This window comes from Gossypium arboreum, chromosome 3 (genome assembly GCF_025698485.1).
Source record: "Gossypium arboreum isolate Shixiya-1 chromosome 3, ASM2569848v2, whole genome shotgun sequence".
NCBI lineage: Eukaryota > Viridiplantae > Streptophyta > Magnoliopsida > Malvales > Malvaceae > Gossypium > Gossypium arboreum.
This window is the reverse complement of record NC_069072.1, coordinates 137,551,477-137,695,655: the sequence shown is the minus strand read 5'-3', so window position 1 is coordinate 137,695,655 and position 144,179 is coordinate 137,551,477. Positions and strand designations below refer to the sequence as shown.

General features: G+C 32.4%; 14 protein-coding genes and 1 long non-coding RNA gene across 16 annotated transcripts; 6 read left to right on the top strand and 9 right to left on the bottom strand.

Annotated features, from left to right (window-relative positions):
* Positions 1-11,549: 11,549 nt before the first annotated feature.
* On the bottom strand, positions 11,550-13,541 carry LOC108474890 (uncharacterized). Its single transcript, XM_017776931.2, has one exon. The coding sequence runs from the start codon at positions 13,539-13,541 to the stop codon at positions 11,550-11,552; it is 1,992 nt and encodes a 663-aa protein (XP_017632420.1).
* A 26,279-nt stretch (positions 13,542-39,820) lies between these two features.
* Positions 39,821-41,837, bottom strand: LOC108475377 (uncharacterized). The gene has a single exon (XM_017777338.2). The coding sequence runs from the start codon at positions 41,835-41,837 to the stop codon at positions 39,825-39,827; it is 2,013 nt and encodes a 670-aa protein (XP_017632827.1). The 3' UTR covers positions 39,821-39,824.
* Positions 41,838-48,351: 6,514 nt separating this feature from the next.
* On the top strand, positions 48,352-49,572 carry LOC108475378 (interactor of constitutive active ROPs 4-like). The gene is made up of 5 exons (XM_017777339.1): positions 48,352-48,617; positions 48,761-49,046; positions 49,176-49,289; positions 49,395-49,469; positions 49,558-49,572. Exons 1-5 carry the CDS (start codon positions 48,352-48,354, stop codon positions 49,570-49,572), a joined length of 756 nt encoding a protein of 251 aa, XP_017632828.1.
* A 3,605-nt stretch (positions 49,573-53,177) lies between these two features.
* On the bottom strand, positions 53,178-57,105 carry LOC108475379 (uncharacterized). Its single transcript, XM_017777340.2, has 5 exons — positions 55,255-57,105; positions 54,191-54,247; positions 54,011-54,072; positions 53,454-53,563; positions 53,178-53,359 (listed from the first exon to the last, which is right to left on the bottom strand). Exons 1-5 carry the CDS (start codon positions 57,103-57,105, stop codon positions 53,178-53,180), a joined length of 2,262 nt encoding a protein of 753 aa, XP_017632829.2.
* A 6,176-nt stretch (positions 57,106-63,281) lies between these two features.
* On the bottom strand, positions 63,282-66,553 carry LOC108475392 (uncharacterized). Its single transcript, XM_017777355.2, has 2 exons — positions 66,182-66,553; positions 63,282-65,903 (listed from the first exon to the last, which is right to left on the bottom strand). The coding sequence occupies exons 1-2, from the start codon at positions 66,347-66,349 to the stop codon at positions 63,603-63,605; spliced, it is 2,469 nt and encodes an 822-aa protein (XP_017632844.1). The 5' UTR covers positions 66,350-66,553; the 3' UTR covers positions 63,282-63,602.
* A 2,680-nt stretch (positions 66,554-69,233) lies between these two features.
* Positions 69,234-71,789, bottom strand: LOC108475380 (uncharacterized). Its single transcript, XM_017777341.1, has 2 exons — positions 71,622-71,789; positions 69,234-71,042 (listed from the first exon to the last, which is right to left on the bottom strand). Exons 1-2 carry the CDS (start codon positions 71,787-71,789, stop codon positions 69,234-69,236), a joined length of 1,977 nt encoding a protein of 658 aa, XP_017632830.1.
* A 5,611-nt stretch (positions 71,790-77,400) lies between these two features.
* On the bottom strand, positions 77,401-79,646 carry LOC108475381 (uncharacterized). The gene has a single exon (XM_017777342.2). The coding sequence runs from the start codon at positions 79,572-79,574 to the stop codon at positions 77,535-77,537; it is 2,040 nt and encodes a 679-aa protein (XP_017632831.1). The 5' UTR covers positions 79,575-79,646; the 3' UTR covers positions 77,401-77,534.
* A 2,414-nt stretch (positions 79,647-82,060) lies between these two features.
* Positions 82,061-86,394, bottom strand: LOC108474650 (uncharacterized). 2 transcript variants are annotated; one of them, XM_017776644.2, is made up of 11 exons: positions 85,832-86,394; positions 84,953-85,047; positions 84,341-84,398; positions 83,824-84,018; positions 83,656-83,732; positions 83,459-83,541; positions 83,182-83,233; positions 83,028-83,096; positions 82,819-82,905; positions 82,652-82,713; positions 82,061-82,422 (listed from the first exon to the last, which is right to left on the bottom strand). In XM_017776644.2, exons 1-11 carry the CDS (start codon positions 85,947-85,949, stop codon positions 82,194-82,196), a joined length of 1,125 nt encoding a protein of 374 aa, XP_017632133.1. In that variant the 5' UTR covers positions 85,950-86,394; the 3' UTR covers positions 82,061-82,193. The 2 variants fall into 2 exon arrangements, with proteins under 2 accessions (XP_017632133.1, XP_052882023.1); XM_053026063.1 differs by having other exon boundaries at positions 83,824-83,847; positions 85,832-86,296.
* Positions 86,395-91,654: 5,260 nt separating this feature from the next.
* LOC108474514 (pentatricopeptide repeat-containing protein At1g06710, mitochondrial-like) lies at positions 91,655-95,695 on the top strand. The gene is made up of 3 exons (XM_053026062.1): positions 91,655-94,684; positions 94,856-95,190; positions 95,295-95,695. The coding sequence occupies exons 1-2, from the start codon at positions 91,763-91,765 to the stop codon at positions 94,871-94,873; spliced, it is 2,940 nt and encodes a 979-aa protein (XP_052882022.1). The 5' UTR covers positions 91,655-91,762; the 3' UTR covers positions 94,874-95,190; positions 95,295-95,695.
* A 1,227-nt stretch (positions 95,696-96,922) lies between these two features.
* Positions 96,923-101,390, top strand: LOC108474556 (pentatricopeptide repeat-containing protein At1g06710, mitochondrial). Its single transcript, XM_017776521.2, has 3 exons — positions 96,923-99,988; positions 100,349-100,765; positions 100,859-101,390. The coding sequence occupies exons 1-2, from the start codon at positions 97,046-97,048 to the stop codon at positions 100,391-100,393; spliced, it is 2,988 nt and encodes a 995-aa protein (XP_017632010.1). The 5' UTR covers positions 96,923-97,045; the 3' UTR covers positions 100,394-100,765; positions 100,859-101,390.
* Positions 101,391-108,522: 7,132 nt separating this feature from the next.
* On the top strand, positions 108,523-111,412 carry LOC108476406 (PTI1-like tyrosine-protein kinase 3). The gene is made up of 7 exons (XM_017778620.2): positions 108,523-108,691; positions 109,408-109,661; positions 109,791-109,917; positions 110,010-110,283; positions 110,401-110,533; positions 110,622-110,708; positions 110,819-111,412. Exons 1-7 carry the CDS (start codon positions 108,598-108,600, stop codon positions 110,942-110,944), a joined length of 1,095 nt encoding a protein of 364 aa, XP_017634109.1. The 5' UTR covers positions 108,523-108,597; the 3' UTR covers positions 110,945-111,412.
* A 1,324-nt stretch (positions 111,413-112,736) lies between these two features.
* LOC128290671 (uncharacterized) lies at positions 112,737-113,381 on the top strand. Its single transcript, XR_008280460.1, has 2 exons — positions 112,737-113,018; positions 113,134-113,381. It is a non-coding gene; the product is annotated as an uncharacterized LOC128290671 (long non-coding RNA).
* Positions 113,382-118,660: 5,279 nt separating this feature from the next.
* On the top strand, positions 118,661-126,150 carry LOC108476179 (probable E3 ubiquitin-protein ligase ARI7). Its single transcript, XM_017778301.2, has 15 exons — positions 118,661-119,018; positions 119,780-119,904; positions 120,140-120,245; positions 120,358-120,448; positions 120,733-120,905; positions 121,267-121,371; positions 121,458-121,546; positions 122,046-122,153; positions 122,966-123,056; positions 123,150-123,239; positions 123,900-123,947; positions 124,671-124,742; positions 124,830-124,929; positions 125,034-125,160; positions 125,722-126,150. The coding sequence occupies exons 1-15, from the start codon at positions 118,821-118,823 to the stop codon at positions 125,921-125,923; spliced, it is 1,725 nt and encodes a 574-aa protein (XP_017633790.1). The 5' UTR covers positions 118,661-118,820; the 3' UTR covers positions 125,924-126,150.
* On the bottom strand, positions 125,833-130,845 carry LOC108475383 (calcium-dependent protein kinase 24). Its single transcript, XM_017777343.2, has 8 exons — positions 130,078-130,845; positions 129,530-129,653; positions 128,697-128,840; positions 128,337-128,489; positions 127,662-127,777; positions 127,402-127,569; positions 127,075-127,308; positions 125,833-126,555 (listed from the first exon to the last, which is right to left on the bottom strand). The coding sequence occupies exons 1-8, from the start codon at positions 130,594-130,596 to the stop codon at positions 126,415-126,417; spliced, it is 1,599 nt and encodes a 532-aa protein (XP_017632832.1). The 5' UTR covers positions 130,597-130,845; the 3' UTR covers positions 125,833-126,414.
* Positions 130,846-132,289: 1,444 nt separating this feature from the next.
* On the bottom strand, positions 132,290-136,417 carry LOC108475384 (ADP-ribosylation factor-like protein 2). The gene is made up of 5 exons (XM_053026356.1): positions 136,347-136,417; positions 135,825-135,944; positions 133,201-133,363; positions 132,940-133,020; positions 132,290-132,346 (listed from the first exon to the last, which is right to left on the bottom strand). Exons 1-5 carry the CDS (start codon positions 136,415-136,417, stop codon positions 132,290-132,292), a joined length of 492 nt encoding a protein of 163 aa, XP_052882316.1.
* Between the last annotated feature and the right edge of the window lie 7,762 nt (positions 136,418-144,179).

Sequence of the window (144,179 nt, the reverse complement as noted above, 5' to 3'; positions counted from 1 at the left end):
CGATACACAATCTCAAGGTTTCATCTTTCTTTTTCACAAAGAAAATTGGAGCTCTCTAAGGTGACACACTCGGTTGAATAAAACCTTGATCCAAAAGTTCTTTCAAGTCGTATGAAGCGAACAATTTTTAGGAGGGGCGAATGAAATTTTAATTTTTTTTATAGTCTATATCTTTATAAATTTTAAAGGATAAAATCAAATTTTTATAATTTTAAGTGATCCAAAGTGCAACTTTTATCTTTACTAATTTAAAATTTTTAAAAAAAATTAAGGGCCTAATTAGCAATTTTTCATTTTAGAGGGGGCGAGGCCCCTGCCAACCCTCTTAGATTCGCCTCTGTTGCAACTAAGCTTTCAATTCTTTCAATTCAGTCAGAGTCATTTTATATGGTGTAATAGAAATCAGTGTTGTATCGTATACTACTTCAATAGCAAATTCAATCTTTCTCTCAGGTGATAAATCAAACAATTCTTCGAGAAATACATCTTTAAACTCTCGGACCATTGGAACTTGATCTATTTTGGATCTTGACATTCTAGTATCCAGAATATATGCTAAAAACACTTCACACCCTTTTCTGATCAATTCTTGAATTGACATCACTGATGTAGCGACGTGAATTTTCTTTTTTTTAGCTTGGTCGCTAATTGTAGCGATTTATGGAAAACTTGAAACTGGAATCTCGGTTTTATAAAAGGAGGAGTCGCCACCGATCCTTTCTCCTAGGTGTGATCGCACACCTAATAAATTTATTTTTAAAACAAAAGAAGGCTGAGTTTGGGTCTACGTTAAAATCAAAAGAAAAAGTAGGGTTCGGGAGTCGGTTACGCGTGAGGAAGGTATTAGCACCCTCGCGACGCCCAAAATTGGTATCTCATAAACATGTGTTGTCTTGATTTTCAAAAGTGTGAGTTCAATGTAACATTCAGTCGTAATTCAATTGAAAAAACGAGAAATTTTAGTCTTTTCGGTTTTTTTGAGAAGGGTATACCGTTTTAACACGAGCCATCAAATTCCATCCAACATAGCGATGAGATTCAATGGCTTAATGTTGAATCGGTATATTGCCTTGATTATTAATTAAAAAATGAAAAAAAAATATTTATAAAGTAGGAATTTAAAATAAATCGAAGATGCAAACAATGACATTATTAATGAAAATGTTAACATGGAATACTAGAGCATTAGAAAAACAATAATAATGATATTTACAAAGAAATAAAGATAAAGACAAATCATGAACAAATACAAAATACACTTAGTAATAATAATATAAGATAATATGTATATAAGGTAACATAAAAATATATATATATACAACTAATGATATGAGAGATACATACATAATGTAAAGTTAAAAATAATGTGCATAAGATAGTTAAAATAATATATATACATGTATTTATAAGATAAAATGTAAAATGTAATATAGCATGAGAAATATATATGACGTATATGAAGATATAATATTAAAAAGATACTGATAACGTAATGTATATATACAATAAAAACATATATATATTATAGTACTAAAATATTTACATAGTATATACACATTGGGAATAATAATAAAAAAACCTATTACGATACTACATAGATATATACCTATATATATATATATATTAGAAATATATACATACATACAGAAAACATATACTAAGATTAACAACAATAGTAATAAAGATAAAAATATATACATAAAATAGTAATAATATATATAACTAATAAAAATAAAAATAAGGAAACATGTATGATATGTATATAAATTTATATGATATATAAATATTTATACTAGAAATGATAATAATAAAAACTATTCGTACACTATATAGATACGTACATATATAATGATATTATAATATATAATGGTATTAGAAATATGCATACAATATTACAAAATATATATATCTAACAATATTAAAATATATACATAACAACAAAAGTATGATATTAATAACATATATATATAGAATAATATAAAAGGGTATGTATATGATGTAGTATTAAAATAAATACATAATGTATACCTAATAAAAAATATAAAAACTTACTAACAATATTGCACAAATATATTATAATATTAAAAATGTACGTCATACATATATATATATTAGAAATAATAACATTAGCTATAATAATACATTGATGATAAATAATAATAGGAATAATAAACAGTAATAATATATAAAAAAATAACAAAATGATATCAAAATGAATTTAAATATAAAAGGACTAAATTTGAAACAAAAACGAAGTCTTGGGTGAATTTGAAAATATAAGGAAAGGAGAGGGCTTATTTGAACACACTAGAGACGTGAAAGGACCAAAACAGCAATATTACCCTCGGTCAAAATGCTGCACGTTAACAGGGGTTAGATTGTAAAGCGCGAAAACCTTCAGGATCAAATTAAAAAAATATGAAAGATTTAATTGCAAATTATAACAAAAGCGGAGGGGTTAAACGCGCAAATAACCCCTCCCTTAAAAAACACTCGGATCCTAACGGGTCGGGTCGGGTCGGGTCGGTCCGACCCAGGGCAAAACGACGTCGTTTTATGCCCTGGGTTTTAAACCCAAAACGGTGCCGTTTTCAACCCGTATAAATACCCCTGAAATCTGAAAAAAAAATTCATTTGAAGCCCAAATCAGAAAAAAAAAAAAGGGAGAGAGGGGAGCCGAGCAATTTTCAGCTAGGGGGAGGGGAACCGGTCCGATCGTCGGACTGTCCGGGCGGCCGTGGCCGGCAATGACCCAATACCTGCAGTGGTAGGAGAGGTAATTTTGTTCCTTTTTTTATTTTATTTAATATATATATGTATATATATATGTGTGTGACTTATGTATGAAATATTGATTATATCTGCACACAGATTCGAAAAAAATGAAAAGAAAAAAATAAATAGACCTTGATTCCCTTTTTGATATATTTTGCTGCGACTTTGGTATGTATGGAAGCCTGTTTGGTGTTATTTGCTTTTGTAAACTGATTGTTGAGGTCTGATTAAGATTACTGAATACTTTTGTTTGTTTTCTGATTTTGAACTGCCGAAAAAGAAAGAAAAGAAAAAGGAACCCGTTTACATTTGATTTCATGGCTTTTATAGCCTTTACAATTTTATTTCCTATTATTTTTATCCTTTCTCTCTACTGTGTGCAAGAGATGGCCGATGGAGCAGGTGGCCGGAAGTCAGGGGCATGGGGGCGCAGAGGGTAGGTGGCGCAAGTGGGAATAGGGGTTAGGGTTGGTTGATTAAGGTTTCTGTTTGGGTTTGGGGTTTTGGGCTTCTGAGTTTTGGGTTAGCTTAGGTATTGGGTTGGGTAAGGATTGGCTAATGTGTGGGTTTAGTGTAATGGGTCTAGTGGTTTAATGTAATGGGTAGGTTTAATGTAAATGAGTTTGTTGTATCTGGGCCAAAATTGGCCCGTAACAACTGATATTATATTAGTTGAATAATTAGATTGGTCGATATCGACATTTATCAATTCACCATCCAGATATTGTTATAGTGATATTATTTTCTATTTACAATTGACCACAATATTGTGAAAAGTTAACCAATCCAATTAGACAGAAACTTTTGGTCCCGAATTTTCAATGAACAATCTTTATAAATTTTATTAACAATTAAACTATAATATATACATACATATACATGATAAGTATTTTTGGAAAAGTGACAATAAGTTTTGAGTGTGTTTGATAGTGTTTTGAATAGGTTAAACGAATGGTTTTCGAGTTGCTTAATGCCCCAGCAAGTAGGAAATGGTAAACTTGTATTTTAAGGCACATTTTAGGTCCACACAGCCAAACACATGGGCGTGTGACTTGGCTGTGTAAGACACACAGCTTGCACATAGGTGTGCGAGGCCATTTCGAAGGTCACACAGCCAAGCCACACGCCCAGTGTCCTTACTTCGAATGCCCACACGGCTAGACACACGGGTGTGTGACTTGGCTGTGTGAACCCTACCGTTAAAATTTTCTAACTTTTTCCTAAAATTTTCAAATATTCCGAATTTAGTTTCAAATCATTTCTAAAGTAATTATAAGCCCTCAAAGGCTTTAATAAGGGACTCTATGCATGTTAATGATGAATTATATTATGATTTTTGAAATGTTTAAAAATGAATGATTTGAATTACAGTTACTGGATAATGTTTCGAAACCTTATTTCGGCTACAGATACGGGTTAGGAGTATTACAAAACTCACCGAAAAGTCACCAAAAAATTTATAAGCCAACAAATGGTTCACAAAACAACATTGATTTTGTTAAAAACAACCAAAATTTAACAAAAACTACTTAAAACTCAACCTTAAATGTTGATATTTTGACATGATTTCCCCTGTCTTAACCTCTCTTCATCTTCTCTTAGGTTTAACCCTCCAAACCCTCTTTAATAATAATAAAAAAGAGCACACGTGACTAGAAAAATGTGGGTATTACAAGGTCGGTGTCAGTTGACACATTGACGACACTTAAATTTACTGTTGAAAACATATCATTCTCGTAAATAATCTCGTAACTATTTTTTTGCATTATTCGTGTAAAAATACCTAATTATTTTTGTTTTATTTCTTAATTAATATATTTTAGTATTTTCTTTATGGTGTGGTATTTTAATTATTTTTTCTAGTGTTTTTATAAATAGAAAAAGTTGAATAAATCCTTATAACAAATCTTTTAATTTACATATACATTTTATGAAAAATCTTTTGAGCCCAATTTTAATTTATAGATATCTTGAATAAATGTTTTCTATTAATAATAACAATATTACAATTGAAAAAGAAATGTAAAATTATAAAAGAAGTTCCTACTTTTTACAATATTTACAAATGGGTCCTTAATGTGTTCTAGATTTATCAGTTTTTCGCCGTATCGAGAGAAATTCTATTGATGTTTATTAATAAAAATAATTAACTTTCTATGTATTTCACTAAATTGTTTATTGAATTGTATTACAATTTAATGTTTTTCACTAAATTGTTTTAATTTTATTTATTGAGTTGAAAAGTCCATAATTTATATAAACCTATAAATATTGTTTTATGTAATTAAAGATCCTACTTGATACTAAATTATATTTTAAGCTTGTAATTTATGATTTTACTTGGCTCAAGTATAATCTTATTATGAATTTTTTATTAAATTGTAGAATTATAGTAAGTTTTAATTTATCTCACATAATCAAAATGTTGTCTAGGATTACTATACCTTTTAATTTTCCAATTTATAGCTTAAATTGTTGCTAGATGTAAATGAGCTGCTCTGGATTAGCTTTGCAACCTAATGGCTTGATGTAATAATGAAGCAGTGGCTATATTAGGAGATTTGGTAGCAAGTGTCCATGGCCTCTCAAGTTCCAGAATAGGCTGCACAGAGCAGCAATAGGAGCTTCAACTCTCAAACAGGTTCTCATGCTCCTGACACTTCACACATGGCTGGCTTCTGTTAAAACATGGTTTAAAGAACTTCGACTTGAAAAGGCATGCATGCATACATTTAAAGAACACAGAAATCAGGAAATTATAGTTTGAATAATCAAATGTTCACACAACATTTATTATCATACTCCTTTATTATGCTTGAATGAAATGTTCTATTATCGTGGCTTCTCCATCATCATTTCGTTCAAGAACACTGATTATCGAGCTAATAGAAACATTACGTTCAACCACATGCATCACAATTTATGGCTTTTATCTTCAACAACAAGATCAAGAGATGGTGATACACATTCAATGTGAATGGCTAACTTACAAGGTGAACAAGCATAAACAATCCTGTACCCTTCAGTTTGGTTTTTTTTGGCATATCTTGCAAGAGAGTCGTTCACTATTAAATTGTAAAACAAGATGATGCTTACGATGACATCTGTGGCTCAATTTGCTAATGGTTCCCAACAACAGAAGCACTTATCAAGATCTTGACGTTGCTCACCATCATTTTCTGTGAAAATCAATGGATCTTCAAAGGTAACATGCTTAAACTCTTTCAGTTTCTTTTCAGCAAGATTGTACGTAAACAGATCACCGGCTTTTTCTGGCAACTAATCTATTAAGTTAAATGTTCACTAAGAATGAGATCAAAATAATTCCTAGTAGCTTTTCTTTTTTCAAATAATTTGAGCCATAAATAGAAATAATTAAAGCATAAATTGTATATTATTATTATGATCACAGAAGTAGAACAGCAGTAATATTGTGACATTTTATTTTAATTACAGAATAAATAACAACAATAAGTAATCCAAACCACACAAGTTTCAACCCAACCAATTGGCTAAATTACGTTATTTCAACTTACAATTGAAATGCCAATTAAAAGTCTCTACCTCTCAAGAATCCATATTCAGAGCTATATGGGTTCATACATTTCCAGTGAACGAGATAATTGCACTCTGGTTCTGCACATTCCAGGGCGAGCTCTTCATAGGTTTATTCACATATAGTGCAATCAGGGAGAACGCATTTCACAAATGTGAGAAGGTGCAGATGATCCCTTCTTTGCAGATATTCCCGTTTTTTGATAAATGTATATTCACCGAGAACACATTTCATATGGGTAAATGTGTTGCAAGTTGTGCGATAATAAAACCAGCGTTTCATATCTCTTTTTTTCTCACAAGTATCATAGTAATGATGTTTTGAATAATCATTAATCTTGTGATAAGTGATTCACAAAAATATAGTGATCGCATTTGTGTTTGACCCTAGTCGGTAATAGCATATCAAAAGAATGTACAGAATAATTACAACCCTTGCAGTGATCCTCACCACATTGACCGTCAAAATCATAATAAAGAAGAAGGGGATGTACATGTTAGAGCATCAAGAGGAAGAGTTGCACATAGAAGGCAAATATGCTTTTCACATTCCTTTTTAACTTTAAATTTGAAATTAAAAAAATAAAGGTTTAAGAGTGTAAAAAGTCTTCAAATTTTTTTATAAAAAGTAATTAAGCTTATTTTTTTTTACTCAATTGAACACTTGAACTTTCAAAATGTATTAAAAAGATCCTCAAACTTCTTCTTCAAAAAAAAAAGTAATTAATCCCCTTTTTTTTCACTCAATTGGGTACTTGAACTTTTAAAAGACCCTTAATTTTTTTCAAAAAGCAATTAAGCCACTACCCTTATTATAAATTAGAAAAAAATTATAAATGATAAAAACTAATAATTCTTAGAAAAACTATTAAATTTTAATAAAAATATAAAAATTAAATATTACTAAAACTTAGAATTTTTATATAAAAATCGTAAAAAATAAAAAATTTGTTAAATTTTATAAAAATCATAAAAATTAATGACCCATAGTTTTTTAAATTAAAGTCATCACGTGTTGCAACACAATGTGAAATGTGGCGAAAAATGATAAAAAATAAAAATCAATAAAAGTTATAGAAAAATCATAAAATGCTTATGTTGGTACGATAAATTTTTTTACTTAAATTTATATTTCTTTACATTTTGTATAATTTTCTTAAGACTTTATAAAATTTTATTTTTTAATATTTCTCTATATTTTATAATTTTAGGATTTTTATAAAATTTTACAATTTATATAGCTTCTTTTTCCTAATTTTTAATATTTGAATTTTTTATTAAAATTTAATAACATTTATAGCTTTTATTGATTCTAATTTTTATAATTTTTTCTAATTTTTAAGAAAAGCAGGGCTTAATTGTTCTTTTTAAAAGTTGAGGGTCTTTTTAATGTATTTTTAAAGTTCAAGTATCCAATTGAATGTAAAAAAACTTAATTATTCTTTTTGAAAAAAATTGATGACTTTTACCCTCTTAAACCAAAATTAAAAAGGTGAGTGTTGAAATATGGAAAACTTTGATTGTAAAATTATCAAGGTATTTTAAATAAGATTATGAGTATTTTTCTGGCTTTAGTTACATTTTACCCATAAATATATCCAATTTTTATTATATTTGTCGAAACCATTTTTTTTTAAAACGGGAATTGACTTTGTTTGAAAAAATGAAAAAACGGGAGTCGTCACCAATCCTTTTTGATGAGGTGTGATCGGGTCACCTCGTAAAAGTGGTTGTTTTTAATAAATGGTTTGATTTATTTAAACAACGATTTTGGTCCACGCAAATCCAGAAAGACGGGCTCTGGAGTCGGTTAGCACGAGGAAGGATTAGCACCCTCGTAACACCCAAAAATTGGTACCTAGTTGATTAATTAATGTTTTAGTGTCGAAAATAAAAAAAAAACTTGAAAGACTTTGAAATACGATCCTTCTTTTTGTAAAAAAAAACATTCTAACATTAAAGATCTTCTCGTCTCGAAGCAACAAAATGCCATATCCAGTGAGTTAGGACACAACATCTCGAACTTTTGAGAATGAGCTTGTCTTTTACCTAAAAATTCGTGTATTTTTAACTACTTTTCAAAAGGATATTCGGTTAGTTGGGGTGAACGAGAAAAATCGAAACCCAGTAAGTTAGGGCACGTTTCCTCAAATTTCCAAACACCGAATATTACCTTTACTTGCGAAAAATCTTATTTCGAGGTAACAAAATGTCATACCGGTAAGTTAGGGCACAACACCTCATATCTCCAAGAATAAGCATTTTACAAAACTCGTATTGCGATTTAGAAGAGTATTCCGTTATTTAGGTTAAATGAGAAAAATCAAAACCCAGTAAGTTAGGGCACGATTTTCTCGAAATTCCAAATACGAAGTATCGATTTATTATGAAAAAGTTATTTTCGTCGAGAAAAGGTTAATACAACATAAGTTTGTAATAATAAGATGAAGAACGCGTAAACGAATATAAATCTCAATATTGATGAGCATAATGGAATGAGCATAAACGCGAACGTGAATGATAACGATGAAAATAAAATAAATAAAATAACAAATAAGCTAAGAGAAATGATAAATAATCTAATAATATTTAAAAAAACTAGTTATAGATAAATATTACGTAAAGTTATTAAAAAGTTTTGATAGTAATAGTAATGGCAATAATACTAATGGTAATATTAAATGTAATAAATATTTTAAAGTTCGAACGATATATAAAAGTGTATATATATGTATAAATATATAATGTGAATGAGGAGTAGAAATAATTTAGTGTATTTAAAGAGTAATGGGTAAAAATATAATAATAATATAATAGTAATAATACAATGGTAATAATACTAATAAAAGTTAGCAGTAATTGTATGATAGTGACAATAATTAAGAGTGTTAATAATAGAATAAGGTGGTGGTAATAATAATAATAATGAAGACAAAAAATTAAGTTACAATAGTAAAATAATAATAGTGATAATAATAGTATATTAGATAACAATAATAAAATAAGTAATAATAATAAGGTATAAATAATAGTGATGAAAATAATACCATGTAATAATAATAATAACAATAGTGACGATAGTAGTAATAATATGTTGATAATACATAATAGAAAGAATAATAAAAGATATAGGAATAATAGGAATAGTAATAACAACAATAATAAAGAATACAATATATTAATGATAATGATATATGTTAGTAACGATAATAATAATATATAAAATAAAAATAATAATATGGTAAAATATTAATATATTAATAAGAATAATAGTAATAAAATAAGATTATAATAATAATATTAACAAGAATAAACATAAAAGAGATAGTGATAGTAGTAATAATGTAAATAATAATGTATATATGTATGAGAAATAATGGTAGTAAAAAATAGTAATAATAATAATAATAGAAATGGTAATAATGACATTAGAATAAAATAAATACATGTACAAATATAATAGCTGTTTAAATAATATAATAAAACCACCAAAAGTGATGAAAAGGACATGATTGAATCTTAAAACAAACTTTTGGGGCAAATTTGAAATAAATAAGAGAGGGGGGACTGATTTAAACACGCGAACGACCAGGAGGGCCTAAAGGAGGAAATATCCCGACCCTCCTAAACGACGCCGTTCGAATATCCATCTCTCTAATGGTCAGAGGGCCAAATTAAAACAAACTTAAAATTATAAGGCAGAATTAAAAATGAGAAAAGACTGGTTTAAAACATGAAAAAAATGCGGAAGGACCGCACGCAAAATTATCCCAATTAGCAGAAACACGCGGATCCTTCTGTGGAGCAGGTCGGGTCCTCGGGTCAGCGCCTAAACAGCGTCGTGTTGGTGCTGTGAGTTGAGGTCCAAAACGGCGCCGTATTACATCACTATATAAACCCAAAAATTTTAAAAAAAAAATCAGTTTTCTCCTTCCTTAAAAAAAAAACAGAAATCAATTCTCTCCAATTCTCTCTCAGCCTCAGGTCTCCGTGGCCGGACCAGTCGTCGTCCGCCGTGTCGTCTGTCGCGCCGACCACCGTACACGATGGCCGAAAATCGCCAAATGATATATATATTTTTTATTTTTTTTGCTATATTTTTAAGTATATATACTGTTTCTTAATGGAATAGGGCTTAGTATGCACAAATAGTTTCAAAAATAAAGAAAAACAATAAAAGGAAAATAAATCCACCTTTGACTCGGTTTTCATGTTTTTTGCTGCGATTTTGAGTTAATATTTGAAGATCTTTGATGCTATTCTCCTTTTGTATTTCGAAAAGGAAAAAAAAAAAAGGAAAAAGAACCCTTTACACCCAATTCTTTTGTGGTTTATATAGCCCATTTTTTTACAAGATTTCAAATATTTTTATGCACACTGTCTTTTCTTCTTTTAATTTTGCAGCTTGCACTGACGATGTGACTGGGGCGGTTGGATAAGGTGTTTTAGGGTTTCATCTTTTGAACCCTAAATCTGGCTAGTTAGGTCTAAATAATTTGAGCTTATGTGTGGGTTTGAGTTTGTTTGGGGTTTGGGTTTAGGTGATTTGGGTTTACTTTGGTTGGGCTTTTGAGTATTTGTAATTTTGGAATTTAGGTTAAAATGGGTTAGGATACAGCTAAATTGGGCTTGTACAATATTTAAGTCGAATAATTTTTTTAAGAAAACTCAAATTGTAATAAAATAAGCATTGGACTGCCATCTCTTTTTACACCTAAAACTTACAATTAAAAAAGTTTGTAAACAACATATCATGATTACAGTACATGACTAATATCACTGCTGTTGACATATTGCATAATCAAAATGTTGTCTAGGATTACTATTTACCTTTTAATTTCCCAATTTATAGCTTAAATTTTTGGCAATGTATATGAGATTTGGTGGTAATTCCAAATTCCAATGATGGGTTTCACACAAAAGCTAAAGAGATTCCTCTATCAAAATAAAAAAACTTTCCAAAGCATTTACTTCACAAGGCATGCATTTTAAAATAACACACAGAAATCATGATACTATAGTTTGAATAATCAAATGTTTGCACAAATTCCAACTCAAAACATGCTTCCCTTACAATCGGAAACCGTAGTCTGCATAATAATTACAATCAGCTTTAGAAGTGACCATACTCTGTGTTCTCTGCAAAAGAAAAGTGGTGGTTTTGGACTATAGTCACCTAAACGCCACCTTAGTCCTCCGAATATGAGGAAGTGAAATTGTTATGGTGGACATTCATTATGGATAATAAAGTTGCATTCAGTACATTCCAAAGCCAAATCCAAACAGGGCTTACCACAATAACTGCAATTCGGATAGTAATAAATGTTCTTAACAATAGTGACAGGGTGCTCATGAATGTCTTTACGTCCTTCAATGATACTCCCGAGTTTGAAGAACTGTTCTTCATCAATGACACAATTAACATGAGCAGAAGTATCACATGTTGCACAATGATAAAACCAAAGATTTGGATCTCGACGTTCTTCACAAATATCGCAAAAATAGCTTTCTGAATAACTGTTATCATCATGATAAGTGAGTGAAAGAAGATGTTCATCACTTTTGTGTTGGGATGTAATAGGCAACGAAAAACATTTATGATCTAGAAAAAAATCACAATCCTTACAACGCAACAACCCATCGAATTCAAGACCACAAGCAACACATCGCCCTCTATATTCGGTGTAGAGAAAAACAGGGTGTTTATGTCCTACACATGTGTGAGCACCAGGTGTAAGAGCAATTATACATCGAAGGCAGGTACGTTTCTTACATTCTTCACATTTATAGGCAAAAGCATTAGACCAGTAATCACATGCATAACACTCAAATACTTCGTTTGAAGTAAGGACTAATGGTGATTGGCAATGATGATACCAAACATGCTTTACCTTCGGTAACTCGACACAAACTTTATGGAGAAAGAAATTGCATTGTGTACAGTAGTAAAATGAAGCCGAGATCGGTAACAAGCACCCATCACAACATTTTTTATCATACTCACCTACTCTGTCACTTAATGTTAAGTGGTGAATATGCATGATATGTTCTATTACAGTGGCTTCTCCAGCATCATTCCATTCAAGAACCTTGGTTATGGAGCTAACATCAGGAGATTCCTCATCTTCATTTTCTACTATTTCATATGAATTTTTATACTCCATTGCACACTTCACATGGAATATAACATCGCACTCTGAACAATAGTAACTACCATGGTCTGTACTGACTTCATCATTGCACATTATGCAATTCAAAACTCTAAAATCTTCTATGTAAAGGAAATATTTGTGAAAAAGGCGATGATCATGCCACTTGCTTTTGATGATGCGTGGCACTGAAGTGCACCTTTTATGGACCATAATGTTGCATGTACAACATATGTAGGAAGCATAACTTCCTTCAATACCACATGCATCACAAATGAATGATGATCCTCTCGGAAACAAACTGAAAGGATGTTCATGCCTTTTATCTTCAACAACAAGATCTAAAGATGCTGATACACATTCAATGTGAGCAGCAAACTTACAAGGTGAACAACCATAAATAAATCCTAAACCTTTTCCTCTGGTTTCTCCGCATATCTTGCAGGAGGACTGTTCGCTATTAAATTGCAGAGCAAGAGGATGCTTGCGATGGCACACATGATTCAGTTTGAAAGGAAGCTTAGTGCATTTCTCATGTAAATTAAATTCACAGTCAGGAGAAAAGTGTGTATACTTTACTAATGGTTCCCAACATCCAAAGCACTTAGCAGCATCTTTGAGTTTTTCATCACCATTTTCAGTGGAAATCAATGGATGTTGAAGGGCAACATGCTCAAGCTCTTTCAAATTATTCTCAGCAACATTAAATGTAAACAAAGCACATTTAATATGAAAGTCCAATTTGCAAGAGCAGTGATAAATGAATTTCTCACATGTTTTATGACAGAAATTGCAAACACATCTTGTGTAAGAAGATGGTGGCTCTTGCAGAAGAAGAAGAGGATGATGAGGATGAAAAGGATGATTAAGCTCCAATGGTGCTTCGGCACATACCTTGTGAAGATAAAACCCACAGTGCTCCGCACAGCAAAAACATGGAGCAGACACCTTCTCTCCACACCTGGAGCAATCAGTTAAACCACTTTGATAGTCGATCAGCTGCTCTTGGTTCAAGATAAGAAGCAGGGGATGTTGGTGGCCATAATTGTTAGACTCCTCCATTTCTCCTTCCCCAAGCAATATAAAGAAAGAAAAAGGTTGATTTTGGGAGCAAAGTCTGAATGGGAAAACAGGAATACAAGTGAAGAAAGATAAAGATTGAGGAAGTGGCAGAGGCAGAGGGTGGGTTATAGTAAACAATAGAGGTGAAATCAATCAGGTAGTCAATGCTTTTATCTTATGTTATGGTTGTAGAGCTCTGCCTGCTTCACATTTGCTTTTGAGGTTGGGTTGATTTGATATTTATGACTAAATTTATGAGCGATTTGATATCTTAAGGTTCTTAGTTCGGATTGAATGGTTTTGGTTTGGACCATTAAATTTTGTATTTATATATATTATAACAAATCCTTTGGGCCCAATTTTAATTTATAGACATATTGAATAAATATTTTCTGTTAATAATATTAATATTACAATTTTTCAAAAAGTTGCAAAATTGCAAAAGAAGTTCCTACCTTTTTACAATGTTTACAAATGGATCCTTAGTGTGCTCTAAATTTAATTTGATCCATGATTTTCTCTTCATCGAAAGGGATTCTATTGATGTTTATTAATAATGGGATGTACTTTCTAAATTGAGTGAATCCATGATTTTTATCTTTTATAAAAAATTAAATAAATCTTTGACATTTTAGTGAATATTAAGAAATATCGAAAGTTATTTATTTTAAAATTTGAATTTACTCAAAAATAAATAAAATTAATTTTGTTATGTATAAATATTTCAAGGCATTTCACTTTTAATTTTTGAAGCTTTTAAAATACGTAATTAACAAAGTATTAATTTTGAGGCACGTAACTGATTCTAAAATTTGATTACAGAAAAAAAAAAAAGAGAAAAGGATGAAGTTGGGCAAGGAATAAGGATGTTCATTTTTTGGATTGAAGAATAGCTTAATTTTATTTTTCAAATTGTTTGTTGAAGCTCCAATCAAGTTGAATTTTAACTCGTTTTACATTAAATTTTAAAATATCTTTATATTTTTACACATGTAGAAGCTAGATATTAATAATAATAAAATCACTTTAAAGGTGGATTTGGATAGACAGTAAGTTACAGTGTATTTAGTTTACTTTTTATCTCACATTACAATATCTAATTTTACCATCACTGCTATTTTTACACTAACCACATATAAATATATCGCCTACTTATCAAGATGTTAACGTTGTTCACCATCATTTTCTATAAAAATCAATGGATCTTCAAAGGTAACATGCTCACCATCAATTTCTTTTCAGCAAGATTGTACGTAAATAAATCACTAGCTTTTTTGGCAACTAATCTATTAATTTAAATGTTCATGAGAATGAGATCAAAATAATTCCTAGCAGCTCTTCTTTTTCAAATAATTTAAGCCATGAGAGAAACAATTAAAGCATAAATTGTATATTATTGTTATGATCACAGAAGTAGAACAACATTACTGTGACATTTTATTCAAATTACAGAATGAAAAACAATAATAATTAAGTAATTCAAACCACATAAGTTTCAACCGGCTAAATTACATTATTTCAACTTACAGTTGAAATGCCAATTAAAAGTCTCTACCTCTCAAGAATCAATATTCAGAGCCATATAGGTTCATACATTTCCGGAAAACGAGATAGTTACACTCTAATTCTGCACATTTAAGTGCGAGCTCTGCACAGGGTTCTTCACATATAGTGCATTTAGGGAAGTAATTTATCTTCTTCACAAATGTAAGAGGCTGCAAATGATCCCTTCTTTGCAACTACTCTTAGTTTTGATAAATAGATATTCACCAAAAATACATTTCACATGGACAGATGTGTTGCAAGTTGTGCAATGATAGAATTAGCACTTCGAATCTCTTTTTCGCTCACAAATATTACAGTGATAATGTTTTGAATAATCATTATTCTCGAGATAAGTAAGTGCCAAAAAGTGTTTATCACATTTGTGTTTGGCTCTAGTCGGTAGTACCATAAAGAAAGGATCTACAGAATAATTACAACACTTACAGTTGAATGCCACTTCTAGATCCTCACTACATTGCCCGTCAAAATCATAAATAAAAGAGAGGGGGATGTACATGTTAGAGCATCAAGAGGAAGAGTTGCACATAGAAGGCAAATGTGCTTTTCACATTCCTTTAACTTTAAATTTGACATTAAAAATTAAAAAGATGAGTCTTCAGATATGGAAAACTTTTATTCTAAAAGTATCAAGTATTTTAAATAAGATTATGAGTAATTTTCTGTTTATTACATGGCTTTAGTTACATAATTGATGCATGCATTACCCATAAATCATCCTATTTTTATTCTTTAAATTTATATTTGAGTCGAATAATTTTTTAAACAATACTAGAACTCAAATTGTAATAAAATAAGCATTAGTTAACGTTAATTTGACTGATTTCATTGTAACTAGTGTTATGCATTAGGGAGTACTGGGTATTGGGTTTTGAGCTGAGAAGCATGTGCCATGTATTTTTGTAATATAATATATGATTTATAAACATATATTATTACAGTTTTTGTACAGAAAAAGACATATTATTACAGTACACGACTTGCTGTGGTTTGTTTACATATGGTATTAATTAATATGGAATTGCTGCTTTTATGTTTTTTATTGTTATTTTAATTTCACTGCTTTCAAAAAGAAAAATTAACATTCATATTGCTATGGCTGGGGCTGGGGCTGACATATATAAAAAAAATTGACATTAACAAACAAATTTTTTATTATTTTAATTTAAATTTGTAATTGAATTAAATTTTAGGTTTTGCTAATGTGTGAAGCGACACCAACCATCCATTATCATTCAATTATTCCAAATATAAAAATATTTTTTTATGTAGTGCTGCCATATTTTCTGGCGATCGATACCAAAAATCATTTGTATTTTCTTTAAATACTGTAAAATATCAAAGAAATACAAAAAAAAAAATTTAAAAGTGATGCCGCCTGACAATAAATCAAGGTATAGTAATAAATCTTCTTCACAATGGTAAGTGGATATGAATGATACTTTACTTTGTAAATGCTCCCGAGTTTGATAAATAGATATTCTCTAAGAACACAACTAACATGAGCATCAGTACCACATATTACACAATGATAAAATCAACTGTTTGGATCTCAACTTTCCTCACAAATATCACAATAACAACTTTCAGAATAGCTATTATCAGTATGAACAGTGAGTTCAAAAAAATGTTCATCACATTTGGGACGAATTGTAATTGGCAGTGAAACACAATTAGAATCTAACACAAAATTGCAATCCTTACTGTGAATTGTTTCCTGTCTAGTTCCATCACAAGCATTGCACTACCCTTCATAATTTTCATAGAAAAGGAGGGGGTATTCGTGTTTCACCAGGAGTAAAAGCAATCACACAGACATATTTGTGCCCTAAATTTACAACATTCATAAGCAAAGGCGTTAGGCACGTAGTAACATTCTGCAAACTTAAAAGCTTTATTTGAAATAAGGACAAGAGATTCTCGGAAAGAATGATTCCAAAAATATTTCCTCGTAGAAAACTCAGCACAAGCTTTACGAAGAAAAGAGACATTTTGAACAATAATAAAATGGATCCGATATTGGTAACATACACCGATCACAACTATTTTCATATCGCCCAACAAAGGTACCTAACATTAGATTATGTATATGCTTGAAATGCTTTAATCTTGTAGCTTCTCCAACATCGTTCCTCTCAAAACACGAGTGATGCACTCAATGGATTTGTCAGGAACAAGTTCCAAACTTTCATTGGATATCTCATCTTCATTTTGAGTGAAACTATAGAATACGAAATCCTTTCCTCTGTAACGCAACGCACATGGAAGAAAATGTTTGTGAAAAAAACAATATTAGAACGCAAATTGTAATAAAATAAGCATTGGTTAACGTTAATTTGACTGGTTTCACTATAAAATAGTGATTGTAACTAGTGTTATGAATTAGGGATTGGGTATTGGGTTTTGAACTGAGTAGCATGTGCCATGTATTTATGTAATATAAGATATGATTATTACAGTACATGACTAGCTGTGGTTTGTTTACATATAGTCTTAATTAATTAATAAGGCATTGCTGCTTTTATGTTTTTTATTGTTATTTTAGTTTTGACTGCTTTCGAAAAGAAAAATTAACATTGATATTGAAATTGCTATTGCTATTGCTATGGCTGCGGCTGGCGCTTAATATTTGTTATTTTCATATATAAAAAAATTTGAAATTAACAAATAATTTTTTTATTATTTTAATTTAAATTGAAATGGAATTAAATTTTAAAATATGGGTTTTTACATTAATAATATAAAAATTTTAATTAGGAAAGTGAGGCATGTTGTAAATAATTTACGTAAATGTATTTTTCTATAGTAAATTTAGGTTTTGTTAATGTGTCAAGCGACACCAACCACCCATCATCACTCAATCATTCCCGATGAAAATATATATACTTTTTATATAGTGCCATCATATTTTTTGGCGATACTAGAAATTATTTGTATTTTCTTTAAATATCGTAAAATATCGAAGAAATACAAAAAATAAAAATTTAAAAAGTGGTGCCTCCTGATACCTTGGTGGCACTAATTTAAATTATAAAAAAATAAAAATGTTGGGACATTGTGAGTCACATTGAGGGAGGGTGTCGCCTGACAATTTGACAACACCAATTTTATATTTAAACTTTTTTTGTAACACCCCAAACCCAGCTTAAAAGTTATATTCAAATATTAAAGGTTGTATTGACTGCCCAAAAATTCACTTGTTTGCTATATTAAACATTGTTTGCACTTGTATAAAAAATTTTGCAAAACCCGTTTTATTACCTTATTTCCAGAAAACCTTACTTGTTGAGCGAGTGTCTTCTAAAACATCTGTTAGTTACTACCCAGTTAATTAAAAAATCATACCTTGTTTATCTTTCAGAACACTCAATTACTTATTTTGATTTGGAGCGGAAAAATTCGTAATTTACCAATTTTATTTTTTTAAAGTAACTTTCATTTTAATTAACAGAAAAGTCTTGCAGTTTGTTTAACCTAACATACTGAAACCCAACAATAAATTCCAAAACCAATAATTAAGTCTATAAAGTTATCAGACAGTCTAAAAGTCCATATTTTAAATAATTAAAACAAAACCTTAAAAACCATTTGGTTTACGAGAATCAAAGCTCCCGAACATTGTCCAACGCTAATCCTCCAATATTAAGAACCCCATACACCAATACGGGTTTATTAAGAACCCCTCCAACCAACACACCAATTAGTGGTCATGTACCACTCAAATATTATGCAGCCAAGCTGCCAGATATTTGGCGGAAATACCACCAGAAGCAAATAGTGTAGTTTAACTGTCAACGACAAATAATTTTTTACATCATTCGAATTGTTCTGTTGTAAAATACGAACAGAACATCAATAAAAGTTTAATATTACATTATTCTAAATTACAATACATTCCATCTCTATGAAACCTACGTTTACAACAACAACAAAAAAAATTCACCACCAAGCTTAAACATTTTCTCACGATAAATACCTGCAATTGCCAAGGAAGATGCCATTTCGTTTCCTTTCTTATCAGCCATCGAGAAAACAACATTTTCAACCTTAAACATGTCACTTTCAATTACTGCAAAAATTGCTTGAAGAGACCATAGTTTCATTGCCTTGTTAGCACACCAAGAAAACACCATCATTGAGCCAAGTTCAATATATAATGAATCATTAATCTTTCAGTTCATAGCTAAAAATACTTCCAAAGCAACCTTTACCGCGTCAATCTTAGCCAAATCAGCATCTTTTGCTACTGCAGAACCAGAAAATAACGCTCTTGCGACACCCTCCTTATCTCTCAAGACACCTCCACATCCTGCTCTATCTTCTTTTGCAATCCCACACACATTGAACTTTAACCATCCATGTGGAGGACGTCGCCAAATTGATGCAGCAAGTTTGGATTTAATAGAATCAATCCTACACCTGTTCAGACATATCCACCAAAAATTCTCCTGCAACATTACTTCATCATAAACAGATCTAATCCATAACAATGCCCTCATTTTTTATTGAAAAATCAAATTTTCCATAGACATCCTCCTCCTTTCAAAAACCAAACCATTTCTTGCTAACCAAACTGTCCAACAAGCTGCCGGAATTGGAATCAACCAAAAACTTATCCTAATTTCAGCCGATTTCACGTTGTTGCATAATGAGTAGAAATCCTAAAAACCATCAATCTGTTTCCAATCCACCTCCAACAATTGAAGATTTTAATCCAAAAGCCTTCAATAAATTTGCCTTTGAAGAACAAGTGGGATGCGCTCTCCGGATCTCTTTCGCACCATGGACAACTTATCCATATGTTTTGAAGATTCACCCCTCTTTTGACCAGAAATTACTTTGTAGGAATTCCATCGATAGCTAGCATCTAGAGGAAACTTCGAACTCTAGGTGGTACCTTAAGTTTCCTTAATTTATCGCAAGCAAATTTTATATCCACCCTCCATCCATTATCAATAATTCAGAACATTTTTTAACCGAAAAATCCCCATTTCTATAGTTAGCCCAACACAACTTATCCTCCATATCCGGAACCAACACCGTGCCACTCACCCTCTCCACCAATTCACTAAGCATCACCTCCTCCTTACCCAACAATGATCTTGTAAAGAGTTCATTCCAATCATCTCTATAAAACCCGAAAATTCTCAAAAAATCAGCTACCAAACTTTCCTTTTGTCTAGCAAGACAAAATAGTCTTGGAAAATCATGTTTTAATGGCTGATTATCACACCAAATGTCCATCCAAAACAATGTCGCCCTACCATTCCCAATTCGCCAATAGAAAGAATCCATCCCCACCCATTTAGACACTACAGCATCTGTGAAAAAAAATAGAATAAAATAAATAAAATAAAGAACACACAAATTTTACGTGGAAACCCTTTCGGGAAAAAAACCACGGGCAGAGGAGAAGAAAATTCACTATGTCGAAAAATTTTTACTCAAATACAAGAGGAATAGACTATGTCTATTTATAGGCTTGCAAAGCCATATTCTAGTAGGATTGAAACACCTTATCCTAATCAATATAAAATAGATAGAGTTTAATAAGGTTTAAAACCTTATTCTAAAATAAAATAAAAGAAGTCTAGTTCTATATGGATTTTACTTTTATTTTATTTTCCATCGATTTTATTTAAATAAGAATTTGGGTCACTTAATTCTAACAATCTCCACCTTGACACAAATTCTCAATGAACAAGTTCTTCATCGCGAACTTTCAATAAACAAGTTCTTCACCTCTTCCAAAAACCCCTTAAGGGTTTAACTTCAACAATGAACACCAACCAAGTCTAAGCAATGCTCAAACTTGGTTATAGGAAGTGACTTAGTCATCATATCTGCAGGATTTTCATGAGTGCTAATTTTGCTCACAACAATATCACCACGAGCAATAATATCACGAACAAAATGATACCGAATATCAATGTGTTTTGTTCTCTTATGAAACATTTGATCTTTTGTAAGAAAGATGGCACTGATGTCACAAAATATCGTCTTGATTTGAAGGTCTTCATTGAGTTCACTAAATAGTCCCTTCAACCAAATAGCTTCTTTACAAGCCTCAAGAATCGCCATGTACTCAGCTTCAGTGGTAGACAAAGCGATCGTAGTTTGCAAAGTGGCTTTCCAACTAATTGCACAACCTCCGATTGTAAAGACGTAACTCTGTGAGAGATCTTCTTCTATCAAGGTCTCCAAGAAAATCAGCATCAACATACCCTATAACTCCATCTTTAGTTCTTCCAAACTGTAAGCAAATATTAGTAGTGCCTCGTAAGTATCTTAAAATCCATCGAATCGCTTTCCGGTGTTCTTTACCGAGATTCGCCATGTATCCGCTAAGCTGACCGATCGCATATGATAAACGGACGTGAACAAACCATAGCATACATGAGAGATCCCATCGCACTAGAGTATGGAACATGTGACATGTACTCAATCTCATTATCGATTGAGGAGATAAGGCCGATGAAAGTCCGAAATGGTCGCTAAAGGAGTACTAACAGCTTAGCACTGCATATTGAACTCGCAAAGAACTTTCTCAATGTACCCCTTCTGACTTAGGTACAATTTACTTGCTTTTCTATCTCTGAGAATCTCCATACCAAGTATCTTCTTTGCTGGTCCTAAATCTTTCATCTCAAATTCTTCACTTAGTTGGGCTTTAACGTTTCTTATCTCTCTTTTATCTTTTGCTGCTATCAACATGTCATCAACATAAAGAAGTAGATACACAAAAGAACCATCACTGTTTTTCTTAAAGTAGACACAACTGTCAAAACTACTTCTTTTGAAATCATGAGAAGTCATAAAGGAATCAAACCTCTTGTACCACTGTCTTGGTGACTGTTTCAAACCGTAAAGGGACTTTTTCAGCAAGCAAACATAGTCCTCTTTTTCTGAGACTATAAAACCCTCTGGTTGTTGCATGTAAATATCTTCCTCAAGTTCTCCATGTAAAAATGCGTTTTACATCTAACTGCTCAAGCTCCAAATCATGCATGGCCACAATACCAAGCAAAGCTCGAATCGAACTATGCTTAACAACTGGAGAGAACACATCTGTGAAGTCCACTCCTGGAATTTGACTGTAACCCTTTGCAACAAGCCTTGCTTTATATTTGGGTTCTTCAACTCCTGAGTCCCTTCTTTCTTTTAAACACCCATTTACAACGAATGCCTTTTTACCTTTAGGAAGTTTTACAAGATCCCATGTTCTGTTTTTGTGGAGTGATTCCATCTCCTCTTGCATAGCAAACATCCACTTTTCTCGAGTCTTCACAACTAATCGCCTCGAATAATTAAATGGCTCTTGATTCGCATCTATATCTTCACCACATTTAAAGCATAAGCAACTAGATCAACCTCGGCATACTTCTTTGGAGGTTTAATTTCTCTTCTTGTCCTGTTTTTGGCGATAGAGTATTACGGTGAAGAAGCAACTCTATTCTCAATTTTGTCTTGGCTTGAGGAGTTGATTCAGATTAACTGATGCTCCACCGCTTTTGGTTTTCTTTATTGGAAGAGTCTTTAAGAGATAAGTTAGGTAGCATAGCGCTTTCATCAAAAACAACATCTCTGCTAATCACAACTTTTCTATTTTCGGACACCATAACTTATAGCCTTTACACCACTTTATAACCAAGAAAACGCATTTAATGGATCTCGGTTCCAATTTTCCATTATCAACATGAGCATACGCAGGACACCCAAAAATCTTTAAATCGTAATAATTAGCGGGATTACCGGACCATACCTCTTGTGGAGTCTTTTTCTCAATGGCAACGGATGGAGATCGGTTGATCAAAAACATGCGAGAGAGGTCTTCGCCCAAAATGACTTTGTAAGTTGGCATTTGACAACATACATTGAACCTTCTCCATGATCGTTCGTTCATTCGCTCGCAACGCCGCTTTTGTTGTGGAGTATGACGAATGTCAAGTGTCTCATGATCCCTTCGACTTGCACAATCTATTAAACTCATCGAGCAGAACTCTAAGCCATTGTCTGCATGCGGAGGTATTTTATCTGCTTTTCCGTCTGCTTTTCAATCATAATTTTCCAAGACTTAAATGTGGAAAACACATCGCTTTTTCGCTTCGTGAAGAACGCCCAAACTTTTCTCGGAAAATCATCAATAAAGGTTAGCATATAATTAGCTCCACCTCTCGAAGGCACTCGGACGGCCCCCACGATCGTAATGGATATACTCCAACGCTTCCTTCGTGTTATGGATTCCTCTAGTGAATCGAACTCTCTTTGCTTCCCAAAAACACAGTGTTCACAGAAATTCGGTTTGCAAATTCCTTGCCCATTAAGAAGTCCTCTTTGCTTAATTTCGCCATGGCATTCTCACTCATATGCCCTAGGCGATATGCCAAAGTTTAGTAATATCATCATCGACAAGGAAGAGGAAGCTACAATTGCATCACCGAATGAAGAGAACCTCAGAAACATATAACTTGGCAATCTTTCTTTGCCCTTTCATCACAACAAGGGACCCTTTGAAATCTTTAAAACCCCACTTTCACCGTGTATCTGCACTTTTGAATCAAGAGTACTCAACGAAATTAAATTTCTTTTCAATTCGGAACATGCCGCACGTCACTAAGTGTTCGACAACTCCATCAAACATCTTAACTTTAATTGTTCCAACACCGCGATTTTACATGAAGCATTATTTCCCATCAAAACAACACCTTGACATCTTGTTTCATAAGTTGTAAACCAATCCCGATTGGGACTCATGTGGAAGGTGCACTGAATCAAGTATCCACCTCGCTTACTTTAGAATCATTGATGAAGCAACTAGAAGTTCACCATCGCTGTAGTCTTCTACAACATCGCCTTCACCGGAATTTTTCGGTTGTTTTTCCTTTTGATTCGCAGCCTCCCTTTTAATCTTATTTTGTAGCTTATAGCACTCAGATTTAATGTGCCCTTTCTTCTTGCGAAGTTGCAAGTTTTACCTCTGCTTGAAGATTTCGATCTACCCTTAGATTTACCACGAGGATTCCGTTCTCGTGTTCTACCACGATCATCATCAACATTCCGGTCTTGTCTCCCACGAACAATGAGACCCTCTCCCGAGAGTTGGGTTTAACCACAAGATGCTTCATCTTATCATACGAGGTTAAAGAATCATAAACCTCATCAACCTGTGAGAGACTCATGGCTATATAAAATCGTGTCTCTAAAGGTTGAATAAGACGGGCAACGAACAAAGTAGAATCAACCCTAGATCTTCCTTATCATCTCGAACCTCCATGGCCTCCAAGTTTGAGAGAATTTCTTTAAACACCGTTAAGTGTTCGTGTACTGACGCACCTTCCTCCAAACGATGAGCATAAAGACGCCGCTTCATATGCAACTTGCTTGTTAAAGTTTTCGACATACATATTTGTTCTAGCCTCTTCCATAATGCGTGGCAGTTTTTTTTCATCACATCCCGCAAAATTTCGTTGGACAAATGCGATGTAATTGTGTTAATGCCTTTCGATCCTTACGCTTCTTCTCTTCATCCGTTAATGTCGAAGGCATCTTATCTATCCTAGCAGGCATCCTCCGATCCATCGTGCAAGAATCGCTTGCATCTTAATTTGCCACAACGCAAATCTGGTGTTGCGATCCAACAATGAATTTCATACTTCAAAGACGCCATTACCGTGATCGAGATGAATAACCCTAAGCTTTGATACCAATTTGTGAAAAAAATAGAATAAAATAAATAAAATAAAGAACACACAAATTTTACGTGGAAACCCTTTCGGAAAAAAACCACACGCAAGAGGAGAAGAAAATTCACTATGTCGAAAAATTTTTACTCAAATACAAGAGGAATAGACTATGTCTATTTATAGGCTTGCAAAGCCATATTCTAGTAGGATTGAAACACCTTATCCTAATCAATATAAAATAGATGGAGTTTAATAAGGTTTAAAAACCTTATTCTAAAATAAAATAAAAGAAGTCTAGTTCTATATGGATTTTACTTTTATTTTATTTTCCATCGTATTTTATTTAAATAAGAATTTGGGTCACTTAATTCTAACAGCATCTTTAGCATTCTCAACAATCCCTCTCCACACAGTTGACATATCTTTTGGATGAGTCGTCTTAAAACGCCACCTTTGCACTTTCGACTCGTATTTAGCTAAGATAACCTTACGCCACATCGCTTCTTTTTCAATCGCAAATCTCCAGCTCCATTTAGCCAATAAAACTCTATTTTTTATTCCTAAATTTACTACTCCCGCTCCTCCCATCACCTTAGGCTTACATACAATATTCCAACTAATCTTAGCCATTTTCTTTTTCCCTTCTGTATTCCCCCAAAGAAAATTCCTTTTTATCTTGTCGATCTTTTTTACAACTGACACCGGAGCTTGGAATAATGACATGAAGTAAATCGACAAATAAGATAAAACAAAATTGATAAGCACAACTTTCCCAGCCTAAGATAACGTACGACACTTCCAACCTGATAACTTCTTTCTGACTCTATCAACAATCGAGTCCCAAGTGGCAATTCTCTTCAAGTTCACTCATATTGGAATCCCTATGTAATTGAAAGGCAAATAACCAATCTTACATTTATAAATAGCTACTTAAAATAATGTTTCTTCTGTCACGTCGAAACCCACTAAGTAGGATTTTTTGAAATTAATACTTAAACCCTAAAAGATCTCAAAACACCTTAGAATATACTTCGCATTGCTCACCTCTTTTTCATCTACTCTCAATAATAGAATAGTGTCATCCGTGAATTGTAGATGAGAAAGAATCAGACTAGGAATAAGATTTTGAAAGCCTTCGATTATTCCCAACTCCACGGCTTTATCCAAAGCTAAATGAAGGACTTTCGTCACTAAAATAAATAAGAATAGAGATAGTGGATCTCCTTGATGAAGACCTCTACGAAATCTGGATAATAGGGTATGTTACTCAAAGTTTGAGTTTGCTATACCAAAAACAAATTTATTGTTGTTTTTCAGTTTCAAAACAAAATGAAAGAGAGAAATATTGAGTTGTTAAAGTTAAAGGGGAGATATCTTAAATTTGAAACTGTGACAAAAGTCTAAACTTGGGTCCCTACAATTATTACAAACCAAGATTAAAATCAAAAATATTTATTTTCATTTCAGAAATCAAATTTTTTTTTGGACTTTGGAAATCAAAATTGAGTTAATAAGGTTAGTTTGTAATTATTTTTTATGTAATTACATTTTATATAATTATGTGATTATATATTGATAATAATTTCGCAAATTATTGTGTTTGATACAAATTTTTATTGCTTTAATATGGTATGAATTGTTTGAATAGAAACTAACATATTTGTCGGTTTCAATTTATTTTATAAATTTATCATAAAAGTTGATTAACTAATTTTGCATATATGTCTATTTCAATGGGATAATTTATCATATGAAAGTAAATTATATATTTGAAATCATGCAATCAAATAGGAATGATGTTTAACATGAAAATGAGCTCTCATCCCAGAGAAGAAGAGTAAGGAAATTAGATACAGGGTTGTGATATAAGAGAATAAAATAGAGATAGGAAAATAGCTAAAAACAATAGGTGTGAGGAATGGAGTCCCAAAGTAGAAGCTGGCAGATGGGATCCATGTTTATTGTCATTCTTGGTTAAGCTATTGCAATGTTTGGGCCATAATCACTCCTTCTATTGATTACTGGTTTGAGCTGTTGCGAAATTGTGTGGATGATGATGACCTTTCTCGGCTTTGCTATAGGAACCCACCCATTGTTTGAAAAGTCAAAAAGGGTGGGCACCGAAAGTAGAAAGTAAGATTGGTTGGCAAGTTGGGTTAAAAGTTGGCATGGGATAATTGCAATTTTGGTCCCTAATTGTATAGGGACATTGCAAGTTGGTCCTTGAACCTCAACTATAAATAGGCCTAACCATTTCTTACTTTCTTCATCCCATAATTGTCATTCTCTACTTAAGGCTTTATTCTCTCTCCCTATTTGTAAATTTCACTTGTAATTTTTAGAGTGAAATATATTTGGTAGTGCCCGAGGACATAGGCAAAATTTGCTGAACCTCGTTAAAATTCTGGTGTTCTTTATTATTTATTTTGCATATTTTGTGAATGTGATTGTAGTGATTTATTGTGCTATTAAATTACGATAGAGGGATATTCTGGCTAGGAAAGACTTGGTATTTAAGTGATCTTCGTGATCTACCTCTCTTTCCTGGGAATTGAACTTAGTGTGATTTTTTAGTACAATATTTTTACTCTTTCACATGCTTCTGCACAACAATTGGTATCAGAGCCAGATTCGTACTTGGGGAATACGACCATTTACGGCACTGTTCACGTATACAGTAGTTGAGATTGAGGAGAAAAATGGCAGCAGCAGCGTCATCAGCAAGGACTACTGTGACAAATGCAAAATTTGAAGTAGAGAAATTTGACGGTACCAATAATTTTGGTATGTGGCAATGTGAGATCCTGGATGTCTTATGTCAGCAAGAGCTAGATATAGCCCTTGAGGAAAAACCTGACAAGATAGATGACAAGGAGTGGGCCAAGATCAATAGACAGGCGTGTGGTACAATCCGCCTATGTTTGGCCAAAGAGCAGAAGTACTCTGTCATGAGGGAGACATCAACGAAGAAGTTATGGGATACACTGGAAGAAAAGTTTCTAACGAAAAGTCTTGAAAATAGGCTTTATATGAAAAAGAAACTTTATCTATTCACGTATGCACCCGGTATGTCGATGAATGACCATGTGAACTCATTCAATAAAATTTTAGCAGACTTGCTAAATTTGGATGAGAAATTTGAAGATGAAGACAAGGCATTATTATTGTTGAATTCCCTTCCTGATGAATATGATCATCTTACCACCACATTGCTTCATGGGAAGGACACGATCATATTTGATGCAGTCTGTAGTGCATTGTATAGATCTGAGACGAAAGAAAGATAAAAGAGATCACAGATATACAACTGCAGAAGTCTTAACAGTAAGAGGTCGTTCACACAGCAGCAAATCTGGTAGAAGGGGAAAGTCCAAAGAGAGACCCGCCAAAGATGAATGTGCCTTTTGCCGTGAAAAAGGGCATTGGAAAAAGAATTGTCCTAAGCTACAAAACGGCAAGGCTATTTCTAATGCATGTGTAGCGGAGCATGATGAGGAGTCAGACTTTAGCTTGGTTGGCATGGCAATGGCATGTCAAACGGATGAGTGGATTTTGGATTCAGAATGTACTTACCATATGTGTCCTAATAAGGACTGGTTTTCTAGTCTTAAAGAGTTAGAAGGTGGAATTGTTCTTATGGGCAATGATAGTGCTTGTAAGACAATGGGAGTAGGTACAGTCCAATTGAAGAATCACGACGGCTCAATCCAAGTCTTGACAGATGTTCGCTACGCACCTAGCCTCAAGAAAATCTCATCTCATTAGGGTAGTAGAATCTAAAGGGCTCACAATCACTTTGAGAGATGGATTACTAAAAGTAGTAGCTGGGCAATTGACGGTGATGAAAGGCACAAGAAGAAATAACTTGTACTTTTTAAATGGAAGTACAGTTATTGGATCAACATCAACAGTTTCTACAAAAGATGTAGATTCAGAGGCTACCAGATTATGGCATATGCGATTGGGACATGCTGGTGAAAAAGCTTTGCAGACTTTGGCGAAGTAAGGCTTGTTGAAAGGTGCAAATTCTTGCAAATTGGAATTCTATGAACATTGTGTTCGGGCAAGCGACGAGGTAAAATTTGGTCCAAGAATTCACAATCTGAAAGGAATTCAGGCTACGTTCACGATGATGTGTGGGGACCTACCAAAGTGGCTTCTTTGGGAGGTATGCACTATTTTGTTACTTTGTTGATGATTATTCAAGAAAAGTATGGGTGTATCTAATGAAAAGAAAAAGTGAAGTTTTGGATGCATTTCTGAAATGGAAAAAGATGGTGGAGACTCAGACTGGTCGAAAGGTCAAACGATTTCGATCAGATAATGGCACTGTGTACGAAAATGATCCATTTCTACAAGTATGTCAAGATGAGGGCATTGTGCGACACTTCACTGTTCGGGATACACCACAGTAGAATGGGGTGGCAGAACGCATGAATCGAACTATACTGGAGAAAGTTCGATGTATGTTGTCCAATGCTGGATTGGGCAAGGAATTTTGGGATGAGGCAGTTACATATGCGTGCCATCTAATTAACCGTTTGCCATCAGCTGCAATAAATGAAAAAACTCCTATGGAGAGGTAAATCTGCTACTGATTATGATTCTTTACATGTATTTGGTTCCACTGCATATTATCATGTAAAAGAATCTAAGTTAGACCCAAGAGCAAAGAAAGCATTATTCTTGGGTATAACTGATGGAGTAAAAGGATACCGTCTCTGGTGTCCTGATACAAGGAAGATTGTTTTCAGTAGAGATGTGACTTTTGATAAATCAACCATGTTAAAGTACAAGGATTCATAAAAGGATGACAAAACCGGTAGTACTTTGCAGCAGGTGGAGCTTGAAAAGGTTAACGATGATCTAGCTAATATTGAAGGGACAAATGATGAAGAGGTTCCTACCCAAGAACCTCTACAGCAACAAGATTCAATTGCATATAGGAGGCCAATAAGAGAGATTTGTAAGCCTGCTCGCTTTGATGATATAGTGGCCTATGTACTTCCAATTGCAGATGATGATATTCCTTCTACTTACACAGAAGCAATAAGTAACCCTGGTGGTGTAAAGTGGAAGCAAGCAATGAATGAAGAAATGCAGCCTCTTCATAAAAATAGGACCTGGGAGTTGATGACACTACCCAAGGGAAAGAAGGCAATTGGATGCAAATGGGTATATACAAAGAAGGAAGGATTTCCTGGTAAAAATGAAATTCGATACAAGGCTAGATTGGTAGCAAAGGGTTACACTCAGAAAGAAGGAATAGACTATAATGAAGTGTTTTCTCCAGTTGTGAAGCATTCATCTATACCGATTTTGCTAGCCTTGGTTGCGCAATATGATCTCGAACTAGTTTAACTTGATGTGAAGACTGCATTTTTACACGGTAATTTAGAAGAGGAAATCTATATGACTCAGCCAGATGGATTCAATGTTGCTGAAAAAGAAAATTGGGTTTGCAAACTGACAAAGTCACTTTATGGATTGAAGCAATCTCCGAGGCAGTGGTACAAGCGATTTGATCAGTTCATGAAAGGGTAAAGATACACAAGAAGTAAATTTGATCATTGTGTGTATTTTCAGAAGCTACAAGAAGGAACTTTCATATACTTGCTCTTATATGTTGATGATATGCTAATAGCATCTAAGAGCAAAATTGAGATTGAAAGATTGAAGACTCAACTCAATCTCGAGTTTGAGATGAAAGATCTAGGAGAAGCTAAAAAGATTCTCGGCATGGAAATATGGAGAGATAGAGCTCATGATAGAGTTAGCTTGTCTCAGAAGTAGTATTTGAAAAAGGTACTACAGCAGTTTGGCATGAACGAACAGACAAAACCTGTAAGTACCCCGTTGGCTTCTCATTTCAAGCTTTCTTCACAACTATCTCCTTCGACGAATACAGAATGAGAATACATGTTGCAAGTTCCGTATTCTAATGCAGTGGGTAGCTTGATGTATGCAATGGTGTGTACAAGACCCAACATTTCACAGGCAGTTAGTATAGTGAGCAGGTATATGCATAATCCTGGAAAAGGACATTGGCAAGCTGTGAAATGGATTCTACGGTATATTCAGAAGACTATGAATGTTGGATTACTGTTCAAGCAAGATAATACACTTGGTAAAGGTGTTATTAGGTACGTTGATTCTGACTATGCCGGTGATTTGGACAAGCGAAGATCAACCACCGGTTATGTGTTTACACTTGCTGGAGGACCAATAAGTTGGAAGCCTACACTATAGTCTACAGTTGCGTTGTCAACCACAGAAGCCGAGTACATGGCTGTAATAGAGGCTGTAAAGGAGGCTATTTGGTTACAAGGTATGACTAAAACCTTGGGATTGGTCCAGGAGCATATTAACGTGTATTGTGATAGTCAAGGTGCTATTCATTTAGCAAAGAATCAAGTTTATCATGCACGTACAAAGCATATTGACGTACGTTTCCACTTTGTGCAAGAAATTATTGATGAGGGGAAAATTTGTCTTCAGAAGATCAAGACTGCAGATAATCCCACAGATATATGATAACCAAGGTGGTAACAGTAACCAAGTTTGAACATTGTTTGAACTTGATTAATAACCTGCAAGTTTAACAGTTGAAGAAGGCACTATCAAGTATTGTTGTCAAAGGCAGAAAGAATTGTGTGAAGATAAGATTATCCTAATCAAATCTTCAAGGTGGAGATTATTGGAACCCATCCATTGTTTGAAAAGTCAAAAAGGGTGGGCAAAAGTAGAAAGTAAGATTGGTTGGCAAGTTGGGTTAAAAGTTGGCATGGGATAATTGCAATTTTGGTCCCTAATTGTATAGGGACATTGCAAGTTGATCCTTGAACCTCAACTATAAATAGGCCTAACCATTTCTTACTTTCTTCATCCCATAATTGCCATTCTCTACTTAAGGCTTTATTCTCTCTCCCTATTTGTAAATTTCACTTGTAATTTTTGGAGTGAAATATATTTGGTAGTGCCCGAGGACGTAGGCAAAATTTGCTGAACCTCGTTAAAATTCTGGTGTTCTTTATTATTTATTTTGCATATTTTGTGAATGTGATTGTAGTGATTTATTGTGCTATTAAATTACGATAGAGGGATATTCTGGCTAGGAAAGACTTGGTATTTAAGTGATCTTCGTGATCTACCTCTCTTTCCTGGGAATTGAACTTAGTGTGATTTTTCAGTACAATATTTTTACTCTTTCACACGCTTCCGTGCAACATTTGCATTTTTTGTCTTAATATTCTTCCCTATAATATTAAGAGAAGAGACAAATAGTTTCAGAAAAAATTGTATTTTCAAGTAAGCTTATATAAAAAAAAACAAAGAGAAGCATCCAACACCTTTATTATTTATAAGTACAATCACACTCCCAAATTATAAAAAATTCTAAAATCAACAATCAAAACCTCACAAGTTTCAACTTCAAATTATTACATGACATTTATTTAAAACAAACCAAATTACAACCACAACAACTAATATCACATATAATAAGGCAAAAATCAAACCTTGTTTTCTTGTCTTGAGTTTTCCTACAAATGAAGTCACAGGTTTCAAATATGATTAGAGTAAAAAAGAATTTAGCATCTTTCTACTTAAAAGAAGTAAATACTTCACAGCCTCCATAAAATCCTTCCCAGCTATACCCCAAGTCGCTTGAAACAATTTAGCAGAATATCCATCTGGCCCCAAGGCCTTATTACTACAGAAAATTGTTTTCTTTATCTCATAAAAACAGCTCCAATCAGATCAGCTTTCATATCATCAGACAACTCAACATTTAAAATTTCCTTCAACACTGCATCAGAAAAAGAACATACCCTATTATCCACAGTGCCAATTATTAAAGAAATGTACCAATTCAGTAGAAATAGCCTCAAAAGAATCCAACTTTTGTCCTTGGCTATCAATAAGAACCTGATTGGTGTTTCATTTTTGCCTAAAAGTAACCTGCTTGTGGAAAAAAGAAGTTAAACAAGAATGAAGTATAAATACATTAAAGTAAGTATTTTGATATTATTATATTATACGATTTAAGAGTTTTATCTTAAATGAGTGATGATCGTCTTGGAAACAAATTGGCTTTTATCTTCAACAGCAAGATCAAGTGATTGTGATACACATTCTATGTGATATACAAACTTACAAGATCAACAACCATAAACAAATCCTCTTCGCCTTGTTACTTGGCATATCTTGTATTGGCGTTGTTGATTATTGAATTTCAAAAGTAAGAGATGTTGTCTATGGCACATATGACTCATCTCGAGAGGTAGCTCAGCACATTTCTTATGTAAATTAAATTCACAATCAACAATCAAGAGAAAAGTATGTATATTTTGTTAATGATTCTCAACACCCAAAGCAGTTAACAACATATGTTTAAGTTCTTCAACATCATTTTAGTGGAAATTAATGGATGTTGAAGGGCAACATACTCAATCTCTTTCAAGTTATTCTCAGCAATATTAAGTTTAAATAAAGCACTTTTAATATGCAAGTTCAATTTACAAGAGCAATGATAAACAAACTTATTACTGCTTTTATCGGAAAAAAAAAAAAAATGGCAACTGTAGTTTGATGAATTGTAACACCCAAAAACTTGGCTAAAAGTTTTCACCGGATTTTGGAGGTCACATTGACCATCGAAATGGCTCTAAACAAAAATACTGTTTTAAACACATAAACTGTTTTCAAAAATCTTTTTCTCTTGCAAGTTATTGAAACTGTAAAATAAGATTTAATTCCATTAAACCATTTTATCACTTCAAACTAGTTCAAAAACAAGTTACTATTTTCGTACTAATTTTGTAATCAAAACGGGGTAGTAGTTTTGAGAAAAACTGAAATTTCAAAACGGAATTGCAACGGTAAAAAATTTGATGTCACCTTTTAGTCATAAAACCCACAAATTAATATCTTAAAAATCGTATGTTTATAAAATGAATAATAACATTTGATGAAATTAAATCCATGCGTGGCATAGAATATTTTAATACCAAATCAAGTAGCTATAACTCATACCACAGTTTATATAGTCGTTTTACAAATTGATTAATTATTAAACTGAACCAACACACACAAAAAAAAAACTTCTGAGACCTCCAATGTGCCGAGTCTACAAACTAATCTCGCGAAATACCTAAAAGGGAAAAACTAAAAGGGATGAGCTACATGAGCTCAGTGTAAGACTAAAACTTAGGCAAAAGGCAAATGATGATGTAACGAAACAAAAATAGGTTCAAAAAAAGTAAATATAGATGTCATACTAGAATTTAAAACCGGTAACCAAATATACGAATAGTCTTCACTAACATACATAACACAATTACATTAATCTATCACAAATATCCCAACGTTAATATAGACAAACATAGGATCAGATACGTAAAATATGCAACAAACCGAAATTTTCCAACCAACCAACCAAACACCACTCCGACCACTCTAGACACCATAATTGGGCTATGGTAGACCCATCCATCTTGCACACCACAAAAGGCTATGGTAACCCTACACGCCACAGTAGTGGGTCGAAGCCACTCAAATAGAAATATGCAGCTGAGCTGACATATCTCTAATAATGCGGTAGAACTGTTGTAACTGAATATTGCAGTAAAACTGTTGTAACTGAATATTGCAGTAAAACTGCCAAATCAAACTTCCTTCTCTTCAAAGATATCTCAAACCCAAATGCAAATGCAAATTGTTTACAGAAATGAATAAAATTATTTTTTCTAATTTCATTAACCATTATCTCTACTGGCAAACAGCTCAGACTAGCCTATTCCAAAATCAGACATGCTTGAAATCAGTTTACAATATTGTACATATGTAATTATCAAACAACACATTTAACATTTATGCAAATAATGTGATCAAATCAAGCAATCTATAAACGAGTCTCAAATTAAACAATAATACTCTCTTACTAGACCTCCCTCAATCAGTAATGATATTCAAAACACACTTACAGAGGCTTAAACGAGTGTCCGATTACACAAGAACTAAAATGAGTCAATTTACAAACACAAAACAAAAATTGCAAAATAGGCCACACTGAAATTGACTGAAATCCATGAATTTCAACATCAAAAAAATTCCTAACTATAGTTGTTTCATAAACACACTTGAAATACGTTGCTCACAGCACCAAGAACCGACGAATTCTTCACCAACAATCCAACTGAAAACTCAATTACACAAATACCCAAAACTAAGCAAGTTTTTGCTTGCAACAAAATAGAAAATTCCAAAACAATTGATAGAATCCTTACAACGATACTTACCCCTTAAAACCCTGATTGAACAAGGCAAGAACCCAAATGAGTCTTGAAAAACGGAAAACAATTAACCAAAAATTCTTGAAATCAAAGGAACAACTCAAAATACTAAAACCCTTATATTTAATGAGCAATAGCACTCAAAGAATAAAAACAAAGAAACAATAGAATCAAGAAGTTTGAATTTGTCAAAAGGAAAAGAAAGTGACCACCGTGGGAAAGAAGAAGAGCAACTTGAGAGTGTTTTTTTTTAAAACTTCCCCACTTCTCTCTCAATTAAATAATAATAATAATAATAAAGTAAAATAATTTAAAATATATTTCAAAATAAAATAAAAATATCAAATTTGTCAAAATCCTTCAAATTAAATTACAAAAATTTTAAAAAATTAAAACCAAAATTTCTAAATATATTTCTCATATTGCAAACACATAGGCTCAAACCCAAGACCAAAGGTAAGCTACTAAAGAATTAACCACTAAATAAATAGACTCATTTTTCTCTTGAACGGGAAAACAAACTTAATAGTCCCGTCGAACCATTTATTCAACTAACTAACCTGAATAATTCTAACCCCAATTTTGAGGTGTTACATAAATAACCTAAATTCTTAATAAGAAGACTATGATGCATAAGATCAAATGTATGAAAAGGATGATTAAGCTTCAAAGATGCATCAGCACATATCTTGTGAAGGTAATATCTACAGTTTTCCGCACAGCTAAAACATGGAGCTATTACTTTGTCCCCCACACTTGAAGCAGTCAGCTACTCCACTTTGAAATTATATAAATTTTCATATATTAATAACTTAAATTATATACACTTCAAAACATAATCATATATTTTTACTTTTTTATATTGCATCGTATTTTAATTATTTTTACTAGTGTTTGTATAAATTGAAAAAAAAAAAGTGTAAACACCTAATTTCGTCGGGATTTAGTAAGTGAATGAATTAATTTTGGACTTATTTTGGTTTGGGTCTTGTATTGTATGGATTGAGTTAATTTTGGATTTCATTTTAATTTGTACTTGAATTGATTAGTTTTGGTTTTTGTCATTGAATTTTGGCCTTATATTTATATATGCATCTTACAATAAATCTTTTGAGCTAAATTTTAATTTATAGATATAAAGAATAAATGTTTTTCTATTAATTATAATCTTAATATTACAAAATTGAAAATTTCTAAAAATGTTGCAAAACTACAAAAGTAGTTCTCAGCTTTTACAAAGTTTACAAACGGATCCTTAGTGTGTTCTAGTATCTCCAAAAACACTAGGTACTGGCCACTAGAACGACACGTCGCCATTGTTGGCACACTAACTGCACGACGAGTGTAAACTCACCACGGCCTCCTCTCCGGCTCGACTTCAAATTTTTGAAGCCTTGGCTTATGGGGTAAAGTTTCACCCTCCAATGTCCCTTAAATTGATAGAATAAAAAGTTGTGATAAGTTGTGTCACAAAGTAACCTACGATTGGTCGACGTATTAAGTAATATCAAATTTTATTAGAGATGTCACATTGATGGACGAAATTGAATTTCTAATACCAAAATCGATAGTTTGAAAGTAGAAGTACCATTAGAAGATTCAATAAATTACAAAGAAGCATTTTAATCGCTTTTCCCATATGTAATATGATTTATCTAAACATGTATTCCCTAATTCAAGTATATAATGCAATGTTTGGTTTTTCGTACTTGTATCCTATCATTGTGAGTATGTATTTTTATATGTGAATATATTTGGTAGGTTATTTTATTATAGGGATCAGGTCAAATTAACATTTCTACTATTACATGGATCAATTTAGTCCTTATATTATTAAAATAAATTAAATAAGGTCAATTTTAAAAGAGTTAATATTTACTATTTAAAGAATGTCATTTATTGTTTAATAGAGTTATATTTTGAGGGCTATTTTTATGATTTTGTAGATAAAATATTTTGTTTGGAGTTGAACTGTAAATGAGAAAAATAATTTTCATGATATTTTTCAAACTGTAAATGTTAACTTTTTCCACTTTAACTTTGTTTGAGTGATTTTAATTGATTCATTTAATAGTAGAGAAATTAATTTAATCTGATCGGACTTTATAAGTGCATTCCACTTTCTAACAATTTTTGTAATTAACTTTGGTAACTTTTGTTGGCGTAAAGTATTATAGCATTTGTAATTAATTGCATTAAGCTTTTGGAATAAAATTAGAAGATGTAAAGTCATAGGATATGATTGTTATGCACAATCAAATATGATTAAAAGACTTCTTTTGTGTTTTGAAGGAGACATATCCTTGTTGAAACACACGAACTTGAAATATTCTTGTCCTTTTTTATCAAATAAAAGATAACCAATGTAGTGCAATTAGAATACATAGAGCTGAAGCATCCACAACAAATACATAATTAAATACTAAATGTAATTTAAATGTCTAAGAATGAGAGAGAAATGACCTAAAAAAATTTGAGTTTCCAAATGAACTTACAAAGAGCTATTGAGAGAATATAAAGCATCAAGCAACAACATTATTATCGTAGTCTTCATGTAAGTACAATTACATTGCAAAATTACAAAAAACTTTAAATTCAACAATCAAACATCAATGCAAACTTCATCAGTTTTGGCTTAGATTATTACATTACATTTATTTAAAATGTAAATATCCGAAAAATCAAATTACTATGACAACAACTAGCATTACAAGAAACAAGGCAAAGATCAAACTCTGTTTTTCAGCCTTGAGTTTTCCTGCAAATGAAGTGAAAAGTTTCAAATATGATTAGGTCTAAATTGCTACATGGGCCATTCCAACCAATACTGTTGAGAATCTAGTGCTACATAATTCCAGTGGATAATATATTTGCACCTTTACTTTGAGTATTCAAGAGCCAAATTTTCACAAGGCTCCCCGCATTCATCACAATCAAGATAGTAATTCTTCTTCTTCACATTGGTGATTGGGTGTGGATGATCTGTTTCTTCATAAATGCTTCTAAGTTTGAGGAATGGATATTTTCCAAGAACACAATATAATGAGTAAAAGTATCGTATGTTGCACAATGATAAAACCAACAATCTGGATCTCGATTTCTTTCACAGATATCACAATGATGACTTTCTAAATAATTATTATCATGATGATTAGTGAGTGAAAGAATATGCTCATCACATTTGTGATGAGCTGTAATTGAAAGTGAAAAACAATTAACATCTAGCACAAAATTGCAATCCTTAACCAAAATGCTCCCCGTGTACTAACACCACAAGCATTGCATTTCCCATTGTATTCCCCGTGTAGTAACACCACAAACATGATACAACACGAATACACAGAATAATTCGATGAAGGCCTATTGGCTTTACTCCCCAAAGCCTCCTCTCTATATTTATAGTGGCCATTGAAGATGAGATAAATCTAGTAGGAGAGGAGATGATGCCTACCTTTGTAACTCACATTCCTTACCAATGTTAATCAACTTTGCCTATAAATTCAGTCAATTGTTAAACAAAGCTAGAAAGCAGTTATTTTTGTAATATGCAACAATTAATTAACTCATTAAACAACTGTTTTGAATCTTAAAACGAACAGAAGCGAAGGTTTGGGGTTGCAAAATGTGTGCCTTCAATAATAATTAATCAATGTCGACCGAGTAACATAGGTTCAAAGTGAAAAAGGAAAGAGAAAAGTTACAATGAAAGTACTGGAATTAAATGAAAATTGCAACATCACATTTATAATTTGCTTTATTTTCAATAACATAATCAACCAAAATTGATGTTACTTTTATCATCTTCGTAATCCTTTTTACAAGTCCTATAGTAGATAGTTTCTTATATCTAAAGTAATAAATACATCGTGATTTCTTGTCTTGTATATCTTTTCCGATGCTTTCCTTCCGCCGGAGCTAGTCATACAATCATGCCTATTAGTATCCCTATTTTTGAGCCTCCAATGGTATTTACTCGATTGAGGTTGTCAAAACCAGCTTCCTCATCAAAATGCTTTCTTCTTTCAGTAACTTGATCGGCGACATCAGCTCGGCTTTGATCGTCATCCTAGTCACCGCTATTACAAAAGGAATAAAAATATGTAATATCATTCCGCATCAATTTTCACAAGATCTATAGATGAATTTTTAGACAAATATAAAGAAACAGACATGGAGAGATGGATGATTTAGATATGTAAGCAAGCAAAGGCATATCCGAGTTCCCCTCCGTCGGCAAAAAATTGGAAAAGATCTTTCCATTCTCTTCTCTTTTAAAACTTGCTGTTTTTTATTTTTCTCCCTTTGTCAAAATACATCTTGGGCTTTTATAGCCGATTTTACAAAATTATTTTTATCTATTTCTCTATTGTTTCGTACCTGCTGTTGCATGTTTTTCTTCTTTTTTCTTGCAGGGGTGATTGAGAATGACGGTGGGAGAGGAGCAGCGGTGGCAGACCTCAGGGCATGAGCGTGCTGACGTGGCACGATGAGCAGCGCAAAGGGGCTAGGATTTTTGTTTCTTTTCTGAACAGTTTGGGTTATTAGATCTGGAATTTTTGTAAATGAACTGGACTTTTTTTTATTTATTTTTGGTTCTTATTTTTGGTTTCTGTTTAGGGTTTAGAAAAAATTGGACTTCTACAATAAATACAATCAGCATTACAAATAATAATGTCTGGACCATACTCTGTGTTCTCCGAAAAAGAAAAGTGGTAGTTTTGGAGTATAGTCACCTAAACAACACCTTAGTCCTCTGAATTAACAGGGCATTTACCATGGATAATGAAGTTGCACGCAGTACATTCAAAAGCGAAATTGAAACAGGGCTCACCACATTTACCGCAGTTCGGATAGTAATAAATCTTCTTAACAAGAGTGAGAGGGTGCTCATGGATGTCCTTACGTACTTTAATGATATTCCTGGGTTTGACGAATGGGTGTCTACCAAGGATACAATTGACATGAGCAGAAGTATCACATGTTGCACAATGATAAAACCAAAGATTTGGATCTCGACGTTCTTCACAAACATCGCAAAAATGACTTTCTGAATAACTGTTATCATCGTGATAAGTGAGTAAAAGAAGATGTTCATCACTTTTGTGTTGGGATGTAATAGGCAACGAAAAACATTTATAATCTAGAGAAAAATCACAATCCTTACAACGCAACAACCCTTTGATATCATCATCACCGCAAGCAACACATCGCCCTCTATATTCGGTGAAGAGAAAAACAGGGTGTTTATGTCCTACACATGTGTGAGCACCAGGTGTAAGAGCAATTATACATCGAAGGCATGTCCGTTCCTTACATTCTTCACATTCATAGGCAAAAGCTTTAGACCAGTAATCACATGCTACACACCGAAATTCTTCGTTTGAAGTAAGGACTAGTGATGATTGGCAAGGATGATGCCAAACCTGCTTTACCTTTGGTAACTCGACACAAACTTTATGGAGAAAGAAATCACACTGTGTACAGTAGTAAAATGAATCCGAGATCGGTAACAAGCACCCATCACAACATTGATTATCATACTCACCTGCTTTGTCACTTAACGTTAAGTGGTGAATATGCATGATATGTTCTATTACAGTGGCTTCTCCAGCATCATTCCATTCAAGAACCTTGGTTATGGAGCTAACAGACTCATCAGCAGAATCCTCATCTTCATTTTCTACTATTTCATATGAATCTTTATCCTGCATTGCACACTTCACATGGAATATAACATCGCACTTTGAACAATAGTAACTACCATGGTCTGTACTGACTTCATCATGGCACATTATGCAATCCAAAACTCTAAAATCTTCTATGTGAAGGAAGTATTTGTGAAAAAGGCGATGGTCATGCCACTTGCTTTTGATGATGCGTGGCACTGAACTGCACTTTTTATGGACCATAATGTTGCATGTACAACATATGTAGGAAGCATAACTTCCTTCCTCACCACACGCATCACAAATGAATGATGATCTCCTTGTAAACAAAGTGAAAGGATGTTCATGGCTTTTATCTTCAACAACAAGATCTAAAGATGCTGTTACGCATTCAATGTGAACAGCAAACTTACAAGGTGAACAACCATAAAGAAATCCTATACCCTCTTGACAGGTTTCTCCGCATATCTTGCAAGAGAGCCGTTCGCTATTAAATTGTAGAGCAAGAGGATGCTTGCGATGGCACACATGATTCAGTTTGAAAGGAAGCTTAGTGCATTTCTCATGTAAATTAAATCCACAGTCAGGAGAAAAGTGTGTATACTTTGCTAATGGTTCCCTACATCCAAAGCATTCAGCAGCATCTTTGAGTTTTTCATCACCATTTTCGGTGGAAATCAATGGATGTTGAAGGGCAACATGCTCAAGCTCTTTCAAATTATTTTCAGCAATATTAAATGTAAACAAAGCACATTTAATATGAAAGTCCAATCCGCAAGAGCAGTGATAAATAAATTTCTCACATGTTTTATCACAGAAATCGCAAATACACCTTGTGTAAGAAGATGGTGGCTCTTGCAGAAGAAGAAGAGGATGATTGTGATGAAAAGGATGATTAAGCTCCAAAGGTGCGTCGGCACATACCTTGTGAAGATAAAACCCACAGTGCTCCGCACAGCAAAAACATGGAGCAGAGACCTTCTCCCCACACCTGGAGCAATCAGTTACACCGCTTTGATTGTGGATCAGCTGGTCCTGATTGAAGATAAGAAGCAGGGGATGTTGGTGGCCATAATTGTTAGACTCCCCCATTTCTCCTTCCCCAAGCACTATAAAGAAAGGAAAAGGTTGATTTTGGGAGCAAAGAATGAATGGGAAAACAAAGAATACAAGTGAAGAAAGATAAAAATTGAGGAAGTGGCAGAGGGAGAGGCAGAGGGTCGCATATTGTAAAGATACCGAAAGCGGTGGCTAATGCTAAGGAAGAAAGGAAAAAAATTACCTATACTTTATTATATTGGATTTATACTTTATTTAATAAATGAGGGCCAATAAGCCTTTAAGCATATTAAGTCTAAAAAATGCCAAACTCTTTATATTCACTTGTTAACTCTTTATCTTATAGAAAAACAAAAAAAAAAATTATATTCACTGTAGAAAATTATCCTATTCTTGATATGGATTTAATTTATACACATGTTTGATATGGAAGGCTTACATTCTTCACATTTGTAGGCAAAGGCTTTAGACTCGAAATTACATTTTACACACATAAAAACTTCACTTGAATGACTAAGGGTTGGCTAAACATGTTTTATCTTTGGTAACTCAGCCCATGCTTTATGAAGAAAGAAATCACAATAGTAAAATGAAGCTGAGATCAGTAGCAAGCACCCATCACAACCTTTATTATCATACTCCAACTCCCTTATTATGCTTGAATGAAATGTTCTATTATCGTGGCTTCTCCACCATCATTTCCTTCAACAACACTGATTATCGAGCTAATAGAAACATCATTTCGTTCAACCGCATGCATCACAAATTGAATAGATGTTCATGGCTTTTATCTTCAACAAGAAGATCAAGAGATGGTGATACACATTCTATGTGAATGGCTAACTTATAAGGTGAACAAGCATAAACATAATAAAAATAATAATACTCTTATAGACTGTATTATCCTATTGTTAATATGGATATAATTTATACACATGTTTAATTTAAATAATATTATGAGTCTTTTTCTGTTATTACATGGCTTAGTTACATAATTGATCGATGCATGCATTACCCATAAATTATCCTATTTTTATTCTTTAATTTTATATTTGAGTCGAATAATTTTTTAAAGAAACAAGATTAGAACTCAAATTGTAATAAAATAAGCATTTGTTAACGTTAATTTGACTGATTTTCATTATAATTAGTGTTATGCACAAGGGATTGGGTTTTGGGTTTTGAGCTGAGTAGCATGTGCCATGTATTTATGTAATATATTATATGTTTATGTAACTTGTAATATAAGATATGATTATTACAGTACATGACTTTAGTATTAATTAATTAATATGGCATCGCTGCTTTTATGTTTTTATTGTTATTTTAATTTCAACGCTTTCAAAAAGAAATTTTAACATTGATATTGCTATTGCTACGGCTGCGGCTGCCGCTTAATATTTGTTATTTTCATATAAAAAAAATTGACATTAACAAACAATTTTTTTATTATTTTAATTTAAATTAAAATTAAATATAATTTTTATATGAATAATACAAAAATTAATTACGAAAATAAGGCATGTTGTAGATTATTTATGTAAATGGCATTTTTCTATAACGAATTTAAATTCTACCAATTTGTTAGGTGAGCCACCCATCATCACCTAATCATTCTAAATGAAAAAAATATATATTTTTTAAGTGATGTTGCCACATTGTCAGACAATACTAAAAATTATTTGTATTTTATTTAAATATTGTATAATACTGAAGAAATAAATCAAATTATAAAAAAATAAAAAAGTTGGGCCGTCGTGAATCACATCGGAAGAGGGTGTGGCCTGATAGGGTGGCGGCACCAAATCTGTATTGAAAACCCTCTTACAAGTCTCAAAAATAAATTTGTGATAACATGTTAATTTGTATGACTTTTTGTGTTTAATTCGATTAATTTTTGAATTGATCCCTATTGAATTAATGCTTTTATGTTTTAATCTTGTTAAGGATGCAATTGGGACGCTAAGAGTAAAAAACGAGTAGAAAAAGACTAAATTGAAATACAATTAATAAAGTGAGATCGAATAAAAAATATGGAAAAGGCAAACGACTCATCAAATTCTTTTTGACTTTGTAAAGCTAAAATAAAAATAAAAATCTAATTTTAATTTTTATTTATTTTTAATTATATGTTGAAGTGGTTAAAGTCAAAATTAGTAAATATTATGTATATAAATAGGGCTTTAATGTACTTAGGAAAGACATATTTAATTTTATATTTTGATTTCAATTTGGAATTGAATAAAATTATTTTCTTTTCTCAAATTTGGTGCGTGACATTCTGTTACTTCATTTCCAATTCTTTGTTCTTTCAAAATTTGTCTAATTGCCTTCCAAGTCTTTTTCTTTCCCAATTTTCACCATCTTTCGTACAAACCCAATCATAGCCAATCAAAGCATGCTTAAATCGATGCTTCATTAAATTCCATCTTAGCTTTAGGCCGATGTTCTTTTCGGTCGAGAATCGTGAGATACGTATCCACACTAAAAATTCTTACAATCGGTATTCACATTTTTCCTAAGTATCGGGATTGATAACTCATCCCTTAAAGTTAACTCAATTTCAAGTCAAAAAGTGCACGTTGAGTTGGAGTCATGTTTGCTGACAGATGGAGAAACAAGTCAGTCGTGCTGTATTCGGATCTCCGAGAACAAATCAAGGAAGCAGTGATCGGGTTTAAACGATCGACGCGGTTGAGGCCGTTAATTCAAGTTGGGTTTTTCAGAGTGTAAGGCTGCCAGAATCTTGAATCGGGAACACGTGTATCTCTGTTAGACAATCGATAAGGGTTGGTTTGCAACTGGGACCAACAACGAGAGAAATAATTGGTGCTTAGGACGTTCTTAACTGCTATAACTAGCTTATTGTTTGGAGGAGAAAATTAACTTTCAAGAATCGATTAAAAAATCCAAAGTCTATTAAGTCTAGGGCTAAGGCTTATTATCTTTGATTACAAAATCCGAATTTAATTTCCAATTTAATTTCTAATTTATTTATTTATTTATTTATGTTGTTTTAATTATTTAGTTTCTAAACATTTCAAAACTTCCCTGATTTATTTGTTTATTTTCCAGCAGGTCTGTTTGGAGTCGTGAGCACGACTATAGCCACGACCATTGACACGATAGAAATTTTGATCACAAATTAAACACGAAAGTTGATTATAACACCAATTCCTGTGAACTCGACTCTACTACCACTTTTTATTACTATTTAGAGTTATTTTGTAAGAATTATTTTTTGTGGTTTCGACGCCCATCAATTTGTTGTTGTTTATCAGTTTAAAAAAAAAACAAGAGAGAAAAATATTATTGTCATTCCTACTTGAACTATTGCAGTGTTTGGGCCATAATCACTCCTTTCATTGATTACTGGTTTGAGCTATTGTGAAATTGTTTGGTTGATGATGACCTTTCTCGACTTTGCATTTTTTGTCTTAATATTCTTCCCTATAATATTAAGAGAAGAGACAAATAGTTTCAGAAAAAGTTGTATTTTCAAATAAGCTTATATAAAGGCACAAAAACAAGCATCCAACAACACCTGTACAATCATACTCTCAAATTACAAAAAAAAATTCTACAATCAACAATCAAACTCCAATGCAAACCTTACAAGTTCCAAATTCAGATTATTACATGACATTTATTTAAAACAAATCAAATTGTAACCACAACAATTAATATCACAAATAACAAGGTAAAGATCAAACCTTGTTTTCCTATCTTGAGTTTTTTTGCAAATGAAATCACAGTTTCAAATATGATTAGAATAAAAAAGAATTTAGCATCTTTCTACTTAAGAAAAAAATACTTCACAGCCTCCATGAAATCCTTCCAAGCTATACCCCAAGTAGCTTGAAAAAATTTAGTAGAATATCCATCTGGACCCCAAGGCCTTATTACTACAGAAAATTGTTTTCTTTATCTCATAAAAATAGGTCCAAGCAGATCAGCTTTCATATCATCAGACAACTCAACATTTAAAATTTCCTTCAACAGTGCATCAGAAAAAGAACATTCCCTATTATCCACAGTGTCAAGAGTATTACTAAAGAAATGTACCAATTCAGTAGAAATAGCCTAAAAAAAATCGAACTTTTGTCCTTGAGTATCAATAAGAACCTAATTGGTGTTTCATTTTAGCCTAAAAAACTTGTAAGGGAGTCGTTCGCTATTGAATTGCAAAACTAGAGGATGTTGTCTATGGCACATATGACTCATCTTGAAAGGTAGTTCAGCACATTTCTTATCTAAATTAAATTCACAATCAAGAGAAAAGTATGTATATTTTGTTAATGATTCCCAACACCTAAAGCAGTTAGCAACATGTTTAAGTTTTTAATCATCATTTTTAGTGGAAATTAGTGGATGTTGAAAGGCAACATGCTCAATCTCTTTCAAGTTATTCTTAGCAATATTAAGTTTAAATAAAATACTTTTAATATGCAAGTTATTGAAGTTGACCTGCATGCAGCATAAGAAGCAACCAAGGGGAAGACCAAGCAACACAAGTCATGCGGATGAAGTGTTAAAAATCAAGCTGAAGATCAAGCTGCTGGAATATCTCTGGATAAAGTGCATGCAGTTGTAAAGAAAAGGATCAAGCTGTTATATTATTACCGGATGAAGTATGCATGCAACACATGAAGTAGCCAAGGAGCTGACATGTAGCACAAGTTATGCAGATGAAGTATAGAGAAGTAGATCAAGCCATACCTTCAGCACATGAAGTATGCATGCAGATGCTGAAGCACATTACTGCTATCGTATTTCATTCTGTTTAGTTACCTTAAATATTGTTTTGTAATTTAGTTAGATTTGAACTAAGTTGACATTGTTTTTTGATGTAATTAGGTACTGATGGACTGATAAATCAGTTTTTCAAAGTGTACAAGCAATGTTTTACAAGTTTCAATGTTGCTTAGTGGTAGTAGGTGTTTGTTTAAGTGAAATTTGTTCATTTTGACCAGCTTGTGTCTGGTATATGTATTGGCTTTTAGCCTTCATTCAAGTTAATGAAAAATTCATTAGAATTTACTTTCTCTCTTTTCTTTGCTTTCAATTCTATTCTATTTTTCAAGCTCAAATCTCCTAACTTGAATTTCAAGTTCTCTTCATTCTTTATCCGAATTTATTACGTTGTTGCTTAAGTTCCTAACTGAGCTTCATACTTCCTCCGGATAAATTGCCCCAAAAACCCAACAGTTAGTATCTAGAGCTGCATTCTTAATGGACCTGTTTTTTTTCAACCTTTAAAACAAATGGCTTCATCAGGCTTCTCACCAGCTGCACCACCAGTCTTCAATAGAGAGGGCTATCACATATGGGTGATCAAAATAAAGACTTATCTACAAGCATTCGACCTATGGGAAGTGGTTAACTCAGATGTTGAACCAGCACCACTTAGAGCCAACCCAACAGTGGCTCAGATCGGACAGTATGCTGATGAAAGTACCAAAAGGCATAAAGACATGTCTTGCATCCAGAATTGTGTGTCAGATATGATCTTCACAAGGATTATGGCTTGTGAAACACCAAAGTAGGCCTGAGACAGATTGAAGGAGGAGTTCCAAGGGACTGAAAGAACAAGGCAGCAACAACTTTTGAATTTGAGAAGAGAGTTTGAAAACTTGAAGATGAAAGAGGAAGAAACTGTCAAAGAGTATTCAGATAGGATTATGGTTGTGATAAACAACATAAGATTGCTTGGAGAACAGTTCACTGAAGCAAGGATAGTGGAGAAAGTGGTCTCAACCTTACCAGAGAGGTATAAGGGAAAGATATCATCCCTTGAAGACTCAAGAGATCTGACCAGCATCTCATTAACAGAGCTAATCAATGCCCTTTATGCTCAAGAGCAAAGGAGAGCCAGCAGACAGGAGAAGCATCAAGAAGGTGCCTTCCAAGCCAAAAGCAGACTAGCCTCAAGCTCCTCTTCATACAAAGGCAAGGAATCCTAGTCAAGCAAGCCTAGATTAGATGGTGAAAGAAAATATCCACCCTGCCCACACTGCAAAAGGGTAAGTCATCCGGGTGAAGTATGTTGGTTCAGACCTGATGTGCAGTGCAAATTCTACAACGAGATTGGCCATGCTGAGAAAGTCTGCAAAAACAAAGGCAGACAGAAACCAAGTCAAACTCAACAGCCAATAGCTGAAGCTCAAGCGGCAGAAGAAGACAGTGACCAAGAAAAGCAAGTTTTTATAGTTTCTTGCTCAATTGCTAAAGGAAAAGCCACAAAGGAATGGTTGATAGATAGTGGTTGCACAAACCACATGACACCAAATGCTGCCATCTTCAAGTCAATAGGCAGAAGTTTCAAAACCAAGGTGAAGGTTGGAAATGGACACTTCACCAAAGCTGAAGGCAAATGAGATGTGATGATAAACACTCCTACAGGTACCAAACTTGTTACAATTGTCTTGTTTGTGCCTGATATTGATAGAAACTTGCTTAGCAACTTGAAAAAGGATATTCAATAGTATTCAAAGGCAAATAATGCCTGATCAGTGATTCAAATGGATCCAAACTCATGTCAGTAACCATGGCTGACAAAAGCTTTGTTGTGGACATGACACAAAGGCAATCTTCTCGAGGGACACATCAGGTTAGGCCATCTAGTTCTGATTTAGAACCTTTGCATCATCGACCCATTACGGATCGTAGTAGTCCAAAGCTTAGAGATTGTCGTTCACCAAAAGGTGCTCCACAATCTGATCCATTAAACCAAAAGAAGCTTGGCGCTCGTATTGTAAATTTAGAATCTCAACTGGGGCAAGCACAAGAAGAGCTGAAAAATCTCAAAGACTAGTTGGCTTCAATAGAAGTTGCAAAGAAAGAAGCGCAACAAGAGCTGGAAAATAAGACCAAGAAGCCTAAAGCTTAGGAAACTGTTGAACTTAATAAGAAGGTTTCTCCAAAAAGAACTCGAGATTCTAAGAATTCGATTGTAGCATCAAAGATGAAGTTTCTGAAGATTTTGTAACAGATCAGACTGAAGCTGATCAAAATGGTCCTAAAATAGACATTGATGATAAACCAGTCAGAGGCACTAGACTATTGGCTGAGATTTATGAAAGAGCTGAAGTAGTTGTTGTTGAACCATGTTGTTTTGAAGAAGTTGAAACCCAACAAGGATGGAAGCAGGCCATGCTCAATGAGATGAGCATGATTGACAAGAATCAAACTTGGGATTTAGTTCCAAGACCAATCAACAAGAAGGTTATTGGAGTGAAGAGGGTGTTTTGAGCCAAGCAAAATACTGATGCCAACTTGAACAAACTCAAATCAAGGCTGGTTGTAAAAGGATCAGTCAAAACTATGCAGCATGCAAGCCAAGGAGGAGTGTTGAAGTTGGCCTACATGTAGCATAAGAAGCAACCAAGGAGCAGACCAAGCAACACAAGTCATGCGGATGAAGTGTTGAAGATCAAGCTGGAAGATCAAGCTGCTGGAATATCTCCGGATGAAGTATATGCAGCTGTAAAGAAAAGGATCAAACTGTTATATTATTATCGGATGAAGTGTGAATGCAACAAATGAAGTAGCCAAGGAGCTGACTATGTAGCACAAGTTATGCGGATGAAGTATAGAGAAGCAGATCAAGCCATACCTTCAGCACATGAAGTATGCATGCAGATGCTGAAGCACATTACTGCTATCGTATTTCATTTTGTTTAGTTACCTTAAATATTGTTTTGTAATTTAGTCAGATTTGAACTAAGTTGACATTGTTTTTTGATGTAATTAGGTATTGACGGACTGATAAATCAACTTGTCAAAGTGTACAAGCAATGTTTTACAAGTTTCAATGTTGCTTAGTGGTAGTAGGTGTTTGTTTAGGTGAAATTTGTTCATTTTGACCAGTTGTGTCTGGTATATGTATTGACTTTTAGCCTTCATTCAAATTAATGAAAAATTCATTAGAATTTCATCCAAAAATACTCTCTCTTTCTTTGTTTTCATTATGTTTTTCAAGCTCAAATCTCCTGACTTGAATTTCAAGTCCTCTTCATTCTTTATCTGGATTTATTACGTTGTTGCTTAAGTTCCAGACTGAGCTTCATACTTCCTCCGGATAAATTGTCCCAAAAACCAAACACAAGTTCAATTCATAAGCGCAATGATAAACAAACTCATTACTGCTTTTATCGCAAAAGAAAAAATGGCAAATGTAGGTTGATGAATAACCTGGATTCTTAATAAGAAGACTACGATGCATAAGATCAAGTGACCGGAAAGGGTGACCAGCACATATCTTGTGAAGGTAATATCCATAGTTTTCCGCACAACTAAAACATGGAGCAGATGCTTTCTCCCCACACTTGGAGCAGTCAGCTACTCACTTTGAAATTATATAAATTTTTGATATATTAATAATTTAAATTATGTACACTTCGAAATATAGTCATATATTTTTACTATTTTTTATATTGCATCGTATTTTAATTATTTTTACTAGTGTTTGTATAAATTGAAAAAAAAAAAGGTGTAAACACCCGATTTTCAAGGTGGAAAATATTTAAGTCGAATAAATTGAATGAATTAATATTTTGGATTAAGTTAATTTTGAATTTCATTTTAATTTGTACTTGAATTGATTGGTTTTTGTTTACGCCATTGAATTTTGGACTTATATTTATATATGCATCTTATAATAAATCTTTTGAGCTAAATTTTAATTTATAGATATAGAGATCTATTAATTATAATCTTAATATTACAATTGAAAATTTCTAAAAAGTTACAAAACTACAAAAGTAGTTCTCAGCTTTTACAAAGTTTACAAACGTATCCTTAGTGTGTTCTAGTATCTCCAACGATATGTCGCCATTGTTGGCACACTAACTGCACGACCCACTGTAAACTCACCACGGCCTCCTCTCCGGCTCGACTTCAAATTTTTTAAGCCTTGGCTAGTGGGGTAAAATTTCACCCTCCAATGTCCCTTGAATTGATAGAATAAAAAGTTCTGATAAATTGTGTCACAACGTATTAAGTAATATCAAATTCTATTAGAGATATCATATTGATTAACAAAATTAAAGTTCGAACACCAAATTTGATAATTTGAAAGTAGAAGTACCATTAGAAGATTTGGTAAATTACAATAAGCATTTTAGACATTTTCCCATATGTAATATTGTCTATCTAAACATGTATTATCTAATTCAAATATTTAATGCAGTGTTTGGTTTTTCATACTTGTATCCTATCACTGTATGTGTTTTTTAGGTGAATATATTTGGTAGGTTGCTTTATTATAGGCATTGGATTAAATTAATATCTCTACTATTACGTGGATCAATTTAATCCCTATATTATTAAAATAAATTAAATAAGGTTAAATTTCAAAAGAGTTAATATTTACTATTTAAAAAATGTCATTTATTGTTTAATAGAATTATATTTTGAAGGTTATTTTTATGATTTTGTAGATAAAAATTTTGTTGGGAGTTGAACTGTGAATGAGAAAAATAATTTTCATGATATTTTTAAACCGCAAATGTTAACTTTTTTCCACTTTAACCTTGTTTGAGCGTTTTTAATTGATCCATTTAATAGAAGAGAAACTAATTAACTTTATAAGTGCATTCCATTTTCTAACGATTTTTGTAATTAACTTTGGTAACTCTTCTTGGTCTAAAGTCTTATAACATTTGTAATTAATTGCATGAAGCTCAGATCTCTTATTCTTTCTAACAATTTTTGTAATAAAATTATAAGATGTAAAGTCATAGGATATGATTGTTATGCACAATTAAATATGACTGAAACACTTCTTGTGTTTTGAAGGAGACATGTCCTTGTTGAAACACACGAACTTGAAACATTCTTGTCCTTTTATCAAATAAAAGATAACCAATGTAGTGCAATTAGAATACATAGAGCTGACGCATCCACAACAAAGACATAATGAGTGTAATTTAAATGTGACTCTAAGAATGAGAGAAAAATTATCTCAAAAAAAAAATTGAATTTTCGAAACAAAAAGCTATTGAGAGAATATCAAACAACCTTATTATTATAGTCTTCATGTAATTACAATCGCATTGCCCAATTACAAGAAACTCTAAATTCAACAATCAAACATCAATGCAAATCTCACTAGTTTTGGCTTAGATTATTACATTACATTTATTTAAAATGTAAATGTTTGAAAAACCAAATTACTATGACAACAACTAGCATTACAAGTAACAAGGCATAGATCAAACTCTATTTTTTAGTCTTGAGTTTTCCTGCTAATGAAGTGATAAATTTCAAATATGATTAGGTCTAAATTGCTACATGGGCCATTCCAACCAATGCTGTAGAGAATCGGGTGCTACACATTTCCAATGGATAATATATTTCCACTTTGACTTTAAGCATTCAAGAGCCAAATTTTCACAAGGCTTACCGCATCCATCACAATTAGGGTAGTAATACTTCTTCACAGTGGTGATTGGGTGTGGATGATTTGTTTCTTCATAAATGTTTCTGAGTTTGAGGAATGGATGTTTTTCAAGAACACAATTAACATGAGTAGAAGTATTACATGTTGCACAATGATAAAACCAACAATTTCGATCTTGACTTTCTTCACAGATATCACAATGTAACACAAAATTGGAAGTCATTGGTAAGTGAAAGAAGATGCTCATCACATTTGTGATGGGTTGTAATTGGAAGTGAAAAATAATTAAAATGTAGCAAAAAATTGCAATCCTTACACCAAAATGCTCCCGGTGTACTAACACCACAAGCATTGCGTTTTCCATTGTGTTCCCCGTGTAGTAACACCACAAACATTATACAACACGAATACACAGAATAATTCCGATGAAGGCCTATTGGCTTTACTCCCCAAAACCTCCTCTCTATATTTATAGTGGCCATTGAAGATGAGATAAATCTAGTAGGAGAGGAGATGATGCCTACCTTTGTAACTCACATTCCTTACCAATGTTAACCAAATTTGCCTATAAACTAAGTCAATTGTTAACAAAGCTAGAAAGAAGTTATTTTTGTAATATGCAACAATTAATTAACCCATTAAACAACTGTTTTGAATCTTAAAACGAACAGAAACGAAGGTTTGGGGTTGCAAAATGTGTGCCTTCAATAATAATTCATCACTGTCGTCCGAGTAACATAGGGTCAAAGTGAAAAAGGAATGAGAAAAGTTACAATGAAAGTACTGGAATTAAATGAAAATTGCAACATCACATTTATAATTTTCTTTATTTTCAATAGCATGATCAATCAAAATTGATGTTACTTTTATCATCTTCGTAATCCTTTTTACAAGTCCTATAGTAGATAGTTTCTTATATCTAAAGTAATAAATACATCATGATTTCTTGTCTTGTATATCTTTTGCGATGGTCATGTCCTCCATAGTTTCCTTCCGCCGGAGCTAGTGATACAATCATGCCTATTAGTATGAGCTTCCAATGGTATTTCCTGGATTGAGGTTGTCAAAACCAGCTTCCTCATCAAAATGCTTGCTTCTTTCAGTACCTTGATCGGCGACATCAGCTCAGCTTTGATCATCATCCTTGTCACCGCTATTACAAAAGGAATAAAAATAGGTAATATCATTACGCATCAATTTTCACATGATTCATAGATGAATTTTTAGACAAATACAAAGAAACAGACATGGAGAGATGGATGATTTAGATATGTAAGCAAGCACAGGCATATCCGAATTCCCCTCCGTTGGCAAAAAATTGGAAAAGAAAGAGTTGGGATTGCTATTGAGCATTGGCCTGCAATGCAACATGTGACCAGTAGCTCACCAAGCAGACCAGCAATGAAGCAGAACCGAGTGCAGCAGCATGTTTGATTCATTTTGTTCATTTTATGTTCCTATGTAACTTAATCTAGTTTCTTTGTAACTTGTTACTAAAGTTAGTAGGATTAGTTTTTGATTTGCTCTTGATAGCTGAAATGTCAGCTTACTTTTACTTGTTATTCAAAGATTGTATTTTTTTTGTATTAGTGGGAGCAGTTACAAATATTAGGTAACTGTCAAATTTGTATGTAACTCATATATTTTTGAATTTTATCAATGAAATGGTTGTTAACCGGTCATTATTTGGTTCAAACCTTTTTTCTCTTTGCTTTGCTCTTGTTTTCATTTAGTTTTCATAGAAAACTTAAGTTTGTTTGATACATTGTTGCTGCCATTGTTCCAACAATTGCAAATCGCTTACCCGGAATAAATAATAAGTCCAACAGCTGCTGCAGCAAAGGCCGAAAAGTACATCCAATCAACCTGTACAGAATTAACTTGTATCAGAAAACCGATCATTGATCAATCAAATTTAGATTTCAACTCCATATCAATTTTGAAAATAAAAATAAAACAGACAATTCCAACCTTCTCATGATACAACAGCCCACATGTCCGAGGTAAGCAAGGAGAGATTGAGCGTTGTGGAACTACTCATCTGCAATGGATTCAAACCAAAATTCATGGATTCAAACATACCCCCACAGTGTCTTTTTGTCTTACAAAAAGCACGATAATGGAATGAATGTTGCAAATTGATCGGGTTAGAGTGTTACAATGGTTAGTTTGGGGAAATTACACTGATTAGTTCCCTTTTTTATTTTTAAAAGTCCACTTATTTTCTTCTTCTTCTTTATTTATTTTTTTTTTTAGTAACGACGATTAATATTTATAGTATCCATATAAATAAAATAGGTATTAAAAAGAGGGATATCATTCAATAATTGGATGTTGAGGTCACCCGGAATTTTTTTAGCATGAAATGATTAAACGTTGAATGTTTTGTAACATTAAAAATTGCAGTGGATAAAAATTTTTGAAGGAGCAAAATGAAAAAAGCTGTATATATTAAGCATTAAGCCTACAAAATTGTCTCACTCTTTATATTTACTTGTTAACTCTTTTTATCTTATAGAAAAAAAATTCTCTTATTCAAAAAAAATCAAAGGGTAAATCTTTATATAAAGAATAATCAATTATTTTATTTTCTTCCTTTTCATTTGTAATTACAATAAAAGCTAAGAGATTCCTTTATCAAAATAGAACTTTCCAAAGCATCAACCACGTTTACTATATGTAAGAAAAACCTTAAAAAGGCATGCGTGCATACATTTAAAGAAAATAACACACAAATTCCAACTTAAAACATACTTTAAGGTTATAAATACAATCAGCATTACATGTAATAAAGTCAGGACCATACTCTGTGTTCGCCGCCTATTAGAAAAGTGGTAGTTTTGGAGTATAGTCACCTTATCGCCACCTTATTCCTCCAAATCTGAAGAAGTGCAATTGTATCGTGGACACCTATTATGGGCAACAAAGTTGCATCCAGTACATTCGAGAGCCAAATCTAGACAGCGCTCACCACAATATCTGCAGATCGGATAGTTATAAATCTTCTTTAACAAAAGTGAGAGGGTGCTCATGTGCATCTTCTATTACTTTAACAGTACTCCCAAGTTTGATGAACGGATATTCACCAAGAACACAATTGATATGAGCAGAAGTATCACATGTTGCACAATGGTAAAACCAAAGATTTGGATCTCGACTTTCTTCACATACATCACAGAAATGGCTTTCTGAATATCTGTTATCATCATGAGAAGCAAGTGAAAGAAGATGTTTATCACTTTTGTGTTCGGATCTAATAGGCAAAGAAAAACATTTATGATCCAAAGAAAAATTGCAATCCTTACAACGGAACAACCCTTTGATATCATCCTTACCACAAGCAACACATGGCCCTTTATATTCGGTGTAGAAAAGAAGAGGGTGTTTATGTCCTAGACATGTGCGAGCACCAGGTGTAAGAGCAATTATACATCGAAGGCATGTACATTGCTCACATTCTTCACATTTATAGGCAAAAGCATTAGACAAGCAAAGACATCGTACACACTCAAATACTTCATTCGAAGTAAGGACTAACGCTGGTCGGCAACGATGATGCCAAACATGCTTTACTTTTGGTAACTCGGCGCAAATTTTATGGAGAAAGAAATCACACTGTGTACAGTAGTAAAATGAAGTCACGATCGGTAACAAGCACCCATCACAACATTTATCATCATACTCGCCTACTCTGTCACTTAATATTAAGTAATGAATATGCTTGAAATGTTCTATTACTGTGGCTTCTCCAGCATCATTCCTTTCAAGAACCTTGGTTATGGAGCTGACAGACTCATCAGGAGATTCCTCATCTTCATTTTCTACTATTTCATATGAATCTTTATCCTTCATTACACACTTCACATGAAATATAACAGTGCACTTTGAACAATAGTAACTACCATGCTCTGTATTGACTTCATCATGGCATATTATGCAATCCAAAACTCTAAAATCTTCTATGTGATGGAAATATGTGTGAAGAAGGCGATGATCATGCCACTTACTTTTGATAATGCGAGGTAACGAAATGCAATTTTTATGGATTATAATATTGCATGTACCACATGTATAGGCAACATGATTTCCTTCGGTGCCACACGCATCACAAGTGAATGGAACTTGTCTCAAAAACACGGTGAATGGATGTTCATGATTTGTACTCTTAATAACTTGTAATGGTGATTGTGATGCACATTCAATGTGAACAACAAACTTACAAGGAGAACAACCATAAACAAATCCGCTACCCATTCGACTGGTTTCTCCGCATATCTTGCAAGAGAGCCGTTGGCTATTAAATTGTAGAACAAGAGGATGCTTGCGATGCCACACATGATTCAGTTTGAAAGGAAGCTTAGCGCATTTCTCATGTAAATTAAATCCACAATCACGAGAAAAGTGTGTAAACTTTGCTAAGGGCTCCCAACATCCAAAGCACTTGCTAACATCTTCAAGTTCTTCATTACCATTTTCAGTGGAAATCAAAGGATGTTGAAGGGTAACATGGTCAAGCTCTTTCAAATTATTCTCAGCAATATTAAATGTAAGCAAAGCACATTTAATATGAAAGTCCAATCCGCAAGAGCAGTGATAAACAAACTCATTATCCTCTTTATCACAAAAATCACAAGCGTACTCTCCATCTGAATAAGGTGCATTTTGCATAAGAAGAAGAGGATGATGAGGATGAAAAGGATGATTAAGCTCCAAAGGTGCCTCGGCACATACCTTGTGAAGGTAAAACCCACAGTGCTCCGCACAGCAAAAACATGGAGTAGACACCATCTCCCCACACCTGGAGCAATCAGTTACACCACTTTGATAGTCGATCAGCTGCTCTTGGTTCAAGATAAGAAGCAGGGGATGTTGGTGGTCATAATTGTTAGACTCCTCCATTTCTCCTTCCCCAAGCAATATAAATAAAGGGAAAGCTTGATTTTGGGAGCAAAGTGTCAACGGGAAAACAAGATTACAAGTGAAGAAAGATAATGATTCAGGAACTGGGAGACCATTTGATATTCAGAGGTAGAGGCAGCAGGTCACTTATAGTAAGCAGAGGTGAACTTAATTAGCTAGTTTTGGTTGTACGCTCTGCCTGCTTCACACATGCTTTAATTTAAAGCTACTTTTGCTTTTTGGTTCCCCCTTTCTACTTGCTTTCCATGGTGGGTTGATTTGATTGAGATTATATTTGTTAGAATTAAGTGACCCGAATTCTTATTTAAATAAAATACGATGGAAAATAAAATAAAAGTAAAATCCATATAGAACTAGACTTCTTTTATTTTATTTTAGAATAAGGTTTTTAAACCTTATTAAACTCCATCTATTTTATATTGATTAGGATAAGGTGTTTCAATCCTACTAGAATATGGCTTTGCAAGCCTATAAATAGACATAGTCTATTCCTCTTGTATTTGAGTAAAAATTTTTCGACATAGTGAATTTTCTTCTCCTCTGCCCGTGGTTTTTTTCCCGAAAGGGTTTCCACGTAAAATTTATGTGTTCTTTCCACCTTGACACAAATTCTCAATGAACAAGTTCTTCATCGCGAACTTTCAATAAACAAGTTCTTCACCTCTTCCAAAAAACCCCTTAAGGGTTTAACTTCAACAATGAACACCAACCAAGTCTAAGCAATGCTCAAACTTGGTTATAGGAAGTGACTTAGTCATCATATCTGCAGGATTTTCATGAGTGCTAATTTTGCTCACAACAATATCACCACGAGCAATAATATCACGAACAAAATGATACCGAATATCAATGTGTTTTGTTCTCTCATGAAACATTTGATCTTTTGTAAGAAAGATGGCACTCATTGTCACAAAAAATGTCTTGATTTGAAGGTCTTCATTGAGTTCACTAAATAGTCCCTTCAACCAAATAGCTTCTTTACAAGCCTCGATAATCGCCATGTACTCAAACGATTGGTAGACAAAGCGATTGTAGTTTGCAAAGTGGCTTTCCAACTAATTGCACAACCTCCGATTGTAAAGACGTAACCTGTGAGAGATCTTCTTCTATCAAGGTCTCCAGCAAAATCAGCATCAACATACCCTATAACTCCATCTTTAGTTCTTCCAAACTGTAAGCAAACATTAGTAGTGCCTCGTAAGTATCTTAAAATCCACTGAACTGCTTTCCGGTGTTCTTTACGAGATTCGCCATGTATCGCTAAGCTGCCTTGATCGCATATGATAAATCTGGACGTGAACAAACCATAGCATACATGAGAGATCCTACTGCACTAGAGTATGGAACATGTGACATGTACTCAATCTCATTATCTGATTGAGGAGATAAGGCCGATGAAAGTCTGAAATGGGCTGCTAAAGGAGTACTAACAGGCTTAGCACTCTGCATATTGAACCTGCAAAGAACTTTCTCAATGTACCCCTTCTGACTTAGGTACAATTTACTTGCTTTTCTATCTCTGAGAATCTCCATACCAAGTATCTTCTTTGCTGGTCCTAAATCTTTCATCTCAAATTCTTCACTTAGTTGGGCTTTAACCTTTCTTATCTCTCTTTTATCTTTTGCTGCTATCAACATGTCATCAACATAAAGAAGTAGATACACAAAAGAACCATCACTGTTTTTCTTAAAGTAGACACAACTGTCAAAACTACTTCTTTTGAAATCATGAGAAGTCATAAAGGAATCAAACCTCTTGTACCACTGTCTTGGTGGATTGTTTCAAACCGTAAAGGGACTTTTTCAGCAAGCAAACATAGTCCTCTTTTTTCGAGACTATAAAACCCTCGGTTGTTGCATGTAAATATCTTCCTCAAGTTCTCCATGCAAAATGCAGTTTTACATCTAACCGCTCAAGCTCCAAATCATGCATGGCAACAATACCAAGCAAAGCTCGAATCGAACTATGCTTAACAACTGGAGAGAACACATCTGTGAAGTCCACTCCTGGAATTTGACTGTAACCCTTTGCAACAAGCCTTGCTTTATATCTGGGTTCTTCAACTCCCGGAGTCCTTCTTTCTTTTAAACACCCATTTACAACGAATGACCTTTTTACCTTTAGGAAGTTTTACAAGATCCCATGTTCTGTTTTTGTGGAGTGATTCCATCTCCTCTTGCATAGCAAACATCCACTTTTACGAGTCTTCACACTAATCGCCTCGGAATAATTAAATGGCTCTTGATTCGCATCTATATCTTCACCACATTTAAAGCATAAGCAACTAGATCAACCTCGGCATTCTTCTTTGGAGGTTTAATTTCTCTTCTTGTCTGTTTTTGGCGATAGAGTATTGCGGTGAAGAAGCAACTCTATTCTCAATTTTTGTCTTGGCTTGAGGAGTTGATTACGTATTAATCGATGCTCCACCGCTTTTGGTTTTCTTTATTGGAAGAGTCTTTAAGAGATAAGTTAGGTAGCATAGCGTTTCATCAAAAACAACATCTCTGCTAATCACAACTTTTCTATTTTCAGGACACCATAACTTATAGCCTTTTACACCACTTTATAACCAAGAAAACGCATTTAATGGATCTCGGTTCCAATTTTCCATTATCAACATGAGCATCGCAGACACCCAAAAATCTTTAAATCGAATAATTAGCGGGATTACGGACCATACCTCTTGTGGAGTCTTTTTCTCAATGGCAGCGGATGGAGATCGGTTGATCAAAAACATGCAAGAGTCGCTTACGCCCAAAATGACTTGTAAGTTGGCATTTGACAACATACATCGAACCTTCTCCATGATCGTTCGTTCATTCGTTCGCAACGCCGTTTTGTTGTGGAGTATGACGAATCATCAAGTGTCTCATGATCCCTTCGACTTGCACAATCTATTAAACTCATCGAGCAGAACTCTAAGCCATTGTGCATGCGGAGGTATTTTATCTGTTTTCCGTCTGTTTTTCAATCATAATTTTCCAAGACTTAAATGTGGAAAACACATCGCTTTTCGCTTGGGAAGAACGCCCAAACTTTTCGGAAAAATCATCAATAAAGGTTAGCATATAATTAGCTCCACCTCTCGAAGGCACTCTGGACGGCCCCACAGATCGAATGGATATACTCCAATGTTTCCTTCGTGTTATGGATTCCTCTAGTGAATCGAACTCTCTTTGCTTCCCAAAACACAGGTGCTCACAGAAATTCGGTTTGCAAATTCCTTGCCCATTAAGAAGTCCTCTTTGCTTAATTCGCCATGCCATTCTCACTCATATGCCCTAGGCGCATATGCCAAAGTTTAGTAATATCATCATCGACAAGGAAGAGGAAGCGGCAATTGATCATCACGATATGATAGAACCCATAAAACATATAACTTGGCAATCTTTCTTTGCCCTTTCATCACAACAAGGGACCCTTTGAAATCTTTAAAACCCCACTTTCGGTTGTGTATCTGCCCTTTTGAATCAAGAGTACTCAACGAAATTAAATTTCTTTTCAATTCGGAACATGCCGACGTCACTAAGTGTTCGACAACTCCATCAAACATCTTAACTTTAATTGTTCCAACACTGCGATTTTATATGAAGCATTATTTCCCATCAAAACAACACCTTGAATCTTGTTTCATAAGTTGTAAACCAATCCCGATTGGGACTCATGTGGAAGGTGCAGCTGAATCAAGTATCCACTCCTCGCTTACTTTAGAATCATTGATGAAGCAACTAGAAGTTCACCATCGCTGTAGTCTTCTACAACATCGACTTCACCGGAATTTTCCGTTGTTTTCCTTTTGATTCATGACCTCCTTTTAATCTTATTTTGTAGCTTATAGCACTTTCGATTTAATGTGCCCTTTCTTCTTGCGAAGTTGCAAGTTTTACCTCTGTTTGAAGATTTGATCTACCCTTAGATTTACCACGAGGATTCCGTTCTGTGTTCTACCACGATCATCATCAACATTCCGGTCTTGTCTCCCACGAACAATGAGACCCTCTCCACGAGAGTTGGGTTTAACCACAAGATGCTTCATCTTATCATACGAGGTTAAAGAATCATAAACCTCATCAAGCGTGAGAGACTCATGCTATATAAAATCGTGTCTCTAAAGGTTGAATAAGACGGGGCAACGAACAAAGTAGAATCAACCCTAGATCTTCCTTATCATCTTGAACCTCCATGGCCTCCAAGTTTGAGAGAATTTCTTTAAACACTGTTAAGTGTTCGTGTCTGACGCACCTTCCTCCAAACGATGAGCATAAAGACGCCGCTTCATATGCAACTTGCTTGTTAGAGTTTTCGACATACATATTTGTTCTAGCCTCTTCCATAATGCGTGGCGTTTTCTCTTTCATCACATCCTGCAAAATTTCGTTGGACAAATGCGAGATGTAATTGTGTTAATGCCTTTCGATCCTTACGCTTCTTCTCTTCATCTGTTAATGTCGAAGGCATCTTATCTATCCTAGCGGGGCATCCTCTAGATCCATCTGCAAGAAGCGCTTGCATCTTAATTTGCCACAACGCAAATCGGTGTTGCGATCCAACAACGAATTTCATACTTCAAAGACGCCATTACCGTGATCGAGATGAATAACCGGAAGCTCGATACCAATTTGTGAAAATAAAATAGAATAAAATAAATAAAATAAAGAACACATAAATTTTACGTGAAACCCTTTCGGAAAAAAACCACGTAAAATTTATGTGTTCTTTATTTTATTTATTTTATTCTATTTTATTTTCACAATATTTATGAATAAAATATTATTATTTTACTTAAAATTAAGATGATATTATATACTTTATTTTTAATTAACATCTTATTATCTATGCCATGTTCATCCAACTAAGAAAATTCATTACATTTTATATAATAATAATAAATAAATGAGTGAAAAATTCATCCAACCCATAAAAATTTGTTGAAAACTTCTTTTACACTTATAATGAATTAGAATTAAGTTATAGCCTTGAATAGAAGGATAAAAGTAATTTAACGCCTTTGAATCTACATTTTTTACATTAACAATAATCTGATACTAATTAAGTTAAAATTTAAACTAATTTAAATATTTAATTTTATTGTTATAATTTCTAAAATAAATATTTTTATTTATATTATTATTTATTTATGTTTAACATTTTTATATTTTTATGAATTTTATCTTTTAAAAGTTATTGTAATTAAATTAAAAATTTTAATTGATTGAATCAAAAATAGTTATCTGAGAAGCTAACTATCGACATGATTCTTACAATATAATTTTCTTGTTTTTCTTATTTTAAAATTTTTATTAAAATTGTACTATTTAAAGAAATTATATAAATTAGAATTTTAAGTGAAAATATGGGTTAAATTATTCTATTATAGAGATTGGATCAAATTAAATTATTTTATATTATTAAAAGAATTAAATGTTAGTATTTCTTATTTAAAAATGACTTTATAATTATTCTTTCATTCATGTATTTATGAAATTTCAGCAATTATTGACTATGCTAAAAACAATTGCAACAGCATTGGTCTAAAAGTGCTTTTGACTAAAAAGCACATAAAAGTAGAAATCATATCACATCAGAATTTCAGCAATTATTGAATATGGCTTCGGATCCGATTTCTTCAATGTTTGCCACACCATTTTAAAAAGTAATTTTTCTTATAATTTTAATATTTTCAGTATTTAAAAGAAATTTATATATTGTGTGGATGATGATAACCTTTTTCGGCTTTGCATTTTTTTGTCTTTATATTCTTCCCTATAATATATATTTTTTATGGAAAAAAAAAAACTAATCCTTCAATTTTATTTGGAACTGTAGTAATTTCACTTTAAAATGTTACAGAGGCAGCAATAGTTAGATTGACGAAGCCTGTTGAAGTTTTTCTTTTCAAAATTATTTGCTAAGGTATGATGAAGCTTCATAAATTCTGTAATTAAGCTCCAATATCTTATTCTAATAATTTTTAAAGCAATTTCTGCAATAAAATTTTATATGCGAAATATATCATTAAAAGACATGTTTGTTCTTTTAAGGAGGTTACTTTATCAAATACATAGAGCTGAAGCATACACAACAAAAACATAATCAAATGTTAAACATAATTTGAATGTGCAGCAAAAGAGATAAATAATTTCAGAACAAGTTGTACTTTCAAGTAAATTTATATAAACAAACAAAGAGCTATTAAGAGAAGCATCAATCACATGTAAGTAAAATCACACTTCCAAATTATAAGAAATTATAAAATCAACAATCAAATACAAATGTAAACTATACAAGTTTCAGCTTTAATTAGATTATTACATGACATTTATTTAAAACTTATAAAGTCGGAAAAACCAAATTATAATGACAACAACAACTAACAGCACAAGTAATAAGGCAAAGATCAAACCCTGTTTTCCAGTCTTGAGTTTTCCGGCAAATGAAGTGACATGTTTCAAATATGATTACATCTGAATTGCTACATGCCCCACTTCCACCAATGCCGTAGAAAATAGGGTGTTACACAATCCCAATGGACAATATACTTGCACTCTAACTTTGAGCATTCAAGAGCCACACCTTCACAAGGCTTACCGCATTTATCACAATTAGGGTAGTAATACTTCTTATTCACAATGGTGAGTGGATGTGGATGGTTTGTTTCTTCATAGATGCTACCGAGTTTGAGGAATGGATAGCTTCCAAGAACACAACCAACATGAGCAGAAGTATCACATGTTGCACAATGATAAAACCAACGATTTGCATCTCGACTTTCTTCGCAGATATCACAATGATGACTCTCTGAATAACTATTATCATCATTATCAGTGAGTGAAAGAAGATGCTTATCGCATTTGTGGCGAGCTGTAATTGGAAGTGAAAAACATCCAAGATCTAGCACAAAATTGCAATCCTTACAACAAAATGCCCCATATCCCCTTGTTGTATCACCACAAGCATTGCACTGACCTTCGTAGTCTCTGTAGAAAAAGAGGGGGTGAACATGTTTCAAACATGTTCGAGCACCAGGAGTAAGCGCAATCACACATCGGAGACATTTATTTTCCTCACATCCACAACATTCATAAGCAAAGGCATTAGATATGTGCCAACATTCTTGACACTCAAAAGCTTTATCAGAAGTAAGGGCGAGAGGCTCTTGGCAATGATGATGCCAAACATTCTTCATCTTAGTTAACTCGGCACACGCTTTATGAAGGAAAAAAATACATTCTGAACAGTAATAAAATGGATCCGAGATTGGCAACATACACCCGTTGCAACTATTTTCATATCCTCCAACAAAGGGACCTAACATTAGATTATGCATATGCTTGAAATGCTTTATTTTTGTAGCTTCTCCAGCATCGTTTCTCTCAATAACACTGATGGAACTTTCATTGGGCATCTCATCTTCATTTTCCACTATTTCATATGAATCTTTATCCTTCATTGCACACTTCACATGGAATATAACATCACACTTTGAACAATAGTAACTACCATGCTCTGTATTGACTTCATCATGGCATATTAGGCAATCCAAAACCCTAAAATCTTCTATGTGATGGAAATATGTGTGAACAAGGGGATGGTCATGCCACTTACTTTTGATAATGCGAGGCAAAGAAATGCAATTTTTATGGATTATAATGTTGCATGTACCACATGTATAGGAAACATGATTTCCTTCAGTGCCACACGCATCACAAGTGAATGGAACTTGTCTCAAAAACAAGGTGAACGGATGTTCATGATTTGTATTCTTAATAACTTGTAATGATGACTGTGATGCACATTCAGTGTGAGCAACAAACTTACAAGGGGAACAGCCATAAACAAATCCTCTTCGCCTTGTTTCTTGGCATATCTTGCAAGAGAGACGTTTGCTATTAAATTGTAGAACAAGAGGATGCTTGCGATGGTAAACATGATTGAGTTTGAAAGGAAGCTTAGCGCATTTCTCATGTAAATTAAATCCACAATCAAGAGAAAAGTGTGTATACATTGCTAATGGTTCCCAACATCCAAAGCACTTACTAACATCTTTGAGTTTTTTATCACCATTTTCAGAGGAAATCAATGGATCATGAAGGGCAACATGCTCAAGCTCTTTCAAATTATTCTCAGCAATATTAAGTGTAAACAAAGCACATTTAATATGAAAGTCCAATTCACAAATAGAGCAGTGATAAACAAACTTGTCACCAAATTCATGGCAGAAAGTGCAAAAGTACGCTCCAGATAAATGAGGTGACTTTTGCATAAGAAGAAGAGGATGGTTGGGATGAAAAGGGTGATTAAGCTCCACAGGTGCCTCGGCACATACCTTGTGAAGATAAAACCCACAGTACTCTGCACAGTAAAAAGATGGAGCAGACACCTTCTCCCCACACCTCGAGCAATCAGTTACACCGCTTTGATTGTCGATCAGCTGCTCTTGATTCAACATAAGAAGCAGGGGATGTTGGTGCCCATTAAACAAGGTGAATGGATGTTCATGATTTGTACTCTTAATAACTTGTAATGCTGATTGTGATGCACATTCAATGTGAACAACAAACTTACAAGGAGAACAACCATAAACAAATCCACTTTCCATACTTCGCCTTGTTACTCGACATATCTTGCAAGAGAGCCGTTGGCTATTAAATTGTAGAACAAGAGGATGCTTAGGATGGCACACAAGATTCTGTTTGAAAGGAAGCTCAGCGCATTTCTCATGTAAATTAAATCCACAGTCGGGAGAAAAGTGTGTATAATTTGTTAATGGTTCCTGGCACCCAAAGCACTTAATATCATCTTCAAGTTCTTCATCTTGAAGGCAACATGCTCAAGCTCTTTCAAATTATTCTCAGCAATATTAAATGTAAACAAAGCACATTGAATATGAAAGTCAAAATGGCAAGAGCAGTGATAAACAAACTCATTACCGCCTTTATCGCAAAAATTGCAAATGTACCGTCCAGATGAATAAGGTGCATTTTGCATAAGAAGAAAAGGATGATGAGGATGAAAAGGATGATTAAGCTCCAAAGGTGCCTCGGCACATACCTTGTGAAGATAAAACCCACAGTGCTCCGCACAGCAAAAACATGGAGCAGACACCTTCTCCCCACACCTGGAGCAATCAGTTACAACACTTTGATTGTGGATCAGCTGGTCTTGATTCAAGATAAGAAGCAGAGAATGTTGGTGGCCATAATTGTTAGACTCCTCCATTTCTCCTTCCCCAGGCAATATAAATAAAGGAAAAAGCTTGACTTTGGGAGCAAAGTTTGAATGGAAAACAAGATTACAAGTGAAAAAGATAATAATTCAGGAACTGGGAGAGCATTTGATATTTAGAGCAGAGGTAGAGGATCGCTTATAGTAAACAGAGGTCAACTCAATTAGCTAGTCAATTTTATATACTAAAAATCCTTATCTTCCTTTTCCTTGTCATGACATTAATGTCTCCTTAGACTTTCAGCCTTCAATTATTGTAGTGAAGCAATCATGTCAAAATTATTAAATAAGCACAACAAGAACTTTAAACAACTCTACCCAACTTTCAGCTAATACATACAAGAGCAATGAATGAGATGTGGGGAAAAGTTTGGCTATCTTTTTACACAAAGATAGGCAATGGAGTATTAGGGGGTTAGCAGGACCCGCACTCTTTAAAATGATTGTTCATTTTCTTAAAATTTTAAATTAATAATTATAAAATTGTATTTTATTTTTAAAATAATAAAATTTTAATTTAATCCTTTAAAATTTATAAAAATAATATTTTAAATTTTAAATTTAAATTTACCCTTCTAAAAAATTTTCTAACATCACCCTAAGATAGTTTTATTTTGTTTTTTCTAAGTAAAAGCTAGATACTAATAATAATTTTTTTTTTACTTTGTTATAAACTTCACTTTTTTTATTAAATGGGAGGCTAATAAATTCACTTTAAATCTCTCCTTACTGTATGAGATTTTATTTTTGCTGCAAGGATTGTTTTTGTCAAAAATATCAAATAGAAAAATTGTTGAGAGTCATGTTTTATATCTAAAGTAATAAATACTTCATGATTTATTGTCGTGTATATCTTAAAAATATATAATACATTCAAAAATTAAAATAATTTTTTCTAATATATTAAATATTTTTATATTAAAAATTATAATTATAATTACAATTATTTAATATATATAATTAATATAATTATCAGGACCATACTCTATGTTTGCCGCAAAAGAAATGTGGTAGTTTTGGACTATAGTCACCTAAACGCCACCTTAGTCCTCTGAATTTTAAGGGCATTTACCATGGATAATGAAGTTGTATGCAGTACATTCAGAAGGCAAATCTAAACAAGGCTCACCACAGTAGTTCGGACAGTAATAAATCTTCTTAACAACAGGGAGACGGTAATCATGAACGTCCTCATCTACTTCAACAATACTCCTGAGTTTGATGAACCAACTTTTATCAAGGACACAATTGACATGAGTAAAAATATCATATGTTGTACAATAATAAAACAAAATATTTGGATCTCGACGTTCTTCACATACATCACAAAAATAATTTTTTAAATAATTGTTATTATCATAATAAGCAAGTAAAAGAAAATATTCTATCACTTTTATGTTGGGATGAAATAGGTAATGAAAAACATTTACGATTTAAAGAGAAACTGCAATCCTTACAACGGAACAACCCTTTGATATTATTATCACCACACCAACACATCACTCTCTATATTCTGTGTAGAAAACGGATGCAAAGAGAATTGAATAAAAAATGAAATCTAAAAAACTGATTTCATCATAACTTTCATGAAGTTAAAAAACATATATGTTACAAGACAGTTTCCTAACGTATAACTGCTCTCACTAATTTCGTGACAAAAAACATAGCTTAAATTACACACAGAATATAGCTGATTTATCAGCTATTACATCACACTTAACATCATTCAAATCAGCAACTAATCTTACTAACTTTAAAGACAAATTACAAAAGAGAATTTTTTACCGGAATATTATAAAAAAAATAAAATACCAAAATGGGTTGTTGAAATATTTATGGACCAAAATGGTACATTTAGATGGATGAAAGGTGGTGCATAGGCGGCACCACCCTCATTTTCTGACCGTACACAGTTAAATATTAATAATAATAATAATAATAATAATAATAATAATAAAATAATAGTGGAGGGTTTTAGGTAGGCGGCACACCCAATATATTTTCCCCCCTCCCCCATCAGGTTCATATCAATTTGGAAAAAAAATTTAGCAGAATAAGAGAGGGAGAAGAGAAGAAAGAAAAAAATACATTTTATTTTCTATTTAGTTTAGACCTAATTATGGGTAAGACCATGTTTGATGCAAAATTTTAATTTTATTTTCTAGGCCAAAGCACGACCTGAAAAATAGATCTAAAATTCTATTCAAACCCGACCAAAATTAAAAATATTAAACCCAAGCCCAACTCAACTCGCCCGTACTAAAAAAAATTTAGATTATTTTTTATATAAAAATAAATTTGAACAGAGAAATTGTTGAATCATGTTATGGTCACTTAAGCAGCCATAACATGACCACAACCTAGTTGTGTTTTTTACCATATTCTTTTATTTTGAGAATTATGGAGTTGTACGCCAAAAAAAATTAATTAAGATATTTATTTATTTGTAAAATGGTAAGATAAGAGTCTATTGAAGAGTCTAAGATTATCATAATAGGTTGTAAGTGGTAAACCAAATTGTATTACTGATTGAACTATGCAAATTACCTTTTCATTGTTTCATTTATTGTGACCACAATAATTAGCATAATATACTACCAAGGCATGCATGCCTACATTTAAAGAAAATAAAACACAGAAATCAGGAAATTAGAGTTTAAATAATCAAATGTTCACTCAAATTCCAACTTAAAACATGCTTCCCTTACATTTCAACTTCAAATACGAAACCCTAGTTCTGATGATAAATACAATCAGCATTACAAGTAATAAAGTCAGGACCATGCTCTGTGTTCTCCACCTAAGAAAGGTGGTAGCTTTGGAGTATAATCACCACAAAGCCACCTTAGTCCTCCAATCTGAAGAAGTGAAATTGTTGTCATGGACACTCGATATGAGCAATGAAGTTGCATCCAGTACATTCGAGAGCCAAATCTAAACAGGGCTTACAACAATAACTACAGTTCGGATAGTAATAGATCTTCTTAACAACAGTGACAGGGTGCTTATGAATGTCCTCACGTACTTGAATGATACTCCCGAGTTTGAGGAATGGATGTTCTCCAAGAACACAATTGACATGAGCAGAAGTATCACATGTTGCACAATGATAAAACCAAATACTTGGATCTCGATTTTCTTCACAAACATCACAAAAATGACTTTCTGAGTAATTGTTATCATCATGGTTAGTTAGTGAAAATAGATGTTTATCACTTTTGTGTTGGGACATAATAGGCAACGAAAAACATTTATGATCTAAAGAAAAATCACAATCCTTACAACGGAACAACCCTTTGATATCATCATCACCACAAGCAGCACATTGCCCTCTATATTCGGTGTAGAAAAGAAGAGGGTGTTTATGTCCTAGACATGTGCGAGCACCAGGTGTAAGAGCAATTATACATCGAAGGCATGTATAATCCTTACATTCTTCACATTTATAAGCAAAACAACTAGACCAGCAATGACATTTTACACACCAAAATAGTTTGTTTGAAGTAAGGACCAATGGTGGTTGGCAACGATGATGCCAAACATGCTTTACCTTTGGTAACTCCACACAAACTTTATGGAGAAAGAAATCACACTGTGTACAGTAGTAAAATGAAGCCAAGATTGGCAACAAGCACCTATCACAACATTTATTATCATACTCACCTACTCTGTCACTTAACATTAAGTGGTGACTATGCTTGAAATGTTCTATTACTGTGGCTTCTCCAGCATCACTCCATTCAAGAACGGTTATGGAGCTAACAGACTCATCAGGAGATTCCTCATCTTCATGTTCTACTATTTCATATGAATCTTTATCCTTCATTACACACTTCACATGGAATATAACAGTGCACTTTGAACAATAGTAACTACCATGCTCTGTATTGACTTCATCATGGCATATTAAACAATCCAAAACTCTGAACTCTTCTATGTGATGGAAATATGTGTGAAGAAGGCGATGGTCATGCCACTTACTTTTGATAATACCAGGCAATGAGATGCAATTTTTATGGATTATAATGTTGCATGTACCACATATATAGGCAACATGATTTCCTTCAGTGCCACACGCATCACAAGTGAATGGAACTTGTCTCAAAAACAAGGTGAATGGATGTTCATGATTTATACTATCAATAACTTGTAACGATGATTGTGATGCACATTCAAGGTGAACAACAAAGTTACAAGGAGAACAACCATAAATAAATCCGCTACCATTTTGACTGGTTTCTCCGCATATCTTGCAAGAGAGCCGTTGGCTATTAAATTGTAGAACAAGAGGATGCTTACGATGACACCCATGATTCAATTTGAAAGGAAGCTTCGCGTATTTCTCATGTAAATTAAATCCACAGTCAGGAGAAAAGTGTGTATACTTTGCTAATGGTTCCCAACATCCAAAGCACTTAGCAGCATCTTTGAGTTTTTCATCACCATTTTCAGTGGAAATCAATGGATGTTGAAGGGCAACATGGTCAAGCTCTTTCAAATTATTCTCAGCAATATTAAATGTAAACAAAGCACATTTAAGATGAAAGTCCAATTCGCAAGAGCAGTGATAAATGAATTTCTCACATCTTTCGTCACAGAAATCGCAAATGCACTCTCCATCTGAATCTGAATAAGGTGGCTTTTGCATAAGAAGAAGAGGATTGTTGGAAATTGGCCATCCATGCTGCTGTTATGTTTTTGTTGAGAGCATACGGCTTGTATGCATGCTGCATGCTGCATGCTGCAGCAACATGTTATCTATTGTAGTTGCAATTTAGTTTAGTTTGGTTGAAAATGAACTTAGTTATTGATGTTTTGATGGGTTTAGGTGATGATTGAGCTGATAATTCAGCTTATTGATGTGTACAAGTAATGCTTAGCAAGTCCTTAGGCTACTAAGTGGGAGTAGGTAGTATTTGATAATGTGTTTTATCTATAAATGTATTGTTTTTCTAATTGAATGAATGAGCTAAATGAGCTGAAGCCATAGCTCCCTTGCTGCACATTTGTGAGCAAGTAAAAATACTGCCTTGTTCTGTCCTGTATTTCTTCCTCTGCTCCGTTCCTCTGCTGTCAAAAATCCCCAACAATAGCTAAAAGCTTGAACTTCAAGCATTTTTCCTTCATATTTTATCCGGGTATAATACGTTACTGCTGGTGTTCTGTTTGAAATTCTTACTTTACCCGGTTAAAGTGTGTCAAAAACCCAACAAGGATGATCATGATGAAAAGGGTGATTGAGCTCCAAAGATGCTTCGGCACATACCTTGTGAAGATAAAACCCACAGTGCTCCGCACAGCAAAAACATGGAGCAGACACCTTCTCCGCACACCTGGAGTAATCAGTTACAGCACTTTGATTGTGGATCAGCTGGTCTTGATTGAAGATAAGAAGCAGGGGATGTTGGTGGCCATAATTGTTAGACTCCTCCATTTCTCCTTCCCCAAGCAATATAAATAAAGGAAAAGCTTGACTTTGGGAGCAAAGTAGGAATGGGAAAACAAGATTACAAGTGAAGAAAGATAAAGATTAAGGAAGTGGGAGAGCATTTGATATTTAGAGGCAGAGGCAGAGGGTCGCTTATAGTAAAGATCCCGTATCAAGCTACGCTATACAAAACCTCTTGATTTATTTGATTGTTTAAAAGTAATAAAAATACATTATAATAAAGTTTATACATATTATAACTAATTTTAAATGAATTTTTATTCTTTAAATTTATATTTGAGTTGAATAATCTTTTTAAGAAAAAAACAATATTAGAACTCAAATTGTAATAAAATAAAGCATTGGTTAACGTTAATTTGACTGATTTCATTGTAATTAGTGTTAGTGTTATGCATTAGGGATTGGGTATTGGGTTTTGAGCTGAGTACCATGTGCCACTGCCACTGCCATGTTTTTTTTATACCTAAAACCTACCTCCTTTTTCATAAACTATTCACTTCATTTTTTTTTAAACAACAAAATAATTTTCATTACTCATGCGTTGTATGTTCTTTTAAATTAAGCTTGTGTGGGAATGTTTTTCTGTATTCCCCTTTATTTGAATTTTGCTCATTTATTTTGAAATTATTGTTGTTTTCGTCTGTCTTGAAGTGATGAACACAATTATAATCTTATTATAATTTTATATTAAATTGTAGAATTGTAGTATATTTTAATTTATCATTGAGGTTGTCACATAATCAAAATGTTCTGTAGGATTACCATTTAACTTTTAATTTTCCAATTTATAGCTTAAATTTTTGGTAGATGTAAATGAGCTGTTATGGCTAAATTAGGAGATTTGGTAGCAAGAGTGTATGGCCTCTCAAGTTCCGCAATAGGCTGCACAGAGCAGCAATAGGAGCTTCAACTCTCTAACAGGTTCTCTTGCTCCTGCCACTTCTCGCATGGCTGCCTTCTGTTAAAACATGATTTAAAGAACTTAAACTTAACAAGGCATGCATGCCTACATTTAAAGAAAATAACACACACAATTCAGGAAATTGGAGTTTGAATAATCAAATGTTCACACAAATTCCAACTTAAAACATGCTTCCCTTACATTTCAACTTCAAATACAAAAGCCTAGTTTGGATAATAAATACAATTAGCATTACATGTAATAAAATACTGTGTCCTCCGCCAAAGAAAAGTGGTAATTTTGGAGTATAGTCACCACAACGCCACCTTAGTCCTCCCAGTCTGAAGAACTGAAATTGTTATGGTGAACACTTATTATGGACAATGAAGTTGCATTAAGAACATTCGAAAGCCAAATCTAAATAGGGCTCACCACACTTACTGTAGTTCGGATAGTAATAAATCTTCTTAACAACAGTGACAGGGTGCTCACGAAGGTCCTTATGTACTTTAACGATACTCCCAAGTTTGAGGAATAGACCTTTACTATGGACACAATTGCCATGAGCAAAAGTATCACATGTTGCACAATGATAAAATCAAAGATTTAGATCTCAGACGTTCTTCACAAACATCACAAAAATGACTTTTTGAATAACTATTATCATCATGATAAGCAAGTGAAAGAATATGTTAATCACTTTTGTGTTGGGATGTAATAGGCAACGAAAAACATTTATGATCTAAAGAAAGGGTGTTAATGTGCGAGCACCAGGTGAAAGAGCAATTATACATCGAAGGCATGTATATTTCTTACATTCTTCACATTTATAGGCAAAAGCATTAGAGAAGCAATGACTTCTTTCACAAAAAAACACTTCGTTTGAAGTAAGGACTAATGGTGGTTGGCACCGATGATGCCAAACATGCTTTATCTTTGGTAACTCGACATAAACTTTATGGAGAAAGAAATCACACTGTACAGTGTACAGTAGTAAATGAAGCCAAGATTAGTAACAAGCATCCATCACAACATTTATTATCATACGCACCTACTCTATCACTTAACATTAAGTGGTGAATGTGCTTAAAATGTCTATTACTGTGGCTTCTCCAGCATCATTCCATTCAAAGAACCTTGGTTATGGAGCTAACAGACTCATCTGTATTGACTTCATCGTGGCATATTAAGCAATCCAAAATTCTAAAATTTTCTATGTGATGAAATACATGAAAAGAAGGCGATAATCATGTCACTTAGTTTTGATCATGCGAGGCAATGGAATGCAATTTTTATGAAAAAGAGGCGTTATGGAGAAAGGTGATTTTAGCTAAATATGGGTCAAATATTCAGAGTTGGCGATTTAAGACGACGAACAAAAAAGATATGTCAGTTGTGTGGAGAGGCATTGTCGAAAATGCTAAAGATGAGAAAGTATCCAAATGGGTGGGGCCGGAAGCATTTTTTTGGAAAATAGGAAATGAAAAATCGACTTTGTTTTGGTGGGACATTTGGTGTGGGGATCGACCATTGAAATATGTTTTTCCAAGGCTTTTCCATCTTGCTAAAAATAAAGTAAGTACTGTTGAAGAGTTGTTAAGCAATTCAGGGAGAGGATCTGTTAAATGGAAAGATGGATTTTTAGACCATTATTGGATAGAGAGAAGGAGATGTGCAAAATTTTGGCCGACAGATTGATTGGCACAGTATTGATTTCGGATAAAGAGGATAGATTGTGTTGGTCGAATGATAAATTGGGGTGTTCTCGATTAAAAAGTGTTCGGAGCTATTAATTCTGGAAGATGAATCAGATATTAATTTTGATTGCGGTAAAGTTTGGAATATTAAGGTCCCCCTTAGAGTTCGTAGCTTTTTGTGGATGTTGGCTATCGACAGAATCCCGACTAAGGATTTTTTGGCTAAAAGAGGAGTGAACCTTCAGCACCTTTCGATTGTTTGCCCTTGGTGCGAAAGAGCCGGAATGCGCATCTCATCTATTTTTCAAATGCAGATTTATTGAAAGATTTTGGGCAAATATTTTTAGTTGGTGGGATACTGAATGGAAGAGGGTCGATGGTGTTGTGGACTTCTTTGCTTTGTGTTACAATGCGAAAATAGAAGTTAGTAAGAAAAGTTTATGGCTGATTTCTTGTGCTGCAGCTTGTTGGACAATATGAATAGCAAGAAATGGACTGGTTTTTGAAGGTAGGAGAGTAAAAATGGAAAATTTAGTTTTTCAAACTAAGATGAGAGCATTGTTGTGGATTAGATCAGCTCATAATGAACTTATGATACAGGAGAAGTTTTGGTGGTTTGCTCCACAAAGATGTCGAGTGGTGTCCCACAAACTCAACTCAACTGTTTCCTTTTGGAGACCCCCTCCATATGGATGGTTAAAATTCAATGTTTTTGGTGTAGCTAAAGAGGATAAAGCCGGCTGTGGAAGAATTTTGAGATATTTGGAGGGGATGGCAAGAGGGATATTCTCTGGTGCTGTAGGTACAAATGTTGCTGAGGAAGCTGAGATTGAAGCGGTGAAAATTGCTCTTGAAGTGTTTGAATCGACAAGCTAGAAGTGTTCTAATTCACTGGTAATTGAAGTAGGCTCTGCGGTGGTGTTTTCTTGGTGTATCAACAAGGGGCTAGACCTTGGTCGCTTTAGGCAATTTTTTCAGAAATTGAATCAACTAAGCACAAGGCTGGATCCATTGTCTTCTCTTTGGCAGATAGGAATGGAAACGACCTGGCGTTCTCATTGGCTTTGGCTGGGGTAAATCGAACTCAATTGTTTAAAGCTTGGTGGTGATTTTTGCTTTGTTTAGTACTTTAATGCTGCTGGAACTATGCTTTAATTTTTGCTGTATTTTTATTTGGATACTACTCTGCTTTGTTACTATTAACAGAGCAGTGTGAATGTTGCGGAAAAAAAAAATTCCTAACAAGATGGAAGCAGCAATGACTTGTGGAAACCCAAAATTTTTACTAGATCCAAGAGGTGTGATGTATATGTCATTATGAAGTAATCGATTAATCTACTAATAGGCCATTTAATGGAAGTTCCTTCTATCACTTTAATGTGAAATACCAAATTGGCTCGTTCTGTTGTAAGTACCCCCATATTCCACTAAGTGAACTTCGCCAGTGGATTTGAGTCAATAATTAAAAAATTTTCTTTTATTGATCTTGATTTTAGTATAAAATTAGGTTAGGAATTGAGATCCTAGAACCGAAAAGACCCAAATTCATACTGGTGTCATAAATTTTTTTAGCTTAAATACCATATGACTGAGTATCATTTGATTAGGCGTGAAAAAACCCTTCTATATCTTCTTAATTTAGTATAGTTGCTCAATGTTAATTGTTTTTCCTTTTAAGTAAAAAGAAAACTATCAAAAAATTATTTTGATCCAAATTAAAGAATTTTTTTTTCTTTTTACATTGTTGGATATATTTCATTCACTTCTATTTTCTTTGGTTTATTTTTTTAATTTTGTTCATTTTTTTCACTTGAATAATTTTAATTTTGACACTTTTACTTGTTTCAAAGTTTAATTTAATAACAATATTTAATGTTGTTTGAACCGGACCAGTCAATCTGAAAAGAGATTTTGAATCGTTAGACTGGAAACCAGTATGAATCAGTTGAACCAACTAAAAATGATTAAACCAACGGTTGAACCAATTGAACTAGCTAAAAACCAATTAAATCGGTATTTTTGAAAATTTTTTAAATTTTTTTGACGTTTTAATAATTTTTTAATTGAACCAGTTGAACCGACTAGACCAATGAACCAATTATTTGATCTATTCGACCACCTATCTAATTTAAAAAACATTAATATTTTATCCTTCTAATACAATATTTTAACTTTTAAGTACAAAATATAACAGATAAAAATTATTGACAAAAAGAAACAGAGAAACCTAGAAAAAAAATGATTGATGAACCCATTTAGATATCAAATAAGAAATTTATCCACCAGTACTACTCCAAATAAATCTTGACAATTAAAAATAATAATCAAACTTCAAAAATTCATGTAAAATAAAATAGAGTTGTTTTATAGTAAAGAAAAATAATTAAATAATCATTGATCCACTATTAATTATTATGTGATAATAAAAGGTAACATTAGTTTATTTATATACCATTTATTAATAAAAATTTAAACTTGCAAAACATATGGAAACTTTTTAATACCACGAAAATTAATAGAAAGAAAATAAAATATGCAAAGAATATTAAAATTTGAGGCTATTTTTTATTTAATTAGTAAAAAGCATAATTAGGAGATTGTAAAAATATAAATTTTATAAATTAAAAATAAAACTTAAAATCACATTTAATGCACTTGGAATTGGAAACAGGTTTGGGGTTGCAAAATGTGTGCCTTCAATAATAATTCATCAATGTCCTCAGTTACTTTCATGGCAAGAAAGCTCTGCTCATATGATTGTAAATAGCATAGTTTTGCCCTAATTGTCTAAACAATCATTGCCTTTTTTCACTAGATTTCCTAAACATGCAACATTCAGAAAAGTAGGTATTTACCCTAAATCTTGTGTTTCCAGCCATTGCTCCAAGTCAGAAATACTTATATATGACAAATAGTTTTAAAACATGAACATACTTATGCAAACACATACTCGTATTTGCCCAAATCCGAGTGACATAGATTCAAAGTGAAAGAGGAATGAGAAGAGCTAAAGTGAAATCACTGGAATTATAGAATAAAAACCAACAATAAGCAATCCAATCCAAACCACACAAGTTTCAACCCAATCAATTGGTTAAATTACATTATTTCAACTTACAATTGAAAAACCAATTAAAAGTCTTTATCTTCCAAGAATCCATATTCAGAGCCATATGGGTTCATACATTTCCAGTGAACGAGATAGTTGCAATCTGGTTCTGCACATTCAAGAGCCAGCTTCTCACAGGGCTCTCCACATTTGGTGCATGCAGGGTAGTGCTTTATCTTCTTTATAAATGTGAGAGGGTGCGGATGATACCCTTTTTTGTAGATGCTCCCGCTTTTGATAAATGGATGTTCACCGAGAGCACATTTCACATGGGCAGATGTGTCGCAAGTTGTGCAATGATAAAACCAGCGCTTTGGATCTCTTTTTCGCTCACAAATGTCACAGTAATGATGTTTTGAATAATCATTAATGTCGTGATAAGTGAGTGCAAGAAGATGCTCATCACATTTGTGCCTTGCTCTAGTTGGTAGTAGCAGACAATAAGAATCTACAGAATAATTGCAATCCTTGCAGCTAAATGCCCTATTTATAGCCCCACCACAAGCACTACACCGCCCGTTAAAATCAAAATAATAAAGAAGGGGATGTTCATGTCCTGGACATGTTAGAGCATCAGGAATAAGACTTGCACATCGAAGGCACATGTGCCCTCCACATTCGTTACATTTGTAGGCAAAGCCACTAGAAAGGAAATCACATATTTCACATCTGAAAATGTTGTCTGAAGTCAGGACAAGGGTTGCTAATTGGCATAAATGATGCCAAATAGGCTTCATCTTTGGTAATTCGGCGCAAGCTTTATGAAGAAAGAATTCACACTCAGAGCAATAGTAGAATGAATCTGAGATCAGCAACATGCATCCATCACAACATTTATCACCATACTCCCTGATGTTGTCGCTTAAGGTTAAGTAGTGATTATGCTTGAAATGTTCTATTATTGTGCCTTCTCCTGCATCATTCCTCTCAAGAACATTAGTGTTGGAGTTCAAAGATATATCAAGAGGCTTCTCATCTTCATTTTCTGATGAAACAACATAAAAAAAATCTGGATCTCTAGTTGCACAATTCACATGTAATATGACATTGCAATCTGCACAGTAGTAACTTCCGTACTCTGTTTTGACCTCATTATGACATATCATGCAATCCAGTCTTTCAAAATGTTCTTTGTGAAGGAAGTATGTGTGAGAAACACGATGGTGATGCCACCTGCTTTTGATAATGCGTGGCAATGAAATGCATTTTTTATGGACCATAATGTTGCATGTACAACATGCATAGGCAGCATGATTTCCTTCAGTGCCACAAGCATCACAAATGGAAGGAGGTTGTCTCAAGATCAAAGAGAATGGATGTTGGTGACTTTTATCTTCACTAATAGGCGATGGTGATACACATTCAATGTGAATAGAGAACTTACAAGGAGAACAAGAGTAAACAAATCCTATACCACTTTGATCAGTTTTTTGGCATATTTTGCAAGGGAGTGGTACACAATTAAATTGCAGGACAAGAGGATGTTTGCGATGACACACGTGATTCAGTTTGAGAGGCAGCATAGCACATTTCTTATGTAAATTAAATCCGCAATTAGGAGAAAAATGTGTATAATTTGCTAAGGATTCCCAACACCAAAAGCATTTAGCAACATCATCAAGTTCTTCATCACCACTTTTAGTGGAAATTGAAGGATCTTGAAGGGAAACATGCTCAAGCTCTTTCAAATTATTCTCGGCAATATTAAATGTAAATAAAGCACATTTAATATGAAAGTCCAATTCGCAAGAGCAATGATAAAGAGACTTGTTACCATCTTGACGGCAGAAAGTGCAAACGTACTCTCCATCTAAATAAGGTGCATTTTGTATAAGAAGAAGAGGATGATGAGGATGAAAAGGATGATTAAGCTCCAAAGGTGCCTCGGCACATACCTTGTGAAGATAAAACCCACAGTGCTCCGCACAGCAAAAACATGGAGCAGACACCTTCTCCCCACACCTCGAGCAGTCAGCTATTCCACTGCCATAGTTGATCAGCTGCTCTTGATTCAACATAAGAAGCAGGGGATGTTGGTGCCCATAATTGTTACACTCCTCCATTTCTCCTTCCTCTTTGGCTTTTTTTCGTTAACGTAGGAAGAAGAAAAAAAATGAAACTCAATAACCAAAGTAAAGCAGAAATATGGAAGAGAGAGACTCCAAAGTATATTTCTTTCAATGACTCTCTTTGCATTGATACTTTGCTTGACTGAGTGAGTTTTTATTTTTATTTTTAATTTTAACTTTCTAATTTTTTTTATTTTCTTAATTATACATTACAAAGTTGATGCCTTTTAATCATGATATGAAATAAAATAAATTATTAGTAAAATAATTTAAAGAAGCTTTTAGTGTGCTTTGATATTTTGCTTGAGTGATAGGGTGTCTTATATTATTTTCATTTAAATTGGTAAAAACTAAAGGAAGATTATACATATATTTATGTTTTTTTTGTTCTTTGCTTCGTGGATTAGATAATAAATATCAATTTGTAACGTTTTTTTGTTATTATTTGTGTGCTCAGAAAAATATAAGAAAATTCATCAAAATTCACTTGTGCATGTCACAAATATGAATCTGTCTCGAATTAGATAGTTGGATGAATTGAATTAATAAGTAGAAGTTGGTTTAATTTTTCCACCGCGTGTACGTTCCCAAAATGATGGTGTATTTTCAAAATCAAACACTGTTGTCTAGCATCTTGTACTAGCCATCCCTTAGAAGGTATTGTTAAAAGATCATCAATTCCTAATTAAATGGATGTAGCCGTGGCTTGCTAGAAACCCAAAGTTTTTATTTGATCTGGGAGGTGAGATGTATATGCCATTCCAAAGTAATTTATTAATCTACTAATAAACCATGTAATGGCAGTTCCATCTATCACTTTATTGTGAAATACCATATTGGCCCGTTCTGTCATAAGCATCCTTTTATTCCGTTAAGTAGACTTTGCCAATAATAGTTTTGAGTCAATGATTGGAAAACTTTTTTTTTTAAATCTTGATTTTGATAAAAAGTCAAATCATGAATTGAGATGCTAGTTAAATAGAAGAGACCCAAATTCATACCCGTGTCCCAGAATTTTTTAGCTTAGATACCGTATGATTGAGTATTATATGAGTAGGCTGGAAAAAACCCTTGTATAGATAGCTACTTGATATAATATAGTTGCTTAATGTTGATTGTTTTTCCTTTTTGATGTACAAAAAAAAAAAATTGCCTGAATTAAAGAATTGTATTTCTTATATATATATTGTTAGATATGTTTCATTCACTTCTATTTTCTTTGGTTTATTTTTAAAAAAATTGTTGATTTTTTTTTTCACTTGAATAAATTTAATTCTATCACTTTTATGCATTTCAAAGTTTATTTTATTAACCATATTCAGCGTTGTTTGAATTAGATTGGTTAGATCAGAAATCGATTAAATGACCAGTTCGAAAAGTAGCTTTGAACTGTTAGATCAAGAATTAGTATGAACCAATTGAACAAACTAAAACATCGGTTGAGCCGACAGTTAGACCAGTTGAATAAGCTAAAAATCGATTGAACCGAGATTTTTGAATTTTTTAAAATTTTTAAATTCTTAACTTTTTTTTAATTAAACTAATTGAACTGATCGGATTAGTGAAGTGATGATATAAACGATCCCAATTGGATTTAAAAAACATTGACAATATTTTCTACCATCTAGTACAATCTTTTAACCCTTTAAGTATAAAAATATTAAAAAATTGATCCAATCTATAAATAGAATATGAACCCATGATAACTAGATGTCAAACCATTGAATATAATTGAATTAATTACAGATAATAAAATTCTTTTTTATAAAAAGTGTCATATAGATAATCATAAAATTTTAATTTATTTTAAAAAATAATATGTATACTAAATTTATATAACTATATTCAAATAACAAAGTTTATTATATGGAAACTTTTTAATATGACGAAAATCAAAGAGAAAGAAAATAAAATATGCAAAAAAAAAATTTGGCTAATCTTAATTTAGTTAGTAAAAAGCATAAGGAGATTGTAATAATATATTATTTTATAATTTAAAAATAAACACATAAAATCACGTGACAATAAAATTTGATAAATATAAAATGTTATAAACTTAAATAATGCATGACATGAGAAAAAATCATGGATACAACACGAATACACAGAATAACTCCGATGAAGGTCTATTGGCTTTACTCCCCAAAACCTCCTCTATATATTTATAGTGGCCATTGAAGATGAGTAGGAGAGGAAATGATGCCTACCTTTCTAGCTCACATTCCTTACCATTGTTAACCAAATTTGCCTATTGCTGCGCTAGATACAAGTTGCTTTGAAATATGCAGCAATTGCTGAACTTGTTAAACAACTGTTTTGAATCTTAAAACGAACCGAAGGGAAGGGAAGGTTTGGGGTTGCAGAATGTGTGCGTTCAATAATAATTCATCAATGTCCGAGTAACATAGGTTCAAAGTGAAAGAGGGATGAGAAGAGCTGCAGTGAAAGCACTGGAATTAAATGACAATTGCAACACCACATTTATAATTTTCTTTATTTTAAATGCCATTTAGCAACATAATTAACCAAAATTGATGTTTCTTTTATCATCTTCATAATCCTTTTTACAAGTCCTATAGTAGATAGTTTCTTTTATCTAAAGTAACAAATACATCATGATTTCTTGCCTTGCATATCTTTTCCAATGCTCGTGTTCTCGATAGTTTCTCTTCCACCGGAGCTAGTCATACAATCATGCCTGCTAGTATCCCCCATTTTCGAGCTTCCAACGGTATTTCCTCGATTGAGGTTGTCAAAACCAGCTTCCTCATCAAAATGCTTACTTCTTTCAGTACCTTGATCGGCAACATCAGCTAGGCTTTGATCGTCATCCTTGTCACCTCTAGTGCAAGAGTGATAAAAAATATACAGAAAATATAAATATGCATCAATTTTCTCATGATTCATAGATGAATTTTTAGACACATACAAAGAAACAGACATGGAGAGATCGATGATTTAGATGTATGTAAGCAAAAACATATCCTAATTCCCCTCCGAAAGCTTTATGGAGCTAAACTAGCGTTGGCAAAAAGTTGGAAAAGAAAGAGTTGGGACTGTAAATTGCTTACCCGGAATAAATGATAAGTCCAACAGCTACTGCAACAAAGGCCAAAAAGTACATCCAATCAACCTGTACAGGATTAACTTGTATCAGAAAACCGATCATTGACCGATCAAACTTAGATTTAAACTTGATATCATTTTTAAAAATAAAAATATTGTTGAAAATTCCAACCTTTTCATGATAAGCAAAAATTCGGATTACAACAGCCCACATGTCTGAGGTAAGCAACGAGAGGTTGAGCATTGTGGAACCACTCATCTGCAAAGGAAAGAAACCAAAATTAGATTGAAGATGTTCACAGGATTTTAATGCAATCCAACTTTTAAAGCTCCAAAATCAACGTTTAAAGATGTTCATAGGATTTTAATGCAAGTTCGTACCTTAAGTAAGACTGGGACAAACGAGTAGAATAGAAACATAGCCAATGAAAATCCAAAAAATGGAAATGCCTGAAAAGCAAAAAGAATGGTTTACATACATTAATAAAACAAACTCTCGAGCTTATATCAATACCATATCTCTGAAGAAACTTACAGCACTGGCTGTCCAATGAATAGATTTGAGTTCATTGCGTTCAACTATGCTTCTATTGACACCATTAAGGGTAACAGATTGAAAATAAAAATTAAAGCAACAAAACATGTAACTGCTATCTTTGGGATTGCACAGGATAGTTTATCATTCTGCAGATGAGTATGCATTTTATTGAGAAATAAATCAATTTGAAAACAGTAAATAGACAACTTCATAAAACTATAAATGGTCAGGAGTCAATGAATTAAATGCGATCAAAATCGGAAACCAAGGATACATTTGTATTGCACTGATAATGGCACCGAAGAGACCCAAAAATGACATGAGTTCAACTCTATCGGCATTCTTAACTAAAAATTCCTGCAAAAAAAAATTCATCAGATGAGGTTGGTGGTGTTCATCAGGTGTTGCATTTACAATAAAAATCACGTGAACAAATATTTCAGGTTTAATTTGCAAATCCAGATAAATTACCTCGCTGACATTGCTAATGGCATAGAGTGTTGCGCCAGCAATTACAAGTAAATCTCCTTTACGAGGGTTGCTGCCTCCTAAAACCCACAATAGCAGTTATCGTATCATAATACGCACCATGTATCCCATTTTAATGCCTTCAAATAAAATAGAATGCCAAAGCTTTACCTGATCGATCCCCTGCATGAACATCTGAAAACACAACCATGACAAGACCGGCAACACATACAATCACACCAGCTATCTTTCTGTATCGATACTTTGTTTTCAAGAATATATAGGTAAGAAGCATGACAGAAGGGATAGACCAGCAATCTAGCAGCATGACACTCGTTATAGATGTGTACTGATATGCCTTCACCACTGCACATGAAGTGACAGCCAATTAACTAGAGTAAAGATCAACTGATTTTAAGACAACTATTTTTCTGAAATGTGCACGAAAACACCTAAACAGAAAATTTTCCTTGAAGAAAAAGGCAACACAAAGGCTATAGGGCAATAGACACCATTCCAAAGAGGCAGATGCCCTATAAGCTTCTTTACTGATATAATAAACGAAGGAAAGCTACTTCAAAACTAAAGTTAACTCCAGCTTAATCTAATATATATATATATATATAAAATATGGGGAGCAAATTACATCAAATTAGCCAAGTTCATAGGAAGAACATGATGCACTTACCAAGATAATTGGCTTCTACATCTACCAATCCGAGAATTACATAATAATACCATTTTGCCTGCAAAAGTTCCAAGCAAAGCAACCAAATTTAAGGCATCAAATTTGAAGGAGAGGGAAAAGAGATCCATGATATGGAGTATCAATAAAAACAAGACCTTCCTCAAGCCCATTCAAACATTTTTTCTTTTTCTTTTTCTGCTCCAAGAAACAGAGAAGGGCAGCAAAATAATGAAATTATAAGCCTATAACAGTTATATTCATCTATATAGGACATAAGAAACTGAAACCAGATTATTCATCTAGCAGCCACTTGCGGAGATATACAGCTCGATCCATCAGATATCTCGAAACCCTTTAACTTCTACCTTATTAGCTGCCCCCTTTGCATTTCTGAGTAGCAGTTTGTTTAAATGTACTGATTTACAGGAGTTTCATATTGCATGCTATTTATGTCTACAAAGCATTGCTTTGGTGCACAACTGCCCCGGACATGTATCACATATAATCCCTAGTACTAAAACAATTAACCCTACAATAAGGCGAGCAATCAAATGAATATCAAAACCACACAAAATGGATATGAGAAGAAGCGATGTCAAAGCAAAGAAATACCTTAAGCGCTTGCCTTCTATAAAGCATGACACTTCCATAGACAACAGACAACAGTACATAATTTAGAAAAGACTGGGACGTCGGCGCATTGATTCCTGACATACACAATAAAACAGGGGAATAAATGAACTATGGTGAGAGATCACTTAATTTAATAGAAAATTATCTTCATATAAATAACCAAATAATGCTACATAATTCAAAAGCCATGTGAATATTCACTTCATTTTTTGATTTATAATTTGAGCTTTGATAATCTACTACAACATAGAACAAGCAGTGGCCCAAGTGCAAATAGACAAAAGACCACTCCTTCCTTGCCAAGAAAGAACCGGTCATTTTTGTCCAAGTATTTATGTATGATACTTGTTTCCTATGCCTATTGAGATATATGACTTGCTCCAAACACATAGGAAACTTAAAAAGCATAGAATAAATCCATCTTAGACAAACTTTTATCCGACACTCACACCCAAGTCCCATTATATAGGCTGTCAAAGCACATAATCTAAACAAGGACAAAAATCAGAACCAATACTGCATCGGAACAAGAGATATAGTTGATTATACCACATAATCAGTCATCTTTGACCTAATATCTTGAACCAGAGGCAACAATATAAAAAATAATCTACAAGGCTTATATATATCAGAGAAAAATTTGCTCCATTCTTTGCAATCTACTAGCACAAGAAACACATCTACAAGTTCTAAACACAGAAATCAATCAAATTAAGTACAGAATTAAAGCTAGAAATAAAATGAAACTAATTGAATTATACTTATTTTTCAATATTTACCAAATTTTCATAAGTGTAGATTTCCATATCACCACCATTGACAAAACATAAAAGAAAAAGCCAAAATTAAAAAATAAACCTCTTTTAGCTAGTTCAGAGGAAGAGAAGCCAGTAGAAGTAATAAGAAGAGACAAAAATTGACCCAACCCAAGTCCAACCAACGTCTTCTTCGTCCAAAACTGCTTAAAATTCACCATTTTTTTCCTCTCAAACAATCCTCAATACCAAAAAAAAAAAAAAAGTGATCGCCGAAATATTGGAAAAAGAAAAGGTTGCTGCTAAAAACCCAGTGAAGAAACACTAAAATACTAAAAAACCCAGTTGCAGAAACTCCATTAAAGCCTTCCAAAAAGCACCCAAAGAGTCCAAATTATCAGATACCCACCAATGGTTTTTGTCAGTTTAGGTAGTGAAATGACTCAAAGTGATAGGCTTTGAAAGTGAAAGGCAGAATTTATTTTTCCCATATTTATAGAAAAAAAAATAGCAGTAAATTAGTGGCTCTATTGAGTTCCCAAATTCTTCAAGAAAACTATCTCCTCCCGCCGTTAAAATTATTACTATTTAAAAGCAAAAAGATTAAAAAATAAGTTGAAAATTTTGACCAACAGCCATAGCCATTGAATTTGGCCATTTTCTTTTGTTTTTCTATTAATCAATAATCAAATGGAATTAATAATTGTGGAGAGTTAATTATAATAAAAAATTTAGTATGTGGGTCCAAAATATATTATTATATAGTAATTTTTTATACCCATTTTAAAAATCATGAAATTTAAAATATTACAAAATTATTACATCACTGGATTGAATCTTTGATGCCTTAATTTAAGGATAAAAAATTAAAATACTATTATTTGACTTCAATTTAATAATATTTGTTTTAATAGCACTTGTGTTGGATGATGTGTTTAATATATTTAATTTAAGTATTTTAAAATAAATAATATTTTATAAATAAAAAGTTGAAACTAATATAAAAATTTAGAATTATGTTAGAAAATAAATTCTATTATTAAATTAAAATAAAGATAATAATGATTCATAATAAGTACAAAAAAATATTTGCATTAAATTAATAAAAACTAATAACAGTGATTAAAGTTAATTATTAAAATATTATATATTAAATCTTTTTACTTTTTAAAATCTCTTATTTGTTTACATATAATAATAATAATAAAGTACTTATTTAGCATAAATTAAACAATTTATAAAAAATTAATTAAACGATCCTACATATTTATTTCATTGTGGATCAAATATTTCTTTTTGAGTCGATTGAGTCTTACTTCGACTAGCATTGGTATTATTGTCAGTGAAGGAGGACGTGAATTTGAGTGCATTAAAGCGTATTATACTCCTATTTAAGGGTTGAAGAGGGGCTATAGATAGTTCTAGGCATTATATCTAAAATGTAGATATTATAAGAACCTATAATGAGATTAATATTCAAAATAATATTTCTTTTTAAGATATTGTTGCTACTAATAGATGTTATTTATAAATCTAAAATTAAATTTTAATTGATATATAATTCTAACACTAATTAAGTAATAATTAAAAGATAATTTAAAGGCCTAAAGAGGTAATTATACTGAATCGAGGGGACCAAGGCTCTTAACAATCCCCTTTGTGCCACCCTTAAAGGTTGACTCTTTCAAATGAAGTTTTCGAAATGTCATCCCCTTTGAGTTGATGGACCCCTCAATAGGTCAGCATTGTCTCTAGTCAAAGTTTTGTCTCTTAACTTTGCGAAAAACTCACATACCTGAAGCGATAAGTTCAATTGAGTAAAAAGCGCTAGTCGAAGGCTTAAAGAGACGGACCATGCATGACGCACAACCACTATAAGTGTTAATGAGTCAAGCTAATGCCCATTTTCGTGCCAACTCAACCCACCAAAAAAACTCATTTTTAGTATTCAAAAGATAATAAAATATTTAAATTATATTTTATAATTAAATTTAAAATATAAAAAAATTATTATTTAAATTAAATTTAGGCCAAATCAAACTGACCCAAAGTACAAAAGTTAGACCAAGCTTATCGAGTCAGGTAAAATACCCAACCCTTGAACAAGTCTAAAAGTTACTAAAAATATGAACATTTGTCCCCGATAGAATTTGCCCTAAATCAATATTATTATTGGAACTAATTATTCGTTTTCCCTCCGTTTAAAGTGGGCATATTAAAATAGGGAATAAAAAGTAAAACTTACTAAAAGTTCCACAACTAAAGCGACAGAATACCTCTTCTTTCGGCTGAGTTGGATGTTGATTGTACTGTTCAGCTTCACATCACATTCTTTTTTCTTTTTCTTTTTTTTTTATATATATATATATTTTTGAAAGAAAGTTAGAATTATTTAATAGTTATATCAAATCTCATAGTATCACATGATCACACTGTAATTGAATCCAAGTTCAGGGATCAAAATAAAAAAAAATGTCAAGTTTCGAGACTAGTGTAGAAAAAAAAATCAGAGAACATGTGGGTAAAAGTTATCAAGTTAGGGACTAAATATTGCTCTATCCCTTTATAATATTATCAATAATTCAAATAGTTAATAATATTAATTATTTCAGTTAAAAAATAAAGTAATTTTTTGCTTAAAACATCCTAAATTATAACCCGTCATGCTAACATGGATTATTTTGTAATAGAATCAGTCATTCTAATAGTTAAGTATTTGAATTAACTAATGATATTACAAAATAAGATATTCAAATTATGATAAATTACAATACAAGAACTAAATTTTGAATTTGAGCATAATAGACGACCTAATATCTAAAATTGACCAAAATTTATGTAATAAACAAGAGTCAATTGTACTTTTCCTCCTTCAAATGGTAAAGGCTTATGCTGGCCATGGAATGTGGGTGCCCTTTTGAACTTTCTGGGGACTTTTTTTGTTCTTTTCTTTTCTTTTTTACTTAATTAAATAATAATTTCCATAGATTTCTATGCTAATTTTGACTCTCTGGAAAGGCAAAAGATGTCCAAATGAAATGACTTTCTCACTTGTTAGTGGAATTTTCCTATTTTGAAGCTTTCATTAAATTTCCTTTACACCTCATGTTTAGTTGGTGTTAGTGGATTGTATATTTGTTTTTTATTATTATAGAATTTTAAATTTATTTATTATTTATGTTAAATTGAGTATTATTATTCAAATTAATTAAATAGCCGTTAAATATTCGAATGTCATAAATATTCGAATTTAGTAAGTATAAAAATTAGAGTTTAAAATCGTATATGTTATCCAAAAAAAATAAAATAGATTATAATAACGGTTATCTGAATCTATATTTATTATTTACTAATGTAAAATGAAGTTAAATAATGAATATCTAAAGGTTAATATATGTATCCGCTCTGAATCTGTTACAAATAATAATTAAAATATCCAAATTTGCAATATTAAAATCTATGATAAAAACAAAAAGTTGAATATGATCAAAACAAAATAGGAACGGCAAAATCCGAGTTGCTTCATAGATTTTCATAGATTTTGTATTATTCATTATGGATGGTGAATTGCTTATTTATTCTTTTTTCAATTTTTTTTGGTGAATTATAAGAGGAGTGCAAAGCCCTATCAGCAACGTGAATAACGCGACTCGAACGCAAACCACATCTAGGACGGTGAATACATTGACTATCAAACCAATATACGAGTTTTTTTTAAATTTTTAAACTTACCATTTTACCCTTTTATGATATTCTATACATTTATTTTATAGTTTTAGTATATAAATAAAATCAAATATATGTAAATATATCATAATATACTTATTTCATAATATAAAATTAAAATTTGATTAGTAAAATAAATAAGATGGGGCGGCATGAAATGATTATGAATATAATGGAGATCTATTAATGTAGATATTTTCAATATCTACGCAACACATGAGGCAAAGGTGGATGATTCAATCTTCATCCATAATCTCCATTTATTGTCATTTTGAGGAAATTATAATTACAATGTATGATAAATTAATACGTATCTAATTGCAAGGTTCTCCACCTTGAATCCCAGAAAAATTATTGTATGGGATCGTTCTACCGCATCATTTATGGTTTATTTTCAATTATTTAATAGTATTTAGAAGTGTTCACATGTCGGGCCCAATCAAAATTTTAGATTTGTTTGCTAGGTTCAGACCCAGCCTGAAAAATGAGCCTAAAATTTTACTTAAACTCGGCCTGCTTATATTATTTTTTTTAAATATAATACATTAAAAATACTAAAAGTATTAAATTAAATGTTTCCTAACAAAATGAAAACAATTTAAAAAATATGTATATTAAATAACATTAAGATAGTTGCAACTTAACAAGTAAACGCCTTTAAAATAATAACAAAATTAACAATAAAATATGAATTATACAATAAAAACAAAATAGTAGCAACATAATAGTTAAATGATAGTAAAATAATAATAATAATAATAATAATAATAAATGAAAATAACATTTTTTTTTTGCATATTTGGGCCGGGCTAGGCCAAAAAAGCTTTACCTAAGGCTTGTCCCATTTTCTAAACGGGCCTTATTTTTTTGCCCAAACCCATTTTTCGAGCATATTATTTTACCCAAACCCTCCCACTCTTCAGGCAAACTTTGGGGCCGAGCTAATGGCATTTTAACAAATTTTTTCATGTTATTAATACATAATTTTAAATATTTTTTACTTTGAACATCTAATCCCAAACGCTGAACCTCGAGCCTCAAACCCAAACCTAAATCCTAAATTCAAAGTTCAATATTTAGGGTTTAAATTCAATGTTCAGGGTTTGGGTTCAACATTCAAATTTGAGATTCAAAGTAACAAATTATCAAAATTATGCGTCAATTATATAAAAAATTGATGAAATATCATTAAATGATTGAAAATGAACTATAAATAATGTGGCGAATTTGCAGCTAATCGAATACATGAACTCCACGATTTAAATTTTAATGGGACAAGTTAGAATATCTCGATAATACAAGTAAGATTTTTTTAAAATTTTATTCAATAGAAGACCAACAAAATTCAGCAAATTATCTAAGGTTAAGAAATAGGAAAATGAGTTATGCTTTTCAGAATCAGATTTCTCACATTCATGGAAAGAAATGATAGTAGTTGGTGTTTAGATAAGTTAACACTTTGGTACATACATGATTTAAGTGCAACAAAAAGATGCTGATACTTTATATTTGCTGTCATGAACAACAAAAGCATCAAAGTTTGCATCAATGATACATAGAAATGAGGGATCAACAAAAGTGAACACTTTACCAATACATTCCTTCCAATTTATGCTGCTCATGGTATAATTCCATTTCTAAAATTTTGTTTAAATTCGTCATATTTGTAAGTAGTTAATCCAACCCTATTTTAGGCACGTTTATATTATTTTTTTAAAAAATAATATTTTTATATTAATTTTAATTTAATATTTAATAATTATATATTTTATTTATTAAAATTTTTATATAGAGTGATCTTAACATATTTTAATGTTTAAATTATAGTAATATTATATACTATTATAGATTTAATTGGTATTTGTTATAAATTACATAATATAAGATAAAATATTTTAAATTAAAAAAAAATTAAGCTAAGTTAAGTCTTGAATGTTCAAGTCCAAACTTGGCCTATATTTTAAATAGAACTATTTTTTTGCCTAAACTTATTTTTTATGACTAATATTTTTGTCCAAATCATTTTAAATTTCGAGCAGACTTTTGTGCTTGGATGGATATCTTGGCCACACAAAATTATTTGATTGCGGTATCAAATTTGAATATTGAAGCTAAACTTATATACAAATTGAGAAAAAAACTCAAGTATCAAATTGAACTTTTGAAATCAAACAGAAGTAGCAAATGATATATTAACCCAAAAAAACCAGTATGGGTTGAAAAATTGGCAGAAATTTTGGCTCACATCTTCCTCAACCTAGACTGCCAAACTCATAGAACCAAACAAACCCAGTAAAAATCAAAGCAAATGAGGAAAAGATTGTTTAACTCTCTTTTATCTTACTCAAAATCACTGCATTTTCCCCCTCGAAATCCCCAACTTAATCGCATAATCTTCCAATTCATTTCCACCTCTTCCCCTGCCAATCTCGATGGTTTAATCGATCCAGATGACCCATTTCCATTACAAAACAACCCACGGGTCGAACCCGTTTCAGCCCAAGATTTTGCTTTTCTAAGTTCTGATTCTGGGACTTCAACAAAACAAAAAGTTAATGCTCGTAAGTTTTCACTCGATGCTGTTTTGATTGCAAATACCATTTTGAGTGACAGTGGGGAATTATGGTACAGAACCCAGATTTTTCTTAGGCAATTTAGAGGAAGTATCAATGAAAAGTTGGTTGTTGAAGTTTTGAACTTGGTGAAAATGAAACCTGATTTGGCTGTTAAGTTTTTCATTTGGGCTGGGAAGCAAAGTGGGTATAGTCATACTGTAAATGTGATTAATTCTTTGCTTGATTTATTAGAGTCCGGTAATGATGATCCTATCCCAGAGAAATTTTTGTTGGAAATTAGGGATGATGATGAAGTGATTCTGAAAAAGTTGCTTAATTTATTGATTGGAAAGTATTGCAAAAATGGGTTGTGGAATATGGCATTAGAGGAATTAGGTAGGCTTAAGGATTTTGGTTACAAGCCATCTAGAGTGACTTATTGTGCTTTGGTTCAAGTGTTTTTGCAAGCTGATAGGTTAGACACTGCTCATTTGGTTTATGGAGAGATGTCGGATGCCGGGTTTCGCATGGATGGTTATACGCTGAGATGTTATGCTTACTCACTTTGTAGAACGGGGCAATGGAGGGAAGCCCTTGCATTGATCGAGAAGGAAGAATTCAAGGTGGATACTGCTCTTTACACGAAAATGATATCCGGGTTGTGTGAAGCTTCGCTTTTTGAAGAAGCGATGGACTTTCTGAACAGAATGCGTGCTGATTCTTGTGTTCCTGATGTTGTGACATACAGGGTTTTGCTTTGTGGTTGTTTGAATAAGGGGCAGCTCGATATGTGTAAGATCATTCTTAACATCATGATTGCCGAAGGTTGTTATCCAAGTCTTGGCATATTTAATTCCCTTGTCCATGCTTATTGCAGATCAGGAGATTATTCTTTTGCGTATAAATTGCTAAAGAAAATGGTAAAATGTGGATGCCAACCAGGCCATGTGGCTTACAACAAATTGATTAGTAGCATTTGTGGCAATGAGGAGTTACCTAGTTCAGATGTGCTAGAATTAGCTGAGAATGCTTATAGCAAAATGCTTGCCGATGGAGTTGTACTAAATAAGATTAACGTCAGCAATTTTTCCAGGTGTCTATGTAGTGTTGGGAAATTTGAGAAAGCATGTAAAATTATCCATGAAATGATGCGTAAAGGCTTTATACCTGATACTAGTACATACTCCAAAGTGATTGCTCATCTGTGTAATGCCTCTAAAGTAGAAAACACTTTTCTTTTGTTTGAAGAAATGAAAAAGAATGGTGTCGTACCTGATGTGCGTACATACACGATTTTAATTGATAGCTTTTGTAAGGTTGGTCTTATAGAGCAGGCTCGTAACTGGTTTGATGAGATGGTAAAGGGTGGTTGTGCCCCTAATGTGGTGACGTACACTGCTCTAATACATGCTTATCTTAAAGCAAGGAAGGTGTCCAAGGCTGATGAACTCTTCGAGATGATGTTGTCTAAAGGTTGCAATCCAAATGTTGTTACATATACAGCTTTGATTGATGGTCATTGTAAAGCTGGGCAGATTGAGAAAGCTTGTCAGATTTTTGCTAGAATGCAAACTAATGCAGAAATCCCGGATGTAGATTTATATTTTAAAGAGGTTGACAATGAGGCCAAAACGCCAAATGTTTATACATACGGAGCTTTAGTGGATGGTTTATGCAAGGTTTACAAAGTCAAAGAGGCCCATGAATTATTGGAAGGCATGTCAGCATCTGGTTGTAAGCCTAACCGTGTTGTGTTCGGTGCTCTTATTGATGGATTTTGCAAGGCCGGGAAGCTAGACGAAGCACAAGAGGTGTTTTCTGAGATGTTGGAGCATGGTTATGATCCAAATACTTTTATATACAGCTCATTAATGAACAGGTTGTTTAAAGATAAACGAATGGATCTTGCTTTAAAAGTCCTATTCAAAATGCTCGAAAATTCTTGCACTCCTGATGTTATTATTTACACTGAAATGATTGATGGCCTATGTAAGTCTGGTAAAACAGATGAGGCCTATAAGCTTATGTTGATGATGGAAGAAAAGGGCTGCTATCCTAATGTGGTGACTTACACTGCAATGATAGATGGCTTCGGCAAAGCAGGTAAAATAGATAAAGGCCTCGAGCTTTTAGAACAAATGGGTTCCAAGGGTTGTGCTCCAGATTTCGTGACATATAAGGTTTTGATGAACCACTGTTGTAATGTTGGCCAGTTGGATAAGGCTCATGAACTTTTGGAAGAGATGACACAGACACACTGGCAGAGGCATATCTCAGGCTACCGCAAGATCATAGAAGGTTTCAACAAAGACTTCATATTGTCTCTTGGGCTCTTAGATGAGGTTCGCAAAAGTGAATCTCTGCCAGTTATTCCTCTTTATAGAATGCTTAGTAATAGTTTTATAAAGGCTGGGAGACTAGAGGCGGCTTTACAGCTTCATCAGGAGCTAGCATCATTTTCACGAGTTTCTACAGCATACTATAGTACATGTAATGCTCTTATTGAGAGCCTTTCATTGGCTGGCAACGTTAATGAGGCTTTTGAATTGTATTCTGACATGACAAGGATGGGCCGAGTTCCTGAGATAAGCACGTTTATCCACCTTATTAAGGGGCTCATCACAGTGAACAAGTGGGACGAGGCACTTCAACTTTCAGATAGCTTCTGTCAAATGGTTTGTCTCTATAACTCCATGTTCTTTTATTTTAAAAATGTCAGTGGCAACTAGGACATTTCCTTGAAAATTGTACCGTACTCGAGAATTTAGACATGTATATTTATTGCAGTTCTGCAGTTGTTTTATGTTTCCTTATATCTTTTGGTTTGAAAATCTTCACTTATGCAGGATATTCAATGGCTTTGAGAAAAAAAAAAAAAGACGCCTGATGTGACTTAGGCTTTGTTGAACATTTGGTTTTCCAGTTTACTGATTGATCACTGAGCGATCGTCGAAAGTTATACTCTGAGGTTGACTTTATTGGTCGAGGAATTGTTTTGCATGTATAAGAAAGCAGAAGGCAAGGCCACCAATGCTTAACAAACCAAGATAACAGTCTCTCAGAGACCTGGGTGATCATTTGAAATCGCTTAGAATTGGAAGCAAGCCATGCCAGCTCAACCGAGTATCAATCATTTATTTACTCTTCATGTTGCATCATTACTCATTGCATGTGGTACAAGGTGGTATCTCTAAAGCTTAGTTGCAATTCTCAATCATTTGTTTAGTTTATTTTGTCCGGTTATATTGCCTAACTTTTTGCTTTCTTCATGTCATTATGGCTTAGTCGGCATTATTGCTCCGAACCCTACACTGCAAAACAACTCAGCCAGAAGAAACAGGTCTTACTCACTCAACTTGCTGAACCGAAGCGCTTCAAAGTTGAACTAACATAATGAAGATGATGGCAAGAACACTAAACATAATGAAGATGATGGCAATGCAGTATCAAGATGTATCCTGTTTTCTAGGTTTATAAAAGGGTTTATCAAACAATAAATCCATGCCATGAATGAATTATTTTGCTTATTGTACTTGGTCTGATTTTCCTTTCTTTGGTACTTGTGTTTGGTAAGAGGAAAAGTGAAAGAAAAGGAGGAAACTGGAAAGTTAGAAAAAGAGAGTATATTTACAGATTTTTCTTTCTGAACTTTTAAAATATAGAATGAAATCAAACCTATTATCTAATGTGGTAAATGGTAATATTTGTTCTGACAGTAGATTCGTCAGTCCATGTATTTTTATTGTATTTTTGTTATTTTTCATATGTATTTGTTTTTAAGATGTTAAATTTCATTATAAAATTGATGATGTATTGATATTATATTCATCATAATTATTCATATTATATTCATCATATAGATTTAGGAGGCACTTGAAAATTTTTATTAAACCAAAATAAAAGGGGAAAATGGACAGCATTATATTATATTTAAAGGGAAAAAAATCTTTTAATATATATATATTTTCTAATTTTCATCCATGTAGAGTTGTATAGAGGAAGGTTGGAGGTTCACACGGTGCTACCGAGAGTTTTTGAGCATCTAAGTAACGGTAGGTTGACTATCTTAAGGATGAGAATGGCACGGATGGGTTATTTGTATACATTTTGGTGGGATCTTATACGAGTGAGTTGTCAGATATGTGATAAGTCCTTAGAGTGTGATCGGAAGATATGTTGTCCTTGGAATATATGTTTTCCTATCAACGGGTTTTCGTGTAAATTTCAATGTAATAGAACCTTTAATACGTGCTTTAAGATATGATTGAAAACAAGTTATCTTTATTAGGAATTATGCGAATTTTCGCGTAAGTTTTAATGTGATAAAAGAATCTTTAACACGTGTTTTGAGATATGATTGAAAAGCTTTTATGTAAGTTTTAATGTGATAAGATTCTTAACACGTACTTTAAGATATGATTGAGAGATATATTATCTTGTCAATGAGTTTTCATACAAATTTTAATACGATAAACTTTTAACACGTGCTTCGAGATGTGATTAATAAAGTATACTATCTTATTAAGAGGTTTTCGTGTAAATTTTAATGTGATAAAAAATGTCCAATATTTATGCTTACAGTACCATGCTTCTCCTATTTGATAATTTAGGCAAGCATTCAAATGGTAATTTGAATTTTATATAAATAGTTAGGTAATATGATGGTTCGTTAATAACGTATTGATTTTAAGGTACAATCTTAACAAATGTGAGATCTTGCTCAAAAATATTTTAATAATTTATTTGAAATATTTAAATTCTTGATTATGATATCAAAATTCAACATTTTATTGATTTACAGAGATCAATCTTTTAAATTTTGAATAATTTAATTAAATATTTAATGTTATTTTTAGAAATTAATTCATATTTTTAATGTATAATTCTTTATTATAACAAGAAAACATAAACAAAGCATAAATTAAAAATACCTTTTACTAACATTTTCCTTGACTCCCATGGCTAGCAGCTTCATCTTAAACCCTACACTAGAGCCCTCCACTGCTAATTTCTGGTAGAACTAAAAAAAAACCCAAATGCAAATGAGAAAAAGATTGCTTAACCCTCTTTTATTTTACTCAAAATCACTGCCTTTTTCCCCTCAAAATCCCCAACTTCCCCATCAATTCTTCTTCTCCCCAATTACTCAATTCATTTCCACTTCTTCCGCTGACAATCTAAATGGTCTAATCGATCCAGATGACCCGTTTCCGATGCAAAACAACCCACGGGTCGAGCCCGTTTCATCCCAAGACTTCGCCTTTTTAAGAGCTGATTCAGTTCCTCCTTCACAGAAAAAAGTTGATGCTGGTAAGTTTTCAAACGATGCTGTTTTGATTGCGAATGCCATTATGAGTGATAACGGGGAGTTTGAGGACAAAACCCAGATAGTTCTTAGGCAATTTAGAGAAAGAATCAATGAAAAATTGGTTGTTGAAGTTTTGAACTTGGTGAAACTGAAACCCGAATTGGGTGTAAAGTTTTTCATTTGGGCTGGGAGGCAAATTGGGTATAGTCATGCTTCTGCTGTGTTTAATTCTTTGCTTGATTTATTAGAATCTAGTAATAATGACCGTGTTCATGAGAAATTTTTGTTGGAAATTAGGAATGATGATAAAGATGTACTGAAAAAGTTGCTTAATTTATTGATTGGAAGGTATTGCAAAAATGGGTTGTGGAATATGGCATTAGAGGAATTAGGTAGACTTAAGGATTTCGGTTACAAGCCATCTAGAGCGACTTATTGTGCATTGGTTCAAGTGTTTTTGCAAGCTGATAGGTTAGATACTGCTTATTTGGTTTATAGAGAGATGTCGGATGCTGGGTTTCACATGGATGGTTATACGCTAAGGTGTTATGCGTATTCCCTTTGTAGGACGGGGCAATGGAGGGAGGCCCTTACGTTGATAGAGGAGGAAGAATTCAAGCCGGATACTGCTTTTTACACAAAAATGATATCCGGTTTGTGTGAAGCTTCGCTTTTTGAAGAAGCTATGGACTTTTTGAATAGAATGCGTGCTAATTCTTGCATTCCTAATGTTGTGACATACAGGGTTTTGCTTTGTGGTTGTTTGAATAAGAGACAACTTGGTAGGTGTAAGAGAGTCCTTAACATGATGATTACGGAAGGTTGTTATCCAAGTCCTAGCATATTTAATTCTCTTGTCCATGCTTATTGCAAATCTGGAGATTATTCTTATGCGTTTAAATTGCTAAAGAAAATGACCAAATGTGGGTGCCAACCAGGCTATGTGGTTTATAACATATTGATTGGTGGCATTTGCGGGAATGAGGAGTTACCAAGCTCAGATGTGCTAGAATTGGCTGAGAACGCTTATGGTGAAATGCTTGCTGCTGGAGTTATACTAAATAAGATCAATGTCAGCAATTTTGCCAGGTGTCTATGTGGTGTTGGGAAATTTGAGAAAGCATGTAACATTATTCATGAAATGATGCGTAAAGGCTTTATACCTGATACTAGTACATACTCCAAAGTGATTGCTCATTTGTGTAATGCCTCTAAAGTAGAAAAGGCTTTCCTATTGTTCGGGGAAATGAAAAAGAATGGTGTCGTACCTGATGTATATACATACACTATTTTAATTGATAGTTTTTGTAAAGCTGATCTTATTGAACAAGCACATAATTGGTTCAATGAGATGGTAAAGGTTGGATGTGCCCCTAATGTGGTGACGTACACTGCTCTAATACATGCTTATCTTAAAGCAAGGAAGGTGTCCAAGGCTGATGAACTCTTTGAGATGATGTTGTCTAAAGGTTGCATTCCAAATGTTGTTACATATACAGCTTTGATTGATGGTCATTGCAAAGCTGGGCAGATTGAGAAAGCTTGTCAGATTTATGCTAGAATGTGCACTAATGCAGAAATCCCGGATGTAGATTTATATTTTAAAGTGGTTGACAGTGATGCCAAAATGCCAAATGTTTTCACATATGGAGCTTTAATGGATGGTTTATGCAAGGCTCACAAGGTCAAAGAGGCACATGATTTATTGGAAGCCATGTCAGTAGTTGGTTGTAAGCCAAACCAAGTTGTGTATGATGCTCTTATTGATGGATTTTGCAAGGTCGGAAAGCTAGATGAAGCACAAGAAGTGTTTTCCAAGATGTCTGAGCATGGTTATAGTCCAAATATTTATACGTACAGTTCATTAATTGACAGGTTGTTTAAAGATAAACGGCTAGACCTTGCTTTAAAAGTCTTATCCAAAATGCTTGAAAATTCTTGCGCTCCTAATGTTGTTATATACACAGAAATGATTGATGGCCTATGTAAGTCTGGTAAGACAGATGAGGCCTATAAGCTTATGTTGATGATGGAAGAAAAGGGGTGCTATCCTAATGTGGTGACTTACACTGCAATGATAGATGGCTTCGGCAAAGCAGGTAAAATAGACAAAAGCCTTGAACTTTTAGAACAAATGGGTTCCAAGGGTGTTGCTCCGAATTTCATCACGTATAGTGTTCTGATAAACCACTGTTGTATCGTTGGCCTATTAGATAAGGCTTATGAACTTTTGGAAGAGATGAAACAGACATACTGGCCTAGGCATATCGCAGGCTACCGTAAGGTCATTGAAGGTTTCAACAAAGAGTTCATAATGTCCCTAGGGATTTTAGATGAGGCTGGAAAAAGTGAATCTCTGTCGGTCATTCCTGTTTATAGAGTGCTTATCTATAATTTTATAAAAGCTGGGAGACTAGAGATGGCTTTACAGCTTCATCATGAGATAGCGTCATTTTCACAAGTTCCTGCAGCATATTGTAGTACATATAATGCCCTTATTGAGAGCCTTTCACTTGCGCGTAAGGTTAACAAGGCCTTTGAATTGTATGCGGACATGACAAGGATGGGCGGAGTTCCCGAGCTAAGTACATTTATTCACCTTATTAAGGGCCTCATCACAGTGAACAAGTGGGAAGAAGCACTTCAGCTTTCAGATAGCTTTTGTCAGATGGTTTGTCTCTATAACTTCTCTTTCTTTTACTTTTAAGAAAGTTGTAGCGACAACTAAGACTTTTCAACCACTCAAGTGCTAAGTTCTTGTTTTTGTGAGATCATCCTGGACTTTGTTACAGCAATTTTTTAAGCCGAAATTGCTCTGGTTTCCTGCTTTTTTTTCCTTTATACAATAGCACTTGTTCTACTAGAAACCCGTCATGATACCTGTGTCACTTCCCTCGAAAATTGGACCCTAGTTGAGAATTTAGACAAGTATGATTATCACCTGTTATCTTTTGCTCTTTGTTATGTAGTTGTGTTCTTTCTTTTTTTTTCTCCTTGTATATTTATTTTCTCAAATTATTCAATTGGGCAGGATATTCAATGGCTTCGAGAGAAAGAGACTCCTGATGCAGCTTAGGCATTTTTGAACATTCGGTTTTCCAGTTTACTTGATTGATCACTGAATGATTGGGATAAAGTTAGGCTCAGAGGTCGACTTAATTGGTTGAGGAATGAGGATTTTTTCCTGCATGCATAAGAAAGCAAAAGCAACCAATAATTGAATGCTTAACAAACTGAAATAACAGTCTCACCAAGACCTCCATCTGTTGTTTAAAGTCACTTGGATTCGGAAGATAGCCATGCCAGCTTTAACCGAGTATCATTTTCCGATTTTTCAATCTTAATAATGGTGGTTTGGCCTGACAGTGTAACTATTTGCATCACATGGATTGTACACTCTGCGCATTACTTACTGCATGTGATACAAGGCGGTACCTCCAAAGCCCAGGTGCAATTCTCAATCATTAGTTGTGTGTATTTTTTCCTGGCAACTTTTAGGTTTCTTCATATCCTTCAGCTGGTAATGTCTTTTCTCGTTCAGCATGCCGTGGTTGCAATTATAGGTCCAATTCCTGCACCGCAAAACAACTCTGCTGGAAGATACAACTCATATTCACCCAACTTGCTGACCGAATCTCTTCAAAGTTCAGCTGTAAGGGATGATGACGGGAACAGAAAATCCCACCACCCCTGACTTCCTGATATGGCAACCATTTTCGCACTCGAAACTCAAAGAAGAGGATGGCTACACTGTATGGTGGTACTACCGATATCAAAAAAATAGGTCTGGTAGGTTTTCTAGCAAGATTTCGCACTGTCATTTTAAAGTAAAAAAGCATGTTTTTTTACTCTTATTGCAAGTTATCTCTCTGATGTTTATATATGACCCTTTAATAGGATTGATTGTTGGCATAACTTCATGTTTGTCTACCTGTGACTTGTTTTCTAGGTTTATTCAGAAGGTTTATTAAACAATAAATCCATGCCATGAACTAATTCATGTGCTTTGTCAGTTTTCTGTACCTTTCGACCTATTTTCAATAAATAAATTGTCGTTTGATCTGTTTTATTAATTTTTTTGGTTAACTCTAAACCTTAAAACTGAATAATGAAGGCCGCTAATTCAAACTCAAAGTTGACTCATCAAAACGTCCCTTGGGGGGATTGCCTAATCTATGAAGTAATCAGCTAACCTAACCATTTTCTCTCTCTACCAAGTCCAAAGCTTTGGTCTAGCCTGTGAGCGGTTGTCTGGCTTCTGTTTTTTCCTTTTCACCTTTTTTTTGTTTTTCGACGAAATAATCTCTAGATCTTGCCTCCCTCGTCTCCACTTGACTATGGTTGACGAGGAGAGGCCAGTCTGGATCTTGGTTGCCCCATGTGTTCCCCCATGGTTTTGATGTTCGTCCCCTCGATCTTTGGAGGGGCTTCCTTCTTGGCAAGTCTTGTTTTGTTTTCCTTTTTGGCAATGCCCCTCTGATCCTCCTTTGATATGGTGTTGGTGCTTTCATAGATCCTCACCAGCATGAACTTTGATGGTTCACTAGAGTCATTGCACCAAAACCTGCATATGGTAGTTGTAGTTGATGAGTTGGCTTTGATTCCCTCACTATTTGCATTTGGCTGGCTCCTTGGTGGCTTCGACATCTTTTTTTGGGACTTTGTTGTGGCATGACCTTTGCCGAAGGCTTGCATGTCAATGGTCGGTTGCGACAGCCTTGCTCTCGTTTCACCCCGATGCTCTCTCCCACTCCTTCCCTAGCTTGGTGACGAAGGTTTAAGCATCTAGGGTTTTGGGGACCTGAACTTGGGAGTTTCTTTGTTATATTTTTTGGGCCCTTTTAAGCCATGTGTTGTGACTTACCTTTTCTTTAATGAAATGATTTATTAGGTAATCACCTAACTTGGTGGAGAAGGTACTTAAGGCCAGTTTAGCATTGCTTCTCAAAAACACTTTTGAGTAAAAGTCGAAATTTTCTGCTTTTACTTTTGGCCAAAAAAGTGATTTTTCAAAGCATTTTTTTTTGTCCCGAAAAAACTTTTAACAAGCTCAAAAGCATATTGTTTAGTAATGTTTTTTTATCTCAAAAAGTGCTTTTAAGAAGTATTGCTAAATTGGTCTTTAGGCTTTGCTTGATAAAATGGAAAAAAAAAATTTAAGGAGTAGAATAATATAATAATAGGAAATATAATTTTTCTTTTCATAGGTGTGGTTAGTCGGAAATATTGAAAAATTGAAACAAAAAGTAATTTTCTTTCCTTTCATTGTTTGGAAGAGTTGAAAAATGAGAGGACTGAAAATGAAATTTCTAGAAAAATGCATAATTTTGAAAGTAAGGCACTGTCCTTTCTCATTTTCTCTCCTCTTATAGTTTTATTTTAGAATAGTTTATTTTTATACGTTAGGATAGAAAATTTATCATATCTCTCGTTTTCTTTCCTTTTTAGTTTTCTTTCCTAACGAGTACACTCAAAATTGATATTCTTCCCACTTTTTCAATCTTTCAATCTTTTCTTCTCTTCTACTTTCCTACTCAACCAAGTATACCCTTAAGCTTTGCTTGGTGGAGCGGAAAGAAAATTGAACAGATGAAAATTGAATGTGCTATAAAAATATAAATATAGAAAGATGAAAAATATAATTTTTTTTCATAGATGTGCTTGGTATGAAAGATGAAAAATTGAAAGAAAAAATAATTTTCTTTCAATTCATTACTTGGTAAAGTTGAAAAATGAAAAAGAAAGAAAATAAAACATTTGAGCAATGCATAATTTTGAGCTAGCATTCGTTTCCCTTCTATTTTCTCTTTTCTTTTCTCGTTTTTTTTCTTACCTAGCACTCCTAAATTTTTGAGTAAACTAGACTGATAGTCACTCAATTATCAAAAAATTTATTTTAGGCACTCAAAATAATAATAATAAAAGTTTGCAATTTGAATACCCATGTTACATTGTTTGGTCATTTTGGTCACTCCCATTAAAAGCACTATTGGTAAGTTGATGTAGGAGTTGAAAATTGATAGAATAACAAATTTAGTTATCAACTTTTACATATTATATCAATTAAGTCATAATTTAAAAAAAATTAACTTTTAAAATTTTCAAATGTTCTCAATTTGATTTTATTTCTAAAAATTCAAAAATATATAAGAATACATAAATATTTTCAAAAAATATAATAATAAAATTAAAATTAATATAATAAATAATTTGAAATGTTTAAACATAAAATATATGGGTTTTTTTATAACACCTTATTACAATTAACACCATTTTAATAGTATATATATATAAAGGGTAAAATAATAATTTCATAAAGTGGGATGGGGTGGATTGGTCAATTAATTAACACAATCGTTTCATATTCACTATCCCTTAAAAACCAAACCCTTCCCCGCCTCATTTTCACTTTTTAAAAGAATATATTTTCTCCAATTAGAGTGAAGTGGTTCGAAATTCATTAAGCGGCTCGAATTTTGTTATCATTAACCATTATGGTTGGATTTGATAATCATTAATTTTTTAAAATCTCAAATCAATCAAATTCGATCTAAATTACTATTAAGAAAATATATAATTTTAATATAAAAACAAAAAAATATATAAATTTTAATATTTGTTAGAATTGTATTGGATTGAACTAGTCAATTGAATTAAAAATTAGAGATCCAACCAATTCAATCAATAATATATAACAAAAAATTATTAGATCGAGCTTAAATTAGTAAAAATCAAAACTAAAGATTTAATCAATTCAATCGATTGCATAAAACTAAAATTAGTTAGATCCGCCTTAAACTATTAAAAGGAAACAGAAACTAGAAAACTAGCTAAAATTGGAAAATAAAATCTAGTTTTTTTAATAAAAATTTAAAAATTTCATTATGTTTTGCTTGTTTTATCTTTAATTTTTAAAATAATTTTTCTTAATTTTTAATATTCTATTTTTAATTTTATTATTAACTTATTTTTAATTTAAAAAGATTGTACATAAAAGGAATGTCTAGGGTTTCTAAAAGAGAAAAAGAAAAGTTGAATATCAATATTGAATCTGAAAACAACCACTTGAAGCATTCATTGTCTTTTTTATTTGAAAGCAACTTTTTTGACTGTCATACTTATCTACAAAGCAATGCCACCACCATTGATTTCCTCTCAAGGATTCTCCATTTGCCAAAATAAAATTGCATACCACTTAATTTTTAATAATATATATTATAATACATGTAACGAATATATTCATAATAATTTGATATAAAATTTAAATGATATTTTGATTGAAATGCTATTGGGATGATAAGTTTAAATTTGATCACGTATATATAAAAATATATTTATAATAATATTTGTTACTTTATAAAATATAAATTTTAATATTTTATATTTATATTTAAATCGATTAAAAAGCGGTACCAGTATATAGATAAATATTAAATTTTCAATAAAAATAATGTTAGAATGCAAGAAAATTGACATTTGGTAGTGGTGATTACTTGATTTATATATTTAAAAAGAAAGTGATAGAACTTTCCAAATTAATTAATGTTGTTGATTGCCCCCAAAGAATGGTAGAGTGGATCAATTCTATTTCCATGGCCACCTCAAAAGCATGCAAGCAAACTTTGTCACTCTAACATCATTCTACATCTTTGCCCACATCTCATATACATATATATATATACATATATATATATTCGAATCAATAATTATAATCAAGTATTACATAGCACAATTGAACTAATAATTATAAAATATATAGAGAGAAAATTCACATATAACAAGATTTAAATAAGAATAAATTTGAAAATAACTCGCATATGATTTATGCAAGATTGGACCAGGGGCATATAGGGGCTTGCTCTCCTCTAAATTTGAAATATTATGTTTTAAACTCTCTAAAATTTATAAATTTATATGTTAATATATAGTGAAATTGTAGTTTGGCCTCTTAAAAATAATAATTTTTTGATTTAGTTCTAAAAATCGTAAAAATATAAGTCAATACAATGGTGAAATTGTATTTTAACTCCCATAAAAACATGGGATATAATCCTGATCCCTTAAAAAAGAATTTTAGCTTCATCCCTAATTGCGAGTCAAACCTAGGACATTAAAATCTTACAATCTTAAATGACCTTATGGTTGTTGGAAATATAAGTGTTCATAGGCATAGCTTAGGCATGGTTCCAAATTTTTTTTCTAAACTTAAACTCAACCCATTAAAATTTTATTTAAATTTAATTATAAAATATATAAATATTAATATATATATATATTTTTATTTTAAACAATAAAACAAGTCAGGTGAATCTAACTCGAATCACTCAGTCCATGGTAAGAGTTAATAAAAAGGTCTTTTTTTTTTCTTTTTACATTTTATTATTTTCATATTTATCAAAATAAATTGATATTTTGTTTTCACTCCACTTAAATAATTAAAGTACATTATATTAAATGGACTTTTCGGGGAAAAATAAAGAAAAAGGCCTTCCATAAAAAAAAAGTATTTCAATAAAATAAATAAATATGGAAATTATTAAGAGACATATTATTACATTGCAATGATGAAAAGAGACCAATGGGGATATTAGCTTAGACATCCAACACACTCTTCCCATTCATGTCCTAATCAAGGACCCCTTATATATTATTTCACAAATAATTACACCCCATTCATAGGTACATCTGTCGACTGTCGAGTGGCTCAATTTTTCAGAATTTGAGTTAAATTTAAATAAATATTTTTTAATTTTAAATTTAAAATATTTAAAATTTAAAATAAAATATTTTTAATATTTTAATTATTTTTTAAATATTAATTTTTTGGGGAAATCAAATCGAGTGAAGTTGGGATTTTTTTTATTTGGGCCTTGGCTTGACTCATCTAGCCCATTGATAAAAAAATATGTGGATTAAAGTAGGGTTAAATATGCCCTTAATTTTTATACTTTTGAATTTTTAAATTTTATTTTTAAGAATTTAGTCTATCTTCCTGTTTGATTTGAAAATTAAAATTCAATTAATAATTCTATTAACGGGTTTTCATTAAAATCGAGTACGTGACATTCTCATATTCTATTTAAAAATTCAAATTCAAATTGATAACATATTTCAAATTTAACAAAAATCAATTAATAATATTTCCTATTTAACTTTAATTTACTAATCAAACAAATGGAGAGACTAAATTCTTAAAATTAAAGCCAGAAACACTAAATTTCAAATGTTCAAAGCGTATACGAACTGTGGTAGAATTAAAACATTAAAATACTTACAATTGAATTAAATCGAGTGAAGATTTATAAACAAAACCTTAATTGGTTCAAAAGTTAAAATTATTATTTAATATAAAATAAAAAATATATCTATATAATTAAATTTAAGTATAAAACAAGAAATAAAAAAGAAAGAAAGAACTAATTATGCTTCCCCCACCACTCATTCATTGTTCCTTCAAAGGCAAAAGCTAAGAAAAAAGAAAGTATGGTAATAAAGGAAATCAATATTCTTATTCTATTTTTGGGAATAAATACAAACAAATATATTAATAAAACCAAATAATAAGAAACAAATCAAAACTATTAAAATATATTTTATAAATTTAAAAATTCAAAAGTAAAATTAGAAAAATGAAAACCTCTGATCGAGTTGATGTCATGGGTTAACTGGGTACCAACTCAGTTAGTACATGACTAATATACCATTTCGTTATTTTAGTGGCCTTTTATCTTTTCATATTGTTTTTAAATAATAACAAAAAGTAACATATCTAAAAGATTGAACTCGTGTGTCGTGTTTAATGAATTTATAAACAAATTTATTACCACTACACCAATAATAATTCTTAAGTAAATTTTAAAAAATAACTTTAAACATAAAATATTTTCCTCTCACTAAATTTGTGTGCCTATTATACTCCTAATTGAATTGATGTCACGGGTTAACTGGATACCAATTTGATTAAGAAATGACTAATATACCCTTTTATTAAATATCTACTACTATTATTTTAGTGATTTTTTATACTTTTATATAGTTTTTAAATAAAAGAATTAAAATATACCTTTATTAATCAGTGTTTCACCAATAATAATTCTTAAATAAATTTTAAAAATTAACTTTTAATGTAAAATATTATCTCGGTTAAATTTGTAGTTTTCACATGTATATGTATGTGATAGAATTTCTAATATGAATAATTGGACTAAGAGCACAATTAACCCATATTTAAAGAAAAATATTCCGTTTCATTATTTTAATTTTTCTTAATCAATTTCCCCGCGTTGCCTCTCTGTCAATTTTACTTTATTATTATTATTATTATTATTATTATTATTTTTGTAATTTTCTCTCATTTTCTTTCAAAACAAACAAACAAAAAGCATAAGAAAGAAAACTGCCTTTAAAAATTAAAATCCTATTCAACTTCTTTGTTTATCTCTCTCTGTTATATTTTTCCTCTCCATTGTCTCTCTTTAGAACAATCCTTTCATCCAAAAACCCAATACAACTGTTAACAAACCCTAGAAAGAGGAAGATAAAGTTTCTTCCAACGATTAAAGAGAGAAAATAGAGGGGAAATCCAGGTATTATTTTTCTTGTTTTTATCCCCCCAATTTTAATCCTTTAATTTCATTAAAGCTGTAATTTTTTTCCGCTTGCTTATCTGTCTCTTTGCTTTTTTGTTTTGTATCAAACAATTATTTTTACCTCCTTATTTCCTTTCTCATTTCGAAAAAAAATTTAAGGGTTTCATTTATCTTTTGATTCTTTGACTTCTTTCTTGAAATTGAAGCGGCCCATTTCGGAATTGGGGTTTAATTTTTTTGGGTTGTTGTTTGATTTTTGTTTGGTTTGGTTTTTGATCTTTAATTTCTCTCTGCGTAATGGAAAACGAGTATAATCGGCGTGGTTCAGTGGTAAAGCTTAACGAGTCTCTTTTATCTTACAATTCATCTTTTGACGTTTAATTAATTAATAATTATGATTAATTCAATTGTAATTTTAGCTTCTTTTGTGTGTTAAAATTCAAATTGTATTTCATCTGCTTTTGATCCAACATTGCTGTTGATTCTCTTGATATAAGTAATTGAAATGCAATTTTGTTGTAAATTATGAAATCTTATAACATAATATTATGTTAAAAAGATTTGTTTAGCAATGCTTAATTTGGATCATGAATGGATGTATTGTGGAATTACGCAGGCACATGCACCTAGTAGAGGCTACTTCGATCAACTAGAAAATACAGACGATTTGTATTTGAAGAAACGATCAAGGATGCGTCGTTGGCTTTGCTGTTCCTGTCAAGCAGAGGAGAGTTACCAAGCACACGAAAACGAGCACTTGAAAGCCCCCAAGGATCATACAGACGGTATGCTACTTTGTCACTATCTTGATTCAGTAATTCCAATTTACTGTTAGGAATCTTTTGGCAGTGTGTATGATATCATTATGTTCTTACAAATATAGAAGTTACTAACATTTACGGAAGATCTTAAGCGTATTTACCATCCCCGGTTTAATAGAAATGAGACTCGGGCATATTTGTATTTATTAGTTCTTTGCCTGAAAGTATTAAGTACTAGACATCATTTAGTATATGCCAACTAAGTTCATTATTTTCTTATCGAATGCCTTTTGTTTCATAATTTTGGTTTAGATCTGCCTTGCACACTAATCATTGAATTTCATACCGGAACTTTTACATCTCTAGTCCACCATGAGCCTTTAGGCTTTTACTTTTGTTTATATTCATTGCTCGTGCCTTTAGGAGGGAAAGGCATGATAGAAAAAATAGTAACTCCCATGGTATTTCGTTCAGTATTAAAAGTTGGACTCTAATAACTCTTTTTCAGGGTGATTTTAGCTTGTTATGATTTAGGCAAGAATTAGGAATCGATTTAGATTGCTTTAGTCGCTTTATATTTGGCTTTTACTTGCTAAGGTAAGATGATTGTTTTAGCTGTCTTCTTAACAAAAAATAAAATAAAATCTTATGACCATTTAATTGTTCGGCTTCTATCATTTTTCTGTTTGCCTGCTTTGTATTTGGTATAAATTGTCGTTGCTTATGTCACGGTCTTTCAGGAAATCATAGAAACTCAAGGGTGGCAGCTCCTGTCAAACCTGAAGTGCAAAAATCACCACCACCTATCGAAGTTCCTGCACTATCGTTGGAAGAATTGAAAGAGAAAACGGACAATTTTGGATCAAAGGCTTTGATCGGTGAGGGTTCTTACGGAAGAGTTTATTATGCTAGCTTGAACAATGGAAAAGCTGTGGCTGTGAAAAAGCTTGATGTTTCCACTGAGTCTGAGTCGAATGTGGAGTTTTTGACCCAGGTGTGTAAGAAATTTGACTGAAGGGGGTCTCGTATAATTCATTGTAGTTCAAACATTCAGGTTCTTGTTATGTCATGTTTTCCCCTTGTTTCTTGATGCATCCGCTGCTTGAATTTTCTTTGTTTTTAGGTTTCCATGGTTTCAAGACTGAAGCATGACAATTTTGTCGAGTTGCAAGGTTACTGTGTTGAAGGAAATCTCCGTGTGCTTGCTTACGAGTTTGCAACAATGGGTTCACTTCATGACATATTGCATGGTTTGTGAAACCATCACATTTAATATTGATTCCTGATATGGGTTAAGCTTGTTTAGTTTGACATTTTTCGTTTCTTGTTTTGGGAATCACAGGAAGGAAGGGAGTTCAAGGGGCACAACCGGGTCCGGTTCTTGACTGGATGCAGAGGGTAAGAATTGCGGTTGATGCGGCAAGGGGCTTGGAATATTTGCACGAGAAGGTTCAACCTTCGATTATCCACAGAGATATCAGATCTAGCAATGTCCTTCTTTTTGAAGACTTCAAAGCGAAGATTGCAGATTTTAACCTCTCAAACCAGGCTCCTGACATGGCTGCTCGTCTTCATTCTACTCGTGTTTTGGGAACCTTCGGCTATCATGCACCTGAGTATGCTATCTTAAGCTGCTTTATATCATTGTTCATTTCTTTTCCGAACCAACCAGTCATTTCCAGTTGCTGGATATTCAAGACGGGAACTTATTTTGTGAGGCTATCATTTTGTAGGTATGCAATGACCGGGCAGTTGACACAGAAGAGTGATGTTTACAGTTTCGGGGTTGTCCTTTTAGAGCTTCTTACGGGGAGGAAACCTGTTGACCACACAATGCCTCGTGGACAGCAGAGTCTCGTTACCTGGGTGCGATTATTGCTTTCTCTTCTTTCTTTTATCTTTTCACTTTAAATTCGACCAACACTTAAAACATTTTGTTTTTTTTCAATTTTAGGCTACTCCAAGACTGAGCGAAGATAAAGTCAAACAATGCGTAGATCCAAAACTGAAGGGAGAGTATCCTCCCAAAGCAGTTGCTAAGGTATATTCTTTTTCCATTTCTGCATAACTTGCATGAGTTTGATTTTCTAGCATAAAAAAGGGGATGGGTTTTCGGTGTTTGACGATTTCGTTATGTTTCTGTTGATGCAGTTGGCAGCTGTGGCGGCATTATGCGTGCAGTATGAATCTGAGTTCCGTCCAAACATGAGCATCGTCGTCAAGGCTCTCCAACCGCTGTTGAAGGCTCCAGTGCCAGCACCAGCACCGGAGACTTAAAACAGCAGACGAGACGAATCCAAGGTTCTTCGCCATTTATTGAAATTTCGATGACTTATGATAGTTTGGTTTCGTAATCAAAATACAGATTTTCATCTGATCACTAAATATTAATTATATACGTTTTTCTATTCCTTCCTATATAACATTCAAGTGTAGGATTGGGTTTGGTCTGTTTAGTATCTGTTAGTTGCCGGGTTTTTTCGGACTCGTAATGTCGTGTTTTTTCGGATGTAGTCGTAAAATTGACCGAGGGATTGGGTTGTAACTGAGGGATTGGGTCGTGTCAGTGAGTATCGTTTGGTTTGTACCATTTTTTTTTTTTTTGTTTTCTTCGTTGTGGTTCGTAAATTTGTATGAATATTTTCGCTTAGAATGATTGGAACTAATCGAAGTGTTTGTAGCATGTAATTTGTTGACGATGTCTTATCTTCCATGGAGGAAAAGTAAAGGGTTTGGTTTTCTAAATCCGAACCAGCTCGATTTGATTATAAAACATCAATAACTTGAACTCGAAAATAATTTTAAGTGACTCGAACTCGAAAAATAAATTATAATGGTAAATTCAAATGATTGAAACTTAAAATGATTCGAATTTAACATAAAATTTTAAATATTGAATTGATTCAATTCAAATTTAATGCCATTTATTCTAATTTTAAAGCTTTAAAACATATTTTTAGTCACAACCACCCAATTATGAATTTTTCTTCCGAAAAGAACTTGGATTATTTTATATAAAATCTACGTTTTATTAAATTTTAGCTAAAATTTATAATTTTTCCAATCTTAGTGTTTGAACATTCTTTTTCCATATTAGTCCTAGAACTTTGTAGTTTTTTATTTAGTCTCTAAACTTGTATTCTATTAAAGATAGAACGATGTTACTCGGAGTTTGTCACGTCATTACTTCAAATTTTTTTAAAAATAATATTTTAATAATATTCAGTTTATATATTTTAAAATTTTTAGGTAATTTGGTATAATTTCAAGTGTCATCTTATTATACTTTAACAAAATTTAAATTTATGGTCCAAAATGAGAAAAATTGTTATAGTTCAATCACCGGAGTTAGTTGAGCTGACTAGGGTCTCTCCTATCTTAATTAGTGGTTGACGGATTAATCTTCACCTAGGTATGGTGTAACTTTAAAACTTGTAATTAGTGTCTATTCCCTTGATGAGCTTACCAAACATGAAAGATTAATCATTGGGCTCGCTCTAATAAATACATTGAAGAACCAAAAAACGAATTTATTAAAATCTAAAACTAATGTAAACCAAAAAAAATTAAAGATTAAATTGAAAAATAATTATCAAATTCTTTAATCCAAAAAATCAATCAAGTTTTAAAATCTTCAATCAAATTCAACTTAATTTTACAAGCCAAATCAACGGGATAAGATCTATAATCCGGACCTTTCAAATGTCAACTATGGAAACATGGAACCTTTCAAATCAACACATTCGAATCTACGTTCTCCTACATTGACAATAATATTCATGTTAATTAGGCTAAAATTTAATCAGCAAAAAGAAAATTTAAAAATAAAAATATAGGAACTAAATTTTAAATTTCAGACGAGTAATGTAAATATAAAATATTTTAATAATATTATTATATTAATATTCAATGTTTCCTAGCATAATTGTTATTATATTTTAATATTATATGATTACTTTTACAATTGTGATAGTACAAATTCCAGAGAGGTTACTAATTATGGAGTACAATAGTTGTACTTGACAACATTCAATTGAATTGTTTGGCAATAAAGACTTGTACTGTTGATTTTTTGTGTAGTACATTTCATAACAAATGTACTAATTTTACTGCAAATTTGATGTCTCCAAGTTGTTTATATAAATTCATCTATACTCAACTAAAATATCAACATTTCCCAATGTTTGGGGGAAACAGTGGTGGAGGAATCCGACCGGGTCGACCTTAGAACACATGTGATTGTTTTTCGATTTCGATATGGTTTATTTCATGTGTTCTCAGGTCGCCCCTGTCGGGTTTCCCTTCATCATTTCATCATAAAATTTTTAAATTTTGCAAGAAATAAGTGAAGGTACGTGTAATGTTATTATTACATTTTTCTTTTGTTTTTGTCGATTTTTTTTTTTATAAAAAGTATTAGTATTTGACATTTATATTTGCGAGTCCGATGTAAAAAAAATAAACAGCGATGAAGTTTGGAAGATGGGCATGGACATTCGATTCTGGGACAAGGAATTCTTGGACTTTTTTTTCGAGATGAGATGGTTTTTTTTTTTTTGCTTGTTTTGATTTTAACTCGGTTTTTATATGTTTTTCTTTCGAGACGAAACGATTTTTTGTTTGTTTTGATTCTGACTCAGATTTTATGTATATATGTTCGAACTTATATTATTTAGTTTTTTCAATAAATATATCTTAATTTTTTTTACCATAACTTGCTGGCTAAATATATATTAATATTGTATAACTTGTATATTAAGGGCCCATTTGGATGGGCCGTGTGTTTCAGTGGAATACGTTTAATTCTTTTTTTGTCTCGTACTATAATATTTAATTTCTATCGCTGCATTAACTAATCATACTGCTACCACTATTTTTACCCTAATAGAAGGTAAACGCAGAACCCATCCAAAAGGACTATAAGTGAGCTTAATGCGTTAATAAAAATTGTGGATAACCATGGACTTAGCATACATTGTGTTAATTTTGTTTATTTATGAAATATATAATTATACCTTTTAAAAATAAGGGTTAATTAAACCAATATTTTTAAATTATCACATATGTTTTAACTTAGTCCCTAAATTTTAAAATATACTAATTGAATTTTCAATGTATCGATATTGTATCAAGCAATACTTTTCAACAACCTATCTGTTGGACAAAATGCTAATATGGATAAGAATATATAGAATATATTTGAGCTGTCAAGGGCAAATTTAAAGAGCAGATAGGGCGTTTTCAAGGGCGAAACCAGAAAATTTTTAGAAATTAAATTAAATTATAATTTTTACAATAAAAAAATGTAATTCCACCATTTTAATAGGTTATATCTTTATAATTTTAAATAATTAAATCAATTTTTATATTTTTAAGAAAGTTAAAGTTTAATTTTACCTTTACTAATTTAAAATTTTAAAGATTTTAAAAGAATCATATGAGAAAAATTTCATTTTAGGGGACTGCCCTGCCAACCCCCTAACTTCGCCACTGGCCTCCCCCCTCCCTCAATGAGACTAAAGTAAAAACTAATAAATAATCAAATTGCAATATGCCTTCAAAATAAAAAATTTTCTGTTAAATCCTTTAAAAACAATAAAATTATAAATTAACATATGATAGATTACTTGATTGATATAATGTTGATACTTTGATAACTTAAAATTAAAGACCGACATAAAATTTGGATCAATTTGAAAACTTTTAATGAAATTAACCCTAAAATTAAACGAAACAAAATACTATTTGTATGCGATACAGATAAAAATAAATACTATAAAAAGGGTAAGGGCTTCTATAAAAGTCGAAAGGATATTTTCTCTTTACACTCGTATTCATTTGCATTTTTCTTTAGTTTTTATTTGGTTAAAAGGGGCATAAGTCCCTGTATTCTTCATAAATTTAAAATTTAGTCTTTACATTTTTATTTTTAAGAATTTAGTCTCTTTGTTTTTAGAGTTTAAAGTTTAGGTCTATTTGTTAACACTGTAATTTTTTTGTTAATTTTGTTAGTGTAACAGTTTAAAATAAAAATAATACTCATTTGGTAGCGATAAAACTAAAAAACGACATTGTAATAAACTTGAATTTAATAAAATAATTTTAACTATGTTAACAATTGAATCTTAATTTTGAAATCTGAAAAACATAGGAACTAAATTCTTAGAAATAAAGTACAATAACTAAACTCCAAATATACGAAGAATACAATGAATTATGGCATATTTTAACATTTTTATTTTACACATATTCTTATAATTTATTATATAAATAAAAAAATCATGTGTAATTATTGATTGGGTCTTAACTCGATTGGCATGAGCATTGTTGCTAATGTAGGATGACGTGGATTCAGATGCGCTAAAACGCATTATCCTTCTATTTATGAGTTGAAAAAAGACGATGGGTAATTTTAAGCATTATTATTCTTTGGCAAAATTGTCACCTCTTCGAGCACTTGAGCCTTGACTCAAAAAATGGTAAATATGCCTTTTAGTCCTTTTGAAGTTTATGGAATTACAAATTAGTATAATGATAAAATTATATTTTACACCTCAAAAGATTTATGATTCATCTCTAATCTCCTTAAAGCAAATTTCTAACTTTACCCCTCTTAGAAACAATACCAAACTTGTTAAAGAGTCCATCATCTTAAAACGTATGATACTTTATATACTTCTCTCGAAAGAATCGAAAATTCTTCTTAAAACTAATATTAAAAATGAGTATTTTAAAATCATCAAATATTCGTTTCCTCTTAAAAAAAACTCTATTTTTATTATTATTAAAGGGAGACCTTTTTCTTTGTGTATTTTGTCGTATTCCTTGCTTGTCTTTAAAGATGTATACGTGTCACTCATATGTCCTTATTTTATAACATTTACTTCATGTCGAGTTTTTGGTTTGCACGTATTTATTTTATTTTGGTCAAATTCTATATAAAGTCCATGTACTATAATTTTTTTCTGAATTTAATCCTTCTATTATAAAGGAATACGAGTAAATTTCCCAAAAAAAGCCATTTAAAAAAAAATTACTAGATTAGACCGAAATAGTGAAAATGCTTCTAGCTGAAAACACTTTCTGCCGTATAAATTAAAAAAGTTTTCATCTAGAAGTGTTTTATTAATATAAAATTATAAATATTGATTGAGTCTTAGTTTGATTAATATGAACATTGTTGTCAACAAAAAAAGACATAGTCTTGAATGCGCTTCAACACATTATTCTTCTATTTATAGGTTGAAGAGGGATAATGTCTAGTTTTAAGCATTATACCAAAAAAATATATATGATCGAATCTATAATAAGATTAAATATATTTAATTATAAGTAAATACAAAAGTGAAATAATTTTAAAGCATGATTAAAATAAAATAAATAAAATACGTGTGAGGAAAATGATAGTATTAACTCCACATAATAATTTATTATTTATAATATAAAAAATATATTTTTAGTGCTTAAAAAATTAAACATTGTATTTTAAACGTAAAATATTTGATGTAGTTTGACATTATATTAATTATATTTTAAACATTCATATGATTAATGTTCCATTTGGGAGTTTGGTGAGAGGCATTATTCTATTTACTCAATCCAATTATTTATTTTGTTCAATAAAATAAGTTGGAATTAATTATAATTTGATCTCAGTTTTATTAAAATAATAAAATATTTTAATTGTGAGATATGAAAATGAGTATTTATTCAATAAATTCAAGTTTTAAAAATTAATAAATACTGTTTTTATATTTTACCATTCTCTTGCATTAATTGTGCACTTAAATTTTAAATAAAATAAAAATAATATTTTTTCCTTAATACTCGTAAAGCTGCACCTTAATTTTAAGCAGGTGGAGTTTCAGATGGATAATGCTGCATCTGTTTAGTTGGTTCAAGCGAAGTTAGTTGAGCAGAATTCCTCAGCTTTCTTAACTGCAATTAAAGATGTAATCCAATTTTATTATAATTTAAAAATATTATATTTTAGATGGTAATGATGCATTGCTAGATGCCATTCTTGTAATGTTGGAAATTTTTTAGTATTATTACCAACCTTACAATAGCCTACAAGGTCACATATTATAGTTGAAACAAACAAAATTTAAATACATTTGGTATTTTATTTAGGGTCAGTTCTGTATTACTTTTCAAAAGCATTTCTGGAAGAAATCTTTGTCAGTAATGTTCGCTTTTATTGAAATTTTAACTTTTCAAAAGTGCTTTTGAAAAGTACTTTTGAAAATGAGAAGCTAAAATTTTTAGCTTTTCCTGTCCCAAAAACAGTTTTAGTGTTTAATTACTTTTTCACCCCTCTAATAACATAGTATTTTCCCTTTTTCTTCTTGCTACTTAATTACAAATGTGTTAAAATAATTAATTAAAAATAAAAAATATTTTTAAAATACTAATTACAAATATTTAATAGTTATATTTAAATATTAAAAAATAGTTACTATATTCTAATTAAATTTTATAAATAATTAATATTTATTGCTTAAAAATATTTAAAATTTATATTTTATATATTAAAATATTAACAAGAAGTTATAATAATTTTTTATATTATTACTAAAATATAATAATATTAACTAATTTAAATATTATTTAAATGCATATTTGTTACTTGATAATAACATATCTAAAATAGACATTTTATTTCTCAAAAGCACTTTTTAACAAGATCTTGCTAAACACTTAAATTTTAAACCAAACTTTTCAAAAGTATTGCCAAATTAGCCCTTAGTTGTCATATGAATTAAATTAAATTAATTTGATAGTTAAATATTAAACAAGTTATATTGTACACAAATAGAGAACATATATATAATTAATATATGAATTTGATTCATACAAAATATTAATTGTATATATTTTATCGAATTTATTAATATAAACAACTATATTAATTAATTTCGTCAAAATATAAAAGATATGAAAATTAATATTATTTTGGAAATAATATAATTAATATATAAATTTGACCCATACAAAATATTAATTGTATATATTTTATTGAATTTATTAATATAAATCGTTATATTAATTAATATCACTCAAAGCATAAAAGATATGAAAAATAATATTCATTACGAAAAAATATAATTAATATATGAATTTGATTCATGCAAAATGTTAATTGTATATATTTTATTGAATTTATTAATATAAATAATTATATTAATTAATTTCGGTCAAAATATAAAATACATAAAATTAATGTTCTTTTGAAAAGAATATAATTCTTCTTTTTTCTAATTTCCATTTGTCTTCTCTATTAATAAAAAAATAACTCGGTTAAGTTCTATCAATTGTTTTTAATTTTCTCTGGAAAGTTCAAGAGAAGTGATTATTTGTTTTTTTACGGATGGACCACGTAGAGGTCAGGATGTTTTTGTTATGACTTGGAATCGACATCAAATCAGTAACATCCTTTCAACGTTTTTAGTAAAGAAAGTATATTTTCAACCCTATTTTAACCCAATTCGTTCCTCGTACATGGATCCTTGACTGTAGATCGTCGAAATAATTTTTCCATTGCATCATAGGTCGTACCAACATTCCCAACAGCAAATTGTGGCCTTGGTCCGAAAAAATGATAAAATTTCATCGTAACTCCTTCAAAATCTTAAAAATTATAACTTAGTATAATAATAAATTTACACTTCAACTTCGAAAAAAATTATGATTCATCTCTAATCTCCTAAAACAGTTTTTTTTCTTCGCCCCTACTGAATAACAGAGTCAGATAATACCAAATGTCTTAAAAAACCATCAGTTCTCGACAAATAACACTTCACAATTTTCCGAAAGAATCAACGGGCAACACTTCAGAAAATTATAACATTTTTAAAATCAATTCCGAACCGAACCGAACCGAACCGAGCCGAGTCCATTAGTAACTTTATTTACTTTACTGTGTAAACTGTAACATACGTGATATTTACCAAAAAAAGGTAAATAGTAATAAATAAAGTAACCAAATAAATATAAATTGTTTGAGTCTACATCTCTTCCTTTACACCTAATTCAATTAAAACTTTCCTCACCAAATTTTCCTTCTCGTTTCTCACCTAAGCTTTATATATATATATTTTCCTTTTTTTCTCTCCATCCAAACAAACCTTTCCGTTTTTAGGTTATTCGAGTGATGGAATCGGAAGACGATATGATTGATGACTCGGTTTCCATGGAAGATGATTTCTACAGCGGCGATTTGAGCTGTTGTTACGACGACGACCCCAATGATAACGATAACGATTATTACTTCGACGATGACAATGATTACGGCTTACTTGAAGATGACGACGATGATGATCAAGATGCCATCGTTTCTCGTCGCCCTCAGGTTATCTTTTTTGATCTTCTTCTTCAATTCCAAAAAAAGAAAAGAAAAAGTGCTTTTTTTATAGCTTAGAAAGGAAGAAAGAAAAAGAGGCTCTGTTTTGAGTTCGTTTAATTTTTAGTGTTTTATTGAATTTGAAGCTACTAAATATAAATTCCATGGAATTACGGATATTTTGATTTTGAAAAATAGATAATTTAGAGAAAATAAGAGCGGAAAGGTAGAATTTTTAGTGAAATTAGTTGATAAAGTGGAGGCGGCAACGCCTGGAATTGATATTAGCAAGGAGGGGAATTTAGATAATAGGACAAGTGGGAAAAAAGGGAAAAAAAGAAGAGGAAAATTCTTGGTAATGTTTGGAAATTTATATCCTTCTGCTGATCAGATCAGTTGTAGAATGATGGAAAAGAGTTTTATTTAGTTTTGCAAGGAATTTGGTAGTTACCATCAATAAAGAGGGATCTATTGGCTTAACATGGTTCTATATGGTGAAATAGTTCTTGGTAAGTTAGTTCTTGGTTACATCTCGATTTTGATCGAACGGTGAAATAGTTTCTAGGTTTGATTTTAGGGTTTGTGTTGTTAATGATGAAGAAAACTGAAAGTGGGCATTAATTACTTGCTCTAAATTCTTTCTAGTTGATAGTAGAATTACTAGGCTTCAAATTCGAAGTTTGGAAGACCAAAAGCATTATGCATTAAATTTGATACAAGTATTTCCAGCTCTATTACCATTATTAACTTGTTTTCATTTGCTGTTTCAGCTAAGTTATACTGTTTTGAAGGAAGCAGATATAAAACAACGACAGGAGGATGATATTTCTAAGGTTTCTACTGTTCTTTCAATATCAAGAGTTGATGCAACCATTTTGCTCCGATACTATAATTGGTAATTTGTTTGTTCTTCATTCTTCTGTTCTTTTGGTGGGAGCTGGTATATTTCTCAAATGCCGAGGTTGCATCTGTCTTTTGTTTTAAGTATTAGTTTTTGTTAGCAAGTGAGCAATTCTGCTTTTTTGGAAAGGTGGATGTGGCTGCTTTAGGTTGCTCTTAGTATTCATGTTACTCTGTTTCTATTACTAGTTTTCAGAAACTTGTTTTCCTGAACATGGTTGGCATAGCAGGAGTGTCAGTAAAGTGCATGATGAATGGTTTGCTGATGAAGGAAGAGTACGGCAATCTGTTGGATTGTTGGAGAGACCAACTGTTCAAGCGTCCAATGCTAAAGAAGTAAGCTTTACAGATCTATGGATTTCCTTATTCTTTTAGAAACTTTTTCTTTTCTAGTTGTTTATCTTTGTGAATTACCTACCTGTGACACATCTTGTTGCTTTCTGATCAGCTTACTTGTGGGATCTGTTTTGAATCTTTCCTGCGTGACAACATTACTTCAGTTGCTTGTGGTCATCCCTTTTGCCTTTCTTGCTGGCGAGGTATCTCTCATATGCTTTGTCTGATAGGTTAATTTTCTACTAATCCAAGTGATAGTTGTAACTGTTTTTCAAATTCTTTGAAATTAACAGTTCTGATGGATATTTCCTTAGTAATGTACCATCATTTGGTATTGGTTATCGATGTTTTAATTTTCGTATATTGTGTTGCTAAATACTAAATTCTGCGTGCTTTGTTTTTTCGAAGTATTTTATGATTGTCTTTTGTTATGCTTTTTGGCATGGAAACTTATATTATTGTTGCTATGTTTGATTTATCATCGTAGGTTACATTTCCACGACCATTTATGATGGTCCTGGATGTTTATCACTTAGGTGTCCAGATCCATCTTGTAATGCTGCTGTTGGCAAAGATATGATCGATAAATTGGCAACTTCAGAAGAAAAAGAAAAATATTCTCGTTACCTACTTAGGTCTTATGTTGAAGACAACAGGAAGGTATGCTTTGTAGTTAAAACCCTGAGATATGCCGTTATTATACAATGGATGATTCTTTCCCCCCTTAAAGTAGGCATCTTGAGATATGCTATTATGATATAAAGAATGATTCCCCCCTTTAATTTTAAAGTAGTCATCAGTAATATGAATTTGTGTGCATGCCAACAATGGACAATTGGGTGGATTCCTCTTGGTGCATGTATGCATGCATGCAAGTGTCCAATCTTGTTTGCCACTTGTGCCATGCATGCAATGGATAAATGAGCATGAATTGCTGGTTCCTTTAGGTGTGATGGGGTTTGTCTTTTTGCTTCTTACCATTCTTGTCCTTATTGCTTCTTTTGTTCATGCTCACTGGTAGACCAAGTGGTGTCCTGCTCCGGGGTGTGAATATGCTGTTGATTTTACCGTTGGCAGTGGAAATTTTGATGTCTCCTGCAACTGCGCATTTAGCTTTTGTTGGAATGTAAGTCCTGACTTTTATATTATAATTTGATTCCATGGGCATTACACTCGAATGGGTATCTAAGTTATGCCAAATCCTGGTCTCAGTGTACTGAAGAAGCTCATCGCCCTGTTGACTGCGAGACTGTGGCAAAGTGGATTTTGAAGAATAGTGCAGAGTCAGAAAACATGAACTGGTAAAGATATGGTTCACACCTACAAGATGAATTTTTTATTCTAGATCTATATGCATTAATCTAATTCTAGAATGAAGTGCTACAGCTGTTTTTCTAAGGTTTGACATATGCTATTCATATTGGTTATTTAGAGAAATAAAAAAGGTTCTATACAAAACATCTTTTCTTCTTTTGTATTGAGTTCCTATATGCCCACATTTTTCCAGTCCTTTATTTTCTTAAGCAAAGGTGAAACGGGAGATGGAGGTATATAAACTAGGTTATCTTCTAGGTTCATTTTCATTTTACTAGCGATACTTTAAATAAACTTTGATGTGACTGAGTGCAACTACTTTTTAATAAATTCATTTTATTACAAAAACAGTCTTCTTAGTTTTACCCTTTTCCACATATAACCCCATTAATTTGTTTAAATAATCTCTTCTCTTGTTAGCTTGGATAGAATATGGTGGAAAATCTTGCTTTCTTGTTTACCATTTTTGTTGGATGTTATGTTCAGGATACTAGCTAACTCCAAGCCTTGCCCCAAATGCAAGCGGCCAATTGAAAAGAACCAAGGGTGTATGCACATGACATGTACACCGCCTTGTAAATTTGAGTTTTGCTGGTAAGCTTCAAATCCTTTGTTGATCCAAGACAAAAGGAACTGCTTCATATGAGACATATTTGTGGTAGTTTTTCACTCTGTCTACTAAGAGTTTATAGCGGGTAGGGTTGGAGCTAGTGGTTTTAAGGTAGGATTAAGGGCTAGGATACAGGGATCAAGCAAGGCTTGATTCAATCATAAGTCTCAAAAGTAGATTGAAATTGAGGGAAAAGATTGCTGGAAATTCTGGATGGTGTGCTGTAAATGGTAAGCCGAGAATACTTGAACAAAAAATAAGTAGGGGGAGGGAGAAAGAGAGAAGAATACAAAATGAGAGGAGAAGAAAAATTTTGGAACCAATGCATTAATAACTTGTAACGAGTTGATTAAAGATTACATTAATTTCTATTTCTGTACCTTTGTTGATTAAGAATCTACCAAAATGTGGAGATTAACAAAGAATCCAAGGCTACCCTTAAATTTTACTGGGACTAGGATTCATAATGGGAATCTAGCCCTTCTTCAAAGAAAAAAAGAATCTAACCCGTAATCTAACTAACTAAAATTCCTGGTATTGGATAAAATAGGCTTAAACTTGTAGAATAATATGAAGTTCTTGAAGTAACATTAAATTATTACTGCAGGTGCATTATTTGCTGAAATTTTGATCCTGTTCCTGAAAAATAATCTACTCAAAATTCATTATAAATAACACAAAATTTCTAAGAGCATATTACAGAAAAGATTGGGAAAGAATTAAGGTCTTCATCTGCTGTATCTCTCTTTATGAAACATTAGTAATCTGCGTATGATTTCAATTTATGTAAATGCAGGTTATGCCTTGGTGCATGGGCAGAACATGGTGAGAGAACTGGTGGTTTCTATGCTTGTAATCGTTATGAAGCTGCTAAGCAAGAGGGTGTGGTATGGAGACTAATAATGTGTTATTGGTCGTTGGTTTTTTACAATCTGCTTAAGTGTTGGGCTGGTGACTCATGATTCTATTATTGCTTGCAGTATGATGAGGCTGAAAGAAGGCGAGAAATGGCAAAGAACTCCTTGGAGAAATACACCCATTATTATGAACGTTGGGCAAGCAATCAATTGGTACTTTGAAGTCTTACCCTAAACCCTCAAGAAATTTCTTCTTCTTTAGTATTTTCTTAAATAAAAACCTATAGGATTTTATCTGCTTTAAAATTGTATTACTGACTCAAAATCCTAGATGTTTCATGAGAAACATGAGCCTTTATATGCCTATGTATCTAACAATGGTGTTTGACATGCCAAGAATTTCTTAAGTTTTATATGAGCCAGCAACTTATTACATGTAAAAGATACAGCAGGTGATGAAGAGGGGAAAGTAGGGAAGAAAACAATGTGAATGCTAGGCCTTTGTTATCCTAGATACATAAGAGTCATTATCTGCTTATATTTTCACATAAAAGTGGCACACTTGAGACTTTTGCTCTTTGATGTGCCACCTTTGATATTGCACATGAATAGAAGATCCTATCTTCTGCTTCATTTGGAGTAACTAGTAACTATATTCTATTGGCAGCTTGGCAAGTATATGTAGAGAAAGTTGATAGCTTTAGTAGAAAACAATGAGTTGGCATTTTTTTGAAATATCATTTAGGATGTTATATAATTCTATGTTTGGTTTATCTTAGCTTTCTCTTTTGTTTCCTTTTCCTGATTATTGTGGGTGAAATATTGAATTTTGCTGTCAACAAATTTGCATAACCTGAAAATTCCTATTTGCAGTCAAGACAGAAGGCTCTTGCAGATTTACATCAAATGCAAACCGTGCATGTAAGTTCTTACCACCTCTCTTTTTAATTTTTAGATGTGCATCTTGGTATCCTTCTTTAATTCTTTCTTTAACAGTATTATTTTGCTGTGGTTCTATACCTTCATCATTGTGGCTCAGTTAGCTGGTTCAATTGTCAATTAAACTTGCTTCTGATGATTTTTTCTTTGTGTGAAGTTTAAAAACTAATTTTCAACAAAAGCAGCACTTAAAAATGATATTTTGGAGTTTTCACTATAGAATGAAAAACTTTACTTTTTTCTGGAGTTTAGCTTATGCTCTCAAATTATTGTTGTTTGAAATAGTTTCTTGAAGGAATTGTGTTGTAATAACACTTATTGGCTTACTGCTATGTTTTTTGGGGAGGGTGGAAAAGAGGAGTAATATTACAGTTGAGATTTGTAACAACGTGTGCTATTATTTTACTTCAATTGTTAGATTAAAAGTTTTTCTTCCGATTCTTTCCTTCCAAATGAACTATTAGAATCATCTATAACAATGATGATGCTCCTACGAATTATTTGAAGCATCTTTCCAGATGGTTGGTTGTGCTTGGAAGTTCTGCAGCGGGGGTTCAATTTGTTTGAAATCAGCTTTAAGATGGTTCCATATTGTCATCAAAACTGATATGACCTCATAGCTACATCAGTACCATCTGACATAGCTTTTTGTTGTCTTCTTTTAATATGTATTAATTTCTGAGAAAATTTCTTTAATTTTATCAGCTTGAGAAGCTTAGTGACTTGCAATGCACTCCCGAGTCTCAACTTAAGTTTATAACAGAAGCATGGCTTCAGGTAAATGATAGTCATTCAAGCATCATCTGCTATCCTTTTCTCAGAAAAATAGGCAATTCACGTTTTGTGATGTGTCAAATGTTGCAGATAGTTGAATGTAGACGAGTTCTCAAATGGACTTATGCATATGGATATTACCTTCCAGAGCATGAGCATGCTAAGAGACAGTTTTTTGAGTACCTTCAAGGTATATGCAGATTTCAAAAGAATTCTTGGACGAAATACATATGTTCAGAAATTTATTTTTTTAAATGGATTGTTATACTATGACCTATATTGCATTTTGTTTAGGGGAGGCGGAGTCAGGCTTGGAAAGGCTTCATCAGTGTGCTGAGAAGGAATTAAATAAATTTGTTACCGGTGATGGCCCATCAAAGGAGTTTGATGACTTTCGTGCAAAGTTAGCTGGGCTAACTAGGTATGTTTATGTTTACTTGTGAACCACTGACTTGGTGTTTGTATTGAACAAAATTGTTGGGCAATTTTGCTACTATTCATTTTTTTTGAGCACTTGTGTGGCTGTGTCACACATTTAGACATCAGTATGAGGATATGACCCTTCAAGAATATTCCAAATACACGGAAAAATTTAAAAAAAAAAAATTTAACAGTCCTGCATGCATACCAGTATTCGGCATTCACACCCGTATCCAGCTATCCAAGTAACATAGTTCTTGGTTAATCTGGGTCTCTATTTTTCCAATCTTGAATCAGTAGGGAATAAAAATGAAACCTATCTTGTTTACATTCGGAGGGGCTCATGAATTATTCATTATTTATTTTCTCTCATGCTTTTGAATTTTTACACTTGTTTGTCTGTCTTACTCCATTTGTTTATCTTCTTTGCACTACTCTCGACATTGAGCTTTTTTCTTGTACATTTAACCACGTTTAGTCAAATTGTTCCTCGAGTAACTGGATCTGGAATGATTGTGAACGTGTTTTCTGATTCAAATTCTGCTGCATTTCTCTTTTACAGTGTGACAAAAAATTACTTTGAGAATTTGGTTAGAGCACTTGAGAATGGCCTGGCAGATGTCGATTCCCAGGCTGCAGCTGCCTGCAGTAAGACAACGAGCTCGAAAAATACGGGTGGGACTAGCAAGACAAGAGGGGGCAGGGGAAAAGGGAGTTCTAAATCTGGTGGTTCCGGCAGAAATGTAGATGATACAAGTAATTAGTCTTGTAACCCTGCTCTCCCTTCTAGTTTCCACATTCCATAAATTGTTGGTGTGCGAAAAATACAAAAGTCTATTTGTCGGTGGAGCCTACTGTATAACGCAAGTGTGCTCTTTTGATGTATATATCGATATCTATATCTATATCTATATCTATATAATATATGTACACATACATATACACGACATATTACCATATATATAACCTGCCAACTTGCTTTTCTTCTTGACTTATGGTATTATGTTCCATGGTTTATCAGCTTTGAATGCAAACATATATGTTAGTATATATATATATATGAAAAATAATACATTTACCTTGTTTCTTGTACAATTTGTAGTATTAAGATTCACTTTAGAGCTCATGGTAGGGGACATTTTAGAATAAAAATAAAGCTGAAACATATGATCAGTTAAAAGAATCGGGGGTTCAAACAATAATTTACAGATGAAGAAATCAATTGAAAATTTTGGAAATTTGGGGCCTAGATCTGTCATTTTAGTTGGCCAGACTGTCTTAATATTTTGATACTCACTGCATTTATCAATGCTCTAGAATATTGGCGAGAAGCCATTTTCCAGTCCATGCCTGTTAGCATCATTGCCTTGAACTCTTGGTAACTGATTCGACCATCCTACAAAAAATTGGAAAGAGCCAATTCAACCAAATATCTTAAAGTCATAAAACAATCAAACATTGTATGAATCTTAGGACTCATGTTTAGCTTAGTGGGTTTGGAAAATTGAGCTTAAGTTGGAATCTTTAGGCATTCAAAGTTAGTTGTTTTTAAAACTCAGGTGTAGTTCAGTTGTTTCGTTCAATCAGGTTTTTAGTTGGTTCAACATCTATTATTGGGGGTGTAACTAAGTTAAGCTAACTCGAGGCTAGATTCATCTTGCTCATTTAGTAAAAGGTGAACTAATTCTCATATTCGATTCCAAACTTGATTATCTATGCTCAAGTTAAAGAATTAAGACACTTAATTTTGGCTTTTATTTAATATCACGACTTTGACAATGATTAAATCAAATTAGAGTTTTGTTTTTTTTTGCCAAGTTCAACCTAAAGTAGTTTGAGAGCATAATATCTTACTTTTTCCTCCATTTTTTAATAATATTCTTTGCATAGAAAAAGTTGAGTTGAAAAGGAGAACCTTATCCTTGTCAACATCTTGCATGATATCCTTAATGAGCTGTTCATTGTTGGGACCAGGGTCATCTTGCATTAAAGTTTCTTTCAATTCTTCAAATTCGATATAACCACTTTGGTTCTTGTCAAAGTGATTGAAAGCTTGTGCTAGATGCTCGTCGTTCCCTATCCTTTTCAAATGAACCACCATTATCACAAATTCCTCACAGCTCAGTGTCCCATTCCCATCGATGTCCGCCTTTTTCCACAGAAAGACTCGAGTTTCAGTTGATATTCTTTTACTATTGATTATGTCCGCAACCGTAATAATAATTAAAAAAAAGCAACTTACTGCTTCCATTAACATCCGGACATCGGGATCACCAACAGAGTGACCCATTTTCTGAAGTCCGTCTCTTAATTCCTCGAACGACAAGTATCCATTCTCATCGGTGTCCATCATGTTGAACATTTCGATAATCACATCGATTTGTTCGTTCGGCAAGTTGTCGGCAACCACCTGGAAGAGTAGTACAAAATGAACGTTTTGTTAGCGCTTTTGGATATTACCGATTCAAACACTTAGGGAAGGTGTTATTTTGAGAGGCTTACCCTTAGAACTTTCTTCTTGAACTTGCCCATTAGTGAGAACTGCTTAATCCTTGCTCCCACATTTTCTCCTAGATTGAAGTTTGGAGCATTTTGCAAGTTTTGTATCCATGGATGTTCTTCATAAAACAAATAAAGGAATCATGTTAGCTACTCGGATTTCAAGTATGAGTGTCGGATATGGGTAAATTTGTTAGTTTTAATCTGAATTTGATTTGATCATAAAAATAAACAATTGAACTCAAATGGACTCGAATTCCACTTATCTTGAATTCAAAACTAATCCGAACCTAAAATAATCTTAACATGAAACAACCCTAACCCAAAATGACTTGAATTAGTGACTCATAAAAACATGAACTCGAAATTATCCAAACACAAAATGGTCTGAAATAAAAATCATGATCCCTATATTCAAATGTCTTGAACCCCCAAACGCCAAACTTATTCATGACCAAATAGATGTTAGACACAAGTGTCGGTTACGACCTACTTCAAGAAAAATAAAGAATCGAAACAAAATAGGGTTCAGATGTACTGAAACTTGTTCATTTCAACTCTTACAATGAAGTGTATCACATTGCACTAAAGAATAAACAACGGTTCACCTTTGAATCATAGTAAAAATAATGACCATAATATTAGACTATCCTCGCATGCAATAAAGAATAAACGTACCAAGCACCTCTTGAAGGGATATGCGAGTGTAGGGATTAGGATCAAGCATGCTTCTAACAAGGTCCTTTACTTCAGCTGAAACTTTAGGCCATGGATCCCTTTCAAAATCTATCACCCCTCTTATTATTGCACGGGCAATTCCTTCTTCAGTATCTGCACCAACCCAATTTATTGTTTTTTCAATACGCATACATCTATTTATATCGAGCTAAGGCCGATTCTATTAGGAGAATAAGTGTTGTCCGTCGAAAGTTGATGGATTTTTCAATGGGTCGGTATTATTTTCAAGGTTGTAGATTTTTATTGACGGAATCGACTTTCCGTCACTAATATTAACAAAAAAAAAGGAAATAGAAATACCAGCCCAAAAGGGAGGAACGCCACAGAGGAGGATATAAAGGATGACACCAGTGCTCCAAATATCAATTTCTTTCCCATAATTTCGCCTTAGAACCTCTGGAGCCATGTAATATGGACTTCCCACTATGTCACTGAAACGTTCACCTGCCATCCATTGCCATATCAATTATCTTAATATTAAATTTTTTTTATGAAAGGTCAATGTCTTTCCCGATTTAAATTGAAATTGTAATTGATGTGAATTGAATATTTTCTTATAATTTTTACAATAATACTGATTAACTAAGTCTTTTCTTAGACTCGAAGTTTTACTTAGTCGAACTTAACAAATAGATTCACATTTCATGAGTTTAGATTCAGAAAAACTTGAATCTCAATATATATAACCGATTTCTTGAAAAAATAAACTTTTCTTTTTTGAAGGGTTAGAATTGAAATTTAAAATTTAAGGGATCAAATGAAAATTTATCTATTAAATTCACTTAAAATTTTGAACTTTATAGAATATTTTTTTTCCATTCTGAAGAGCCAAAGTCCTTGTCTACCCCTTTAGCGCTAACATATGTAGGAGTTCGATATGTAATTAATACAAGTGTAAATTAAAAAAAATCATACAAGTTCGTACCCTCACAATAGACATGTTTAAAGGTCGGAAAGAACAATCTTAACCTGTATTGAATTGGGTTTGAATAAGAATTTTCAACAAGGTTAACTTGAATTTCCATTTATGGATAAACATATATTTTTAAATTTAAATAATAAAGCATAGATCGTAAATAAATCTATCTATATATATATAACACATAAATATCGAAGACAAATAAAAAATTTACCAGGTTCATAGAAAATGGAGAGACCAAAATCAATTACTTTAATTGGTGCAGTCTCGCTTTCATCAGCCAGCAAGAAATTCTCTGGTTTTAAATCCCTATGTATAACTCCATGTTCATGGCACACCTGCCACAATTTATTATCACTAATTTTTAAATTTATATTAATTAATCTATTTTATTATTACATGTCCTTCAAATTAATTAATTTCCACATTGGAACATAATTAAAAAGATTAGTTTATAATTTTAAAACTCAGGCCAAAATTTTGCATATTTCTTTTGATTTTCATATAAATTTACTATTCTCTTAATCAATCTGGGCAACGAGTATGATTAGAATTTATTAAAATATTAAAAAATAATAAAAAATGTAAAATTATACAAATTGATACTTCCTCTGTATGTAATGAAAAATGTTGGTATTTTTAATTATATCTATAATATCTGACTAATTTATTTTTAAATATCAACAATAAAAGAAAAAAGAGTTAGCGACGAAACAAAAGATTTGGTGATGGAGAAAATGATTTAGTGACGAATGATATTACCTTAACAATCTCCAAAATAGTTTTAATAACTTTAGCAGCTGCTCGCTCCGTATAATGACCTTTAGCGACGATTCTATCAAAAAGTTCACCTCCACGGCAAAGCTCCATTACAAGATAAACAGCTTCATCATCTTCAAAAGCATCCTTATAACTCACCAAATTCGGATGCTTAGGCAAATGCCTTAAGATCTCGACTTCTCTTTGTACGTCTTCGATGTCAATATCCGTCTTTAGCTTCGCCTTCGATATCTTCTTGCACGCATAGGCTTCCCCAGTTTCAAGCTCAAAGCATTGATAAGTTATCCCAAACTCACCCCTCCCCAATTCATTCCCGATCTCGTATTTATGCAAGATGTTCTCTTCTAATGGATTTTTCAGAACCTTGTTGTTACTCGTCCGCAAGCTCTTCGATTTCCGTGAACATTTCGAGTTGAAATATGGTCGACTAGATTTTGATTTTGGGTAGTCACCTTTTCTTACTCCTATAAGTTTCGACGGTCTAGCGACGCAACTTCCCATGGGATGGCAAAGATTATTATTATTATTATTATGATAATTATAATGAAAATTGAGTGGATTAGGGTTGATTTTTTAATGATGTTTTAGGTTATAAAATATCCCATAGGAAACAAGGAGAAAGATTTTTTTTTTGTTTGGATAGAAAGAAAATGTAAACCCTAGCAAAGAAACTGAGGGAGAGAAAAAAGAGAGACCAAATTTGGTTTATTTTGAATTATTTTTTAGAAGAAAATTGAGTTAATTGGTTTTTGTTAGATTTGTCTCCTCATTTTCTTAAGACAGTTTAAATATAGATTCTATTTATCATTAATTACACTTAATTTTTGAGATTTTAATGCTTTATTACTAGAACCTCTAAAATCTAGGATTTTTCCCTTTTGTAATATATATTTTTATTAATGGTGCCAATCTAAATTAATATTTAAGTATTTTTTTGAATAATCTCATTATAAATTTGTATCATATATATCGCTCTTTTTGGGAGCATGCCTAGAGTTATCCATAACCCATAAATAAGAGGATAATATGCTACAGTGTATTCGAACCCACGTCCTCCTGCATTAGCGATAATGCCCATGTCAATTGAGCTATAAATGATAATTAAGGTTTTATTAAAAAGATAAAAAAAAATCATATACAATTTTTTATCCTTTCAAAAAAAGATGTATTTTAACCAAAGGGTAAGAAAATTAACTCTAATTAAATGTGAATAAATAACACATAAGCACAATTTTTTGAAGGTTAAAAATAATAAATAACATATAAGTACAATTAACTCTACTTGAATACTAATGGTTCTGTAATGTTTGATGATGACTCTGCTTCACTAAGAGGAAGTGTGTGAGACAAAGTTGGGAATTGGATCTTTGGCTTTAACAAATTCTTAGGGAGTTATTCAGTGTTCGATGTTTAATTGTGGGGCGTCTTAGATGGTTTAGACATCTTGATTGACTGAGGCTACTGGTTTAGACGAATAGTCTTGACACTACAAGAAAACAGACTTTTAGCGGCGTTTTTTTGCCTTTAGCGGCGCTTAGAAAAGCGCCGCAAAAAACGTCGCTATATGCAAAGCCGCAAAAATTAGTAGCGTTTTTTTAAAAAAACGTCGCTAAAGACCAGGACCTTTAGCGGCGTTTTTCTCGCAAAGGCCGCTAAAGACCATGACCTTGAGCGGCGCTTTTTCCGCAAACGCCGCTAAAGACCATGACTTTTAGTGGCACTTTTTTCACAAACGCCGCTATAGAATAGACCGTTAGCGACGCTTTTCACATAGACGCCGCTAAAAAATATAACCTTTAAAAAATATATTTTAATTAAATAATATTTATTTTCTATGATTAATATTATATTATGTTTTATTTTTGAAATTTAAACTTTAAACTATATACTTTTAAGGATAAATAAAAAATATTAATTAAATTAAATTTTCTATTAAAATTTTAACTTTAAAACTAAATATAAAAATTAATGAATTTAAATATTATGTTTAAATAAATGGGCATTCTACCTCACACTCATCTAATCTATATTAACTCAGCCAATTATAAAAGAAGCTACAAAACTCGTAATAATTAACCATCATGGTTAAAGAAGCTAGTACACAAACCCTGTTTTCATAACACAAAATTCAAGTTTCGACTAAGATGAATGACCAAGGAATGCAACATTAAATAACGTTCCACTTGAAGAAGTGCTAAGCCTTGGCTTTTCCAGCTTGAAGGGATTGAATCCTCTGCCGCACCTTCAATATCTAAAGGATGCAAAACCAAATGATCAGATTCATTATCACTTTGGCAGATAAATCTAGTTACAATCTATTATCCACACCGAGGTGCCTAGATTCTAGACTCTAAAGTTTGATATTAAGAGGACACAAACATTTCCCGGTGGTTTTACAATATAATTCAACACAATTTGATTTCATATCTAGAGCACATTAATAGAAACTCATACTGATGGTTGTTATTCCAGTTTAAGAGATACAAACTTCCATAAAACCCAAAAATCATATGGATTCATGTAAAAAGCATATGATAAATGCTAATAGCATTAGTTAAAATATTGCATGATGTCTGCTAATGAAAAAAAGGATATCCTTAACATCATTTTAAAGATCAGCCAGCATGCAATAGAGCACATAATTAAAAAAATTTAACTAGAGGGGCAAATTTAAAGGTAAGCAGGGACTTGACTCTTCAAAAATGAAACCAAATTTGGTGTCTTCAAATTAAGAACTAAACATTGCATTCACGGTTTTGCAGTCTAACAAACATAGACAAAGACAACGAAATTAAAAAATTAACAAGCTAAAGTAAGTACTTAATTATCAACTAGTAATCTTACTTTAGCAATTTCAGCTTGTGTAAGAGCACCTTTTATGTCCTGTTTGTTTGCTAGTATTAACAAGGATGCTCCTGATAACCTCTGCAACACAAAGAAAGCATAAGCCATAGTTTACATTGCACGGCATTAGCTTGCAAGGTTTCGTTTTCTAATATTTATTGCAGCAACCTCAAACTGTTATAGTAAGATGGATAGCTTCACCGTAATGAATATAAGACGTGCATTTGATGGGGAAAAAAACAAGTCAAATTAACATCTTACCTCTTCCTTTAGAAGATTATCCAGTTCCATTTTGCAATCATCTAATCTTCTAAGATCTGAGCTATCAACAACCCAAACCAAACCATCTGTTTGCTCAAAATAGTTCCTCCAATATGATCTTATAGTTCTTTGACCACCTACATCCCATATATTCAGAGTATATCTGCCGAAACCCAAAATCAAATCTAATTCAACATTACAAATCATAAATATAATGAAGAAAACTACAAAAAGAAACAATCCAAAAATTTTTATTTTCAAACACTTGGTGAGCTCAGGTAGTTAATGATTAGAAATTGTTAAAAAATGCGAAAGTTTTACTTCTGGTATGTGATGGTTTTGATGTTGAAGCCAAGAGTAGGACTAATTACGCTTGTATCCTCTCCGTTAATCTTCAAAACAATTGTGGTATTCCCTGAATTATCAAGCCCACTGCGCCAACAATTCGGTATAATTATGAATACAAATTATCGAATGAACAAAAAGAAGAAAAAAATTGAAAGGAGAGAAAAATGTGAAACTTACACCATAAGGATTCGCATTTCCTTTTCTTTTCTCTTGATTTTCATGAAATATTATGCTTAATTTAATATAATTATATATGAAATATAAATTAATTAATATAAATTGTTAAATTAATGATACATAAAATATTACAAAATTATAAATATAATGATAAATACCAAACGGCATATTAATCCCAAACTTTGTTGAGGGCAAGTCAATCTTGGACCTTCAAACGGTGGATGAATTGAGCTTAGGGTGTTTATACCTATTTTTATTTTCGGAGTTGGCTATAATAAGTATGATGAACTTGAAATTAGATCTAACATCATAGTACAAAACTGACTTTTCCATAAATACAGAAAGAAAGGCTACTAATTTGATCCAAACACAAGATTTACAATTTCACATTCTCTAAACACACAGTTTATCCTAATTAACCAAGCAGGCACATACTATTATAGCATCACAGCAAAAATAGAGAAACCTTAACCTATGTAGGTTGGCACTGTTTAAGGTGAGATAAATATAAAAACACATATATAGATATATGATGCTTAAGTTATGCTTATGCAATCCCTGACATATTTTACAGATAGCATGCGTTTTCACCAACCAAAACCATATTCCACTGCCAGGAAATGGATCCACAGATCAATACTGGATCATCACCATATTCTAGTAATTATATTTATATTTTTACAAGCAGCATATCATAACTCAATATGATAGAAGATGCAAATAATGAGTGTTCAAGGACAAATGGAAGTACTATAATGGGATGAATGATGAATAAAAACAACTGCAGTCTGCAAGTAAAAAAGGGCTCATGCTCAAAAAGTATCATGCAATGCTTGTTCACAATAATACAAACATGTTATTTTTGGGCCAGTTAAATTCAATAGAGAGGCCAATTATTATATATGTTTGAATTCAAATGCAACTAAATAAGGATGAAAAATTATTGTTAAGGACATTAAGCTAAAATTAGCATATAATAAAACTTTTAAGTTATATCATTTTTAAAAATTATTAAAATATGTTAATTTATAATTTTTAATTAAGTAATAATGTGTAATATGAATTTTTATTAGTGATGTAATTATTTATTTACATAATATTTTTCATTGATCCAAGTCCATTAGACTATTATTTTACAAGTATTTTTTAATAATATTTAACATACAAAATATTAAGAATATCTAGCATATTTAAATAACATATATTAGGTATAAAAATATTTTATGATATAATAGGTTAGAAAGAAATGGATAAAAGAGAGTACATTTGATAAGAATAAACACTAGTTGCTGCAACAGGTGCTTAACCCTCCAGTGAAAATATTGCCGTCAGTTGGGAAATCTCACCTCAATGGAGGAGATCCAAGACTTGGGCATCACTTCAGCTTACTCCAATTTTTGCACTACAAATTCAAACGCCCTAGCCCCTGTTACATCCAAAGGGGGACTATTTTTTTTTTCAATTTTAGGTTTTGTTGAGAAAATTTAAGTGCTTCTGACCCTTCTTTTATAAAATTGGGCTTCTTGACTTTCTGTAATTTGCAGGATTTCTCAAACTCATAATTTCTCTATGAAAAAAGTGCGTATCAAACAAGCTTAATCAAGTCACTGTCAATTTTTCCGCACTTCGACTTCCATTATTTTAATTTATTTTTTATAAAAATATTTTAAAAACTAAAATATTCAAAGTTCTGAAAACATATTTTTACACCGAAAAAATAAATTTATAAAATCAACGTGAAACAAATTTGACCACTAAAAGACATAATATGACAACTTGGACATAGAAAGCTTCTACTCAAAACTTCTCACTCTGCTCGGCTCGATTTCAGTCCTAACTCACCCAATCCAATATTTTTCATCACAGGGTGAAACATGTGGAATTTTTTAAAAAATGGGGCCTAGATAGATTTTGTAAAGCCTGTTCCAACCAGTCTTGGATCATTCGATAAGATGAAACAATACAAAAAGGAGGAAAAGGGTTACAAACAACATTGATTCACAGACCAAAATCATGCAGCTCAGTTACAAACACCCCATAAAAAAAAAGCCATAAGGGATTGGAAAAAGGAAATGACCTTTAAACTGATCTTTACTAACAATAAATTTGTTCCTGGTGAAAAAGAAAGCCTTATCTGCAAAGGAAACACTTCTTGTGATTGACCCTCAGCAACACAATAGTACCTCTCATTTTCCTCTGACGTTTTGGAGTCATTGTGCCTATAAAAGACGAGCACACGAATACTCAAAAAGGATTGTAGAATCAACATCTCCTTAGAAAACAAAAGGTAAGTACTATAAGTTGTCACTAAACCATATTCCCCATCATAACACATTCAAGAAAATGCTTTCCATGAAACAAAGGCAGCCATACCAAGACATTCATAGAAAATGGTCAAAACTATTTCAGCTAGATAAGATTTTAGTTTATTTCAAAACCTATACTACATCAAACGGAGGGAGGGTGTAGTACGGAAGTATTAGACTAAATAAATATAAAAAAAGCTGAAACATAAATCTCTCTATTACAGTCTAGCGAATTGCCTAGCAGGAGCATTCCAGTAAGTCTTACTAGACTAGATAATGAAACACTAAAAGCATTGTGAAACAAACTTGCCTCACCATTTAAGAGTACGCAGCCACAATGCTTCCTTAACCAAGGCATATTCACGGCTTGAAACCCCTTTGTCCATCTTAACCCTAGTCCCTTAACTCTCTTCCTTCCTCAAGTCCAGTACAATTTCAGAATCGGTATTGTCATAGTTGGATAACACATTGTACAAAATGCCTACTATTTCATCAGCAACGCTTCTTTGAGCCTTCTTCCACCATCTGAAATTAAAAGGAATTTATAATTGCAAAAAAAATATATATACAAATAAGGGGCAAAACCCTATGAATCGATTTTTATAGCAAGCAAGTGAAAAACAGAACCATGCAACTGATTAAAACTTAATTCAAGATAAAAATAATAACAATAATAAGCTATCAAATCATTCCAGCAAAGAAGATAAGAAAAAGGATAATTTCTTTATTCCAACATTTTCTAAACCCAAAATCCAGTTCACATTGTGTCTCTTGTTCTTCCGGCCGCCAACCAGAAGAGGTAAAAAACAAAATTAAAGACGCACCTATACGGAAATAGGTAGAGTTTCTGGCGATTAGCCTCCTCCTCGTCGGTTTCATCATAATCGTCGCGATCGAGGCGTGAGGAGAGAGGGCGCTTTCAAGCGTAAGGGTTGCAATCGAGGTCGAAGAGGTGATCGTCGTCCTCGGAGGAGATTTCATAACAGCTTCAACATACAACTTAGACGCAATGTTTGCACCTTTTTCCATCAAATCCCCTATTTTTTAACTTTCTCAGCAGTATCATCAACACCACTGAGTTCAGCTTTTGCCTCACGTTCCATTTCTTCCTCGAATCGCCTGAACTCATCCACGGCGGTTCCCATGACTGAGTCAAAATAATCCTTTGCTTGTTGCATGACCAATTTTAGGGGGGAAATTAGAGGTTTCAGGGGGAAAATTTGGGGATAAAAGGGCGCCACTTTTTTTATTGCATTTTTTTGTGGCGATTTTATAAAAAAACGCCGCTATTGCATATTTTTTTGCGTTTTTCATAAAAACGCCACTAATCTCTATTTTATATTTTATTTTATTTTTGTATGTCATTTTATTTGTTATCAATGTTGTTATTTATTTATTAATGTTTTTTAAATTTAATATTTAAATATATCAAATGGTTTAGATTAAATATTTTTAAAATAAAAGTATTAATTAGTTGTATAAAATTTTATCATTTAACAAATATCAAGTAAACCTTAAATCCTAAATCATTTAATATATATAAAGTTTATCTATTATCTCTTAAATAATTTAAACTATAATCATAATTTTAAGATATTAAAATTAAAATTATCTCTTTACAATCATATAATAAATTATTTAATATATAAATTAAAAACACTAATTAATCTAAACCCTTAATCCCTAAACTCTAAACTCTAAAATCCTAAAATATAAACCATTAACCCTAAACCCATAACCCATAACCCCTAACCCTTAAACTTTAAACCCCAACCCTTAAACCATAATACATAAACCTTAAAATAGTAACTCATAAACCTTAAACCCTTAATCATATACCCTAAATCATAAACCCTAAACTATAATGATTAATTGATTCAATATTTTTAAATTAATATTATCTTTTTTACAATTATATAAGAAAATATTTATCATATAAATTAAAAACATTAATTAATTAAACCCTAAATCCTAAATCCTAAAGTATAAACTCTTAATCCTAGACCCCTAACCCTTAAACCATAATCCCTAAGCCCATAATCCGTAAAACTTAAAATAGTAACTCGTAAACCTTAAACCCTTAACCATATGCCCTAAATCATAAACCTTAAACTATAATGATAATTAATTCAATATTTTAAAATTAATACTATCTCTTTTACAATTATATAAGAAAATATTTAACATATGATGTACATCAACATCCACGTGATGTTTTTTGGGGTTTAGTATTTTAGGGGTTATAGTTTACGGTTTAAGATTTTTTAAGGTTTAAGAGTTTAGTGTTTTAAGGATTATAGATTAGTCTTTATGATTTTTTTTTGGGGGGGGGGGGTTTAGACTTTTAGCGGCGTTTTACCAAAAGCGCCGCTAATGCTCTGGTTTTTAACGGCGTTTTACCAAAAGCGTGGCTAATGCTCTGGTTTTTAGCGGCGTTTTACCAAAAACGCCGCTATTGCTCTTTGTTTTACAATTTTTGTGGCGTTTTTTGATAAAACGCCGCTAAAAACGCCGCTAAAGCCCTGTTTTCCTATAGTGTGAAGTAGCTACTGCCATATAGGAGGGGCTCATATATGGATCTAACTCTACTTTGATTAGGAGAATTCTTAAGCGGTTTTCTCGCTTTCAATATTGGAGAATCTACCATATCCCTAGAGAAGAGAACCAGGAAGATGATAGATTGGTTAAATTGGCTTATTTCCCCATTTGGGGAAATGGATTATATATATGATGTAATTTGTCCTTTTATTTTTCTTTGTCACAAAAAAAATCAAATTTTATTGTTTTTGGGTTAATAAATTATGACAATTTCATTCAAATTTTATAAATCACTAATATCATTCTCAACATAATATTATTGTACATTTACATATTGCATATCTAGATAATTATATTTATTTAATATAAAATGAATGGATATATTTATTTTTAAAATAATTAAATTGAACCCAAACCAAAGTTTTATGTGTACATTTTAGTAGGTCAAATTCAAGATGTCAATACAGTAGGTACACATGTGTTTACTATTAGATCCATATGTTTTAAATATGTTCTATGTCATATTTGAATTGGTGTTTTAACACTCAAGCTAATGCCTAAATTTATAAAATGACTATTGATATGATATTTTTGCAGGGTGAAGTCAGGAATTTCATCTTAAGGGTTGAGTTAAATTTATAAAAATTTAAGGAGCTATTATGGTAAATTTTATGTTAAAATGATTTAAATTGAATTATTAATTATTAAGAGGGGTACAAAATTGTAAATGTTTTATTTAACTAAGTGCTAAAATGAACTTCTATTGAAGACTTTTTTAAGAATCTGACCCTATAAATTTTAAAAATTATGAAAATAACCCAACTTCAAGATTAATTATGGAAATGACCTGATTTCTACAATAGAGTTGGGTGTCACCACTCTTCCAGGCGACACCACCTTAATAATCCCCAATCATGTTTCAATCATTAAAAAACATTTTTTTATGCCGCCTAACAAATTAGTGGCATTGGACTAAAGTGTGTAGGGGCAAAACATTCAAGGACTTGAAGTAATTACTCTTTTTAGATTGGCTGAAAAAAGAGTGTCGCATGATAGTATGACGACACCAAATTAAATTTTTAGTCTATTTGCATGTTAAGTCTGTCCCCTTTTAAAGTTAAATTTAAATATCTCTTAAAAGATATAAGAATAACAAAATAAACCCTTCTCATATTTTCTCAAAACAATAAACTTAAAAACTATATAAAATTCTTATTTAAATTACCAAAATATATCTCTCAAATTTTTTCTCAAGTTTATCTAAATGTAAATATTTTCAATTTATTCCTAGCATATTTGAATTTAGACAAACTTGAGGAAATTTTGTGAGGACATAGTGGGTAATTTAAATAAAATTTTATATAATTTGAAAAAATTAAAAAGTAAGAAGAGTTTTTTTAGTTCTTATATTTTTAAGGTTATTTAAGTTTAATTTCAAAAGGGATAGATTTAACATAAAATAGACCAAAAGTTTAATTTGGTGTCGTCATTCTCTCATGTGACAGCCCTTTTTTTTAGCTAATCTGAAAAGGGTAATTACTTCATCAGGTCCCTGAACGTTTTGCCCCTGCACGTTTTAGTCCAATGTCGCCAATTTATTATGGGGCACCAAAAAAAATTATTATTTTTTGTAATGATTAAAGCATGATTGCGGGAATTTTTAGGGTGGTGCCCCAGCTCTACTGTAAAAATTAGGTCATTCCCATAATTAATTTTGAAGTTAGGTAATTTTCATAATTTTCTAAACTTATAGGGTTAGATTCTTAAAAAAACCTATATTGAATTATTAATTTTTGGAGGGCGGAAGGGCTAAAATAAACTTATATTGAATTATTAAATTTTGGATGGCAAACAGTGCAATTTCTCCATTTTACCACAAGGTCAAGGCCTTACCCTTCATACTTTGAGGATTCAATTATAATGTTTTGAAGTTTTAAAGACCATTATAACTTGATAAAATGTGTTTACAGTCTAAAAGATTAATCTTTTAAACATGATTGACATGTTTATCTAAGCCTTTCAAGCATGCTAATCTTTTTTACTATTGCAGTTGCGGAATTTGGCATTAAGTTTTGAGGGATCTAATTAAAATTTTTAAAAAAATTGAGGATCTAATTAAAATTTTAAGAAAAATTAGTGAGTATAATTTTAGACGGTTTAATTAAACATTTCAATTTTTTTAGATTTAATTAGAATTTTTAAAAATTTTTGGGAGGCCTAAATAATTTTTTTTTGAAAGGCATGGATTCTCTTACGTGTCGCCTTTTTGTAAAATCTCACCAACCGTAATCCCCGCATTTATTTCAAAAAAATCTTGACAAGTGGACTTTCTTAATATGTAAAATGCATGCATCTTTCTCAAAAATCAACCCAAAAAATCCCTCCAAAACCTTCATTCCCTTCTCTATTTAAACAACTCATCAGTCACTCCATTCAAAAGTAAACCCTAAAATTATCTTCTTCCATATATCCTTCATTGAAATTAGGGTTTTTGCCTAATCCTAAAACAATGAGAAGAAAAAAGGTCACACTGGCATGGATATCAAATGATAGTGCTAGAAGAGCTAGTCTTAAGAAAAGGAGTTAGGGCTAATGAAAAAGATGAGTGAGTTGACCACTCTTTGTGGTAGTAAGGCTTGTCTTATAATTTATAGCCCTGATGAAAGTGAGCCGATGGTGTGGCCGTCATGCTGAGGCAATGACAACTTGAGGAGTACTGGAAGACGCCCAAGTTAGATCGGTTGAAGAAGATGAAAAGCTAGGAAACCTACCTCAAAGAAAGGATCACCAAAGCCAAAGAGCAGCGATCGCATGCACACAGGCACAGAAAAACAACTAATTTTATAAAACAATTTAAAGATACAATTTTGAATGATTGTCAGTAGATGTGTCAATTGTAAGCGAACAGTGTCAATTGTAATATTTGTAGTGCCAATTAAACACTAGAGCATTCGAAGAATCGAACCCAAATGATTGTCAATAGATGTGTTTATCAAGTTAATTACAAATTAAATAATTACTAATCTAATTGAATTGAAAATTATTATTGCAAATTCCAAAATGCATTGTTTATAAACTAAATTTAAACTATCGAATAAACAAAAAGATTTGTCGACTGAGAAAATGATTTAGTGATGAAAGATATTACCTTAACAATCTCGAAAATAGTTTTAATAACTTTAGCAGCGGCTCGTTCTATATAATGACCTTTAGCGACGATTCTATCAAAAAGTTCACCTCCACGACAAAGCTCCATTACAAGATAAACAACTTTATCATCTTCAAAAGCATCCTTATAACTCACCAAACTCGAATGCCTAGGCAAATGCCATAAGATCTCGACTTCTCTCTGTACGTCTTCGATGTCAATGTCTGTCTTTAGCTTCGCCTTTGTTATCTCCTTGCATGCATAGGCTTCCCCAATTTCTAGCTCAAAGTATTGATAAGTTATCCCGAACTCAGCCCTCCCTAACTTATTTTCAATGTCGTATTTATGCAAGATGTTCTCTTCTAATGGATCTTTTAGAACCTTGTTGTTACTCATCCATGAGCTCTTCGATTTCAGTGAACATTTCCAGTTGAAATACGGTCGGCCAGATTTTGATTTTGGGTAATCACCTTTTCTTGCTCCTATTAGTTTCGACGGTCTAGCGACGCAACTTCCAATGGGATGGCAAAGATTATTTGTTATGTGGCACCAAAAAAGTTATTTTTTTTTGTAATGATTAAAGCATGATTGGAGGAATTTTAGGGCGGTGCCGCCTGGGAAAGTGGCGACACCCAACTCTATTATAGAAATTAGGTCACTCTTATAATTAATTTTGAAGTTAGGTCATTTTCATAATTTTTTAAACTTATAGGGTCGGATTCTTAAAAAAGGCTATATTGAATTATTAATTTTTGGATGGCAAAAAGTGCAATTCCTCCAATTTACCACAAGGCCAAAGCCTTACCTTTCAAACTTTGAGGATTCAATTATAATGTTTTGAAGTTTAAAGACCATTCTAACTTGATAAAATGTGTTTATAGTCTAAAAGATTAATCTTTTAAACATGGTCGACATGTTTATCTAAGCCTTTCAAGCATGGTAATCCTTTTTACTATTATAGTGGCGGAACTTGACATTAAGTTTTGGGGGGTCTAATTAAAATTTTAAGAAAAATTAATGAGTATAATTTTAGAGGGTTTAATTAAATTTTTAATTTTTTTAGAATTAATTAGAATTTTTTAAAAAAATTTGGGGGCTTAAATAAAATTTTGAAAGGCATGGATTCTCTTATGTGTCAATCCTTTGTAAAATCTCACCAACCGTAATCCCGTATTTATTTCAAAAAAATCTTGACAAGTGGACTTTCTTAATATGTAAAATGCATGCATCTTTCTCAAAAATTAACCCAAAAATCCCTCCAAAACCTTTATACCCTTCTCTATTTAAACAACTCATTAGTCACTCCATTCAAAAGTAAACGCTAAAATTATCTTCTTCCGTATATCCTTCATTGAAATTAGGGTTTTTGCCAAATCCTAAAACAATGAGAAGAAAAAAGGTCACACTTGCATGGATATCAAATGATAGTGCTAGAAGAGCTAGTCTTAAGAAAAGGAGATTAGGGCTAATGAAAAAGATGAGTGAGTTGACCACTCTTTGTGGTAGTAAGGCTTGTCTTATAATTTATAGCCTTGATGAAAGTGAGCTGATGGCGTGGTCGTCACGTTGAGGCAACGGCAACTTGATGAGTACTAGAAGACACCCGAGTTAGATCAGTTGAGGAAGATGAAAAGCTAGGAAACCTACCTCAAAGAAAGGATCACCAAAGCCAAAGAGCAGTGGCCACATACGCGCATGCACAGAAAAACAACCAATTTTATAAAACAATTTAAAGATACAATTTTAATTGCAAGTGGACTGTGTTAGTTGTAACATTTGTAGTGCCAATTGAACACTAGAGCATTCTAAGGATCAAATTCAAATGATTGTCGGTAGATGTATTTATCAAGTTAATTAAAAATTGTTTAATCGAGTTGAAAATTATTATTGCAAATTCCAAAATGAATTGTTTATAAACTAAATTTAAACTAACTAATCTAACTTTCTTCCTTATTGCTTTGGACAATGTAAATGATAAAACAATGGTTGGTTGATTTATTAATTGCTATCTAAGCTAATAAACCTATACCAATTATATTGATTGTCACTGTTAGCTAGAAATCTCCTTTAGGTCTCATCCTAAATTAAAAGATACTACCTAAGCTCTCATCTCGGTCTTACCTAGGCATATAGATTTCCTTTTGATCTCACTGTTCGGCAAAATTATTTCGAACTATCTAATAATAAACTCTCATTTCGGTCTTGTTTATCTAGAATTTTCACTAGAGGCATCAATTCTAGTGTATTAAGTATTTTGACATAATCGAACAACCAACTAATCCAGCATAAACATTAACTTAAATTAACAAATAATCAACCAACCAACCATCAAATAATTTAGCACATGATAAAGCTTAACATCAAAATAGATATTTCACCAAACAATTAATATGAACAATATAAAGAGAAAGGTAAGAAATACACATTTAGATGTGGAACCAATGGCACCCAAAAGCTTGATT

Excerpts from the sequence above, each read along its gene's own strand:
- LOC108474890 (XM_017776931.2), bottom strand. The coding sequence starts at position 13,541 with ATGGAGGAGTCTAACAATTATGGCCACCAACATCCCCTGCTTCTTATC.
- LOC108475377 (XM_017777338.2), bottom strand. The coding sequence starts at position 41,837 with ATGGGGGAGTCTAACAATTATGGCCACCAACATCCCCTGCTTCTTATC.
- LOC108475378 (XM_017777339.1), top strand. The coding sequence starts at position 48,352 with ATGGCTGACAAAAGCTTTGTTGTGGACATGACACAAAGGCAATCTTCT. Across the intron at positions 48,618-48,760 it reads CTGAAAAATCTCAAAGACTA|CATCAAAGATGAAGTTTCTG; the intron begins GTTGGCTTCAAT and ends ATTCGATTGTAG. Across the intron at positions 49,290-49,394 it reads CGGATGAAGTATATGCAGCT|TATAGAGAAGCAGATCAAGC; the intron begins GTAAAGAAAAGG and ends ATGCGGATGAAG.
- LOC108475379 (XM_017777340.2), bottom strand. The coding sequence starts at position 57,105 with ATGGAGGAGTCTAACAATTATGACCACCAACATCCCCTGCTTCTTATC. Across the intron at positions 54,248-55,254 it reads AACTTGGGAGTACTGTTAAA|ATGAGTAGTTCCACAACGCT; the intron begins GTAATAGAAGAT and ends AATCCATTGCAG. Across the intron at positions 53,360-53,453 it reads TAAATCATCCATCTCTCCAT|CGGTGACAAGGATGATGATC; the intron begins GTCTGTTTCTTT and ends CTTTTGTAATAG.
- LOC108475392 (XM_017777355.2), bottom strand. The coding sequence starts at position 66,349 with ATGGAGGAGTCTAACAATTATGGCCACCAACATTCTCTGCTTCTTATC. Across the intron at positions 65,904-66,181 it reads GTGGGTTTTATCTTCACAAG|GAACCATTAACAAATTATAC; the intron begins GTATGTGCCGAG and ends TTTGGGTGCCAG.
- LOC108475380 (XM_017777341.1), bottom strand. The coding sequence starts at position 71,789 with ATGGAGGAGTCTAACAATTATGGCCACCAACATCCCCTGCTTCTTATC. Across the intron at positions 71,043-71,621 it reads GTGGGTTTTATCTTCACAAG|CAGCATGGATGGCCAATTTC; the intron begins GTATGTGCCGAA and ends AAAACATAACAG.
- LOC108475381 (XM_017777342.2), bottom strand. The coding sequence starts at position 79,574 with ATGGAGGAGTGTAACAATTATGGGCACCAACATCCCCTGCTTCTTATG.
- LOC108474650 (XM_017776644.2), bottom strand. The coding sequence starts at position 85,949 with ATGGTGAATTTTAAGCAGTTTTGGACGAAGAAGACGTTGGTTGGACTT. Across the intron at positions 83,234-83,458 it reads ATTATCAGTGCAATACAAAT|AAGCATAGTTGAACGCAATG; the intron begins GTATCCTTGGTT and ends TGGTGTCAATAG. Across the intron at positions 82,906-83,027 it reads TTGTCCCAGTCTTACTTAAG|ATGAGTGGTTCCACAATGCT; the intron begins GTACGAACTTGC and ends TTTCCTTTGCAG.
- LOC108474514 (XM_053026062.1), top strand. The coding sequence starts at position 91,763 with ATGAGGAAAAGATTGTTTAACTCTCTTTTATCTTACTCAAAATCACTG.
- LOC108474556 (XM_017776521.2), top strand. The coding sequence starts at position 97,046 with ATGCAAATGAGAAAAAGATTGCTTAACCCTCTTTTATTTTACTCAAAA. Across the intron at positions 99,989-100,348 it reads CAGATAGCTTTTGTCAGATG|GATATTCAATGGCTTCGAGA; the intron begins GTTTGTCTCTAT and ends TCAATTGGGCAG.
- LOC108476406 (XM_017778620.2), top strand. The coding sequence starts at position 108,598 with ATGCGTCGTTGGCTTTGCTGTTCCTGTCAAGCAGAGGAGAGTTACCAA. Across the intron at positions 110,534-110,621 it reads AGCAGAGTCTCGTTACCTGG|GCTACTCCAAGACTGAGCGA; the intron begins GTGCGATTATTG and ends TTTCAATTTTAG. Across the intron at positions 110,709-110,818 it reads CTCCCAAAGCAGTTGCTAAG|TTGGCAGCTGTGGCGGCATT; the intron begins GTATATTCTTTT and ends CTGTTGATGCAG.
- LOC108476179 (XM_017778301.2), top strand. The coding sequence starts at position 118,821 with ATGGAATCGGAAGACGATATGATTGATGACTCGGTTTCCATGGAAGAT. Across the intron at positions 119,019-119,779 it reads TCGTTTCTCGTCGCCCTCAG|CTAAGTTATACTGTTTTGAA; the intron begins GTTATCTTTTTT and ends TTGCTGTTTCAG. Across the intron at positions 124,930-125,033 it reads GTTTTTTGAGTACCTTCAAG|GGGAGGCGGAGTCAGGCTTG; the intron begins GTATATGCAGAT and ends CATTTTGTTTAG.
- LOC108475383 (XM_017777343.2), bottom strand. The coding sequence starts at position 130,596 with ATGGGAAGTTGCGTCGCTAGACCGTCGAAACTTATAGGAGTAAGAAAA. Across the intron at positions 129,654-130,077 it reads CTATTTTGGAGATTGTTAAG|GTGTGCCATGAACATGGAGT; the intron begins GTAATATCATTC and ends AAATTGTGGCAG. Across the intron at positions 128,841-129,529 it reads CTCCATTTTCTATGAACCTG|GTGAACGTTTCAGTGACATA; the intron begins GTAAATTTTTTA and ends AATGGATGGCAG.
- LOC108475384 (XM_053026356.1), bottom strand. The coding sequence starts at position 136,417 with ATGGACAAAGGGGTTTCAAGCCGTGAATATGCCTTGGTTAAGGAAGCA. Across the intron at positions 133,021-133,200 it reads ATAATCTTCTAAAGGAAGAG|AGGTTATCAGGAGCATCCTT; the intron begins GTAAGATGTTAA and ends TTTGTGTTGCAG. Across the intron at positions 132,347-132,939 it reads CACAAGCTGAAATTGCTAAA|ATATTGAAGGTGCGGCAGAG; the intron begins GTAAGATTACTA and ends TGCATCCTTTAG.